At 32.8% G+C, this 125,353-nt stretch overlaps 6 protein-coding genes and 1 long non-coding RNA gene across 12 annotated transcripts; 4 read left to right on the top strand and 3 right to left on the bottom strand.

Annotated features, from left to right (window-relative positions):
- Nucleotides 1-6,309: 6,309 nt before the first annotated feature.
- Nucleotides 6,310-16,141, top strand: LOC107626823 (nicotinate phosphoribosyltransferase 2). Of its 4 annotated transcripts, none has more exons than XM_021118532.2 (16): nt 6,597-6,732; nt 7,051-7,245; nt 7,517-7,664; nt 8,120-8,239; nt 8,346-8,480; nt 8,589-8,650; nt 9,782-9,857; nt 10,325-10,426; nt 11,030-11,146; nt 11,920-11,978; nt 12,426-12,600; nt 13,911-14,045; nt 14,133-14,231; nt 15,035-15,143; nt 15,566-15,678; nt 15,787-16,141. In XM_021118532.2, the coding sequence occupies exons 2-16, from the start codon at nt 7,109-7,111 to the stop codon at nt 15,862-15,864; spliced, it is 1,665 nt and encodes a 554-aa protein (XP_020974191.1). In that variant the 5' UTR covers nt 6,597-6,732; nt 7,051-7,108; the 3' UTR covers nt 15,865-16,141. The 4 variants fall into 4 exon arrangements, with proteins under 4 accessions (XP_088357335.1, XP_020974191.1, XP_020974195.1 ...); XM_021118536.2 differs by having other exon boundaries at nt 6,606-6,728; XM_088501209.1 differs by having other exon boundaries at nt 6,310-7,245.
- A 410-nt stretch (nt 16,142-16,551) lies between these two features.
- On the bottom strand, nt 16,552-17,302 carry LOC107626839 (uncharacterized). Its single transcript, XR_001617547.3, has 2 exons — nt 17,163-17,302; nt 16,552-16,983 (listed from the first exon to the last, which is right to left on the bottom strand). It is a non-coding gene; the product is annotated as an uncharacterized LOC107626839 (long non-coding RNA).
- Nucleotides 16,975-20,714, top strand: LOC107626828 (putative serine/threonine-protein kinase At1g01540). 2 transcript variants are annotated; one of them, XM_088501212.1, is made up of 8 exons: nt 16,975-18,593; nt 18,685-18,789; nt 18,893-19,021; nt 19,229-19,399; nt 19,483-19,612; nt 19,715-19,924; nt 20,112-20,291; nt 20,474-20,714. In XM_088501212.1, the coding sequence occupies exons 1-7, from the start codon at nt 17,920-17,922 to the stop codon at nt 20,241-20,243; spliced, it is 1,551 nt and encodes a 516-aa protein (XP_088357338.1). In that variant the 5' UTR covers nt 16,975-17,919; the 3' UTR covers nt 20,244-20,291; nt 20,474-20,714. The 2 variants fall into 2 exon arrangements, with proteins under 2 accessions (XP_088357338.1, XP_088357337.1); XM_088501211.1 differs by having other exon boundaries at nt 20,112-20,714.
- Nucleotides 20,715-22,296: 1,582 nt separating this feature from the next.
- Nucleotides 22,297-27,785, bottom strand: LOC107617012 (PI-PLC X domain-containing protein At5g67130-like). Its single transcript, XM_016318853.3, has 9 exons — nt 27,661-27,785; nt 27,492-27,551; nt 27,283-27,408; nt 26,987-27,124; nt 26,753-26,851; nt 25,856-26,159; nt 23,948-24,171; nt 22,819-22,905; nt 22,297-22,706 (listed from the first exon to the last, which is right to left on the bottom strand). Exons 1-9 carry the CDS (start codon nt 27,748-27,750, stop codon nt 22,515-22,517), a joined length of 1,320 nt encoding a protein of 439 aa, XP_016174339.2. The 5' UTR covers nt 27,751-27,785; the 3' UTR covers nt 22,297-22,514.
- A 6,320-nt stretch (nt 27,786-34,105) lies between these two features.
- On the top strand, nt 34,106-36,040 carry LOC107617004 (uncharacterized). The gene is made up of 3 exons (XM_016318841.3): nt 34,106-34,730; nt 35,154-35,339; nt 35,450-36,040. Exons 1-3 carry the CDS (start codon nt 34,233-34,235, stop codon nt 35,732-35,734), a joined length of 969 nt encoding a protein of 322 aa, XP_016174327.1. The 5' UTR covers nt 34,106-34,232; the 3' UTR covers nt 35,735-36,040.
- Nucleotides 36,041-56,508: 20,468 nt separating this feature from the next.
- Nucleotides 56,509-61,252, bottom strand: LOC107616549 (UDP-D-xylose:L-fucose alpha-1,3-D-xylosyltransferase MGP4). Of its 2 annotated transcripts, XM_088501208.1 has the most exons (6): nt 60,645-60,844; nt 59,628-59,914; nt 58,721-59,386; nt 57,686-57,847; nt 57,367-57,582; nt 56,509-57,071 (listed from the first exon to the last, which is right to left on the bottom strand). In XM_088501208.1, exons 3-6 carry the CDS (start codon nt 59,198-59,200, stop codon nt 56,862-56,864), a joined length of 1,068 nt encoding a protein of 355 aa, XP_088357334.1. In that variant the 5' UTR covers nt 59,201-59,386; nt 59,628-59,914; nt 60,645-60,844; the 3' UTR covers nt 56,509-56,861. The 2 variants fall into 2 exon arrangements, with proteins under 2 accessions (XP_088357334.1, XP_088357333.1); XM_088501207.1 differs by lacking the exon at nt 59,628-59,914 and having other exon boundaries at nt 60,645-61,252.
- Nucleotides 61,253-73,028: 11,776 nt separating this feature from the next.
- LOC107647629 (uncharacterized) lies at nt 73,029-74,823 on the top strand. The gene is made up of 2 exons (XM_088502602.1): nt 73,029-73,502; nt 73,618-74,823. The coding sequence occupies exons 1-2, from the start codon at nt 73,029-73,031 to the stop codon at nt 74,821-74,823; spliced, it is 1,680 nt and encodes a 559-aa protein (XP_088358728.1).
- The last annotated feature ends 50,530 nt before the right edge of the window (nt 74,824-125,353 follow it).

The raw sequence follows: 125,353 nt of genomic DNA, 5'->3' as shown, positions 1-125,353 counted from the left end.
AACAGAGTCAAATTGTCAACAGTCAAATGCATGAGCTGGTTGAATGGTTTAAAGCAAAGGAAGACCGCGAAACACCTGTGTTGAAAAAAAAGGATTCACCCAGTATTACTTGGGATTGTGACACCTGGACAGCTGAAACCGAAAATTAGGATATTAACTTAGGATATAATAATAATAATAATAATAATAATAATAATAATAATATATCAACACTCTTGACGTCATCAATAATCTTAGGGGGATTAAATCCGCATCCTTCATAGCATTGTAAAGCTTGGCAGGGGGCATGGGGAGGTGATTTCATCCTCGAATGTGAAGACGGCCATGATTGGGAATTAAGACCATCTCCAGTAGGGAACTCATCCCAATTCCTATTTATGGCCCATCTGTCATAAAAAGTAACTCCACATCAGTTTTTGCGTCATAAACAGTAAATAGGAACTCAAAGCATCTCTCTCTTCTCCATTAGGAGGAACTAACTTTAGTCCCTGTTGTGGTCCCACTTAATTAATTAATTAAAATACTTGAAATTAATATAATTAATTTTTTTAATAATGTAATTTAAATATTTAAATTTAAAAATAATTCACTATTAAAAGATATTAATATTAAATAAATTTATATATAACAATAATACACAATATATAATTCGGGATTACACAAATTTGTAAAATTACTTAATAAAAAAAACATAATTAAATTCTATAGTTGACGACAAGCATTGTGAAATTGCCATATGTGTTCAATCAAGTCCTCTTTTAATTGTCTATGCTGCTGCCTATTTCGAAGTTGGACATTTCTTTGGAGAAATTGATGGTATGGTGCAAAATCTTCTTCTCCCAACTGAGGTTGTGATAAGCCATTTTCAACATCATCATACTCTAAGCCTTGAGCAAAATTTCCTGCATAAGTGTCTCTTTCATTCTCAACAATCATATTATGCAATATAATACAAGCTCTCATTATGTTGGCAAGCTTCTTCTTTTCCTAAAAACAAGCTGGACCACGTATAATTGCAAAGCGTGCTTGCAACACTCCGAATGCTCGTTCCACATCTTTTCTTTGTCCTTCTTGGTATTGTGCAAATAACTTGCGTTTCTCCCCTTGTGGCTTTGAGATTGATTTGACAAATGTGGCCCATTTAGGATAAATATCATCTGCTAAGTAGTATCCCATTGTATAATTATTACCATTAATAGTATAATTTACCTCCGGAGCACGATCATTTAGAATGTCATCAAACACTGGAGAACGATCTAACACGTTGATATCGTTATTTGAACCAGAAACTCCAAAGAACGCATGCCATATCCAAAGGTCTGAAGATGCTACAACCTCAAGTACTATGGTTGCAACCCACGATAACCACTCATGTACATACCTTTCCATGCCTTTGGACAATTTTTCCATTGCCAATGCATGCAGTCAATGCTACCCAACATGCCAGGGAAGCCACGACCCTCTGCCATTTGTAGTAGGCGTTGTACGCCATTTGGATTTGGTTTTCGCAAGTATTCATCTTCGAACACCGAAATGACACATTCAACAAATTTTTCCAAGCATTCAATTGTAGTGCTCTCGCCTATGCGCACATAATCATCAACAGCATCAGCTGCTACGCCATATGCTAACATCCGTATCGCAGCGGTACATTTCTGCAGTGGCGACAAGCCTCTTCTTCCAGTTGCATCAACCCTCTGTTGGAAATAAGGATAGACGTTTGAGAGAGCGTCTACTATCCGAAGGAACACATGTCTTCTCATTCGAAATCTCCGTCGAAAAATGTGAGCATTATACACCGGATCATCTGCAAAGTAATCTTGGAAAAGGCAATCATGTCCTGCTTCTCGATCTCTGTTGATCCATCTACGAGTAATTGGGATAGATCTTCTATCGATATCTTCTTCTTCTGAATCTTCAAGTAAATACTCATCGATCCAATTATCTATGAGTGTGTTATCTTGCCGTCTTCTTTTGCCATACAAAGCCTCATTAAACATATCATCAAAATTTCTAGCCATATCTAGAAATGTAATTTTTAGTTCTCTTTCGAGGTGAGAAACAAGAGTTAAAGTGGAGTTGAAGAGTTATTGATAGTTGATATTTATAAGTGTGTCTACAATAACTACCTTAACGACTAGTTAACGGCTAGTTTTACAACGGCTACTTAACGGCTAGTTTTGCAACGGTCACTTTCATAAACAATAACGGCACAATAATATTGACTAATTTAAAAACTTACATCAGAAATAAATAAAACAAACTACATCTCATACCAGTAATACGCAATAAAAATAAGAACATACTACATAACTCTACGAATACAAGGAACCATTAAGTAAACCACTTGGCAATTATTTTCTCACATGCAATCTCATGAAGAGCTCGTCGTTTTTCACTCATTGTAGACGTGTCAGCATTAAGTATTTGCATATCCATCTCCCTTTTCCTTTCTTTGGCCATCCTTTTCATTTCCCTTTCTTTTGCTTTTATCTCCATTTCTTTAATATACCTCTGAGTTTGTAATTCTTGTTCTTTCATTGCCGCTTGAGCTTGTAACTCTTGTTCTTTCATTGCCGCTGGAAACTGTAACTCCTTCTCTTTGATTGCCATTATCTTTGCTCTATGTTCCTTCTCCTCTTCTCTTTCTTTTTCCCTTTCCAGTAGTTCCTTTTCTCTAACATTCTTAATATCTTCCATGAGAGATAATTTTTTGACAACCAATAATTTTCTTTCGCTAAAATCTTCAGACATCTGTGCTTTTTCCTTACCTTTTCGCTTGCTCTTCTTTGATCCTTGTGGGCGAACGGGAGAGTCCACACCGGGTTCGTCAGCCAACGGTGTTTCTGGATTTGATGAGGATGAGTATGCTCCAGTTGCACTAACCTTGGTTCTCTTTGAGCCGCCACTCTATGTAGGTAGTTGGCTTCTCTATTTTTGCTCCAACCGAAGCATGTTCCAATGCCTCTCAAAAGTGAATTTTTGACCATAATGTGTGGAATAAAGTTTATAAGCCAACTCCTTTATATCATTAGCGTTCGAACCACTCCTTATGTTTCGACTAGCTTGATCGTATCAACCAGCAAATTGTGCAACAGCCTTGTTGATCTTATACCATCGTTTCTTACATGCAACTACCCCCTTGTCATGTCGGAGCAAAATTCTACACAGTAGCTATGAATTCGACTCCAAAATATTTCTCCCTTTTGATCGGTACCAACTACAGAGTCAGTTAAAATATTTAACCATGCACTGATCAGCATCTCATCCTCTTTCCAATGCCAGTGTTGAATACTATCTTGCCTCCGATCTTCAATATCATCATCATTGAGGTCGATAGCATCTAATCCACGAGGGTTGGTAAAAATCTGAATATTGCGAATTTGGACTAGATTGTATAGGAGTCTGAGAGGATGGGTTAGAAGAGCCACCAACACCAGATGAGTTATGTCTTGATGCACTGAATTGAGTTGGAAACGGCAAGGAAGTTGGAGTAACATTTTCGATAGAGGGGTTAAATATGGATGAAAATGGAAAATGGGGTGTTTGCGAATTTTGATTTTGCGGTTGGAATATAGGAAATTGATTATTATAAGGAGCTTGAAAATTGAAATTAGAAAGATTTTGTGGATTTGGATTTTGAAATGTATTTGGTAGTGTGAAGTTTTGATTTGGAACTTGAGAGTTTGAGGTTTGAGATTGTTGGGTATTTGGAATTTGAGGAAAGTTTTGTAAGTAATTGAAGAAAGAGTTGAGTTGGTTTGGATCCATTTTTTCGAACAAAAAATAATAGTAGCAGAACTTTGATTTCGTAAACTTGGAAGAAGATGAAGAAGAGTAGTAGAGAGTGTGAGAATAGAAGTGTATCTAAGTGGTATATATAAAGTAACAAAATATTAATTTATTAATAATAACGGTAACATAGTAACGGCTAGTTTCTAACGGCTAATTTTACAACGGCTAATTTAATATAATAATATAAATATAAATAATATTTAATATTAACTTTGATATAAATAATTAATATAAATTATTAATTAAATAAAAATTTAATTATTTAATCTACTTAATTATTATAATTATTAATAAATTATTAATTAAATAAGAATATCAATATTTAATATAATTAATTATTATAATTATTATTACATTAATTATTATTTAATTATTTAATATAAATAATTATTATAATTATTACTAAATTAATTATTATCTATTTATTTAATATAATTATTTATTTAAATAATAACTTGCCACTTGGTAAGTTATTATTGGCTTGTCAAAGTCCCTGCTCAGAGGGTCTGGCTCCCCTAAAAATATGTGTGGAGACCTTCTCTTAGTTTGTTCGAACAGTTAAAACCTGTTAGTGTTAGAAAAAAGTAAAATTGGGTCTCCGCATTGGACTTACTCTAAGAAGTTAAGGGAAGTAGATGGTAATAAGTGAGGTTAGCTTTGTAGTGTGTTTGATGAGCAGAGGAATGACTTCTATTTAGTTTTAGGCTTTTAGCTGCTGGGAGAGTAATGGGAGAGTAATACTAATTTACTGTTGTTGTGTTATGCAATTTTGTGATTTAATTATGCATTAGATTTTTAGTTAGATTAGATTGTGATTGTTTTGATAATTTATTGATTTGAGTTATAAATGATAATATTAATCAAAGAGCAATTCTCATAATAATACATTTATGGATAACAATATATCTACTGTGTAGAATGATGCTGTTAATTCTAATCTTCTTAGTTCTAAATTTCCAACTATAGTTAGTAATAAGCTTCTTTTTATTTATAATTTATTTATTATTTTATTCTAAAACAATTTTTTTGATTTAACTATAGTTAGATCCGTTAAACTAATAAACTAATAATTAAAATGGTTTAATGATTGGTCCAATTCTTAAAACTTTAAATATAAGTAAATTAATTAATATTTTAACATGTGAAAACTTGAATGTAATCTCGAAAATTGAGTCTGAGTCAACGTACTGCCTTAGAAGCATATCACAATGTGATAATAATATAATATATCTTTCAAAAGTATAAGATTATTATTTTATATTCAAAAATATTTAAAAGGGCAAAAAGTATTTATCTCAAGAATTATTAATTTTACCTGATTCATTTTTTTATTTAAATTGAATTATTTTATTAGGTTAGATTATTTAGCAAATATTAAGTAGTAATTAATAGGGAAATGATGATGTTGCTCTAATTTTTTATAATACATTTTTTTATATGGTATCATTTGTATGTGTTTATAATTTTTTTAAAAAATAGTGATATTATTAAAATAGAAATTTATTATAATTTTTGGTTGTGATTATTTGCTCTTGGTTGTGAGTTTTTGCTTAGGATTTGGAATCTGAATATTTTATCTTGATTTTGATTGTATGTTCTATTTTGAGTTTTTTATTATAGTTTTTTTTATAATTATTTGTTTTGGATTTCTTATTTTTGATTTAGGATTTTTCTTGTTCTACTATTTAATTTTAGTACACCAGATGAATAGAAGTTTAGAATAGGATATTATTTTAAATTAATTGAAAAATAAAAAAATGATCCAAACTTCAATAAAAAAATCAAACCAAATCGAACCGTAGAATTAATATAAAATAAAATTAGATCAGATAGTTTTTCCTCAAATAATTGAATCAAATCGCACTAAGAGATATTTATAGGTGCAAATCGATTTAATTTGGGTGAGACTTCTTGATTTTGACGTGAGATAACTTTTCATATAATAAAGGAAGAAATTATTTACTAATTTCAGATAAAATCTTCTGAAGTAATGATCATAGTATCATTTCTTAAAATACTCCAATATTTTAATTATTTTTCAACTTAATTCTCACATGAACATATTGTTTATATTCTTATTGATTTAGACGTTAAATTTTTTTTCAAGCGGAATATTTAACGCATTAACTACAACATTACACGGGTTGATACACGTATCTATTGTATATGGCTAGGACTATAAAACTTATAATATCTATTTCTCACTAATAAAAATATAAAATCATTAAATAAATTTATTAACTATAAAATTTTATTTTTTTTCCTTCTTATTCCATTCGCCCAACAACCCAAACTTAAGTCCACGAGTATTAACTATGTCACGAGACATTAACATTGGTCCCAAAAGACTGAACCGGACTGTTGGTGGTATGCAGGACTTAGATCCTGGAATCCGGCCCAAACACCCAACATATTTAGGCTAAAATCAATCAGGTTAAATTTCGAAACGCTACAAATTCAAATGCAAATAAACTTGTCCGGTTTAAGTATTCAACCGGATTAAGGCTATTGTTCAGCTCAGTCACTCGGTTAAATCAAATTAATCTCTATCCGATTCCACACTTTCACACAGCATTCTCTTTGGCATATCCACTCCACCCACATGGCTGCACCTTGCCTCTCTCCATTCTCTCCTTTAGCCTTCGTTCATCTGCGCCGGCCAGTTCTCCGGCGGCGCCGTCGATGAGCCTCTCGCCACCGTTCGAGTCATACGAACCTTCCATCACCGATTTTTTCATTTACTTTTTGAGCCTCCCAGACTCACCACTGCCGCCATTAATCTCTGCCTCTCATACATTGCCTAATTGCTTTCCTTGCTCCACTATGCTTCCGGCCGCTCCACCCTTCTGCTGCCGATCTGCTGAACGCTGTTGTTAGACCCGGTCTTAGTTTGGCACGATGACGTGGAGGTTTTATTGGGTTTAAAGTTTAAGGTTGGTAAGTGTCTATCCGCACGCCACTATTTAGTTTTAGTCTAGAAATTAAGTCGAAATAACCCAAACAACACTTAACTATTTTCCTCTTATATTTCACAATCTTTGATTTTTGTCTTTCCTTCACGCTCTTTCTTGTTCTCGTTCAAAGTTCAAACCGGTCTTAGTTCTAAGTCTTCAATTCTTTCTTCTTTGTTTCTACTTCTAATTTCTGCGTCACGCACACGCTCGCTTCGTAATTTCACTTTATATAAGTAGAGCTAGCGCCGGGCGTTTGGCCCAATAGAGAGAGAAAATAGTAAAATAAAATAAAACATCACAGACAACTGAACAAACGTGGAAGCAGAACAAGGATAGAGAGACACGAATTCCAAAGAAGAATGGAGGTGACGGAGAACGGTGTTGGAGCCATAGATGGACCAACGAATCCCATGGTCACTCCTCTGCTCACGGATCTCTATCAATTCACCATGGCTTACGCTTACTGGAAAGCTGGCAAGCATCAAGAACGAGCTGTGTATGTGTTCTTACCTTTTCTTTTTTTTTTTTTGCATAAATTTGCATTTTCTTTTTGTTGCTTGGTGTTTTGGTTGCTGAGTTAGCTCGAAATGATTTATTTATTTATTGCTGAATTGAACAGTTTCAGTTTCGTCTTTAGGGTTAGTGTTTATATTTTAGTCACTGGATAATCAACATATTTTGGAGATTAGATTGGACTTAGTAGTATTAATTTGTCTTAGATGCATGGTGGTGTATGTTTATGTTAGAAGATTTGAATTTCATTTCAGCTTTGATTTATATTTTCGGAAGAATCCATTTGGTGGAGAGTATACTGTCTTTGCTGGTTTGGAGGAATGCATCAGGTTCATTGCTAATTTCAGACTCATAGAGGATGAGATCAATTTTATCAGGGAAAGTTTACCTGGTTCGTGTGAGGTAGACCAAATTATGATTATTTTCCTGGCCATGACATTAATGTTTCATTGTGGGATTGAGTAGGATGATTTCATCTTAGTTGTTGAGTAAAGTTTTTCTCTTGTTATCATTTACATTGAAGACTTTTCAATAAAGGAAATGATAGTTATAGTAATTACCAATTAGATTGTAGAACTTGTGTAGGCAATAATAGGTATAGATAGATCAGAACTATTTGTATTGTGAGTACTTAAGACAAAGGCAATTTCTTCAGTTGGTTGTTAACGGGATATTTATCATTCTTTTACAATTTTATAAAATGTTTCTTATAATAGCATTGGGCTATGCTTAAGTCTCAAACAACATGGTTGATGACTATTCTGTTAAAAGTTTTAATGCTGCTGGCATTTTCTAGTATGGAACCCTCATATATAAACCATAAGTTATTTATAATTGATAACTATTATTTATTGTAGGATGGATTCTTTGATTATCTCAGAGGAATTGACTGTTCTGATGTTGAGTTGTATGCTATTCCTGAGGGATCCATTGTTTTTCCTAAGATACCCCTGTTGCGAGTTGAAGGTCCAATTGCCGTGAGTACATGCTACCATCAAATACCCACTCTAAATGCTTTTTTATATAGTTATTTCTTTTAGACAACTTATTTCTTACCTTACGTTGACTTTCTATACTGTTCAGGTGGTTCAATTGCTAGAAACACCATTTGTGAATCTTATTAATTATGCATCATTAGTTTCTACAAATGCTGCAAGACACCGTAATGTTGCTGGAAAATCCAAAACACTACTTGAATTTGGACTACGAAGGGCTCAGGTTACAAAGTCTTTTAAAACCACTTTTGAATGTGTAATTTTAGGAAAAATTGTCTTTTTGTATTTATTAAATTAAATGAAATTCTCATTTTGACTGTATTGTACTCAGGGTCCTGATGGGGGACTAAGTGCATCAAAGTACTGCTATATCGGTGGATTTGATGCAACCAGGTATTATACTATCAATAATCAATTAAGCAATTATTTCCTATATTTCCTAGCGGCATTTATTTGCTTTTTTAATTTCAATGTGGAAATGTTCATTATACTATGTAGTTCTAACAGTTAATGTTCTTGAGTTTTCGTGGAACTACAATATTTAAAAAAATGTTAGTATATTCCAATATGTTTTCAATTATGTCATCAAATATAATTCTAACTGGAATATTTGATTAGAGCATTTAGAACAACATGGTAGACTCTTTGTTGTATAGTTCCAATGTTGATAAATCCATGATCACAGGTCTGAAGAGTTTAGTGTTGCAGGAGTGCTAAATCTGCTTAGTGGCATCTCTAACCAAAATCACTTTTGTCAAAATTAAAACTATCATGTTGCAAGATTCAAGAAATTACCTCGATTATGAAAATGAATGAGATGTAGAAGGGAAATGGGAAACTTGTATGAAGGGGAGAGATTGCAGTTAAACATTAATTATCAAAATATCATGACATTCTTTTTATACCAGCATTTCTATGTAATAGTTTAATTATGACGAGGAATTCTTGGTTAAAAATGGCACAGAACCTTGCATGACTATTTGGCTAGTCAGATAATCCAATTAAGAGAACTTGAATTGATCACCAACATGTCATTTTATTGTTGATCTCCTTTTGTTACTATTTTAAGTCATTATTATGTGATGAGATGGATGTAGCATTATCATGTGAAGTTTTCTATTGGTTTTGGAGGAACCCTTAATTTGTTTTCTTTCCTTTGAGATCATTTGCACTTTCATTGTTCATCTAAATCGGCGCGGTTTGCAGATGAATAAAGTAAATTAATCCTAATATTGAGAGATAGTCTAACTAGGTTCATGTGTACATATTGGTGAATATTATATGCTTAGCTGCTTCCAATTGAACACATAAATTGTGTTTGCACAATATGGTAACATATGGAATATTAGGGGAAAGTCACCCTTGCAGTTGCAGGCCTCACTCTACACCTTCTGATATGGGGGTAGGTCACTCAAAAGAAAGTCAAAGATAGAGAAAAAAAAGGGGGGGTTGATCTTCTTTGTTATTATTATTATTTAGGTTTCTAACCTTTGCTTCTGTGACGTTTTCATGTGTCCTAATCAGCAATGTTGCAGCTGGAAAGTTATTTGGGATACCCCTACGTGGTACTCATTCCCATGCCTTTGTTAGCTCATATATGGTGTGTAACCATTTCACTGAAGCTTTATAAATTTGTTTGATATTTCTTAAGAGATTTTTCAAAGGCAATCCCAGCATAGCTTTTTTCTCTTCTCTCTTTCAATTAGTTTGTGAAAGAATAGTTCCAAATTTTTAGTGGGTGCAGAAGTCCATGATAATTAATGGAGAATTGCTGTTAAGTGGGAATATAGATATAAATGTTATTCTTCCACAATGTGCAGTCAAAGCAAAACTGCAAAATTACAGCAGATGAAACTTTAAACTGTTTATTTTTCTTTTTAATGGTGGAGTTTCAATCTAGTTTGTTTTGATAAATATCGTTACCAAACAAGCTGAATTGCCTTTGGTAGGTTAATCTTTATGTGATTACTTTTGTTGGCATTATTATTTTTTATGTGACCTGTCACATTTCCTGATATATAATTTCACTTAATTCTATGTGTACCTTGTCTGTGCTGTCATGTGCAGAGCCTTGATGAGATTATAGACAAGTCACTTAGTAGGAAAGATGGTTCAAGTACTTGTGAAGATTTCGTTAGTCTTGTTCAAACATGGCTGAACAAAATACAGGTACTAGGATATAAACATTTAGATCATAATGTTGCCTTTATATTATAGTTCTTTTTGTATTGTTTATGCCAAGATATAAACATGGTAGGCTCTTTTCTTTATTAAATCAGTGCATATCAAATGTTTTTACATGAACTCTGTAATGTAAAAGTCAATGTTTGCACACAACAGATGTTCATGTTAACTACTGCATATGCTAGCATTATTCTAGAGAATTTAACCTATTCTGGTTTGTTATGGCATGAATTTTGGAAGCTAAAATATTGTTGTTTTTAATATAACTAAAGAATTCTTATTTAGAAGACCAAGAAAATTAAAAGAAAACATTCAACTGGTGATGGCATGAATGTATGCATAGCAATCTGTTATGGAAAGACTTATGCCTTTGTATATGTAAAGCAACATCTAGTACAGTGGCTAAAAGATGCTTTTAGTCTTTCAGATCATGCCTATGTCACGGGCAATATACTCTTCTGCTTTGGAAATGTTCCACAAATAATAATAATTCTTCTGCTAGAATATTTTATATTATGCACTCTTAAAAGATCAAAGGTGATATAATCATAGATTCATAGTTCACTAATTCGTGCTCCCAATGTGCAGTGGTCAAGTTCATTGCGTGGCATTTTTGGTGAGACCAATCAAAGCGAGTTGGCAGCATTCACATCATATGCACTGGCATTTCCAGATAGCTTTCTTGCCCTTGTGGATACATACGATGTAAGTATCTTCTTTGCAACAGTCTGTTTCTTAAACATTATATATATCATCTGAGCATCCTTTTATCCAGCAATGTCCAGTAAGTATGGAATTGGATTTATGGTATCTTGCTTACTCTTTCTTTGCCAATTCCACCTAATGGGACAAGGCTAAGGTGTTGTTTCTGTTTATCTTTCCTTTATTTCTTCCGTGAAACGAAAACAGAATGTTTATGTTTTAATTGGGATACTATGAATTGCATCTGTTTCCCAATCATGATTTATATTTTAGTCTGCAATGATTGAGAATAAAACTAAGAATTTGTTATAAGCTAAATGATGGGAATCAGTTCTTCTTGGGTCTCTATCGATTTGGCTGAGAGACAGGCGAATCACACAGCTTGCATGATTTTTGAGGGCAAATAACTGCAATATGAATGAATGAGACTAAGTTGACTTAATTTAGTTTTCGTCTTTCAGCTCTATTTCCCTTCCAAATGCTATCTTAGTGATGTGATACAATGGTACTTATTTCTGACATAAATGTTGTTAACACATCTGACCCTTCAACGTCTGCCTACTAATTCATACCAATTTTTTTTTATTGCAATGTTATCTTAAATTTGAAATTGGACAAGCTTTTTTTCTTTTTTCTTTTTATTATATTACTCATCAATGTTTATTATTTTTAATAATGTTTTAAAGCAACTCATAAATTTCTTATTTCTTTTGCTCATTCCTTTTGTTTCTTCTTAGACAAGCTATTTCTTGAGATAATTTCATTTCTTTTGACAGGTCATGAGAAGTGGAATCCCTAATTTTTGTGCAGTAGCATTAGCTCTCCAGGATTTAGGGTATGAGAGAGTTTCTCTTGTCTATTACCGCTATTATCTCCTTGTAAAAAGTTTTAAATCATTTTCTACATAGTTCTGGTTGGAGTACTTGGCCCTTCGCCTAAAACTATAGCTTTTCGGAAGGGTGTAACTATATTTCCTTATAGTTTTCTCGAAACCATATGTAGCTTAAGGTATTGCAGACATTATAGTTAGATTATGGCTTGTTATGATGTTTGTTATTTTCAATATGAAATATTATAGCTGTTAATTGACTGTAATATCCCTTCTTACATGCACTGGGTAGTAATTGATAATGTGTTGGTTCAAATAGTATCATAGTAACCTGCCTCTTCCTGTTTACAAAAGAAATAAGGGGAGTGGGAAAAAAATAAAAAGGAAAAGAAAAGAACAATGTGATTCCCCCTTGTCATTCAGTACTTAAGTTTTGGATGATTTCCTATGCAGATACAAAGCTGTAGGCATTAGATTGGACTCTGGTGACCTTGCATATTTGTCTTGTGAGGCAAGGAAGTTCTTTTGCTCCATTGAGAAGGAATTTGCAGTGCCTGAATTTGGGAAGATGGCTATCACTGCTAGTAATGACCTCAATGAGGAAACTATAGATGCTTTAAACAAACAGGTAAGTAATCATTACTAACTTGAACCTGTATCTTTCTGCCCATTTATTCAGCAGCTTAATAGTTAAGCTGTGTTCATTTTTGTGTTTACAACAATGTAAATTCTATCCTAAAAAGTTAGAGATTAAATTGGGTGGGTAGTTATTCTAATGCTTTTTTCCTAAATAAAAATATATAGATGAAAAGTTGATTGACAGTAGTTATTTTCAATATTATAAATTCTAGTAAATTGATAATATAACATGTATGTGGAGATAATTAGTGTGCATAAAATGCAGTAATATAGTAAAAGAGTAAAAGTATGCTTATGTTAGTGTTGCATATTTGTGTACCACGGTTATCTGTCAGTTTCTGGGTTTATGTTTTACAACATTGAGGCACAATCTTATGATGGTTATCTTACTCCCTCAATATGTTCATTCCATTTCATTATTCATAATTCATCATTCATCTTCATTCTCCTTAAAACTTCCAAATGGACCTTTAAGTCCTAGAAATATTTTGTCTATTAACCAAAAGATCAATAAATTAAGGTGTGATTAAAAACCACGTTATTTAAGTGTAGAACTTAGGATTTTTTATCAAATGGGAAGCTGTATCCTAGATTCCTAGCTCCAGATGATGTTAATAATATAGAATTGAATTTGGACATTTGGTTACTATAATAAGTGCTCAGGAATTATGTATACTATCTGATTTGCCTCCTTCAATTTACTTTTTGACTTATCCAGTCCTTAATCTGCAACTAAACAAAACTAGTTAAAGGTGAATAGACCGTAACCCCCAGCCAGATAGCCCAAATCGAAAAATCTAGTCTCTTTGGTGAGTCTACTGGCAAAATAAGTGATAGTTCTCAATCCAAATGTGTAATGCTGACTTATTAAAGAGAATATGGAGGACATTACTTTCTTCAGAAGATATCCTCTCTCTGATTGGTTTTATTTGTGTTTGTGTGAGAGTGGATGATGTAATGGAAGGAAAATGATATCTTCACGTTCGAAGAGGTGTTTCTCATTTGCACACCAACTTTATCACCATTAGATTAATTATAGACCCCACTTGATTCTCACTTAGCCACTCTCTCTACCTTTAGATCTTAGGTGTGTAAAGTTTACCCCAAATTGGTTGTGCAAGTATCATTACGCGTAATGAAAACAATTTTATCTAGTGATTTGGAAAAAAGTGGCGGGGGGATTAACAACAGGTCTGGCCTCAATAATGGGACTTAGTTGGTTATTGTGTCTTGAAAAATTAACAAAGGTAAATGATTGATCATCCTACCCTTCCCATTTGATTTTGATTTACTCTACAGGGTCATGAGGTTGATGCCTTTGGAATTGGTACATACCTGGTCACATGTTATGCTCAAGCTGCTTTAGGTGTAGTTTTCAAGTTGGTTGAAATAAATAATCAGCCTCGTATCAAACTTTCTGAAGATGTGTCAAAGGTTTGAATAGACTGAATTGTAAATGTTATTGTAATCACATGTTGATTGTCAATTATAATCCTTTTCTCTGTTCCTTCTGCAATCTAGGTCTCTATTCCATGTAAGAAGCGAAGCTATAGGTTGTATGGTAAAGAAGGTTATCCCCTGGTAGACATCATGACTGGGGAAAACGAACCATCTCCTAAGGTATTTTTTTTACACTATGGGTCATGCTATATTCTTTCTTTTCCCTGGGTAGAATAACCCGGTTCTAGTACAAGAACGAGAAAATTGTAATGTTTAGGTTGAAGCCTGTACTTATTTATCTATTGAGTTACTCTCCTCTCTCTGCCACACTGATAAGGTCCCTTCTGGTCCAGCCTTACCTTAGGGGGAGCTGGACAAAGAATACCCCTTTTCTGTGCAGTTATTGATAGTGAACTTTCATTCATGTAAATCCATATCCAGTGGCTATTCTACACTCTGTTGAATAATATAAATCATCAAGACTAAATTATCTATTTAGTTCCGGAAAGATACATGCGACTTCAGTATAGTCCCTGAAGGATTTTTGACATTAAGTTGGTCCGTAAAAGAATACATCACATCAATTCAGTTCTTCAAAGATTTGTTACATCAATTTAGTCCCTGAAAAAAGTAAATTCCATGTCAATTTAGTCCTTAAAAGAACGAATATGATATCTACTTGGTGTCTTTTTCATAGACTACATTGATGTAAAAAATCTTTTTAAGAATTAAATTGATATGACATGAATTCTTTAGGGAGTAAATTGATGTTACAATATTTTGAGTACTCAATTGATATCATATCACATGTATCTTTGAGGGACTATCAGCAAGTTTAGTCTAAAATCAATTAATGATCAGGAAGCTTGCATTATTGAATTGTCTCGTACCCTTGCAACACTATGGTTTAATCCTATTGGCTAGCCATGTGTAGTTAAAAAATGGCGGCACAAACATTATTTAGTTATTCTTATAATTCACAGGTGGGAGAAAGGATCCTGTGCCGCCATCCCTTCCAAGAATCCAAGAGAGCATATGTGGTGCCGCAGCAAGTTGAGGAGCTTCTAAGGTGCTACTGGCCTGGTAATTCAGGTGAGAACAAATTACCAAAAGTCTGGTATGAATTTGATGGTCATTGATAACTATAATTCTCTGCATGCTCAGCTATGTTTGAGTTTTGATTTTGGAGGGAAATAGAGGTTGAAATGTGAAGCTTTGTCCATTTTCCTCCCCTCATTTTCTTTCCACTTCAATGATTTCTTATTAATTATTGTAATTTGTTTGCATGCTACATTTGCTACACGCTGTTACACCATAAGCTAAGACAATAAAGAATTTTATGAAAGATATTCTCTCATATGGCAATGATACAGTTGTCAAATGTATCATTTCACACCTGAAATGAAATGATCATGTGTTATCGGGTTTTCAGAAGTATTTGAAATGGCTTATGAGCATTCATTCATCTGCATTTCAGATATGCAATTAAGTAACTTAATGATTTAATTTTGAAGATAAAAGACGGGAAACATTGCCAACTCTAAGGGACATTAGGGAGCGATGCATCCAGCAACTTGAACAAATGCGACCTGATCACATGAGGAGGCTTAATCCAACTCCATACAAGGTCACAGAAACTATTCTATGCTTCTCTTTTATTTTATTTTATTTTATTTTATTTTTTTCTTCTTGAATGATTTTGAATCTGAATTCCTTTTTCCTCGTTTATGAGCAGGTTAGTGTAAGCGCAAAGTTATATGACTTCATTCATTTCTTGTGGCTCAATGAGGCACCGGTTGGGGAGTTGCAGTAATAATAAAAAAAATAAAGTAGCATATTATGATAACCTAATAATTTGGGCAAAGAGGATTTCTGTAAAAAAAAAAATCCTGTCATCCAGTATAGCATAGATTCAGTGTGTTTTTAACTGTATTTTAAATTGTAAAGGAGTAATAATTTTTTTTCCAGCCCTAATAATCTATCTTTACCCTTGACCGCAATGTTAATTCATTACTTAAACTCTTAAAGTTACATTGTTGGCATTTTTCCGTTGAAATATAAAAAGTACAGTGCGGAGAGCGTGTTATTTATGGGTGTGATTTATCCTTTCTTTTAATCTCAAACTTGTATACTATTTCTATAAAATATCTAACCCTAAAGAGAAAAAAAACATATGTAACTGAAATAGATAGAGTTCCCGTTTATTTCTATGATTCTACTATTATGCTTTTGAAAGAATAACAAAATGCCCTTTAGGATAAAAAAAAAAAAGGTGATATGTAACTAACTAAATTGTTAAACCCTTTACAAGAATATTAATGTTAGAAGTGTTAATGGACCATTAACTTTACACCTTTATATAAAGGAAAAAGAAACAAATAATTGTATATAATTTTTATACTATTTATTTTATCTTTATTTTTACGAGGAGTTCTATACTTCAAATATTTTCTTTTTTATAAATAATAAGACTAAAGGCCCAGAAGAAATTCGCATGGTATACAAAGGGATACAAGCTGGTAATGCAATTCTCATTGGGAGAGATTTTCCTCTCGTCTGGAAAGTCAACCTAGAACGCAGGTCCTGACCAAATAGCATTGACCATTCCTTAAACACATATATCACCAACTCCAAACAAGCAAATTAAGCACAATCCCAACACAAACATAACCAAATCTTGAACCATTCTACCATTCTATCACTTAGACCATATATTATACCAGGATAGAGGAAGAATAGCAATAACCCTTTACTTAAAGCCCTTCACCGAGAGTTTTTCACCCATAGATTTTCCACCCATCATCACCCTCACTAAGTAACATTCGTCGCCAGCATTGCTTCTTGTTAGACCACCAAAACACAGCAGCAATAACCACATAACACTATCGTGTCACCATCATAGCAGCCAAGCATTGTTCCAAGGAGCAGATCACTACAAATCAGAGCAAACTGTTAACCAAGTCAAATGGACAACTTTGGAATACATCCAATTGAAGGGAAGACGATCTGTCTGAATCTCAACAGAAATGCAGGATATGTTCCAGACCATCTCAACTTATTGGAGAAAGTGTTATCAGACAAGGAAGTAAAATTTAAGATATGCAAAAATACCTTACTCAGTCTCTGGGACAATCTGACTGGAGTGGCTATCACAGAAGTAGGGAGAAATAAAATACTCATTAGCTTTAAAAACATTAACTATAGATTAAAGATTCTCCACAACGGCTCGTGGAATATCAGGGATAGTCTAATAAACCTGCAGTATTAGTCTCAAGATGTTTCAATCTATGAGGTAAGTCATGAATACATGGAATTTTGGATTCAAGTACATGGAGTTCCAGTTGATTATATGAGAGTGAAAACAACTAGAGCGATAGGCAATATGATGAGAATATTGGCAGAAGTCGAGAACCCAATAGTGGATGGTGTACTAATGAGAGAGTTTCTCAAGTTCGAAGTAGCAAGAGATGTCACCAAACCACTACAAACAGGCTTCTGGATCAAGAGCGGAGAGCGTCCCAAGGCGTGGATTAGCTTCAAATATGAAAGGCTACTAGATGCATATTGCCTTAACGATAAGAGAAGCTGTCAGAACCCAACCGCGATGGCGATGTCAGGATAGCAAAAATTTGACCCCGCGTCATCGCCACTCTCACTCGCAAACACAAAACACACATTCCTCTTTCTTCATCATTCACTCTCTCTCTTCTTCAAAATGTCCCATCATGCCAGCTTGCCTCCACTCCCATTCACACTCCCTTTCTCCCTCCTCCTTCCTCACTCTCACCACTCAAACTCGTCTTCAGTAGCATAAACATTAACTCAGTTAGTTAACTTAACTACTGTTAGTTAAGTTAACTGAAGCCCAATGCCCGACCACCCCACACCGCCAACAATGAACGACCAGCTCTCCAAGCAAACATCAATCTTCGGTCTCCGCCTCTGGGTGGTCGGCGGTGTCTGCGTCGGCGCCGCCATTGTCCTCATCCTCGTCCTCATCTCCCTCTGGCTCGCCTCCAAGCTCTCCACCACCAATAAGAGAAACCGCCACACCATTCCCGACGTCTCCAAAGAAATCCAAGAAATCAAGATAGAGCCCACCCATTCGTCTTCTTCTCCCAAGCCCGTTGGGCTTCCCTGCCAGCCCGACCCCACTCCTGAGCCGGACCCTCACCCGCCGCCACCAGAAGCAGAAGAAAGCAACAACAGCAACAGCAACGCGGCTTTGGGGTTTAAGAGAATTCAGTTTGAGATTGGGAAGAACCATAGAATATCGTACCCGGAACGGGCTTTCGTGAGGTCATCTTCGCAATCGAATCACGAAAGCGGGGAGGCATTGGAGCATAATCAGCAGGCTCCTACGGTGATCCCTGAGGTGTCGCATTTGGGTTGGGGACACTGGTACACCCTTAGGGAGCTTGAAGTTTCCACCAATAGCTTTGCCAACGACAACGTTATCGGCGAAGGAGGCTACGGGATTGTTTACCACGGCATCTTCAACGACAAAACTCATGTTGCCATCAAGAATTTGCTCAATAATAAGTAAGCTTTTTTTTTTTTTTTTTATATATATATATATCTTTTCTGGTGTGTTGAATGTGTACTACAACTTCAATTTGAATCGGAACCTTAGAGGTCAAGCTGAGAAAGAGTTCAAGGTTGAGGTGGAAGCTATAGGGCGAGTTCGGCATAAGAATCTGGTGAGGTTGCTCGGGTATTGTGCTGAAGGTGCTCATAGGTATTTATTTACTCTCTTCTCTTCTCTTCTCTTCTTATATTTGTGCCCTAATATTCTTTTGTTATAAATTGATTATAATGAAGTGAGTTTTCGCCTCTAACAGAATGCTTGTATATGAGTACGTTGATAACGGAAACTTGGAGCAATGGCTGCATGGCGATGTTGCAGTTGGACCTTGTAGTCCTCTCACTTGGGAAATTAGAATGAACATAATTCTTGGAACTGCAAAAGGGTAAGTAAAAAAACCTTCAAATTAACTTGCATTATTTAACTTCATGTTCCTTTATTATGTGTAATTAATTGGCTTTGGTGGGCTTTTTTATTTTATTTTATTTTTTAAGGATAATTTAATTCCAATTTATGGATATAATTCCTTTTAATTCATTGGCATAATTGCTTTTAGTTGGTCATGACTTAGAACTGCTATGTTTCATTATAGGTTAGCTTATCTTCATGAGGGGTTGGAACCCAAAGTTGTTCATCGCGACATTAAATCGAGCAATATTTTGATTGACAAGCAATGGAATTCAAAGGTGTCTGACTTTGGACTTGCTAAACTCCTTGACTCTGATAGCAACTACATTACAACTCGTGTAATGGGTACATTCGGGTTTGTACACTCTCCCTTGTTCACATTTCTCTTTCTTTGGTAAACTCTTCCATATGTTCCCTTACATATAATCTTTTTGACAGATACGTAGCTCCTGAATATGCAAGTACCGGCATGTTGAATGAACGAAGTGATGTGTATAGTTTCGGAATCCTTATAATGGAAGTAATTACAGGCAGGAATCCTGTTGATTATAGACGGCCATCGGAGCAGGTTTGTTCTGTCTGCTGTTGCAAAACTGCATTTGAGATGTTAGTCTTTAGACTCTTTAGATATTGTATTTTTCACTTGTAACTGAAAAGCTGAAATTTTCAGGTGAATTTAGTTGACTGGCTAAAGAAGATGGTTGGTAATAGAAATGCAGAGGGAGTGTTGGATCCCAAACTCCCTGAGAAACCGAATTCAAGGGCCCTAAAGAGAGTACTTATTGTAGCATTGCGCTGCACAGACTCAAATGCACAAAAGCGGCCTAAAATGGGACATATTGTACACATGCTTGAAGCTGAAGAATCCCCTTACAAAGAGGTTAGAGCTTTTCTGCTATGACCTCAGTATCATAATTGTTGAATAATTAAGAAATGCTACCTGCGGTTTGGGTTTTCTTTAATTCGGAAGTTAAATAAAGACCTTACTTTGCATCCCTGACATTTAATGTTCACAACAGGAAGTTGTTTTGTTTACTCATTAATAAAGTTTCTTTATCTTGTTTCAGGATCGTAGAGCTAGAAGGGAATCGGGATACACGCCCAAGAATAAAGTAAACGACAATCCAAAAGAGGAGGCAACTGTTTCCAGCGATGATTGTAGAACTGAAAGTGGGATGCAGGACAATGAGACAAGATGAAGCTACCAAGAAGCGAAGCTGAGTATAGAATTTACCAAAAAGATTACGGTAACCATCCCTCCCTAGTCCCTTTACAATCTGTTGTACAAAGATGCTGAAATCAATTTATATCCATGAGACTTTTACGTATATTGCTCTACTTTGTTTGTGGCTTCTTCCACTCATCCTATACCCACAATAACCTTAACACAAGATTTGCTTTGCTTACTTTGTCCCATGTGTTTTTGCAGATGTGCTTTTAATTTAATGTCAATCATGTAAATGTACTTCATTCATTGAATAAAAAATGTTGTAATGCTTCTCATGCTTGATCTGATTATGTGATTGAAAGTTTGTACTTTGTAACATATTGTAGCACCCAGCAGGTCATGTTGAGATAGAAATACTCAATTGAGATGTGTAATTAAGTGTAAGATTTATGAGAGAAATTATAAATGTACATATTAGGGTGAGTCCACACCCCTTAGCTGATTGAACGATGTAAAGTACTTTCAGTTTTGTTTTCCTTTAAAATTGAATAAGCAGTTTTAATGGTGAATAATTGATATATTGCCTTGAGTGAAAAGATGTAAAAGTGATACCCTCATGTAACAACCAATGGTACATAAAGGAAAAACATTTGTGAATGAAATGCAACTTGCATTAGATGATAAATTTCTGTCTTTCCAATGCTATTGTACTTTACCTTCCATGTTGCAATAAGTAGGGAACTTTTGTTGTGATTTGGGGAGACCTTAACAGCTGGGTGAAGAGTGAAGACTCCAAAAAGTCTCCAATTTTGGAATCATTGGATCCTCTCTCTTTGAAGATGAGTGAACCAAGATAATTCTTGAGACAAAATTTCTGGTTAATGGGGCTGAATTTTTGTGCTCTTTATAAGAGCAAGGCCCACAATTGATACTTTTATGGTATGGAAAATCTTTCATAAAAAAGGAGAAAGATAAGTTTCACTGGATCTCAGACCTTGGTGACCATGAAAAGGAAAATTTTGGCATGAACCTTTAAGATGGCAAGGTCTCATCTTATGATAAAGGTCCTTCTGATATTGGTTTGCCAGGTTTGGCATTGCTTTACTTCAAAGATTGTAGATAGGAATGGCAATGGTCTCCATGGGGGCCCCGCCCCGTTTATTAAAGTGTCCCCGCCCCGTCATGGATCCCCCTTTATTTCTTTCTGCGGGATCCCTGTTTATTTCTCTCTGCGGGGGAGTTGGATATCGGGGGTATTCATGGATAATTGGATATTAAGTTTTAATTTTTAAGTTTTTTTTAAAACTAATTAACACAGTCATAATAAAATTTTATATAATTCAACCAAATATATCAAATTAAATATAATTCAAACGCAAATTTAACATAACAACATAGACATCAAATTTTTAACATATAAATTAAAATAAGTTAGAATTACTTACATAACATATATATAAAGACATTTAAGTAAATTTTATTTCATGGGAATTTCACAGGTTCTCATAAGGTGGGTATCTCAATTTCCACCCTGTCCTTATTTATTCGTGGGGCGGATTTCTATCTATGTGAAGATTTTGCAAGTCTCCATTAACCTCCTTTTTGCGTGTAACCCCCGGGTATTTGCATGTGCAGTTTTTTTTTTTTTTGCCATTCTTAATTGTAGTTGTGGTAAATCAAAATTAAAATAGCTATAATGATAGATTAATACAAATGTACGTTAGTATTTATTTTTGGGTTAAATTATATAACATATGCACACACCTCCCCTTTCTATGGATTTTATATAATTATTTTTTAGTCACAGTTAGTTAAGCAATAGTTTTCGTCTACTATTATTAGGATTTGGTACTTGTGGACTGATAAGAACTCACAATTTTTTAAGTGAACATTGTAACATTTATATTGTATTTTTTATATATTTATAATATATATTTTTATTTTTTTTCTTGTTTCCAAACTCTTTATTATGCCCCCAACTCCCTGATGTATAGATATTTGGATTATTAACATTTTAAAACCAAAATATTAACCATTTCAAGGAATCTCTTTTATTATTTGTATAAATAGATGTATCTTATAAATATAGATAAAATCATGGACACGAATATAAATGATCAATTTACAAACTGTGTTTTTAGAAATCTAAGGACTAAGGGTGCTTTATCTACACGTGTAAAAGTTCAAGGATAATCTATCCACTCTTCAATTTCAAGTCCTATATATTCTACTCATTTTTCTCCGAAATCTTAACTCAGAAACACCCTAAAAGAAGGAAGTGCTATAAAATACAATTGAAGTCCTATGGCCAAGACAAAAAAGTTGCCATCCCCAAAATTACACCAAACAAATTTAGCAGCTGGGCCGGCATGGTGTTCATAAAAGCGATGTTTTTTGACGGCTGGTTTCCTCCAGCCATAGGGGGGGTAGCGAGAGCTGCAGGTGGTGGCGGAGAAATCGGAGGCACTTGGCATGTTCCATATGTAGCATTTACCTGTATACACACATATCCATACATATAAAGTTATTGATATTCAAAAGAGTAAAGCATAAATCTTATAGATACTAGAGTTTAAAGAGAAATATGGCTAAAAGAAGTGAGAAACCTTGCAATAGGCAATGTTGTCACATCCACAAGTTAAGTGACCATTTGCTTCATCAACGGCTTCTGAGGCTCCTCCGCCATCGCTCCTCTGTATAACAAATATATGATAGTAACGGATTATGATATAACTTTGGCAGATTCTGTTTCTTTGTACAAAGATAGATAGATTAAATAAATAAATAAAAGGTTTTGCAGTTTTGCTAATGACAACTCGTTGATCTGAGGAGCCAAAAATTAAAGGCCTAAGAGGAGTTGTTACTTGTTACCATATATCAAACTCTTTTTTTTTTAATTTTAGTTTTTTTTTAAGGGAATTCATTAGAATTGTGAAGGCCCCATATGTTTTAACCCTATTATTTTTGTTTTTTTTATTTTATCCATAATGATTTTATATCTAACATTTTTTATTGCAACTTATTTTTCCTACTAATATTTCCATTGTTTACTAAACGAGAAGTATCGTTTTTTTTTTTTACCAAAGATAAAGAGACTTGAACCCACAACTTTTTAGATGAGTATAGGAAGACTGTGTTATTTGAGTTATAACTCATTGAAAACGAAAAATATCGTTTGCACAACTATTAGTATATATTTGTATTTTTTATACTTCAATGATGATGTTTCACATAAAAATCACACGGTGAACTCTTTTAGATTGTTTAGTTAAATATATTCAGCAAACCTCTTAATCCATCTGACAATTCACAATGTAATTTTTATATGAAAAGTTGAAAACATTATTATTGAAATATTCACCATTTTTTTATGCTATAAAAAAACAACGTTTTTATTTTTGTTCCTTTTTTATTAATCACTTTTAATAATAAAAGTAGAAAATGCATATAAAGACCTATGTTTTGCCCTTTTGTTGTGGTGATCTCTTGATATTGCAAAAGAGAAATGTTAGTGATTTAAAACACTTTTTTTTATATATTATTGGAGTTTAGAATTTAATGTTTAAAATTTAAAATTTAGTTTTTATTATATAGAGTTGACTAAGTATTGATTAAAAATAATAAATTTTATTAATCACAAAAAGCATTGCTCATCCCAAAAAGTACACGTTTTATTTAAATAATAGAGAAGATTCAAATTGATGTGGTATTAATAGTGATAAGAAGAATGCATACCTGGTAAAAATCAACAGCAATGAAATTTGGCCAGCGATTTCCAGCAGCATCATGGCAAGTCTTCATCATGCTAATTAATGGTGCTGAATTGTCAGCACATGCTTCACTTGCATTCGGATCGGTGCGAAAATAGTTCTGAAGAACAAGGGACCTTGACTTCGTGTTCATAGCTGAAGATTCCGCACGATTTGGACAAGAACCACCTTTCATTCCGCCATCTCCATCTATATATATAATCATGCAATTGGAGTAGATATAGTCATATTCGTATATATATTTAGTATTTACACATTCAAATATTTGCAAGGTAATAGTAGTAATAAACCAGATGAAAATGGTACAAAAATTTAAGAGAAAATTTCACTTTCATCTTTTAAGAGATACTAAAATAATATTTTTTTTTTCTATTTATAAAATATACACTTCTCTTTCTTATAATTTTTAAAAAATTTTATCTTTAATCTATTTAAAATTTTTTGTATTAATTAACATTAACTTTATCTACTTTTTAAAAAAAATAAATTATTTCTTATAAAAATATCTTTTAGCAAAAATTTTATTTTTGTGATTAAATTTTATTTATCAAAATATCCTTTAACAAATTTTTTTATTGATTAAATTATATTTTTTAAAAATACTTTTTTTAAAAATTTTAAAAAAAATTTTAATAATTAAATTATTTTTTCTTAAGATATCCTTCAATAATTTTTAATTATTAAAGAACTTGCTTTGTAAAAATATGAAGGAATGAGATATTAATTTTTTAAATTTGGAATTTATCTATCTCAACTTATTTTTAAATTTTGATAAAGTTGTTAATAATATTTAATAGTTCTATGAAACAAATTATTTATTAATATTAATTGTTATACATGTTAACAATGATAAGATTTTTTTAATATAATGTTACATTAATATTGAAAAATTAATAGTAAAGTACAAAAATAATTGTTAACGAAAATTTTGATAAAATTATAATTTAATAATTAAAAAATTATTGAAAAGTATCTTAGAAAAAGAATAATTTAATTAATAGAAAAATAATTTGTTAAAGGGTATTTTGATAAACAAAATTTAATAAAAAATAAATAAATTTTTTGCTAAAGAATATTTTTATAAAAAATAATTTATTTTTTCTTAAAAAATAAGTAAAATTAATGTTAGTTAATACAAAAAATTTAAAATGAATTAAAGAATATTTTTTTTTAAATTATAAGAAATGAGAGTGTCCATTTTATAAATAAAAAAAAATTATCATTTTAATATCTCTCAAAAGAAGAGAGTAAAATTTTCTCAAAATTTAAATATAATAAAATGGATGACAACACGAAATACAAAAATTTTAGGAAAGAATTCTAGAATCAATAATATTTGACATTGATCATAGCTAGTATACAATTAAATAATATTATCTATAAAAAAATACTGTTTACATATTAAAATTAATTATCAAAATCAATTCTTATATATATATATATATATATATATATATATATATATATATATATATAATTTAATTTATTTTTAATATATATTTTATTCTAATAATTAATTTTAATAACTAATTTTAATATATACCTAACATAATTAATTTTTTATATATGGTTAATTTTCAAACAATTAACATCAGGCATTATTGGTACACGCTCTAAAATCCAACCAATGGTTGAAAAATTCACTCCATTCAAAACTTGACAATGTAAGTCAGGTTTGGTCAGGTCAGATCAAATCGACTCCCACAAGGACTATCTCTTTCACTATCAAAGATGCTCGTCAATAGTAGTAATTAAGCTCAATAATAATAATAATAATAATAATAATAATAATAATAATAATAATAATAATAATATCCACATAGAAATTCCAATAATTAGATGTTATGTGACTGCAGCAGGGGACTCAACTCACATTGGTTTTCTACGACATAGTTCCATTGGTAGGCAATGCCCTCGGAAGCTTCTTTGGATAATTTGGATGTGAAAACGATCAGCCGTTGATTCTTTCGGACCATGTCATCAACGGTTGGCCAATCCTCACCATTCTTGGGCATTCTAGAAACTGGGAACCAATACTTGTTCAACTCAGAAGCGTTGAACACTTTGCTTAATCCTTGGGATGATTTCACATAGTCTTCAATGAACATTGTTACAATTTCTGACGGGTTTGCTTCTAGAAATGATTTGATTTCTCTAAGCACGTTTATGGCTGGTTGCTACCATGCATAGGATGACAGAAAAATCATATTATGATTTATAAAAATATTATTCGCACACTAAAATCAGTCATTAAAATTAGTTATTATGTGTTTGTATATCAATATATGAATAATTTAATTTATTTTTAATATATTTTTTATATTTTAATGTGTTACACTGATAATTAATTTTAGTGTAATAGTTGTATGATTTATATCTCAGTACACAAAGTCTCTCATTAAAATTTAAAATGATAAATTCATTTAATTTGCCACTCTTCAAAAGTATAATAATGCTTCCTTATAACATGTATGAGAGAAAACTAGCTAATAATATTATAATATGTCTTTTTCTTTTAATAGTGATTTTATTTTATTTGATATTCTTTTCATAATTTTATTAATTTATCTCAACTTTTTTAAAAATGACTTTTTTTTTAAAGATCTATAAGTTGACCATAATTTTTTTCTAATTCTACTTGTCCTATTACTCAGTTTACTATTTACATGATTAGAAAATTCAAGTGAAACTAAAAATATAGTAAAGGACGAAACTGACCTACCCAATTAATAAATTGACAAATTAGAGAAAGCAGGTTGATGGAACTTACAAATGAAGTAGCGTTGAAACATTGACCTCCAAAGGAATGACATAACCAGATATCGTTTTCAAAGTCATACATATCTAACATAAGGCCTCGAACACCATTCTGCATTATTATAAAAAGGCAATGTAAAATGGATTACCAAAAAGATAAATGATGCATTAGATTCTTTTCAATAGAAATTTCTCTCTAGATGATGCGCGTGCATAGCACATAAGATGAAAGAAGCAGAGTTTTTACATTGAGTTGATGGGTAACGTTGTAATCCTGGTTGGTGCCTGATATAATAGAAGATCCCGTCTCCGACTTTGTGCCGGACACAGCATATGAATTATGTGTCGTCAGCCACGAGTATTTGTTGAACGCCAAACCTTTCACCTACCAATTCAAAAAGAGACAAAAGGACTACTAAAGTGTTTGGAGTACAATCTCAAGAATTTTAACACTACAATTAAAATTTTACATTTTGAGAATTATTCACAAATCCAATTTCAGGGATTATTTTAAAAGTTTAATCTTATTCCTAAAATCATTACTTTTGAAGTTGGCATGGTTGGTTGAGTGCGAGTGCATCTTGGCCTTGTGTTCCCATTTGCAGGGCATGTTTCGCATTGAAGCCCTGCGTCGCATTGGGCTCCCGATGACCCACATGTTTCTCCTTGCTGTATGTGTTCATCACACGCAAATTAAAACATTCATAATTATATCATGAGTTTAATTTCTGCAAAACTGAAATGCCACTCACCTTGAGGCTTGACGACCTGTTTATAAGACAAAGCGCTACAACAATCATCACCACTTCACTCTGATGAATATAACATACGTAAGAATAAGAAATATATATTACTGAATTTAAATTAATGAACATCGCAATACAGTAAGCTAAGCTATATAATATGTTCATGACTTCATGCCTTCATTTTCATATAGGATTTTTTACTTGGTGTTCCCTTCAAAGACAGAGGCGAGGCAAGGAAAGAGAGAGAATTAGTAATGTATTTCATTTTCCCCACATAACAAATTAACAATCTTTATATATGCTTTAATTTATTAATTATTGTATACGGAGACTGAACAAAAAGAAATAGATGGCTTTGATGTGGGAGGAAATTTCTAATATTTTGAAAAATTCAACTACCAATTTAGACCCGGTTTCTCTAATAATCTTGAAAACAAATTTAAATCTAACGATGCACAATATATATATTATTCATTTGTTTGTCGTTGAAAGCTACGTAACTATAGGGCCCTGCACTCTAGATAAACAATCATTAAAAATGGAGTTTTCTAGAAGATCATATTTAGAAAGCATTCCTTTCTCTTAAATTGACTGTGAAACAAAACTAATAGTACACAATTGTACTCGTAAACAAAACTAATACTTTATTATTAAAAAAAATTGTGAATATAAATCTAATTTCAATTATTTGTGAATAAATTTGTTATTTTAATTTTTAATTGGACAAGGTGTTTATTTAATAATCTTAGAGGCAAATTCGAATCTCATATTATATATAAAATATTCCATCTCTATATAAAAATGTGGCAATTGTTTAATCTATGGTCTCAATTTTAAAACGTGATCATAGTTTATTTTATGGTTATGGTAGTTTAAAAATGTGACTATAAAAAAGTTATATGATCTCTATTTTAAATTAATGTGACTATTGTAAATTTATTATTAAAATTTAATCTTACTTTATTTGCAAGTTGAGAATAATTCAATTGTAATCTTACTTGTAGTTAATCCGCATGTTTTCACAAATAAGCAATATTATTATATAACTTAATGAGGATGCAAATTAAAAATTCAATACAAATAACATAATCGTTCCATAAACAACATAACCATCAAATGTTCAATTCTATATAAACGTCTTTGCTTAAATTAATAACACAAACAGTTATTAATTTTATATAGTTAATCTCTAATAATTTTATACCAGAAGATAATCAAATGTATGTTTACTCACATAATGGTCCTGAGACCGCTGATCAGTAAATGTCTCTTTGTTCTCCTTCAGCGTGTGGGTGTACTTGAATGTCTCTGCCAATATCACCTCGCGATCCAACTATTTTGACTATACATGTTGCATTGAAACAATATGTTTAGGATGCCTAGTAATGATATGTAAAAGAATATAACTAATAAGTTATTAAGAAAATTAAAGACACTACAGACCAGCCTGGCCTTAGTCTTCATGAAGGTCTCTGAGCTGCTGGTATACTTGGACGATCTACCCGATGCCCTGTTAGCTCTGTTAGTGAGATGCCGATGCCTGAATCTCGCATCAGTCTCCCAATAAGCTAAGAGAGCCTTCTTTATTTTCGGTCGAAGCCAGGTCGTCAGGTGGTCCTGCCCCTCACGAACATCCTCCATCATCTGCTGCAACCGCCGATCCATTCGATGATCGTATATCTTCCTGATGGTAAGATCGTGCTCAGCATCCCATATAAAATGCAACTGCACAAAAAAAATTTAAATTAGTCAATTAAAATAGAAGATATAAACTACCTAAAAAGGTTTGAAGCTAAAAAAAACCTAATTACCACCCATTTCTGAAACCATCGCTCTCTAGTCTCAGAGGGGATCTTCTTGTAGTTGGGACACGGATGATCGTACATCAGCTTGATGATGTTGGTCATCTCTTAAGTACATGCGTTGTTGTTCAGCACAAACCTATCAACAATCCACAAACAAAACAATATGGCAATATAAATTAAAACTTCATCAGAAGCAAATAACCATGACATATAGAGATTTTTATATAAATTTCAGTAGAGTTTCATCTGTAACTGGAATGTGCCACAAACCTAAATCAGACACTTTCAGCCATTCAAACCTAAATCCACTAAACTGAAAATCAATAATCAGATACTTTCATATTCACTAAACTAGAAATCAATAATCAAATACTTTCAGCAATTCGATAATCAGGAAACAATAATAAGATACCTTTAGCCATTCAAACCTAAATCCACTAAACTGAAAATTAATAATCAGACACTTTCAGCAATTCAATAATCAGAAAATAATAATCAAACACTTTCAGCCATTCAAACCTAAATCCACTAAATTAGAAATCAATAATCAGACACTTTAGCAATTCGATAATCAGAAAACAATAATCAGACACTTTCAGCCATTCAAACCTAAATCCACTAAACTAAAAATCAATTCGATAATCAAGAAACAATAATTAGACACTTTCAGCCATTCAAACCTAAATCAACTAATCTGAAAATCAATAATCAGACACTTTTAGCCATTCAAAGCTAAATCCACTAAACTGGAAATCAATAATCAGACACTTCAAGCAATTTAAAAATCATAAAATATAAAAGACTCAAAGTGATACTTACCTCATGCCGCCATCAGGCTAAATGGTCAGCTATACGATGGGAGGTGGTAGAGGGGCATCAGCTACCTCACTTCCATGAGAGGACTCCGGGGTCACGACTTCCGTCGCTGGAGGCGGCATCGCCGTGACAGCGGGCTACTGAGAGGTAGGAGGCGGCGTTGCCATGGCAGCGAGCTGCTGAGCGGTTGGAGGGGCATCGTGTAACACCCTAACTATCAAAGTGTTACGCTTCCGGCTGCGCCGCTCTGATAGCTCGGGTATTACGATGACCCTAGCTATCAGAGCGGCGCAGCCGGAAGCATGACACTTTGATAGTTAGGGTGTTACACGTCGTCGCCATAGACGGAAGCACGTACTTGGGGTTAGGGACCATGATGAACGGCTGGTCCGCTAAACCTACAACCTATGACGTCACTGGCGTAGTCGGAGTAGAATGAGAGGATCCAGAATTTTTGGAGGTACCAGAAGAAACCCTCCCTCTACCATAACCATGACCACGACTACGACCACGACCAGCAGCCTGGTCCGCAATACCTCTACCTGCTGTCATATCTGTAAATAGCATACCAATTAATAGAAATTCAGAAACATAAATCAACAATAAGTTATAATAATACTAACACAGAAATTCCTTGTAAGAAAATTCTAATTTTACTCTAAATCAACCTAACAGCAAAAAGTAGTTTAACTAAATTAAATTACTAACAAAGAATTAAAATCTAATTAAACCCTCATTTAATGAATTTAAACAAATTTAAATTACAAACGTAAGAATCACAATAGCATGCTTAATTACCTATGAACTAAGAGAAATTCTAATAAAAAAAATTCTAATTTTACTCTAAATCAACTTAACAGCAACAAGTAGTTTAACTAAATCAAATTACTAACGAGGAATTAAAATCTAATTAAATCCTAATGAATTTAAAATAAGAAGATTAATAAAAAATTTGACAAAACCTGAAACGAAACATAGAGCAAGATATTAGGGGAGAGATGGAGGTTGCAGCAATGACACCGCAGCTGGTGACGGTGAAGTGAGGTCACCGGAGTGCGTCTCGTCAAAGAGAGCGGAGGAGGAGGTCACGAAAAAGAGGTGGCTTGCGATGGAGGTGAGGATGATAGTAACGGCAATGATGGTGGTGATGAGCGCGGCCGACGGTAGAGAAGGGAAGGGAGCAGCGAGGCGATGAGGTAGAAAAGGGAGGGGAGGCAATGATGAGAGAGAGAGAGAGAGAGAGAGAGAGAGAGAGAGAGAGAGAGAGAGAGAGAGAGAGAGAGAACTTCGAAACAAGGAAGAAGACGGTTCGCGTGTTTAATATAGGACACGATTACCGTGGATTTACCGGCGAATAAATTCGCCAGTAAAATTTGTGTGTGACAAAAACACAACGTTTCACTAATCAATGTTACCGTTGAATTTAGTCGCCTATAAATCTGATGGAAATTATCGCGCCAAATTTTTTATTTTTTTCTCCAAATATTATCGGTAAATTTATCGTCCGAATACCATATCTGACAGTAATTTTTTAGGGTGATGAATTTATTACCAAATACGATAGTTAATTCGCTGGTAAACTTATCGCTAATGTCCGACAATAAATTCGACGATACTCAACGTTTTTTTTTTTTTTTGTAATGATGCTGTATTTTAAAATTAACCTTAATTTTTTTCCTTCAATCAAATCCTAAATATGTCCTATAAATTCATTACCCACTAATATTTTTGGGTTGTAGCCTATTCTCATAAAGGCCCACGCCAAAAATAGTCTATTTTATTTATTTTTGCAATTTTAACTCTACGGTTAAAGGAAAAGATTTACCACTACTTACTTTGATAATCATAGTCTACTATTTAAGTTGATTATTTCTTATACATTCTATTATGCTATATGTGTTAATTCTTTATTTGCTGGTCAAACTATGGCCAGCTGTAGTCATCTTGGCTTAGCTAGCCATGAGAGACGTCACCAAATAAGTCTAATATTTAGAATAAAGACTAATTTAATAATTTTGTCTCTAAATATATGAAATGTTATATTCTTTATCTTAAATATCTTATTTTGTTTTATTTTAATTTTTTAGTTAAAATTAATTTTTTTTTAAAAATAATTTTTTATTATGACTTTTTTTAAATAGTGACAAAAATAATAATTATAATGATCATAATGGTATTTAGTGATTTGAGAATAAATTAAAAATAGAAGAATAAGAGAAAAAATAATAATAAAATTGTATTCTTAAAAATTAATTTTAATTTTAATCAGAAGAGACAAATAGAATAAAATAAAACGTTTAAAACAAAAATAAGCTATTTTAAACATTAGAAAACATTAAAACTTAAGCAAAATATTATTTAATGACTAAAAAAAATATTTTATTTAAAAAAATATTTAGATCAACTAAGCAATACCATAATGGTATTTAACTATCACTATATATAGTACGGGTTTGTGAGATAGAAATTTACCTAAAAACTAAGTAATGGTGGAAATTTTATTTGGCTATTTTAAAATGTTCAGAATTAAATTGAGTTTTTCATTACTAAAATAGGCATTGCATTGCATAAAAGAAATAAAAGGAAAGAGCCAAAACATTCAATTCAAAACAAAATTACAACAACTTACAACGATATTACATTATTACCTTTTCGGACAGAACATGTAATAACCCATAATAATCACTTAATAAATCGACCAGAAAAAGGCCTATGTCAAAGTTTAGATAGTAGTAAAACACCGAAAAATAAATAATAACTATAAAAGGAGAAAGGAAAGAAGAGCAAGAGCCTATACAAAACGACAAAATGCATGTAAATTGAATTTGGTCAAGCCCATAGCCCATACACGAGTCATTATTTTATGTATGGCGTTATTTGTACCACTCCCCATGGGTATGATACTTTTATATTTTAATCTCAAATATATTAAAAAAAAAGTAATAAACTCGTATTATTTTCAAAAAAATATACACGTTAATTAAATTATACTAAAAATCAATACAAATAATATTTTTATTATTTTATTAGATACAGTACATACAAACAACTGGAAATCCATGGTGTCGGAGACAAACTCCATCTGATCTTCTTCTGTATTAATTACGCGCCACGAGCGAAAGCTTCGTAATCAGTAAACAAAGTAGATGCAAGTTAAACCAACAGAGAACTAAATATATGTTACATTAACAATTGGGAGCTACTCAAATGAAGATGCAAAAAATATCTTTTTATGAAGATGCTTTGTATAAAAGTGTGATTTATTGATTTGGCCACACTTCAAATAAAAACAACACTTTTATAACATATCAAAATCTAACCCTACACTCCATCATCTAAGGGTTAAAAAGAAAAATCATCACATGAAGACAATTATAATATCTTCATGGGAGTACCCACCTTAACAATTTTATAAAGAGAGTTAATTTCATTTTAAGTTTAAATTTTTTAATAAGACCGTCTTTAGTGACACTAAAATAAAAAAGATTTTAAGGTCAGTATTTTTTATTAATTTTAGTCATTATAAAGATCAAATATATATTGATAAATATAGATATAAATTATATTAATTTATATATATACATTTTCATAAATATAAATTACTTATTTTATGTATAAAATTTTTACAAATTTAAATATAAATTATTGATCAAGTATGAATTTAAAATAATAATATTTATTGTCTGACTCTATAGTGCATTAATACTGTTAATAAAAAAATTAATTTTAATATATTATCAATATAAAATTTTATACGTAAATTTTATTATATAATATTATATTAATAAAAATAATTAAATTTTAATTGATTGCGTAAAAAAATGAATGTAATTAAAGTATATAAAACGTTGTTGACTGTCCAACAAAATTAAACTCCATTTTCGTTAAATTTGTTTTTTTTTTTTTAAATTTAAATTGAAAGAATCACCGCTGGCCCAACAAGTACGCTATGCAGATTCTGCATTCACCCCTCTAAGCAAACATAACATAACATGACAATTCACACACCACACGAGCCTTCGTCCTCACTCTTCCCTCCTCACTCTCACTCTGACACTCCTCATTTTTTTCAGATTCAGATCAATACACTACCAAATCACCCATCTTGGAACTACCAACACCAACAATGTCATCAATGCTCGCAAAGACCGACTCCGAGGTCAGCAGCCTGAGCCAGTCCTCACCTGCCAGGTCCCCTCGACGTGCTGTGTATTACGTCCAGAGCCCCTCGAGGGACTCCTCCCATGACGGTGAAAAAACAACGAACTCGTTTCAGTCAAGCCCGCTGCAGAGCCCGCTGGGCTCCCCTCCCCACTCTCACTCCAACTCCTCTTTGGGCCCGCACTCCCGCGAGTCGGCCTCCACGCGCTTCTCGGGCTCCCGCAAGAGCAACGCCACTAACCGCAACAAGGGCCCCTGGAGGCCCTGGAAGGACCACAACAACAACAACTTCAACGCCATTGAAGAAGAAGGCCTTCTTGATCTGCACGATGCAGATCACCATGGCCTCCCTCGTCGATGCTACTTCCCAGCCTTCGTCGTTGGCTTCGCCTTGCTGTTCTCCGTGTTCTCTCTCATTCTCTGGGGCGCCAGCCGCCCCCAGAAACCCGCCATTACTGTCAAGGTAGGACTTCATTCATCCTTAATATGTATTCATCTTTCTCACATTAACTCTTTCATATTTTCACTTGTTTAAAAGATTGATGACAAGTGAAGTTATGTGATTGTATTTTTCCAATATTTAGTATTTTTCTCTAATTATTAAATTTAATTCTCAAAAAAGAAAATGACGGCTGTCTCAACCATTAACTGCTATAAATTTATGAATCTCAAACTATCTGGACATTTATTAGTAATGAGCTTTTGTAATTATTTATTTCAAAAACTCTGTCACCAAACCAGTCATATGTGTATAAATATATTTTGTATTTAAACGTATTTTATAGAATTGGCTTATTTATATTGTACATTTAGTGTGAAGGGCAATTTGTTGATGTATTAATCTTAATTAATTTTAAGTGTGACTTTGAATAATTTTTTATGGCAGAGTATAACATTTGATGAATTTGTGATTCAAGCGGGTGCGGATATGTCAGGAGTTGCAACTAGCTTAGTTACCATGAATTCTTCGGTGAAATTGACCTTTCGCAACACCGCAACATTCTTTGGAGTCCATGTGACTCCAACACCCTTAGATCTCAGTTATTCCCAGCTCACTCTAGCCACTGGAAATGTGAGTATCTAATTAATTAAGTTCATCTAAACATTGTTTCCTACATCAATTAATACTACTAGATGTAGAGATAGATATATAAATTTTTAATCAAAACTAATTTGTTGTAGATGCCAAAGTTTTACCAATCGAGGAAAAGCCAGAGATCAGTGAGAATAGTGGTGAAGGGGAGTCATATCCCACTGTACGGAGGGGGAGCTGACCTGAGCAGCATCAACGGCGCACCTGTGGAACCGGTGCCGTTGAAGCTGACCTTGATGGTGAGGTCAAAGGCTTATGTTTTGGGCAAGTTGGTGAAGCCCAAGTTCTACAAGAAGATAGAGTGCACCGTGGTCATGGATCCCAAGAAGATGGGCGTGCCCATCTCCCTCAAGAACAAGTGCACTTACCAGTAATGAATTAATTAATTAATCAACTAAAACAATAAAAAAGTAATTAATTAAGGATAATGTGAGTTATTAGTAATTTGATTATGAGCGTTGGAGAAAAGGTACATGAAAGAATTAAAGCAAGCATGAACGTATCGAGGTTTTGCCAAGTTTTGCCTCATTCTCACGAAACCTGCATGAGATGGGCTAAAGGGTAATTTTGGAGCTCGTCGGTGGCTTAATTTCAATAATATATTGTATCTTGTCTTGTGCTATATTACAGGCAGAAGTTAAGTGAATTTTTATATCTTAATTTGATTTGTTTTCTCTCTATCTCTATCTCAATCTCCTTTATTTATTTTTCCAACTTTTCTTGTCTCTTGCGGATACGATATGTTCTTTTTCTTTTTCTTTTTCTTTTTCGGAGGATTCAATATATATGTTTAATCACGTTGACAAGTTGTATGAGTAAATACTAGAACCGAATTAAACACAGAGAAAGTCTAAGTAATTAGTATTTTTATTAAAATTTTATCAATATTTTATTAATAAAAAAGAAGGAATAATTTTATATTATTAGATATAATTTTATAATATTAAAAAATATTAATAATAATTAATTAATAGTTACAAATTATAAAATTTATTAGTCTTCACTCTATTTATATTGTACGAACGCTGACATAGACACGGGACACGATACGATAAGTAATACGCCGACACGCAAATTTTAAAATCTTATATGATACGGGACACGCATATATATAAAATATAAAGTATTTTTTAAATAAATCGTAATGATATCTTGATATTTTTTTTATATTCAAATATAAATTAAAATTTTTAATTATTTTTAATGTCTTATTTTAATTATATCAAATTTTTAAAATATTTTTTTGTTTTAATAAATAATAATATACACTATATCTAAATTTATTTTAAAAATATATGTTAAGAATAAGATTGGACACGTTGACACGTAATGATATTTAGGTGTATTCAAACTATCTGAAAAATAATTTTTTATTTTTTAGTAAGACACAATTGAATACAACAGACACGCGTGTCGAACGAATATCGATAATTATCGTATCCAAAATATATTAATACACGAACACGACAATTCAATGAAAGTGACTGAATCCCTTAGCAGGATTATACCATAAGTTACTGAATCCCTATCTAGGCTTCAACCGATTATACCATTCCATTAGCAGGAAATAAATTTAATTTTATATACTTAATAATATTACAATGCATTTAGAAGAAACTTTTACTCTTAACACATGCAATGAAACCGCAAAAAGTCAAGTCAAATTCAATAGATGAAATAATTTCGTTTGGCGCCATTAAACAGGCCAGCCCAATTTGTTTAAACACGCGTGCGTGTTATACTACCTAGTTCATTTATTTTTTTGTTTGTTTGTGGACCGAAAATAAACTGTTTATGATCATTTTGACGGATTATAGAGATTAATTCATTTATCTTTTATTTTAAAAAAATATTTAAAAAAATCAATTTTTTGGCTAAAAAATTAGACAGAAAAATATCACTTTTATATGAAAAAAATCTTAAACAAACATATTTTTTATATTAAAAAGAATGATGATTTTTTGAAAAAAGACCTGTTTTATTGTGAACTGTTGTAAAATAATTAAATAAATAAGGAAGATATAAATATAAAATAAAATATGTAAATAGAAGACTCTAGCATTAATATAATTAGTCCAATAATAATTTGTATATATACATTAATATTATATGTTGTAATATATATATATATGTAAAGATAGAAAGAAGTATTAAAAGTAAAGAGAGAGAATTGCATTTGTTTTATTATTGTAAAGAGAGAGAGAGAAATGGAAATAGACTTTATAATATATGAAAGAAGAGAAAGGTAGGAATATTTGTTATTGCTGTGTTCAGATGGATGCAATGCATCCCCTATTTATACACATAAAATATCACCCTTTTTCAACCTTTATTAAATACATTCTCTCTTGAGAATGTGAGCTTCACATGGAGAAATGGGCATCCACGTCCCATGCTTATCACAACACTCCTCCTTGGATGACCATTTTAGGATTATTACCTCGTTAAAACCTTACTAAAGAAAAACCCAGTGGAAAAAAAACTTTAGTAAAGGAAAAAGAGTACAATATCCTTTAATGATGGGGCTGCCTCATTAAAAACCTTGTCAAGAAAAACCCAATGGGAAAAAAAACTTGATCAAGGGAAAAAGAGTACAGTTTCCCCCTCTTGCCGACATCATTTAATGTCTCGAAATCGGAGCATCTCAATCTCATGTACCAATCTTTCAAAGGAGGATTTTGGGAGTGACTTTGTAAATAAATCTGCCAGATTGTCACTTGAGCAGATCTGTTGCACATCAATTGTCCCTTGATTTTGAAGATCATGAATGAAGAAGAATTTGGGAGAAATATGCTTTGTTCTATCGCCTTTGATGTATCCGCCTTTAAGTTGAGCAATACATGCTGCATTATCTTCAACAGGATAGTTGGAGCTATCTTATGATCAATAAGTCCACATGATGACAGAATATATTGGATCAGACTCCTCAGCCAAAAACACTCGCGACTAGCTTCATGAATCGCCAGTATTTCGGCATGATTAGAGGATGTTGCAGCAATCGTCTGTTTCATGGACCTCCATGATATAGCTGTTCCACCATATGTAAACAGGTATCCTGTTTGAGATCTCCCTTTATGTGGATCAGACAAGTATCCGGCATCTGCATAGCCAACTAGTTGTGACTTGGATCCATAGAGATAAAACAATCCCATATCAACCGTCCCATGAAGATATCAAAAGATTTGTTTGATTCCACTCCAATGTCTTCTGGTTGGAGAGGAACTATATCTTGCTAGTAAATTCACAGCAAATGATATGTCAGGTCGCGTATTATTAGCAAGATACATTAAGTACCCCAATGACACTAAGATATGGTAGTTTTTAGAGTAAAGTATCGTTTTTGTCCCCAACGTTTGGGATAAGTCTCAAAGTTGTCCCTAACGTTTCAATCATCCTATTTAAGTCCCTAACGTTTCAAAATTGACTCAATGTTGTCCTGCCGTTAAGGATCCGTTAACAGAATTGACGGCGGGACAAAATTGAGACGATTTTAAAACGTTAGGGACTTAAATAGGACGAAAACGTTAGGGATAAAAACGATACATAAAAATAAATTTTAATTTAATTTTATCTTTCAATAATATTAATTTTTTTACTGTACATAGTATTCAATTATTTTTTTAATTACATCTAAATAAATTACACTTAATCACATTACTTTCATTTTAAATAAATTTATTTTTTTTTATAATTTCAAAGAATTTTGATACATTAGAGACAAAAGGTATAATTTATATTTTATTGTATATATATTATTTTTTTCTGCAAGTTTATATACTAGTCATTCTACAAACATTTCATGATAACTAAACATCTTTAAGAGTAAAATTATAAAAAAAATTAATTTATTTAAAATGAAAGTAATATGATTAAGTGTAATTTACTTATATGTGATTAAAAAATAATTGAATACTATGTCGTATAGTAAGAAATTGATATTTTTGAAGGATACAATTAAAATTTATTTTTATGTATCATTTTTGTCCCCAATGTTTTCGTCCTATTTAAGTCCCTGGCGTTTCAAAATTGTCTCAATTTTGTCCTGCCATCAATTCTGTTAACGGATCTCTAACGGCAGGACAACATTGAGTCAGTTTTGAAACGTTAGGGACATAAATAGGACGATTGAAACGTTAGGAACAACTTTGGGACTTACCCCAAACGTTGGGGACAAAAACGATACTTTACTCTAGTTTTTATAATTGTTGGAATCTCTTCAAGAGTCCCAATGATATTTAAATCATCAACGTACACAGCAATTATAATGAATCCAGAAGCAGTTTTCTTTATGAAAACACAGGGGCAGATATCATCATCCATTTTTGGCCAGATACTCAGTAAGACGATTATACCACATTCGTCCAGATTGCTTTAGACCGTATAGAGATCTTTGCAATTTAACTGAGTATAATCCCTGTGAATATTCATTGGATGGTTTAGATATCTTTAGTCCTTCAGGGACTTTCATATAGATATCCCGATCTAATGAGCCGTATAAATAGGCTGTTCCCACATCCATTAAATGCATATGCAGTTTATGATATGCAGATAAACTGACCAAATAACGCAATGTTATCGCATCCACTACAGGGGAATACGTTTCTTCAAAATCTATACCGGGCCTTTGTGAAAAACCTTGTGCCACAAGTCGGGTTTTATAGCGCACAACTTCATTTTTCTCATTTCGTTTTCTCACAAATACCCACCGGTATCCTACAGGTTTTACATATTCTGGTGTACGGACTACAGGACCAAAGACTTCACGTTTTGCAAGTGAGTCTAATTCAGCCTTCATGGCTTCTTTCCATTTTGGCCAATCATTCCTTTGTCGACATTCTTCGACTGATCTTGGCTCAAGATCCTTACTTTCATGCATGATATTCAATGCCACATTATATGCAAATATTTCATTGACAATTGTCTTATTTCGGTCCCATTTCTCTCCTGTAAAGACATAATTTATCGAGATCTCGTCATTTTCACAATTTTCAGGTACCTGAACGTCTTCTGGCGTTATATCAGAATTTTGGACAACTGCAGGTGTCTTTACTATGTCTTTTTCCACATGAATATTTACCTCTTTTCTCTTTCGAGGATTTTTATCTTTGGAACCGACAGGCCTGCCGCGCTTCTGGCGTGTATTTGCTTCAGTGGCAATTTGTCCAACTGGGACATCAATTCGAATTGGGGCATTTTTCGCCCTGCCACGCTTCTGGCGTGAATTTGCTTCAGTGACTACTTGTCCTACTGGAACATCAATTCGAATTGGAGCATTTTCCGCTGGTATATACGACTTGGTAATACTCTTTGTATCGGAAAATGCATCAGGCAATTCATTTGCTATTCTTTGCAAATGTATAATCTTTTGAACTTCTAGTTCACATTGCCCTGATCGAGGATCTAAATGCATCAATGATGATGCATTCCAATTAAGTTCCTTTTCAGGAAGCTTATTCTCTCCCCCTAATGTTGGAAATTTTGATTCATCAAAATGACAATCCGCAAACCGGGCTTTAAACACATCACCAGTTTGTATCTTAAGATACCTCACTATAGAGGGAGAATCATATCCAACATATATCCCCAATTTTCTTTGGGGTCCCATTTTGGTGCGATTAAGTGGTGCAATGGGAACATATATTGCACACCCAAATATTCTTAAATGGGAAACATTTGGCTGCTGGCCAAAAGTTAATTGCATAGGAGAGAATTGATGATAACTCGTTGGCCTCAAATGAATAAGTGTTGCGGCATGTAAAACTGCATGCCCCCAAAACGAGGTTGGGAGATTTGTTCTCATAAGCAAGGGTCTAGCAATTAATTGGAGGCGCTTAATAAGTGATTCTGCTAACCCATTTTGTGTGTGAACATAAGCTACTGGATGTTCAACACTTATTCCATTAGCCATACAATAAGCATCAAAAGCTTGGAAAGTAAATTCACCAGCATTATCAAGACGAATTGCTTTGATTGGATTTCTGGAAATTGTGCTTTTAATCGAATAATTTGAGCCAGTAATCTCGCAAACGCCAGGTTGCGAGAAGATAATAAGCACACATGTGACCATCTCGAAGATGCGTCTATTAGGACCATAAAATATCTAAAAGATCCACATGGTGGATGAATAGGTCCACATATATCACCTTGAATCCTTTCTAGGAATTCAGGGGACTCAAATCCAATCTTTACTGGTGATGGCCTTAAAATTAACTTTCCCTGAGAACACGCAGCACAACAAAATTCACTAGTTTTAAGAATCTTCTGGTTCTTTAGTGAATGTCCATGAGAGTTTTCAATAATTTTCCTCATCATGGTTGTTCGCGGATGACCCAATCGGTCGTGCCAAGTTATGAACTCATTTGGGCTAGTAAACTTCTGGTTTACAATGGCATGTGATTCAATTGCACTAATCTTGGTATAATACAACCCAGATGAAAGTGAGGGTAACTTTTCTAATATAACTTTTTATTTAAATCATGAGTTGTAATACATAAATACTCATGATTTTCCTCATTCATTGTTTCAATATGATATCCATTTCGGCGAATATCTTTGAAACTCAACAAGTTTCTCAGAGACTTGGTAGATAATAGTGCATTATTTATTATAAATTTTGTTCCTCCAGGAAACAAAATTATAGCTCTTCCGGAGCCTTCTATCACATTGCCTGAGCCAATAATAGGATTAACATATTCCTCTTTTGGTACAAGATGGGTAAAATATATATCACTTTTGAGAATAGTGTGCGAACTTGCACTATCCGTAAGGCAAATATCTTCAGAATATGTCCTTGCCATTTTTCTTCAAAAACAAATGATAATAATAAAATGAGTAGAAGTACATGCACAGTAAAATTATTCACCTGAATACTTAACAAACACATACATATATCAAACTATTCCATCATTGATCAAATGACCAATATTTCCTTCAGGATCCTCAAAGAAATCAGATACATCATAATGAGTGGTGGAGTTCTCAGCATCATTTGAGACAAAATTTTTTTCTTTCCTTTGTCGTCCTTTTTCAAAGATGCCTGGTAAAGATCGACTAGGTGCCTTGGGGTACGACAGGTACGTGACCAATGGCCCTTTCCACCACAACAGAAACACTTATCCTCTGTTGATTTATTCTGCCCGATATTCCTTTCTCTATCCCACTTCTGGTGAGATCCTCTCTTTTGAACATAATTCTTTTTCCTTCCATAATTTTTCTTATTATTAAAACCTTGCCATTTACTTCTTCTGGGGTAATTTGCCACATTTACTTCAGGAAATGGGGCAGCGCCAGCTGGGCGCGCTTCATGATTTTTCAATAACAACTCATTGTTGTGTTCAGCAACAAGAAGGCAAGAAATTAACTCAGAATATTTTTTAAACCCTTTCTCTCGATACTGCTGCTGCAGGAGCACATTCGAGGCATGGAAGGTTGAGAAAATTTTCTCTAACATATCGGGCTTGAGGAAGTATCACATGATTGTACCTTTCTTCAAGGTCTTTTTACAGATCTGCAGGATCTTTTAATGTGAGATATTCATTTTTCAATCATATCTTGACGACGAAGGAAAATCATGGCCTTGACTTTTATCCTTCTGGGATGTATTATTTTCAGCCTCAATGGTATCTTCAAGATCCATTGAATCAAGATGGATTTCAACATCTATATCCATGATAAATAATTATTTCCAAATATATCAAGAGCATTATATTTAAGATGAAAGAGTTTCGACATAATAAAAATTTGTTACCTGGAGTCTTCCTAAAAATTTGATCAGAGTCTCGTGCTGATAACGTGTTGTAAAACAATTAAATAAATAAGGAAGATGTAAATATAAAATAAAATATGTAAATAGAAGACTCTAGCATTAATATAATTAGCTCAATAATAATTTGTATATATACATTAATATTATATGTTGTAATATGTATATATATGTAAAGATAGAAAGAAGTATTAAAAGTAAAGAGAGAGAATTGCATTTGTTTTATTACTGTAAGGAGAGAAAGAGAAATGGAAATAGATTTTATAATATATGAAAGAAGAAAAAGGTAGGAATATTTGTTATTGCTGTGTTCAGATGGATGCAATGCATCCCCTATTTATACACATAAAATATCACCCTTTTTCAACCTTTATTAAATACATTCTCTCTTGAGAATGTGAGTTTCACATAGAGAAATGGACATCCACGTCCCATGCTTATCACAACATGAACTAACTCACTTAACCTAATATATTTTTAGGTTAATTGGTTTCAACCTATTTAATTCAAAATTTAATGGAGTCTAATTTTAGATATAGAAATTTTGTTGTTTAAACTAAGGAATCGTCTCTGCTGGAAAACTTAAAATTGGTTCTTAATGGACCAGGTGAGCATATTTAATTTAGTATTTTTTATTGGTATTGTATATAAAATTGTAAATTTACAAAGTTTGACTTTAATTCTTTAAGTTTGTGCTAATTATAAAATGGTCTATTGAATTATGTAAAGAATTGATAATTTAAGCAAGGAAAAGTCTAGGGGCCAGTAATTTTTGTATTTTGTGGCTAGCATTTAATCATCAAAAGAAAAGTGAATAATTTTTTACCATTGGATGTAATCTCACACCATTAAAAAGATTATTGATGGCCAATTAATGGTTACAAAACACAAAAATTACTACCCCTAGTACTCCTCTTTAAGCAATATTAGTTAAAGACCACGTACATAATTAATTTTTTTTGGAAGGATTAAAGATTTTTCTTAATATTACCAAAAAATAATATTTTCGGTATTAGTATTAAAAAACAAAAATACTATTTTATTTTTAAAATTATTTAATTATATTACAAATTAAAATTTGATGTTTATTTTAAAATATTAAAATTTTAGAAAGAGTTTATTTAAAAAAAAAATTGTAATTGTTTAATATAGTTTGACAAATATAGGTGGACAAATTTTTGTTAATATAAAAAAATTAATAAATTAATTAAAGTAATTATTTGTTTAGATTTTTTTGAAATATTTACATTTTTTCTTTTATTAATACACATATATTTTTAAAATTTAAAATATTTTAAGAATTACATATCAATAAATTATTTATTTCTTTATTTATTTATTTATTACAATAATTTGAATTGGAATGGATGAAAAAATAGATTTAAATTGATGTAATATAAATTTTATTATTTTGAATAAAATTAATTGGTCTAATAGAAAAGAAAGAAAAGACATATAAAAAAAATAAAAATACTTAACTGAATTTGGTTAAAAAATAATTTGATCATATAATATTTTTTATTTTTTATTATTTATTTCATTAGCAATGAAAATTATATCAATAAATAAATTATTTATTTAAAAAAGTCTAAAATAAAAAAGCTTAAATCCAGTAAAAATAGAAAATGAAAAGAACATGTGACAAATTTATAATATTCTACATAAAAAAAATTATATTAATATATTTATAATTTCATCCTAAATTTATTTTAAATTTTTCTAAACATCATGATTCTTTAAAGATCATTAAAATCCAATTTGCATAAACAGTTTAATTAAGTTCCTTTTAAAAAAATAGTTTAAATAATAAATGACTATATTAAAAGTAACTTATAAATAAGTTATTTTATATTTAAATTTTTTGTTCTAAAAGTGCTTATTTTATAGAAATATAATAAAAAGTAGTAGTATTATGAGAGGAGTTATTTTTTTTTTAATTTCTCTATAAATTCTTAAATAGCTTCTTAAAAAGTTACAATTTAGTTTAAAAAATTACACCAAACATTAATACTACGTATTACTTTGCATAAATCAAAAACTAAAAAAAATTACTTTTAAAACTTCCCAAACAAATCCTAAATATTTTTACCATACTAAACTCTTCCACTTAAACTGATAAATGGACAGTAAAAGTCGTAATGTTAGACGAATCATTGTTGCAGAGCATATAAATTATTTGAATAATATTCCATTCCATAAAAATAAAACACTGTCTATAGTGGGAAAAGTTAGAGTTGGAGCTTAAATTAAAGGACCATGTTTGGAGATACCAAATTAGTGAAAGAGAATGCATCCTTTTTTTAATTCAAAATATTCCCCAACTAATATGAAGAATCGCAAGTGGCCCGTGATTACCATTTTCTTCTCCTTCTATCTCCATACTCTTATTTCCTTATTTCATTGATATACTCAGCTGCCCTCTACTCTCTTCCTTGGCAACTGTCTTCCAAGTTCCAACATCACTCCATGGCCAGTTGGCCACCACTTCTCCTTCCATTGATCCATTAGTTTTTCGACCAATCTCAAAACTTTGTCTTTTTCAACTTATATCACCACGTCCAATACTTCATCACCTCACATCAAATTCTAAAGAACACAGTTCTAGGGGTGATCTGTTTCATGAAGGTCAGCTTTTAAAACCACACAAGAAATACTTCCAAAAAAAATAGCAACACGTAAGTATTATACCCACAATTTATTAGTTTCAAAATCATTCATTTACATAAATAATATTATTATATTTTTTATCTCTCAAACTCACTAACATTCATATATTCATATGATAGAATGAAAAACACTTCTCATAATCATGCTCATGTTTATTTCATGAAACACACACAATGTTAACATATTACATGGTCTTTTATAGACAATCTATCACAACTTGCACTAAAGCTTGTAGACACTAATTTTCAATTTGAATTGGTATTTGACTTTTTAAACTTTTCAACTTGTCATATGATGTTTTCATGATCCTTCCTCCCACTTGTAAACTTGCATAACTCTTCTAGTACAATGGTGATGTGTTAGAAGTTGATTTAATTATTAACTTAAATTAAGTTTGTAGAATTAATCATTTTAAGTATTTTTTTTAACTTATAAAATAATTCAATCTTTAACAGTTTTGTAAAGATATTTATAATTTGTTCTTCAGTTAGATAATATTCGATCACAATTTCTTTCTCATTCACCAACTCTCTGATTTTATGAAATCGAATATCAATGTGCTTTAATCTCCTATGAAATATTGAATTTTTGCAAAATACAATAGTTAACTTGTTATCACAAAATATCATTGTTGGAGTACTTTATTTCTGGTTCAATTCCTCAATAATTCTTCTTAGTCAAACTGCTTACGTTACACAACTTGCTGCTATTATATATTCCGTTTATGCTGTAGAAAGTACTACTACTGATTTTTTTTAGAAGACCATGAAATTACATCAGAACCAAGATGAAATGCAAATCTTGAAGTACTTTTTCTTGTTTCAATATCTCCAACCCAATCACTATCAGTGTAACCGACAAGATTTACTTCATTAGTTTCATAAAAAATACCATCATTTAAAGTACCTTTGATATTTCGAAGCATTATTTTTGCCGCTTGCAAATGGTTGGTACAAGGCTCTTCCATAATTCTGCTAAGCAATCTAACTCCAAACACAATATCTGGTCTAGTCGTAGTTAGGTACCTCAGACTTCCAATCAAACTTTTGTAATAAGTGAGATTTACTGCTCTTTTTTTATTTTTTTCTCAGCAACTTGAATTTCTCTTCTACGGGAGTAAGAACTGGTTTTGAACGCTCCATCTGAAATTTCTTAGCAATATCATTTGCATTTTTTTTTTTGAAAAATGAAAACTTCATCATCTTTTTGAACTACTTCAATGCCAAAAAAAATAAGACATCAAGTCCATGTCTGTCACTTCAAATGGTTTTATCATAGCTTTCTATAATTCTGCAATTATCTTCAAATTGATGCCAGCAAAGATTAAATCGTCAACATAAAAATACACGATCAAGATATCTTCAGATTATTCAATAAACTTGATGTAAAGGGTACGCTCAAACGGACATCTTCTAAAACCATTCTTAGTGAAATAAGAATTAATCTTGTTGTACTATGTTCTTGGTGCTTGTTTCAACCCGTACAAGACTTTTTCAACATGTACACTTTATTTTCTTTGCCAGAAATTTCATATCCTATAGGTTGCTCAACATACACTTCTTCTAAAATACTATTTAAAAATGCTTACTTAACATTTATCTGATGTATCTTTCATTTATTTTGAGCCGAGAATGAAATAGTCATACGAATAGTGTCTAATCTAGCAACAAGAGCAAATACTTCAAAATAGTTAATACTTGACTTTTGTTTGTATTCTTTAGCAACTAATTTTATATTAAAACGATCAATTTCACCACTAAGTAAATAATATAAGACACAATTTTATTTAACTTTATCTCATTTGCAAACGAGATAAATTCATAATGTAAACGAGATATGTGTATTATTATAAAAAAATTTATAATTAAAATAATATAATATAATTTATATTTTTAAATTAATTCAATTTTTAAAAATTAAAAATTTTTGTAAACTGTCCCTCTAATATAATTTAATTTTATACAGTGATATTAATTTTAATTTTTTTAATCTAAAACTAGTAATTTAAAATTGTCTATTTAAAATTAATATACTATTTTTTTAAATCAATTCATTTAAATTAAAACTAAAAAAAATACACAAAAAATAAAATGAATTGGATTGATTTAAATTTAAAAGATATATATTTAACTGTCGAAAAATTTGAAAAAATTATAATTAAATGTTACAACAATCATTCGTCCTCGCCACGTTCTTCGCCAGGAAACGTGTGCGTTCTTCGCCACCACCATTCACCTCAATGCATATAATAGTGCAAACACATACACATAACCAAATTTAAATATAATATAATAATAATTATTGTTATCAATATCGAATTATATACTAATTACTAATTGGTAACTTTGATATTTGATTTTCGATTTATTTGACTGTATCATTAATTCATTATTAGTAGTGAAAAGAAGGGAGAAAAAAAAAGTCAAATAAATAAAAAGCAAGAGAAAAAAGCTCTCCAATTTCGCAGTTCTCACTACACCACTCATCTCTGTTTCTTCTGTTTCATACGGTTTAGTTTGAAACTGTGCTCTATATTGGCACTACTAATCATTCACCAGCTATTCTCTCTATCTATATAAATATATGTATTTTGTTTGTAGCGTAAATGACACTATAAACAAGATATGTATTTTTTTTAAATTTTATATATTTTATTTATAAACGAGATAAAATCAAATAAAATTATATCTTATTTCTCAATATAAATAAAATATTTATATAATTATTTTATTTACATAGTAAATGAAATAAGTTAAACAGTGCAAATTAATAAATAGATTATAAATTATTTATATTTATAAATAAAATATTTAATTTATTTATTTAAAAAGTCCAAATAAAAAAGAGTGACGAACCTAAAAAAATATAATATTAAAAATAATATATATATATATATTAAGTCTATTTTAATTTTTAAAATTAAAATCGCTTTTAGTATTTTTTTTAAATTGTCTCTAATTTTATAATAAATTTTAAAATGGTCTTTTTATTAAAAAAATTTATATTTTGGACAAATTTATTCCCTTTCCACTTCTGTCTCCCTCCCACAACTCTCATCGCCAATAGGCTTCATATCTGACCCCTACCACCACTATCACCTATTTTTGGTTGATCTTTGTTTCTCTTTGCCTCTTGATGATCTATATAAGAATGTGATGTGACTGTGCGGGGGGGAGTGAGTGGTGCGGATTTTTCTAACAACAACTTATGACAAGTGTAATAAATTTAGGTGAGAGAGTGTCAATTTTACGAAAATTAATAAATTAAGTAAATAATAGTTAATTAATTATTCTACTCAAACAATCAAAATTTAGAATTTTAATAGTAAATAACATAAAAATAGAAAAATAAATAAAAACAAAGTAAAATTAGATAAAAAAATAATATGATAAAGTTGTAAATCCCGTTAAATTAGTAAATAATTAGTCAATAAATTAAATTTTAATAAGAAAAATTAAAAACGTGAATTTTATATTAAATTAGGATAGAGCTCATTAAAATAAGAATTTTGACACTAATTTCAAAAAATTTGTCCTAAGATTGAGCCGAACGGACCGAACCGATTGAACCGGGTCCAAAATGGGCCTAAGCCCCAGCTCAGCCCAATACCCTTAATGAACCCAGCCTCCCCCTTCCTTCTTCCTCTTCATTCACGCTGCATAACCAGAGGAGAAGGGGGAAAGCTTTCAAACCCTAACATCACATATAAATCACCATATCTCTTCCATCCGAGCTCTGATCGCTGCACTGTTTGCGGCCACGATGACTACTGCGTCGAGCTCTATGATTCTACTGGAACAATTTCATAGGTAAGCCACAATCTCACCTCAATTTCTCTACTCCCTTTGATTTTCGAAAAATTGTGAGCCTCTATGTTGAGATTTTCTCGATTTTGGTATTCTAGGTTTGATTTAGCTTGCGGAGCTTATCGGGTTTGGGTTGTTTTGTCCGTGAGTACGGTAAGGATCACTAACCCTAGTCAATTTCTTGATTTGGTATGCTAGATATTGAATTTGGGTGTGTGTATATATATATATACGAATTAGGTTGTGTATATGTAATTGGAGCTTGAATTGTGGACATTAAGATCTTGGTGGAGTTTGGGAGACCTTGCTTTGGAGACTTTGGACTTTGAGGGTTGTGTTTGAAACCTTGGTGGTGTCTCGGTAAATACGCGAAAATCAGTCAAGGTATGGTTTAGGTTTCGCGTATTTAATATATAATGTTCTATGAAAACTTAGGCTAGGTGACCTAGGATAAGTTGGAACGTATGAGTATATTTAATGTTTAGTGACTTTGATAAGAATTGTGATATGATTTTGGTGCTTGTTGGATATGTGTTAACTGATATATTGTGAGCTTAATGCTGGTTGAATAAGAGTTTAGTGATGAGTTGATAAATGATATGTGTTTGTATATATATAAGGAATAGGGATATGTTCACCTTGTTTATTATTTGAGATGTTGATGCATTATATGGATGAATTGAGGAATGGTATGGATGAGGAGATTGTTGTGGTATTGATATAGATGTGTTGTGTTGATGGATATAAAGGTAGTAAGTTGAGTTTTAATAAAAATGGAGGTTTTTGAGGTTTTGTAAAAATTGGTTTTTAGTCGAACTTCGGCGAGGCATAACTCGACTTTCGGACTCCCAAATCGTTTCAAATTTATTTTATATGAAAATTGGGTCCGTGAAGTTTACGCCATTCGAAAAACGGAAGAAAAATAATTTAAAACAAAAAGTTATGCACGTCGGAAGTTGGAATAAAAAAGTTGAAATTCTGCAGTTTTTTTCGAACTTATGTAAATTTTTGGAGAAACGTATGCACACGCGTACGCGTGGCATGGAAATTTTGCGCATGCATACACCCCATTCACAGACTGTTGCCACTGCCTCCTCCCCATGCGTACGCGAAAAAGCATACGCGTACGCGTAATGGGCCAGGATGCATGTCCACGCGAACGCGTGACAATGGTGCTTGCGTACGCGAAACTCCCATGAGTATGCGTATATAGGGATGCGTACGCATAATGGTCCGTTTGCACACCCACGCGTACGCGTGGCCCACGCGTACGCGTGACTCTCCTGTTTTCAGCAAAGGTATTTTGTGTTTTAAAACTCAATTTTGAACCTCCAAACCTCTATTTTCATCCTTTTTAGTCATAGAACATGATGATAGGCCTAGTAATAACTTGGAGCTAGGTAATAGAGATAACTTGGGAATGAAGTAAAGGTTAAAAGTGATGAGTATATGAGGAGAATGTGTATGCATGAAGGATATATGATGCCATGGCTATGATGAACGATTATGTAATGAATATGAATGATTATGAATACTTATGTGACTTATGCATTTAATGTTATCTGAGATACGAGTTTCCCTAGGTAGATACCGTGGCTTGCCACCACGTGTACCAGGTTGAGACTTGATACTCTGTTGACCCTACGTCGTAAGGGTGATCGGGCACGTATAAATTCCCAGGAATGGTTATCCCCATTGAGTAAAATTATATATGGATGCATGATTTATGAATGAGATGAGAAAAAAAAGCTATATATGCATAGACTCATGGGAATGTGTGACGGGGGACAGTCCAAGGATTTCGGAACTGTCGGCTTGGCTTGATAACTGACAGATGAGCCTCATCAGCCATAGGACATGCATACATCATGTGCATTTTGTTTGTTTGTTTGCTATGACTTTATTTGGGAATGTCTAACGGAATATATTATGCTAATTGTAATAATTGCTACTTGCACTACTTGTCTCCTACCTATGCTTGCAATTGTTTGTTTGTCTGTCTTGTTAATTCACTGGAGATGGAGGAACGTAGGAAAGGTGGACCGGTTGAGTGTTAAGATTAAGTTTAAGTTGAGTTTAGAATTCTCTAGATACCTACCCTCTTTTCATGGTTTCTGTTTAAGACTTTAAGCTTTTCAATATGAAAATAGGCATTCTAGGATTGCCTCTGGCATTCCCAGGACCTTGTATATTATGTGCATGGCATCTTTACCATGGTTAGAACCTCTGGTTCTCACTCCATACTGTGTTATTATTTTCAGAAGCAGGTCGAGAGGCACCTCGCTAGGCGTCTGGACTTCTGAAGTGGAGTGGTTTCTAGGTTTCTTTTGTTGTATAATTTATGTATATATGTACTTAACTTTCTCTCTGAATATCTTGTTTATTTTGTTCCTCTGAGAGGTTTAAGGAGAGTTAGGGTTTTATCTATGTATTTTGGGCATTTTGGGATATGTATATATGTGTGTAAATATTCTTCGACCAGCCTTGACTTCGCAGGCTGAGTTAGGAGTTAGATATTTTGTATCCTTGACTCTCTAATCTCACTTTTTGTTTACCTATACCTATGATCTTTAGATTTCTTCGCACGTACGTAATCTCGTTTCCTGAGCGTTGCGCTTTTTATTTTGTGATTTCGAATTATCCGTTTTTCAAGGCTCCTAGTTATTATATTCTTTCTACTACTATATGTATATATTTTATATTAGAGGCCGTAATACCATACCACCTCTATTTTACAGCTTAAGCATAAAGTTCTGTGTGATAGGGTGTTACATTATAATTAAGGTGTGAAAGATATTTAAATTTTTCGATTAACAATTATTGCTATCTACTTTGATCATGCAAAGATTGAGTTTATGATAAACCCTAGGTGATTGAATTCCTATTCTTAGGAAATTCAATCACCTCTAACCCAACCAATTGTCAATTTCTTGATCAATCAATTGTATTATAGGGTTAAGTTCAAATTCTGATTTATAAGCCACACAAACCCTAAGAACCTAAAAATGATGCAATTATATGTCATGTATCATATTAAATCCAGACAATTAAGGAGTTGTGAGAAAGGATTTTAAGCTTTAATTCTAATGATATAACTTTTTCAAGATTCAAAAGAATTCAATTTAGATCAGAGTTGTTTTCCAATACATAGTAATTCATAGGATGAAGAACGAAACTAATTCTTAAACATAAATTAATGCATTAATCAAAAGTAGATGAACAAATAATTATTAGTCCATCAAAGTAAATAGAGCTTCTAACTTTAACAATAAAGATTTAGTTATTCATAGTGCAGAAAATTAAAATCATAATCTAATGTATAAAACCTAAAACTAACGAATGAAAGACGGAAGAGGGAGAGTGTCTCACGAGAGAGAGCCCTTTTTTATTTTATATCAGCATGATTTTTGAGCTTTAGGCCTTACTGGCATTAACGCCACTTCTGTAGCAATTCTAACGCTCCTTTCTGCAGGTCTGGCGCTAAACGCCGGAAGAGTGGTGTTTAGCGCCAAGTCTCCCGAGAAGAATTGATGATGGAGGCGGTTTGGCACTAAACGCCAATGTCGCGGCGTTTAGCACCATGATGCCAGAGAGCATGTATGGATTATTATATATCGTAGGAAAGCTCTATAAGTTGGCTTTCTAATGCCGCTGAAACCGCATCATTTGGACCTATATATCTCAAGTTATGGTTGTTGGAGTGTGAGGAGGTCAGGGTTGACAGCATCCACGAATTCTCTTTACAATTGTTTTTAATTTTTTGTTCCTCCTTATTCTTTTGCTTCTCTTTTTTAATATTTTTCTACAAGAATCATGAAATCAAGAAAATGAAAGTACTAATAGAATAATCTTAAAAATTATATATCAAACAAAAGTCGTAACTTTTCTATAAGAAATCCCAATGAAAAGTGCTTAAGATGCTCATGCATCGGTGAGTAACAGATAAAAGATTTATGTCACAAGAATAATTTAGTCCCAAGGATCATTTTAAAATTAATTTTAACGATATGGACAATTTAAAAAAAAAAACATTTAAGACGATTTTGATTTTTACCAATAATCTGCAAGATCAAAATAGTATTTAACTATGTATATAACATGTTTGACCCACTCAAGAATCACACTCTAATTAGGATCAAAATCACCCATGTCTTGCTCAGTGGGTTCTAGGGTTCTAGATCGTTTTGTAGCTTAAAATTGGAGAGGTATAGCCGAAGCTTTTATATTTGTTGTGATCAATGTATTCTAATTGTTTGTGTATATGCTTCTGAGAAGAAAAATCCGGGGTGTCAAGTTTACGGACAAACAATGACCAGTGATCGTCACAACGACTTGATTCGAATGGGTATTAACCCCTCCCTGAATGCTGGTAATGTTAGGTGAGAAATCTAAGAGTTGATTCCATCATTTTGTTTTTGGTAATTAAAGGTCAAAGGGGTATAGCACTCGGCTATGATCAACGTGAATGTTATTGGTAACTTTGTGAAAAGTGAAATTTTGGCAATAAGAAAATTTGCCCATGTAGTAGTTGTATTCTTATGCACTCATGTAAATGATAATGGATCATGTAATGAGGTGGGTTGCAAATGCGATCTGTCTTTTTTATTTTTTATCCACTTACTTATCTTAAGATACTGGTTTCTTGATCTACGTTACTGTGAAGTAAACTTGCAAATTGTTTGAATTGCTTCATTTGTTCAATTACATTACTTATATTTTTGTGTTCAAATCAATTACTTTATATGGTCAGGTTTATGTGGAGCTTCAAGATTTATTGATTTATGCTAATGAGATATACTTTTTTCTTTAGAATTCTCCATTTGTGCCAATTGGGAGAGTTGATATCCTTCTAAGAGTTGAAAACATGGTACTAGAATCTACAGAGCTTTATATATCCTTTATGGGATACAAATTATCCCAATTAAAGATTTTTCTTTTAAATTTATCTAATCATTGCTGACATGCTTTTATCTCAATGTAACCTTGACCAATTTACACAAAGCAGATAGAAGTGCACACAACTATTATACATTATGAGATCAGAATGCCATCACATTTTTACCCATTTTTTGTATTTGGTTTCCCAACATTTTTAGTGATTTTTGATTTTTCTATATTTTGTTGAGAGCATTCTCTCACACTGATTATACATTTGCAGGCAAGAAATGATGTTGAAACTCAATTAACCCAGAATCTATGATCATTACTTTGTTGTTAGTTGAGAGTATATGCTATTAAATGCATTAATAATACATGTTTATGTATGCGTTTGCAGGCTAGGTAAGATATTAAACAATATAAGTACTCTGCTTTGCTCATTTTCTTGATACCATCTCACAGATTCTTTAATTTTGGAGACAACGGAAGAGAAGAAACTAGAAAGATCGCAAGAGTAAATTCAAATATATATAAAAATGTTTATGATTGTCTAAAGCAACAGAGAAAATTTATGGATATGTCTAAACAATTTCTTCATTTTTAATGCTATGCATAGCGTATAGGATGCTGAGTAGTTGTTGAATTATCTTTAAGAGTTAGTTGTTTTGCCATTTTCGTATTGCAACAAGCTTGTGCTCATTCTTGTCAAAGAAAAAAAAAAAATAAAAAGTTGTACTCATTTTTGGAACTATTATCTAAATAAAATTATTTGTTCTTTTTTATCAATGCAATATAGATAATAAATTAAACAGAAGGTAATTTAATAGCTAGAAGAAAAGCTTGAAAATATACACCAAAAGAAAAAAAGATTTGAAAAGTTCATTGAATTGAATTTAGCAACTGAACTTTACACTTGAGTTACAATGACATTATAGATTTATGATATCATTTTTATACATGTAATTAAATTTAGTAGCGAATAGGAAAACAAAATATCAATTGTCTAATAAGATGGGATTCGTAAATTCTAAGTTGGCTATGAGTATTTCTTACTTGAAAACTAATTTTTTTTTTCAGCTAACATTTAGCCAGTGCTATTTATTTTGGTTTAATTACTTTGTGGTCTCTATAGTTTTACAAAATTTTCAATTAGATTCTTATACTTTTTTCCTTTTAATTGAGTTCCTACACCGAATTTTTTTTTCAATTAGGCCCTTGTTAGCAGTAATTGGATTAATTTTATAGAAATCCAACTAACAAAAAAATTTGGTGCAGAGACCTAATTAAAAAAAAATTGGTACAAAGACTCAATTAAAAGGAAAAAAAAATATAGGGACTTAATTAAAAATTTTGCGAAACTATAGAGACCAACAGAATAATTAAACCATTTATTTTTATCGGCTAAAAACTGTTATTCATTTTTATCGACTAAAAATTTAGTTTTGTATCTTTCGAAGCTGAAAATTTATTATTGGAATAATACTGGAAAGTTTTTTTTAGCTAATATTAACCAATTTTTTAAAAATTATTTTATTTATCTTAATTTTAGACTATAAATCATAAATTCTAAAACCTTAATTTTAGACTCTAATTTTTCTTTTTTGTTTTTTATAACACAACACACCCAGACAACACTCTCACACACTACACTATATCGTTCTTTTTTCCACGAGTAAAATTTGAACCGGATGTGGTTGTTTGAGAAGCATATAATATGCCACTTAAACCAAGCTTCCAACCAAACTCTAAATTATAAATCTTAAAACAAAATTGACTAATATTGAATAAATAAATAAAAGTACACATAAAAGACTTTAAAGTAGACAAAAATACACATCAAAATTTATAAATATAAAAATATACCATAAGCCTCACAAATCTGCTGACGACATAGACATTTTTGCCGATAAAAAAAAAAAAAAAAAAAAAAAAAAAAAAAAAAACCATTTCAAGTGTAACTCAATATATATGAATCTTGTGTACTTTTTTCTATCCTAAACTCTTTCATATATACTTGTCCATTTACTTGCTAATATTGGTTAATTAAAAATTCATTTCCTATAATTTCTCTTATAAATATTATTTTAAGTAGCATTTGTAGTCCAACTACAAGAACCAAATAAATTCTATCCTTCTCTTCTATGGACTTGTAATACAATCCAGCATCTTTGAAGCACCTTTTTCCGCACAAAAATGAAACACAAACTATCTGCCAAGGAATCGTTTGGAGGCTGGTATGGGTGCAGCACATGTTGATAGCAAGAGTTCGGATGTCTTCATCAAGCCTCTACCAGATAGGCGGATGAATGAATTGGCAGAAACCATGTTCTAATTTCCGAAAATAAATGCTCTAACAAAATCCGACGATAAACTCGAGACATCTAAGGGTCATATTCTACCAAGCGGGGATTCGTCAGCATGATCATCCACCAACCAGAGGCCATAGTCGCGAAATCGCTTTATCTTCTTCTCAAAACCTACTATATAGTTATTGTGAATGATCACATGCTTTCCTTTAGTTTCCTTAACCCATGTCTTGTTCTTGAAATATAACCCACCTGTAGGAAAAGCTGCCTGCGGCAACAAGTATAAGTCCACCTGTAGGTAGTCATGGAAATGAATCATGAAAAAGAACATATTCAGCCTCTTACATGTTACAAAGAATAAACTGGTTATATAACAAACTTGAGATCAAGCAATTAGTACAAATATCAGAACAATTGACATTTTCCTGTTTTCTGAATTGAAGATCTCTCCCTTGTAATTGACCATAAATCATGTAATACACTACCATGATGACATAAATAAGCTTCGGTCATATATTGGTCTATTTAAGGTATAGAAGTTATCCACACTGGAAGAGAATAAAAAGAGAAATAAAAAAGGGACAAACCTCTTTAGCTGTCTTCATCAAAGCCCAGTTAAAAGCAGGTTGATCATTTGATTTCTGGGTTCTAGACCATGGTTGATTCTGAAGTTCCTCGATCCACTTTCTCAAGACTAGCTTTGCTCCGTCTGTAGGGCGAAGGAAAATCATGCAACTGCATATGTAAGGGCGGCCCTTTTTTCCTGGTGGCGGTAAAGCATGAGAATGGTTTAATGGTTTGATCTGATCTCACAAGGTAACAAAAAGAAAATAAAAAAGTCTGTAATACCAAGAATGAAACAGAAAAGCACTAGACCGCAGCATATACACATATCATCATACTTACCGGAATCATATCATCTGTAAAGTACACATCATGATTCCCTTCTAACTGAAGCAATGGATCCCCCAACCAGACCATATCAACATCATTGTACATTACACTATATCCGAGCTCCAAAATCTTCAGAAGATGGCTAGGCCTTCTGGCCGTGAAGTTGAAAAATCCCTAGACAGTGAAAATAAACAAGAACAGATTCTAAAATTCAGAAACACATTCAGAAAAAAAAATAGATCAAGATAATTAATAACACTTCAGACATAACATAAGCAGGAAGAGTAACACAGGACAGGATATATGTGTGATAATTTCCGAGATGAATCCAATACAATAACAAGAATTAAAGTAACCGAACATTGAGAAACATGTTTATAAGAGAAAAGATAATATAGATAGAAGGTAAAGAATATGAAAATTTACTGGGACAAGGTAAGCAATACAATTGAGGTCGTCCACCCCTGTATAAGGGTATGAAATATAACTAAGGGCTTGTTTGGATGAACTTCTAAGAAAAGATCTTTTTTCGAGTTCTCTTTTTTTAAAAAACCTTATAGAAAAGTAAAAGTAATTTTATGTTTGAATATCTCATGCAAAAAGATCTTTTTATCTATCAATTATATTTGGGTATAACAATATAAAAGTACTTTTTTGTTTATTTATTATATGAAAAACATCTTTTTTTAAGGAAAATGATCTTTTGAAAAAAATGTAACTTGTAGCTTCTCAAAAAAGTTTTTTTTTTTTTCTAGTGCTTTTACTACTAGAAATTTACCAAACACGCTAAAAAATAAAAAAAATAAAATCTTTTTTCTATCAATTTAATGGCACCCAAACAAGCACAAAGCATGTTTGAGCCATGCACATAACTAACAGAGTATACGATTAATAAGATCAATTTCTAATAACTGGTAAAGCAAACTATAATAAATCATGATCCATATATTACTAAATGAAAGCCCAATTCAATTCAGGCCTAAACTCCAAAACACATGAAAACAACTAAATTTCAGTTCCTAATAAAGTAAGAGCATACATACAAACCTTAGATCCAAACTTATGAGCAGATTCAGCATCAAGCACAGGTGGAATAAGAACAGCATGACCAGGCCAACGCTCATTAACCTTATAGAGTGAAGCATAGTCCTCAGCAATGACAAGAACCATATCCTGGCGGTTCTGCCTTGTGATACTGATCAACCAGTTGTTGAGAAACGGCAAGTAAGGCTGACTCACAATGCAAACTATGACAGTTCCATTTTTTGCCACAAAGGAGAGAGCTTGGTCCAATGTGTATGAGTTCCACTTTGAAACAGCAGGCTTGGAAACTGAGAAGATTCCATGGGGGATATTGACCCAGGGGCTGAAGACACCCACCACCATGATGAGGCAAAGGAGGACCAAGAGTGTCATTGGGGTGAGGATGGAGATGGGTCTCTTGGAATTGGCTGAGGAAGGTGGTGGAGCGGCAAATGGGTTCGAAAAGGCATTGTGCAAGCTTCTTTGATGCAGAAACATTGACATCGTAGCTCGTAAAGAAGAAATGGAGAAGTGGGGTTGTTGTGGAAAAGGGAAAAGATTGAGACTTTGATGAAATTATTGGAGGTTTGAGATTTGAGATGGGAAGATTTAGATTAAGCAAGAAACAGAGGTAGTGACAGCGGTAGTGGTGCTGTGGCAACACTTGAATGGATCCAATAAAATTCGACCCTTACAAAAGATTAAAGTAAATATCAGTAGAATAATCAATTGAAAATGTAAGTATATGGAATTCAAGGTTCTGAAAACCGACCGGTCATCGAACAGTTCTAATTACTGGTTTACTGCTTCAACCAGTTCAACCGGAAAAACCATTTTATAATAAAATAATAAATAAAATAAAAATAAAAATATGCATATAAAATGAAAATACGAAACATATATTAATAAGTAACATACACAATATTATTACCACATTTTTCTGTGTCACTTGTTTGATCACTTCCTTTCTTTCTTTCTTTTCAACACTTGATACTCTAATTAGAATAAGACTACATTATCAACATGCCCCGATAATATACTAGTCCACTGTACAACTAGAAAATGGTTATTTATATCCTAACTAGAGCCTAGTCAAGCACCACAAAGAGCAATGCAGGAATATAAAGCAGCTCCAAATGCCAACAAAGCTGAGATTTCCAATATGCACAATTCATAGTAGCCAGCATCATTCCCATCTCCTGTCAAAATGTCAGGACCCTACTCAATTAAATCAAGCAAAAAACATTGATTTAAGATACCAGTGCCCCCTCCCTACTAAGCATACATCCCAATTATCATTTCTACAAGAGAAAAATACATTCATAGCCCTCAGATCTCATACTGTGTCACTTGTTAACTTACATATGATTATCTATGAGAGTTTTTGTGGCAATACTTTTGGTACTTTAAACATGAATGTTCTATAACTCAGATTACATCATTATATTTTGCAGTTATCATTCAAATCTCTCTCATCATGTTAGATATATTTTCATGATATTATTCAGTCATTCATGGAACTAGAACTATTGGAAGATTAATTTTGCAAGATATGAAGTTACATAAAGTAGAACTAAATAGCAAACACACAAAAATTAACAAGCTTTCCATTTAACAAATTCAAAATTAGCAAATGCACCCAAAATCAGCAGTCAGCAGCATAACTAAATTAGTAATTAGCAAGCTTCCCATTCAACAAATTTAAGTATCCCGTTTAACAAAATGGCAAATTCAAGTCTCATCATAAATTCAGAACCAAGCAATTAGTCAACTACATTACATACATAGCATCATAAGAGATCAGAGCTCACAAACACACACAAAATTAACTAATTGTTGTTAACTAAATCATGCTGAACACTTAAAAAACTAAATTAACCAAATCACATTTTCTTTTTATAAACAACAGATTAAAAACAAAAAGAGAAAGCAAGAAAAATTGACTAACCTTCGGTGGTCTTCGAACGAGCAGAGTATGAAGGAGAAGGAGCAAGAACGTGACGCGCAGAAGCTGGAGGCAGTTTTATGTTTACAATGCGGAGAAGTGGCAGAATATGAGGGAGAGGGATTTTGGAGCAGCGGAGGGTGGAGCGCACGGAATGGAGAAGAGGAGGGTGAAGCGCGGCGGATCCGGAGAAGAGGAGGGGTGGAGCGCGGTGGAACAGTGCCGGCGCGGCGGAACAGCGGCTGGGCGACGGAGGAACCACGCAACGAGTTGCAGTGGGGACCACGCCTTCGAGCAGTGGCGTAGACGAGCCCAGTGGGGACGGCGGCGGCTTCGAGCAGATGCGACGGCAGCGCTGAGTCTCACTCCTTGCGGCGGTGGGGGAGATTACTGTAAGCTTAGGTTGTGTTTTGGGATAGAGGAAGACGCGCGGAGCCGCGGACGACCGGACGGAGACACAGTGGTGTCTGAGCGCAATGGACGGCGGCGCTGAGTAAGACTCTTGCGGCGGTGGAGGAGTAACCTAGGCTTTGTGTTTTGGGGGGTGGGGGGCTGCATCTGAAATTCTGAATGAGGAGAAGGGGAAGTGGGGAACCTGCGTTGCGCAGCTCGAGGGGAAAGGAGAAGGCTTTCTTTTCTTCAAGGAAAGAACAACATGACGCCGTTTCAAGTGAACCGGCCGGTTTAAACATTGATTCGAACCGCAGAATGATCCGGTTCACCATTGGACCGATCTGTCCAATCTGATTTTCAAAACTATGTATGGATTGAATCGGATTAAATTAACATTAAAATACTAGGGATGGCAAACGGATTAAATTAACATTAAAAACGGATTTTCAGAACCATGTATGGATTGAATGGATTGTTTCATTAGTAGTAGGAATTATAAACGGGCCAAAATTCGTCGAACTCGCTCGAATTTGATACTACTATAATAAAAAAGTTTGTCTAACTTACAACTTAATTTGCAGATTTTGACGGATTTTATAGAACATGACAAATTTGTTTGGTGGGTTTTTGGTTTTAAGATGATAATTAAATTTAGAATGTTACTTTTATATGTATTTAAAATGTTTGTTTATTTTAAGTTATATTTTGGACTATGTTTAATTGATTAGAGACTTGGACAATGGTTAATTATATATTTTGGACAATGTTTATTGTTTCATTATTTAGTTTCAAAAAGCTTAGTTGATAATTATGTTTATTAAATATTTAGAATTATAAAGACTTTAGTGTTTGTGACTTTAAAAATTATAATTTTTTTATGTCTTCGAAAATTATAAATTTATCAAAATGTTTATGAAATTATATTTTTTAATATTTAATGGTTTAATAATTAAAAAAAAAAAAGCTGCCAACTCGCCGTTAGGTAGGAAGGGGTAGAAATTTGGGACCACCTCAATAAGCGGGCGGGATGAACTATTTTGCCGAAGGACGGACTTTTGGTAGAGTAGACTAGGGAGGGACGGACCAGCCCACTTGTCACCCCTAATTAGTGGGAATATATGTTTTTGACTAAAATTATAACAACAATCAAATCTCAATTTCTAAAAATAATTAATAAAAAAATTCCAATTAGTATTAAATTTATGTTAAAATAATCAAGTAAAAAAAATAAAATTTAATTATTTTGTTAGTCCCTATAATTTTGTTAGTTCTTATATTGACAATACGCCTCCTTGTATTGTATGTCAAATATAAGGGGCATATTGTCATGCTTCCATAATTTTAAAATATACCATAAAACTCAATGATTGAGTATTACACCAACATTTTTTAATATACAAAAAAATAAAGCGCTGAAAAATTATATTAGCTTATACTTTTTCTTTAGAAATATATTTTTGGATAGTCAACCAAAATTTTATAATTGTTTTTATATAAATTTTTTTTTTTTTTACTTTTGAACAATGCATTTAGGGTTAGATTTTAATGGTGGATGGATGAATGATGTTGATGATAGTGACAGTGATAGTAATAGTGATGGGAGATTAGATTGGAGTTGGAGGATGAAATTAAATTAAGATTGAAATCAAAGTAAAAAAATTTAACTAATTTTTTATTATAAAAAATTTAACAATAGGAGTAAAATTAAAACCATTATAAACGTTAAGCATATAATATAATTGAATCAAATTAAATGTTAGGGATAATTTTAAAAATTTTAAAAAATATTAAAGACAAAAAATATATTTTATTTAATTTTTAATATATATACTCATCAAATTATATAATAATATTATATTTTTTTGCTAACGTGTGGATAGAGTCAAATACTTACGGATTAAGGATAAGTAGAATTAGAGTTGACATATTTTAATCTTGCAAGTAGGATAAAATTAGGATTAAGTTCAAACCTTATTCTATCTATTACTACCCCTAAATATGTTATAAAATATTATCTATATTTGAGTAGATGTTTTTAACATCTTCATTTAAACAAAATATATTCTCAAATTTTTCATCATCCTCAAATATCTTTTCGGATTACCATCTTCTTTCAAAATAAAGTTGGATTTTCTATACCGTGAATTGATTTTTTTTTTAATGATTTTTTTGGAGAAATAATCTACTTATTTTAGTGGCTTGCTTTTCGTGATGACGGAAAATATAATGCGGATGATTTTGCAAATTTTACAAGTGAGAGTTCCTAAATCGCTTTAAACAAAAAGCACATTTTTGTTATAAAGCTGCTCCAAGATACTATGAGAGGTCTAGCTTAAATGCATGACAATAACATATTGTATCAAAATCTAGGACCATTTTCTATGATGCTCAAATAAACAAATAAACAATGGCAACACTTTACTATTATTCATAGTTTTTATTTAGGCTCAAGAATTTTGTTATGGAGTAAAGGGTGGTGTTTTAGTTAGAAATGGGTGCAAGGAGTGTATTTAAACTTTGGTGGACGTGTCAGATGAGAGGTCTAACACACAGAGGACGTGTTACATACATCACACAAGGGACGTGGAGGACACGTGGCGAGGACTGGTTGGTTGAAGCTGGCAGCACGTGGGGGGCGTGCTGAGAAAGCACACAGGGGGCGTGCTGACATGGCGAGGCCTGGTTGGTTGAACTAGGCAGCACGTGGGGGCGTGCTGAGTCAGCACGCAAGAGCATGCTGATACGTAGCGACGCCTAGTTGGTTGAAGCTAGCAGCACGTGGGGGGCGTGTTGAATGCTCACCTCTATATAAGGCAAAACTCGGTACCATTTTCATTCTGAAGAAGAGTGTACTTTGAGTGGTCTTTGAGTGTTGGTAGTGTAATGGAGGGTACTGTAAATTTGGTAGTGTATCGCAACAGTGAGATAATACGGAATACTCATGAGGGAGTGAGGTTTGTGTGCCAGAATCCGTTTTCGTTTGTGGTTCCATGCACCATGACGTTAATGGAGCTTCAGAACGGTCTTTGTCAAAATATGGAGAACGGTATGTTAACGAGAGTGAGCAGAATTCTGTACCAAAATTCTGTTGTAGTTTTTGGTGGTCTAATACAGTTTGATATCATGTCGATCACTGATGAAACGAGTATGCAGAATATGTTCCAAATTCACCGGCAAAATCAGATGCGACAGCCACAAATTGAACTGTATGTTGAGTTTGAAAACATAAAGGCAGAAGAGATTCAAAATGATTTAGATATAGAGGATGATAGAGCTGCAGTGTGCGAAGGAATGAATAGTGACAGCGAAGAGGACTTCGAAGCCACTTATGAAGCCGGCGACGACCCACCCGGAGCTGCCGACCCACCTGAGTCATACAGGTAACCTCGAACTGAGTCATCCACACCCGGAGTTGTCAACCCACCTGCCTCTGCCGGAGCAAATGCACCGGGGTTGTACTCGTCAACAACCACGAACGCCCGCTGCGGCTGGATGATCCAAATTTTAAAAAATTTAAATACATAAAAAATAAAATGTGTCAACTTACATAAATTGGATGATCCAAATAATTGATAGTATGTTCTTCGGGTGCCGTATAATTACGTACCATTTTTTAATCACTACAAACTAATAATTTTATTTTCAAAATTTTTTTTCTTCTAAACCACCACTTACACTATACACTACTATCACTACTGCTACCAATACTCTCTTCACTACTGCGCCGTATAATTTTTTTCTTCTTTCAAGCTACACGCTCCTCCTCATACACTATTTTTTTTTCTCTCTCGATTCCTTGCTTCAGCACTCTCCTTGTGTGCTTCAATGGAAGGAAAGAAGATTGAATTTATAAAGGGTTGAAGGCTGCTCACTGGTTACCGGAGTGAGGGGCTGTTTCCTGCATGCAGACAGGATTGCAACACGCCCCCTCCCATGCTGCTGCTGTAACATTGGAACTCAGCAAAAATCTGCACCGCTTTACGGGTTCCACAGCACCACGCCCCTGGCGTGTTGGTAGTGGACTGCCATCCGTCCCTGCTCGCCACATCACCACGCCCCCTGCGTATTGACGGGGTGCTGACACATCACTGACGAACTCAGACATCACGTCCCCGGCGTGTTGAATCTAACACCACACTTCGACAAAATACCTCCTTCACCAATATTCAGCCAATACACAAAAAAGAGTTCCATAAGAAAAATAATTTCTGTTTTATTTCGCCATATATTTTTTTCTTTACTCTACCTCTAATGAATTTGCAACATGGTATTTGATTCCAAGACTTTGAGATCTGGCATTTTCTGTTAATGTCAGGTAAGGTAATTATTTTCTTATCCCTTTCCTTGTGGATTAACATATCGATGACGCATTGATAAATTATTAATACTTCATTTACATATGCCAAACAATTATATGTATTTTTCTTTTTTTTTAATCATAATTCTGAAAATAAGATCGAATCAGTCGATTTATTGGATTAACCGAAAATTGGTTCTCTGACTAATTCAGTTGAGGTCAGAAATTATCTGACAAAAAATCGATAAACAAACTGGCCGAACTGGTTATTAACTGATGAATTGTTAGAACAGGTTCAATTTTAGAGAGTTTTTGTTTCAGACCCAGACGCTTCAGAATGACGTCTTTTTTAATTTTTTATTTAAAAAAAAAAGATTCAGAGATCAAAAACCCTTACCACCCATTTCTCTCTTTGAAAATTGAAAAAAATGTAACCCTAAACCCTTCGATACCCAGCATCCCAGCCACCATCCCACTCCACTAACTCATGAGCTCAAACTCATCGTCAAATCATTCTCCTCAAGTGGAGGGTGCTGTCGCCGCCAAGTGGATGTGTTTGTGATGGATACTTTGCTATTTCATGGATCGGGTTATGTGGATGGGGTTTTAGTTTTTAGTTTAGGTATCTTGGATAGTTTGATGCTGATATGGTCGGTTTGGTTAGATGGTGATTGAAAAGTTGTGATAGTTTGTATCCGGGGTGTGTGGATATTTTGGATGATGAGATTCACTAACTGATCATTTAAAAAATAATTCTAGTAAATTAACTAGTGTTGATTTTCTTATATATATGTTGGGCACCTTCATCCATCGTTCTTCTTGAGTTTGGGTTTGTATTCTCCTTTAATTCTTCCGCTTTCCACCCTATTTGCTCAACTTTTAATTCCTTGCTCCGTTTGATTTTAGGATGTTGTTGATTAGTTGAAGCCTCTAGATAATTACTGCAATTTTTGTATTCATGGCCAATGTATCTGCAGAATGTGCAGTAAGTTCCTAGACGTTCATATCTAAGTTGAATCACAAAGGTTGGGTTGTTGGGCCTGAAACTTTGATTGATTGTTTAAGGGATTTGGTTATGTCGAGTTCAATTATGGCTTCATGATTCGTCCATCTTTTCCTCTCATATTGAAAGTTGTCACCTCCAAAACTTCACCAACCCTTTTTACTATCTTGGTTGTAGCCTCAGTAGTTTTGCAATTCTCAAGCATTCCCAAAAGTTGCGCTCATGTAGAAATTCTTGTGAAATCCTCTTCTTCTATCCTTGTTCCTTCCTTCCACCTCCTTAGATGAATCACATATTGCTTAGAAAGTCATGGAGATCCCCTTTTTATTCGGATCACGTTAGCCTCTCGATTAAAAAAAATTGGTATATATTATCTCTATGCATTTTGATTCGCATTTCTTCTGGTTGATTCTAGATCGCATTGAAGGCTACCTCCATGGTTCCACTGCCAAATTCTCTATCCGCCATCAATCTCTGTATCAAGCTTCTATTACAATTTTTTATATCTTTTCTTATATCTTCCTTCTATAAAAAAATTTCTTCTTCGTCTTCTCCACTAGGTGGATCAGGGTCATAGTTTAGTAAGGTTCTCCTCATCACTATGCCTGCAGTTGCTCAATAGAACAATAAAATTTTTAAATCACACTCGTATTTAGAAACAGGATTCCGTAAGATTTTGACCAAACCCTAATAGAGCACAAAAGTTCTAATATTGACAAAAGATTATTATTTAGTAATATGTAAATAGCATTCTAAATTTCTTTTTCTTTTATATTTTAAATTTCTAAGCATACAAATTGTTTCACACTTAGAACACGTGAACGACCAAAGTTTGGCACACGGAATAATAAGTACATACATTTTTTATTTCTTTTTTTCATAGAAAAATTAGCAAGTATAGTGCATGCATACAAAGGTATAGGTCTCATTATTTTTGCTTATCCATTGAATATTATAATTCTTAAGAATTATTCTCCACGTACAAGCGTTTTTCCATACAAGTCATACAAGTCATTTATATTCACGCGCTTTCACGTTTTTCTCTGGGCCTCTTCTTCTTCTTCGTAATTTTTCTTTCTCGTTATCATCGTCATCAACACCACCTCTTCCTCCTTCTTTTTTCATTGAAATTTCTTCACCTCTTTTCTTTTTCTCTTTCCCCTTCATCATCAGTTATCTCGTTGTTGAAGATAATAAATAATTTACGTTCAAATTGTCAATTGAACTAGAACGAAATTGATTATTGTTTTGAATCTAATCAAGTGGCTAAAGTGTGGTTCAATTTAGGAAAAAAAATACAGTGTTAGAGGAAATATTTTTCTGCAGCAAATTTGGGTGTAGCACGAAGATATTTGGGTGTAATACGAAAATATTTGGGTGTATTTTAAGAATTTTTGAGTGTATTTTTATTCTGATAAGTTCTGCATAACTCAAAACTCTTCCTCTTCCTCCTTCTCATCTTCTACTATTTCTTATTTTTTTTATCATCATCACGATCTTCTTCTTTTTTTTCTTATTCATCTTTTCCTTTTTATTTTATCTTCTCAAGTTTCTTCTTGTTTTACTCTTTTAACAAGAATAAAAATAAAAAAATCAAACAAAGAAGAAGAAGAAATACATAATGCTGCAAAATTACTTGGAAGAGGATGAACTTACATTCATTTAACTAAAAGAAAGAAAGAAATAAGGAAAAAAAGAAGAAAAAAATGCAGCATTAGAGAAAATATTTTTCTGTATTTGCAGCAAATTTGGGTGTAGTACGAAGATATTTGGGTGTAACACGAAGATATTTGGGTGTATTTTAAGAATTTTTTGGTGTATTTTTATTCTGATAAGTTTTGCATAATTAAAAACTCTTTCTCTTCCTCCTCTTCATCTTCTACTGCTTCTTCTTCTTCATCTTCTTATTTCGTTTTCTTATAATTCTTCTTGGGAGAAAAAATCAAACAAAGAAAAAAATTCATAATATTGCAAAATCAATAGAAAGAGGAGGAGGAAAAAAATACAGTAACAACAACAATAATAAAAAACAACGATGAAGATGAAACACACGAAGAAAAAGGAAGAGAAACACAAAGAAGGAGAAAAAGAAGAAGGAAGAGGAGGAGGAGAAGGAGGAACGTGAAGAAGAAGAAGTGTCTTCCATAATGGTGAGTGAAAGCGCGCTTTGGAAACAGTTGAGTGACGTGCATGTTATCACGCTCCAATGGGTGAATGTAGTTTTTGTTAGATTTGGTCCAACTTGTAAGACTTATAAACTAAAAAAATTTGTATGTGTAGTATAACTCAATTCTTAATTACCTAACAAATCTTTCTATCTTTTTTGCGACTATTGTCTTATATGAAAAGGCCTAAAAGGTAAATAATTAATTAATGTAGAAATGGGCATACATTGTATATAGTTCTTCTTTTTAAGATAGGCCAAAAAGATTTGATGCTTCAAAGTACTAATAGAATTTATCATATAAATTACTTATAACATACTGAATTTTTTTGTGTTTTAGCACATTATAATTTAAATAATATATATATGCTCATATACATTCAGATGTTAACATTTATTTATCTTGACATTTAGTTTGTTTAAAAGAAAAATACATGCATATACACAAATTGATGTTTTCTATTTCTTATAGTACTATTAGTGTTAAATAAAATAGACTAAATTACTATTTAATCTTAAAAATTTTAATTAATTAAAAAATAGTATTTTTTCAAAGACTATCCGATATTGATATTTTTTATTGATTTTTTAAATAATTATTTAAATATTTATATAAAAAATTAGATAAATTACATTAACAGTTTGTTACGAAAAAATAAGATGTATTTTGTCTAATTAAAATTAGTTTTAAAAGATTGAAATACTATTATTTTTTAATATTTTATAAAAATATAAATCTTTTATTAGAACGATCCAAAATGATAATTTACTAAATACAATACCTAAAATACCTATATCTTTTACAATAAAAAAATAATTAATGGTACCGTTCCGTCTAAATTAAAAATCAACTTCACTGATATTTTTTTATATATATATTTTACATGAATATACATAAAAATGATATCAAAGAGTGAGAGAGTAAGTGTGAACTGAAAGTCTCAAAAAATTATGGTATGACATATTAATTGAAGTGGATAACAAATGTGAACTAAGAGCTCAGAAAAGTTATGGTATAACATTTTTATTGAAGCTGGTAAGAAGAGGCTTTATTTGCAAGAAATAAGTGTAATTTGTAAACTAACGAGATTCATCCGTTTGTCACCTATTTGAATCTAATTATACTCTATTTCATGTAATAGCCAACAACAAAAGCAGCAAAATTCATGTTGGGAGGCACAATTTATTAGTATTGCAAAGTATTTGATTGTCAAATTATTGGTGTTTTTCAATGGAAGAAAATATCAATATCAAATTGACCTTTTATAAAATTAATTTTATAAATTTTATTTTGATTAAAAATGAATTAAATGTGATTTATATTTAGTAATTTTTATGTTAAAATGGATTATAATAAATTAAATATTAGTTTGATTATATTATTTAAAAATATTTTTGGTAACAATTATTAAAAAGAATATAATTTTAAATAATTATTTTATATTATTTTATTTTAAATATTTAAATAAATTTTAATATTTTTTAATACTCTCAGTATTCTTTGATATTTTTTAACTATAAATTTTTATTATTTATCATTTGAATATTATTTTTATGTTAGTTTTTTATTTAATTTGATCTTTCTAATAAGATTAATAAAATTACAAGACAAAATGAAAAAAAAGTAAAAAAAAAAACTCATGGACAAGAAATAATAAAAATCCCATAAAAAAATAATAACATACATGAGGGAGTATTATAGAAAAAATATTATAAAAAATAATAAAATTCATCATATGAATAATGAACTGAACGAAGGATAAAATTAATAGATAAAAAATAATATTTTTTAATTAATCGCCTAATGGACAAAAATAAATACAAAAATTAAAACTTGTAGTTTTAGTGCAAACGCGATAGAATCACGTTTGCATTTAGAAAGAAAAAACAGCCCAATAAAAAATAAGTTCCAAAATTAGGACTAAACTTTAAATTAATCTAAAATATTCTAAAATACTAATAACTCTAAATTAGAATTACACAAACAAACTCATGGATGAATATGAAAAACTAAATCATAGCATTTTGTTTTTAATATCTTTTGTATTTTTTCTCAAGAATTTTTTTTTATGTTTTTCTCTTGTTACAATTATTATTTTTATGAGCCTAGTTATCAGAATCAAATCGGTGATTGAATCAATTAAACTATTGGTTCATTGCTTTGTTGATTCAACCGATGAGTCATAGGTTAAATCAGTAAAATTAGCTTTACGTAAATAAAAAATATAAAACAATTAAAAATCTAATTTTATTATTAAATAAGTATATAAAATAATAAAAAAATAAGTATATAAAATTTTAATATTTTTTTATAATAAAAATTTTTTAATTTTATTTTTATATTAAAATAATTATTTTTTTATTTTAATAATTAATTAATTAATTTATATTTATTATATTGTTATATTTTTTTTACTTTTTAAGATATTTAAAATATTTAATACGTTGACACGCTGATATTTTTTTATATATATTTCACATGAATGCACATGCAAATGATATCAGAAAGAGAGGAAGTGGGTGTGAGCTGGGAGTTCCGATAATGCACGTGCAAATGATATCAGAAAGAGAGGAAGTAGGCGTGAGCTGAGAGTCCTGATAAACTATGGTATCAAATGTTGATGTGCAAATGATATCAGAAAGAGAGGAAGTGGGTGTGAGCTGAGAGTTCCGATAATGCACATGCAAATGATATCAGAAAGAGAGGAAGTAGGCGTGAGCTGAGAGTCCCCATAAACTATGGTATCAAATGTTGATTGAAATCCATAGTGGATGTGAATTGAGAATCCCCATAATTATGGAATGACACGTTAAAGTATTTTAAAATATTGATATTAACTCTAAATTAGAATTACATAAACAAACTCGTGGATGAATATGAAACAAAACGTAGCTTTTTGTTTTTAACATCTTTTTTATTTTTTTTCAAGAATATTTTTTTTATGTTTTTTTCTCATTACAATTGTTATCTTTGTGAAGCTAATTGTCAGAATTGAATTGGTGATCAAACTAATTAGACTATTGGTTCATTGATTTATATATTAAATCGATGAGTCACGGGTTGAATCGGTAAAATTAACCTTATATAAATAAAAAATATAAAATAATTAAAAATCAAATTTTATTATTAAAAATAAGTATATAAAATTTTAATATTTTTTTATAATAAATTTTTTTAGTTTTATTTTTATATTAAAATAATTATTTTTTATTTTAATAACTAACTAATTAATTTATATTTATTATATTATTATATTTTTATTTTTTAAGATATTTAACACACTGACACACGTTGATAATTTTTTTATATACATTTCACATGAATGCACGTACAAATAATATTAGAAAAGGGAGAAAGTGGATGTGAGCTGAAAGTTTCGACAAATTATAGTATGACATATTGATTAGAATCGATAGTGACTGTGAACTGAGAATCCCAAAAAAATATGGAATGACATGTTAATTGGAATCGCTAGTGAGGCTTTATTTGCAAAAAATAATTTGTAGTGTTCGATCTTATTATATAAATATTTAAACTAGTGTAATTTGTAAGTCAATAACTTTCATCAAACATCACTCATTTGTGCATGTTGAGTCAGATTATACTCTATTTTATACAATAACTAATAATAAGAGTAGCAAAATTTATTAACCTCAATGGCACAATTTATTAGTATTGTTGATATGGACAGTAAAGGTCGGTTATGAGTTATAGTTCGGCAACGCACGATTTTCAAATTGTAACTGCATATTTCAGATAATCAGCATCTATGTTCTTCCTGTAATGTCGGATACACAGTTAATGCTCGGACGTTACATGAAAAACGGTCAGCTTCATCCAGCTAAATATAAGGAGAAGAACAGAGGCCAAAAGAAGTATTCAATCTTTTCCAAAAAGCATAAGCTCATATATCCTCTTACTAACTTGAGCGTCGGAGGACCTTTGCAGGTACCCACCACCTCGGTTCCCATCGCTGACGTGTTCGTGTTCTATCTCGAGAGTTTGCCGACCTTTACTGGAGAACGAGTTATATCTCGGCATCAACAGGTCAGAACATTTGGCGCTAGAAGGAGGGCCGATTTGAGATATCATTTGTTGTAAGCCCAAAATTCCTTATGGCTGACGCTCCTCCCCCTACCCCATCCGAGCTCCTAAGAATGGTGACCGAGCTCCAACAAGCAAACCAACGGATGGCAGAAGACAATCAACGAATGCAAAATCAAATCGCGCAACTGGTGAATGCTCGGCTGGAGCATAACAATAATGACCACGAACAACACGAAAATGATGAACGACAATCACTACCAACTCATGTCTCTGATACACCACAAAATAGGAATGACGAGGAGCAACAGAACGAAGAGGCCCAACCTGATGATGAAGGAGAAAAGCCCGACAACTCTGCAGGGCCATTCACAGCTGACATAATGAACTTCCAGCTCCCCAGATAGTTCACTCTACCAGCGTCGTTGACCCCATATGATGGATTGGGAGACCCAAAACAACATGTTAAAAAATTCCGATCAATTATGATTGTTAACGGTGCATCTGATACTATTTTATGCCGATGTTTTCCTTCTTTTTTAGATGGTCCTGCACTTGACTGGTTTTGCTCTTTGCCTGCAGATTCTATATCACGTTTTCAGGAGTTAGCCAAACAGTTTGAGGACCATTTTGCAGCCTCGGCGATATACCTCCATGATTCTGACTACTTAACGACCATTAAGCAGGGACCACAGGAAAGTCTAAAGGAGTATATAACTCGGTTCACCAAGGTCGCCATGAGTATTCCGGATTTGCACCCTGAGGTTCACCTTCATGCCATTAAAAGTGGTCTTCGTCCAGGGAAGTTCCAGGAGACCATTGCTGTTGCTAAGCCAAAAACTTTGGCCGAATTCTGTGAGAAAGCTAAAGGACAGATAGATATAGAAGAGCTTCGCCAAGCACGAAAGTCAGATAAGTCGGTCACTAAAGAGGACGAAAGAACTTGCGATAACAAGAAGGTCTTCAAGCCAGTCCCCCCGTTATGAATCATACACCCAGTTCAATACCAAAAGGGATGATATCATTAAGGAAATTTTGAATTCAAAGTTAATTAAACCCCCCCCCCCCCGCAAGGCAGGCAGTTATCCCGAACCCAAAAACGTAGACAAATCAAAATACTGCACCTTTCACCAGAAGCACGGCCACACAACTGATAAGTGCGTAATTGCTAAAGATCTCCTGGAACGATTGGCACGACAAGGCCATCTCGATAAATTCTTTGCAGGTCATATGCAGAAGAGAACAGCATCCAGCTCCGAGCAACCCACAGCAGGTCAATCGTCAAAGGAGAAGGATAAAGTTCCGGCTCAACCTCGGGGAGTAATCAATTGTATTTCAGGAGGTTATGCCGGGGGAGGAAATACAAGCTCGGCCAGGAAGCGAACTTACCGAGCTATGTTAGCAGTCGGAGATACTGCCCATAATTCTGCACCAATTCCAGATGTCCCCGAGCTGACTTTTCGCCCTACCGACTTCAATTGCAGCCACACAAACTACGACGATCCCGTGGTTGTCTCTATCCAACTGGGAGACCTTATTGTTCGGAAAGCACTGCTTGATCCAGGAAGTAGTGCTGATGTACTTTTCTTTGCAACATTTCGAAAAATGAAATTGAGCACTAACATTTTGCAGCCATATTCAGGAGACTTGGTCGGATTCTCAGGAGATCGAGTCCCTGTCTTGGGGTCCGCATGGTTGCAAACTACACTAGGCGAACAACCATTATCCAGAACACAGGATATTCAATATCTCATCGTAGACTGTTTTAGTCCTTATAATGTTATCTTAGGGAGACCTTTTTTAAACAGATTTGCTGCTATCGTTTCTACATATCACCTCTGTGTCAAGTTCCCTGTGCAGGATAATGTCGTCGCAACCATACATGGTGATTTGCAAGAAGCTCGGCAGTGCTACAACATAAGTTTGAAGCCCGTCAGAAGGAACACTGAAGCTAGGGTCAACTCAATACAATCCGAACAACCAATCTTGGCAGAATTAGACCCAAGAGCCGACTTTCAGGAATGCCCTATGCCTAATGAAGATCTGGAAAAGGTCGCCTTAACCGAAGACCCAAAAAAATTCACATTTATCAGAACATCAATTGACGACGAGGTCAAGAACAAGCTGATTAATTTCTTGCGTATGAACGCCGACCTCTTTGCTTGGACCTCCGGGGATATGCCAGGGATTAGTTCGTCAGTAATCACACACAAATTAGCCGTCAGTCCGGCAGCCCGACCAGTTTCCCAGAGGAAGAGAAACCTCGGCGCCGAGAAGTGATCAGCCTCCATAACAGAAGTCAACAAACTTCTCGAAGCACAGTTCATCCGAGAAATCAGATTCACCACGTGGTTGGCTAACGTTGTTATGGTAAAAAAGAATAACGGTAAATGGCGCATGTGCGTCGACTTTACTGATTTAAATAAAGCCTGTCCAAAGGATGCTTATCCTCTACCTTGCATAGACACTTTAGTAGACAATTCTTGTGGTTACGGCACTTTGAGTTTTATGGATGCATATTCTGGTTATAATCAAATCCTTATGCATCCATCAGACCAAGAAAAAACAGCTTTTATAACTGAATATGGTAATTATTGCTATAATGTTATACCTTTTGGTTTAAAGAATGCAGGGGCGACATATCAAAGGCTAATGAACAAGATTTTCGAGTAGCAAATAGGCAGAAATATCGAGGTATACGTCGACGACATGGTCGTCAAGACAAAGATTGGCCAATCCCATATACAAGACCTTGAGGAAATATTTGCACAAATCAGAAAATATAGTATGCGGCTAAACCCCGAGAAGTGTGCCTTTGGTGTGAAAGGCGGAAAATTCCTCGGATTTATTCTAACAAGTCGGGGTATTGAGGCAAATCCAGAGAAGTGCCAAGCAATACTCGATATACACAGTCCGAAGACGACGAAAGAAGTTCAAAGGTTAACAGGCAGATTAGCGGCATTGTCAAGATTCTTGCCGTGCTTGGCGTTCAAATCTTTTAACTTTTTTCAATGTTTAAAGAAAAGTGCGAAGAGCTTTTCTTGGGATGACAAATGTGAAGAAGCATTTTTGGGTTTGAAACAGTTCCTTTCCAAACCACCTGTTTTGCAGAAACCAATGCTCGACGACCCATTATATCTATATTTGTCTGTTACTGATATGACCATTAGTTCTGTTCTTATTACAGAAAACAACAAAGACCAGCAGCCAGTCTACTTCGTCAGCAAGTCATTACAAAATGCAGAACTTAGATATCCAAAACTTGAAAAGCTCGTCCTGGCACTAATTTTCTCTGCGAGACGACTCCGACCTTATTTTCAGAGTCATACAGTCATTGTCAGAACAGCACACCCACTTCGGCAGATACTTTCTAAACCTGAATTAGCAGGACGACTAATTAAATGGTCTATTGAACTCTCCGAGTTCGACATACAATTCCAACCTAGGAGATCTGTTAAATCGCAATGTTTAGCCGACTTTGTGGCCGAATTTACCAGCACTTCATCCGAGGAAAGAAGTCCGCTCTGGACCTTGTTTGTTGATGGCGCTTCAAACCCTCAAGGAGCTGGAGCAGGAGTACTGCTAGAAAGCTCGGATGGTATAGTTCTCGAATATTCTCTCAGATTTTCATTCAAAGCCAGCAATAACCAAGCAGAATACGAAGCCCTCATAGCTAGGCTCAGGTTAGCTACTGATTTACATATTGGTAATTTAAAAGTTTACTGCGATTCCTTATTAGTCGTCCAACAAGTAAATCAAAGTTTCCAAACAAAAGATCTAACTCTTTTGAAGTATTTAAATATTGTTTAGAGGCTGTTAAATGAATTTTCTAAAGTGGAAATTGTCCATATACCTAGAGAACAAAACCACAGAGTCGATGTTTTATCAAAACTAGCAACAACGCAAGCACACACTGCTACACTTTTACAATCAACTTTAGACAAACTGAGCATTGAATCAGCCACCATTTTGACCACTTTGAGTAAAGAAAGTTGGCAGGAACCTTACATTCAATACCTCCGCCATGGTTCCATTCCGAAGGAAATTGGAGACAAGAGTAAATTCAGAAGACAAGCTTCTTTTTTTACCTTGTTAAATAACACTCTGTATAGGCGAGGTTATTCTCGACCATTGTTAAAATGCTTGGATAGGTCAGAAGCAGATCTTCTCTTAGCCAAGGCCCACGAAGGGATCTGTGGCATACACTGTGGAGCTCGGAGCCTAGCACAGAAGGTTCTCCGAGCAGGTTTTTATTGGCCGACAATATGGGAGGACAGTAGGCGCAAAGTCAGAACCTGCGACAACTGTCAAAAACACTCGCCGATCATTAATATGCCTGCTGAGCATCTTCATCATTCAGTGGTAAGCTGGCCGTTCAATCGATGGGGGATAGATATCCTCGGTCCTTTCCCCACTGCTCCAAGACAGGTGAAATTTTTAGTAGTTGCAATAGATTACTTTTCTAAATGGATTGAGGTGCAGCCGCTGGCAAAAATCACATCATCACAAATGATAAGTTTTGTTTGGAAACATATAATTTGTAGATTTAGTATACCAAGCCACATCGTAACTGATAATGGTCGGCAATTTGCTAATAATACTTTCAAGGAATTTTTGCAGAATTTAAAGATAAAACAACACTTCTCTTCTGTGGAGAATCCGCAGTCCAACGGCCTGGCAGAGGCCGCTAATAAGGTCATCTTGCAAGTATTAAAGAAGAAGCTCGACAATGCAAAAGGGTTATGGGCCGAACTTATTCCTGAAGTGCTATGGGCATATAACACTACAGTCCATTCAACGACCAAGGAAACCCCGTTCTGGTCTACGGATCTGAAGCAATGATCCCCATTGAGGTGTCCCAAAACTCTATTCAGACGTTAGCCGAACATCATGAGCAAGCTCGGCAAGCGGAGCTTGACCTAGTTGAAGAAATTAGAGAAATAGCAGCCGTTAGGCATAGAGCCTTACAACAGCAAGTGGGCCGATGATATTCTCGGAAGGTAGTTCCAAGATCATTCAGCAACGGAGACTTAGTACTTCGGAAGACTGAACAAGCTCGCCGACCTCCTTCTCACGGGAAGCTCGCCGCAGCCTGGGACGGTCCGTACCGAGTATCTGAGGTGCTAGGTAGAGGAGCATATAAATTGGAGCAGCTAGATGGCACACAAATTCCCAACACATGGAACATTAACTCTTTGAAGCAATATTACAGTTAACAATAAGCAGCATACCAGTACTCTTTTTCCTACCTTGAGAATTTTTTCCCCCGTCAACGCTTGAAAACACCTGATAAAAGCCCACCCGTTCGGGTGTATTTGGGATGGAGCACAATTCAGCTGTTTCATCACATCACATTCAAAGCTGGAAAAAGGAAGTTTAACTTTCAGTTCCTCGATCATGCAACTATAAATATAAAAATTTTCAAAATCCATTTTTCTATGGAAAACATGGTCAGTTTGACTGCATGGCAACAGTTCTATATGAAAACCAGCCCTCACTATCCTACCCATGTTTACCCGCTTCACACTCTCAATATCAGAAAACAATGAAGCCCGTATATGGACATCACTGTCAACCCAGTCATAACTCTCATCATCTTTAACTTGGGGAAGCAATTTTTTCTTCTTCTCACTCATTCTTAACGAATCTAGCAGAAAAAGTAATGGGAACAGAGGGGGGTGAAGAAAGCTTACTAACCTCTTCTACTCATGGTCCCTTAAGAGCTTCTGCCTCCAGCTTAAACCCAATGAGTGAGAAAACTTGAAACCTAACCACTAATTTAATTAACTTTTCAGTTCCATAATTAAATCTTAGCCGTGCAAGCCAAACTCACTTTAACGGTTGAAGCGTGACATTGGAAGTTGAACCAAACAAATAATAAATAACACAAGGGCCAATAAAAGTAAATGACTCAAATTTATTTCAAACAACGCTTTCATATGCCAAGGTTGGATTCTGATGAGCCACGTTGACCTGGGGGCTGGGCATACCGAACTATAACTCGTCAAGACAATAAAAAAGCTCAACCTGTCTCTTTCAAATCAGGCCAAGCTTGGAGGCTGTGATATGGACAGTAAAGGTCGGTTACGAGTTATAGCTCGGCAACGCACGATTTTCAAATTGTAACTGCATATTCCAGATAATCAGCATCTATGTTCTTCCTGTAACGTCGGATACACAGTTAATGCTCGGACGTTACATGAAAAACGGTCAGCTTCATCCAGCTAGATATAAGGAAAAGAACAGAGGCCAAAAGAGGTATTCAATCTTTTCCAAAAAGCATAAGCTCATATATCCTCTTACTAACTTGAGCGTCGGAGGACCTTTGCAGGTATCCACCACCTCGGTTCCCATCGCTGACGTGTTCGTGTTCTATCTCGAGAGTTTGCCGACCTTTGCTGGAGAACGAGTTATATCTCGACATCAACAGGTCAGAACAATTGTAAAGTATTGATGTTGTGAAGTTAAATTATTAGTGCTTTTCCAATAAAAAAAAATATTAATACCAAATTGACCTTTCATAAAATTAATTTTATAAATTTTATTTTGATTAAAAGTGAATTAAATGTAGTTTATGTGTAATAATTTTTAATATTAAAATAAATTATAATAAGTTAAATATTATTTTAATTATATTATTTAAAATTATTTTTGACAAAAATTATTTAAAAAAATTTTAATCTTTTTTAGTATTCTCAATACTTTTTAATATTTTTTATTTATAAATTTTTATTACTTATGATTCTAATATTATTTTTATGTTAGTTTTTTATTTAATTTGGTCTTTATAACGAGATTAATAAAATCACAAGATAAAACAAAAAAGATTTCATAAAAAAAGTTAAAAAAACTCATTAACAAGAAATAATAAAGTCTCATAAAAAAATAATAACATACATGAAAAAGAATTAGAGAAAAAATATTATAAAAATAAAATAAAATCCATCACATGAACAATAAAGCCAAAAATTTAATTATAAATTTATTTTTGGTATTATTCTCGAAGATGAAAACATGGAGTGTTAAACCGAAAAGTAATGGGATCATTCTTCTCACGTTGTTAACGAGAAGGATTTTACAAATTTTTTTTAATTTTAAAAATAATTTTGTGGACTAAGAATGTTTATTATTTTTTTAAATGGATGATTAGGCATTTTTGATCCATCGTATACTGCCAGAGTTTTCTTTATCAGATTAAATTGACTAACTCAGTTTCTCATTTTATCTAAAAAAATTAATAATTAAATATTATTTCAAATAAAATTTTACTGTTTTGCGAAAAAAATAAAAAAAATTAGTTTTTATTTTAGTATAAATAAGTTAACCTCACAGAAGTAAATCATACATTCATTCACTTTTTTTTCTACTTTCATATTCTTTTAATTTCTCTTCAAGTTTTAGAACATTCATTTTTTTCATACCTTTATGTACTTACTTGTGATTTCTATTTGTGTTCTTATTTGTAATTTTTCTTGAAGTTTTAGAATGTAAGAATATTAGAGATATGAAATTTTTTTAGAAACAATAAAAATTAATGTGTATTTGTTACTATTTTTAATGGTAAGATTATACCATATACAAATGAGGATGTAAAATTTATCTATACGATTCCATCATCTTTTATTATTCATTGCATGATGTCATTTGTAGAATTATAAAGTATATTATGCCAACACATATATGATAATTTTTCAAAGAGAATCAGTACTATTTTATACAGACATCCCATATTAGTTTTTCGTAGTATAATACAGTTTCAAGTAATGAATGTGACCAATGAAGCCACCATGCTAGAGATGTTAATGATTTATCAATAGAATCAAACTCATGTGTCGATGATCGAGTTATATGTTGCATTCAAAGAATTGGCTATTAGTCATGAAGTGAACGAATCCTTCGTAAATGAAGGGAACAACACATACTGTAAAAAAGAAAATAACAGTGACAGTGATGAGGAGTTCTTAACCAATAATGACATGTTGGGAGAAAACGATGAAAAAAACGAGAGCACGAACACGGAAGTTCAGACTGTAATAAACATGGTAACAAACCAACATCCTTTTGGTTTGTCATCTTTTATACGAAGCTATGAACGTACCAAAATTTTCTGAGCTGGCAAATTCAGCTGTCATTATTTTATTTTTCGTTATAATAATTTTACTTTTTAATCTTTAAATTACGATTATACGTTTTAAATTTAGATATTGAATTATTTAAAATATATTTGTTGAAAGTACATATTTTATGAATTTAGTTAAGGTACCAGTTAAATACAAGTATACAACTAAATATACTTTTATACAACTTAAAAATTGATATTCTTCATATACAAGTATTCCTTCTGTGCAAGATAGTGAGTTTGCTATTGGAATAGAATTCAATTCCAAGAGAGCTGTAGTCATGGCAATTAGGAATTACACAATTTCTAAGGGAGTCGACTACAAGGTCTTTGAGTCTGAGCCTTTGACATTTTATACAAAATGCCTGCAATATGGCAAAGGTTGCGATTGGCTAATTCGGGCTAGTTAATTCAGAGAAAATATTGTTGGGAAATTAGACGATATAATTGAAGTCACACATGTACTATGGGTATAATTTCTCAAGACCATTTGAAACTGGATTTTGATACAATTGCAGATGCTATAAGGCCTCTAGTTGAAGCCGACCCATCTATCAAGATCTAAGTCATGGTTGCAGATATTCAGTCAAAATTCAACTATATAATAAGCTATCGTAAAACATGGTTGGCAAAGCAAAATTTGATTGCAAAAATCATTGGAGGTTAGGAAGCCTCCTATAGCGTTTGCCAGCATAGTGTATGGCAATGTGTGCACAGAACCTAGATTTTGTGGTTTAGGTTGATGCTATACCCGCATATCGTGGATCTGAGGTAGAGGAAGGTATCAAGATAATGCGCCGAGAGTCTTTGAACTTCCATCCATGCATCAAAGGGTTCTGACATTGTAAACCACTCGTGCAAGTTGATGGCACACATCTGTATAGATGATACAAGAGAGCTCTTTTGGTTGTTGTGTCTCAAGATGAGAACCATAATATTATGCCACTTGCTTTTGCCATTGTTGAAGGAGAGACCGATGACGCATGGCACTTTTTCCTCGATAATCTACATAGGAATTCCGTGAGGAGAAATGGTGTGGGTATTATTTCCGATCGACACAACTCTATTAGCGCAGCAATGGCTAGAAGTAATTGTGCATGGAATTCTCCTAGGGCATTTCATCTGTTTTGTGTTAGGCATATTGCGTAAAATTTTCTACGACGATTCAAGGCACCTTACTTACAGAAACTGATCATAAATATGGGTAACACATGTTCTTCATATACAGATAAAATTTGTTGGTTATAAATTTTTTATAAAGTAATGATTGGTGTCATGTTATAACGAATTTTTCTGTAGGGTATTCTAAGATAGAGTAACAATACAATGAGCAGTACCAGTGGTTGCGGGAGTAAGGAGAGGTATATACTCAATAGTGTGACAATATTGATCGTCGGCAATGGGTGATGGCTTTTGATGAAGGACATCGTTGAGGTCACATGACAACTAACCTGGTCGAGTGCATAAACTCTGTGTTAAAAGGTGTGTAACCTCCCTGTCACAGCATTGGTCAAAGCAACCTTTGACCGTTTGAATGAGCTTTTTACTCGGAAGAGCGCCGAGACTCCAGAGCAAATCACTACTGCATATGCCTTCTCAGAATTTGCCACTGCAAAACTGCAAGCAAATTTACAAGCATCGGGAAATGTATAAGTGTTTGAGATTCGTGAGATGCCTAGTGGTGCTAAATATATCGTTGACCTTGGGCGTAGAGTATGCAGTTGTGATAAATTCCAGGTGACTCGACTTCTAAGTCGCCATGTTTTTCGTCTTGTGCCAACCAGCATCTCAATTGGTGAACTTATGTTCATGATGTCTCTATAAAATGGATGAAATTCGTAAAATTTACCAGCACGAGTTTGTACCGGTAGGACATCCAAGTAAATGGTCAGCTGACACTGAGCCACAATTGATCTCTAATTCTGCACTCAGACGAGGCGGTAAAGGTAGACCGAAATCAACCCGATATTTAAATGAAATGGATATTCGTCAAATGCGTGGTCCGCGACAATGCAACTTCTGTAGGGAAGAGAGCCATAGTCGCAGTCGATGCCCTCATTGTCTCGGGTCGAGTTCAGGTGGTACTGTACTTGCACGAAAATCAAATTGTTGAAGTGGTGCAGGTTTATATGATTAATTCATATGTTAAATTTGTCTTTGATGTAATGTTGTTGTTTTTGTTAGACTATTATTGTGAAGAGATAAAAAATGTAACTAAATTTATGAAAATAAATCGAATGGTTAATTATGAAAAATTATGAAATCGATCAATTAACTTTAAAAAATTACATCGCATAACACACAAGATAGTTGATAACAAAGGAATTCAACACCAAAAAAAAATATACGTCAAACACATACACATCAAAATTCTTACTTACTTAAAATATAAACAAAATTTGATTATTTTATATTTTTACATGTATCTATGTATAAGTAATTAGCTCACAGCTGATTTTTAGTATTTATGTTCATAAAAGCATTATTTATTAAGAATATGAAAAAATTATAAATAAAATAAATTTATATGTATTTATTATAATTGAAATTTCAAAATCCCATATTCACAGTAAAATACTAAAATGAAATGCCTTAAATTTGTTGTAAAATAAATAATTAAGGAAGATATAAAATAAGAAAGTGTAAATAAAAAATCTAGTATTAATATAATTAGCTCAATAAAAATGATTCATATATATAAAAAAATTTAGTATTAATATAATTAGCTCAATAAAAATGATTCATATATATATATATATATATATATATATATATATATATATATATATATATATAAGTGAGAGAGATATATATATTATAGTAAGAGAGAGATATTGTTCAGTCAAAAAAGAGAGAATTATTATTGCTTGCTTGTATATATTGCCTGAGGATATGTCCTCTATTTATACATGCAAAAATTTCTTGTTTTCAAACTCTCATTTAATTCATTCACTATTGAGAATGTTGGACCGCCCATCATAAATAGGCATTCACCTTGTCATCCTTATCACAACACTCCCTCTTGGATGACCATTTAGGATTATTGCCTCGTTAAAACCTTACTAAAGAAAAATCCAGTGGGAAAAAACTTTAGTGAAGGAAAAAGAGTACAATATCCTTTAGTGATGGGGACTGCCTCATTAAAAACATTGTTAAGAAAAACCCAATGAGAAAAAACCTGACCAAGAAAAAAAAAGAGTACAATCTCCCCCTCTTGCCGACATTATTTAGGCTGCGTTTGTTTTTAGAGACAGGACAGAACATGACACTGAAATGGAAACAATAGGACGGAGACACTAAAAATTATCTTTTGTGTATTGTGTTTGGATACGATGGATAAGACACTAATGTAATGTCTAGTATTATGTTTGGATACACATGGACAAGACTAAAATATTATATGAAATGACTAAAATAGTTTCGTGATTCCAAATTTTCTACATCAATACAAATTAATTTAATAAAAAATGAGAGTACATAGGAGTACAGACGGAACTTGAAAAAAATATATTAGTATTTATATTAAAATAAAATTTATAAATATAATTATTTTATTTTAAAATTTATTATTAATATGTAGGAATACATATGGTTAAGATTAACAAAAAAAAACTAAATTTGAGTTTGATTAATAAAACATTTTGTTTAAGTTAATAAGCCAAATTAATTTTAAATAAAAAATTAATTTAAAAAAATCCATTTTTACATGAAAAAATAATTAGTTTTTGCATATAAAAATCTATTTTTATTTAAAAAAAACTAATTTTTTTTTTTATCTAAAAACTGATTTTTCTTTATAAAAAATTGATTTTTCTTTAAATTATATAAAATCAATTACAATTTATAAATTATTTTTTAGCATTTTAAAAGATTAATTTTACTTTTGCTAATATTTATCTTTTAAAAGTTTTAAGATTAATTATTTTTGTTATTATTTTTATTACAAATCAAATAATATAATATAAGGTTAAAATGGTATTGAAGTAAAACGATAAAAAGAAAAAAATTATCTACCCTCAATAAAAAATTCTACAGAAAGGAGAGAGTACCTAGAAAAGAAAGAGATAGAGGAAGAATAGGAAGAAAAAAAAGTATCTCTAAACAACGTAATAGAAAAAATAAAAAGGGATAATAGTGGAAAAAAGGAAAACAAAATTTATAAAATTGTCCGTGTCCACTCTTCCAAATCCCGTGTCCATCATTGTCCTTCGTGAAAGAGTGGACACAAAAGTATAAAAAATTGTCTCGGAGACAATATGTCCACTGTCCATGTCTCTGCTTCCAAACACTTTTTAAACAAGTGTTGTCCATGTCTCCGTGTCCTGCCCCCGAAAAGAAACACTACCTTAATGTCTCGAAATCGGCGCATCCCAATCTCATGTACCAATCTTTCAAAGGAGAATTTTGGGAGTGACTTTGTAAATAAATCTGCCAGATTATCACTTGAGCGGATCTGTTGGATATCAATTGTCCCTTGATTTTGAAGATCATGAGTGAAGAAGAATTTGGGAGAAATATGCTTTGTTCTATCACCTTTAATGTATCCGCCTTTAAGTTGAGCAATGCATGCTATATTATCTTCAAACAAGACAGTTGGAGCTATCTTATGATCAATCAGTCTACATGATGACAGAATATATTGGATCAGACTTCTGAGCTAAAAACACTCGCGACTAGCTTCATGAATCGCTAGTATTTCGGCATGATTAGAGGATGTTGCAGCAATCGTCTATTTCGTGGACCTCCATGATATAGCTGTACCTCCATATGTGAACAGATATCCTGTTTGAGATCTCCCTTTATGTGGATCAGACAAGTATCCAGCATCTGCATAGCCAATTAATTGTGACTTTGATTCATAGGGATAAAACAATCCCATATCAACCGTCCCATGAAGGTATCGAAAGATTTGTTTGATTCCGTTCCAATGTCTTCTAGTTGGAGAGGAACTATACCTTACTAATAAATTCACAGCAAATGATATATCGGGTCGTGTATTATTAGCAAGATACATTAGCGCTCCAATGGCACTAAGATATGGTACTTCAGGACCAAGGATATCTTCATTCTCTTCTTTCGGACAAAATTGATTCTTTTCCACATCTAAAGATCTTACAATCATTGGAGTACTTAATGGATGTGACTTATCCATATAAAATCTCTTCAAGATCTTTTCTGTGTATGTTGTTTGATGAATAAAGATCCCATTTTTTGTATGCTCGATCTGCAGGCCGAGACAAAATTTAGTCTTTCCAAGATCTTTCATCTCAAACTCTTCTTTTAGAGTTTTTATAATTGTTGGAATCTCTTCAAGAGTTCCAATGATATTTAAATCATCAACGTACACAGCAATTATAATAAATCCAGATGCATATTTCTTTATGAAAACACACGGGCAGATATCATCATTCTTGAATCCATTTTTGGCCAGATACTCAGTAAGACGATTATACCACATTCGTCCAGATTGCTTTAGACCATATAAAGATATTTGTAATTTGACTGAGTATAACCCTTGCGAATATTCATTGGATGGTTTAGATATCTTTAGTCCTTCAGGGACTTTCATATAGATATCCCGATCTAATGAGCTATATAAATAGGCTGTTACCATATCCATTAAATGCATATGCAGTTTATGATATGCAGATAAACTGACCAAATAACGCAATGTTATCGCATCCACTACAGGGGAATACGTTTCTTCATAATCTATATCGGGCCTTTGTGAAAAACCTTGTGCCACAAGTCAGGCTTTGTAGCGCACAACTTCATTTTTCTCATTTCGTTTTCTCACAAATATCCATCTGTATCCAATAGGTTTTACATCTTCTGGTGTACGGACTACAGGTCCGAAGACTTCACGTTTTGCAAGTGAGTCTAATTCAGCCTTCATGGCTTCTTTCCATTTTGGCCAATAATTTCTTTGTCGATATTCTTCGACTGATCTTGGCTCAAGATCCTTATTTTCATGCATGATATTTAATGCCACATTATATGCAAATATTTCATTGACAATTGTCTTATTTCGGTCCCATTTCTCTCTTCTAAAGCATAATTTATCAAGATCCCGTCATTTTCACAATTTTCAAGTACCTGAACGTCTTCTGGTGTTAAAATTATATCAGAATTTTGGACAAATGCAGGTGTCTCTACTATATCTTTTCCAACAAAAATAGTATTTACCTCTTTTCGCTTTCGAGAATTTTTGTCTTTGGAACCGACAGGCCTGCCACGCTTCTGGCGTGTATTTGCTTCGGTGGCAATTTGTCCAACTGGGACATCAATTCGAATTGGGCATTTTTTGCTGGTATATAAGATTTGGTTATCCTCTTTGTATCGGAAAATGTATCAGACAATTCATTTGCTATTCTTTGTAAATGTATAATCTTTTGAACTTCTAGTTCACATTGCCTTGATCGAGGATCTAAATGCATCAAGGATGATGCATTCCAATTAAGTTCCTTTTCAAGAAGCTTATTCTCTCCCCCTAATGTTAGAAATTTTGATTCATCAAAATGACAATATGCAAACCGGGCTTTAAATACATCTCCAGTTTGTATCTCAAGATACCTCACTATAGAGGGAGAATCATATCCAACATATATCCCCAATTTTCTTTGGGGTCCCATTTTGGTACGATTAGGTGGTGCAATGGGAACATATATCGCACACCCAAATATTCTTAAATGGAAAATATTTGACTGCTGGCCAAATGCTAATTGCTTAGGAGATAACTGATGGTAACTCATTGGCCTCAAACGAATAAGTGCTGCGGCATGTAAAATAGCATGCCCTCAAACCGAGGTTGGGAGATTTGTTCTCATAAGTAAGGGTCTAGCAATTAATTGAAGGCGTTTAATAAGTGATTCTGCTAACCCATTTTGTGTGTGAATATAAGCTACTGGATGTTCAACACTTATTCCATTAGCCATACAATAAACATCAAAGGCTTAGGAAGTAAATTCACTAGCATTATCAAGACGAATTACTTTGATTGGATTTTCTGGAAATTGTTCTTTTAATCGAATAATTTGAGCTAGTAATCTCGCAAACGCCAGGTTGCGAGAAGACAATAAGCACACATGTGACCATCTCAAAGATGCGTCTATTAAGACTATAAAATATCTAAAAGATCCATATGGTGGATGAATAGGTCCACATATATCACCTTGAATCCTTTCTAAGAATTCATGGGATTCAAATCCAATCTTTACTGGTGATGGCCTTAAAATTAACTTCCCTTAAGAACATGCAGCACAACAAAATTCACTAGATTTAAGAATCTTTTGGTTCTTTAGTGAATGTCCATGGGAGTTTTCAATAATTCTTCGCATCATGGTTGTTCCCGGATGATCCAATCGGTCGTGCCAAGTTATGAATTCATTTGGGCTAGTAAACTTCTGGTTTACAATGGCATGTGATTCAATTGCACTAATCTTGGTATAATACAACCCAAATAAAAGTGATGGTAACTTTTCTAATATAATCTTTTTATTTAGATCATGAGTTGTGATACATAAATACTCATGATTTCCCTCATTCATTGTTTCAATATGATATCCATTTCGGCGAATATCTTTGAAACTCAACAAGTTCCTCAAAGACTTGATAGATAATAGTGCATTATTTATTATAAATTTTGTTCCTCCAAGAAACAAAATTATAGCTCTTCTGGAGCCTTCTATCACATTACCTGAGCCAATAATAGTATTAACACATTCTTCTTTTGGCACCAGATGGGTAAAATATATATCACTTTTGAGAATAGTGTGCGAACTTGTACTATCCGCAAGGCATACATCTTCATTATATATCTTTGCCATTTTCTTCAAAGACAAATAATAATAAAATGAGTAGTATGCACAATTAAATTAAATACTTGATCGAAATTATTTTTCTAAGAAACACTGTACATAAAAATAATGTAATATACTAAAATTTTATTTTAAAACTTGACATATTTAATGATTTCAAAATTCATGAACATTAATATTTCGTTATTTATATACATCATATTTGAAACTCAAATACATAGAAAATAATACTTAACAATAAGTTCTTTTCATTATTTATTTACATTGATACTTAACAATCTCACACATTAAACTATTCCATCATTGATCAATGACCAATATTTCCTTCAGGATCCTCAAAGAAATCAGATACGTCATAATGAGTGGTGGAATTTTCAGCATCATTTGAAACGAAATTTGTTTCCTTTCCTTTATCATCCTTTTTCAAAGATGCCTAGTAAAGATCGACTAGGTGCCTTGGGGTACAACAGGTACGTGACCAATGGCCCTTTCCACCACAACGGAAATACTTATCCTCTGTTGATTTATTTTGCCCAATATTTCTTTCTTTATCCCACTTCTAGTGAGATCCTCTCTTTTGAACATAATTCCTTTTCCTTCCATAATTTTTCTTGTTATTAAAACCTTGCCATTTACCTCTTCTGGGGTAATTTGCCGCATTTACTTCATGAAATGGGGCGGTGCCAGCTAGGTGCGCTTCATGATTTTTCAGAGCAACTCATTGTTGCGTTCAGCAACAAGAAGACAAGAAATTAACTCAGAATATTTTTTAAAGCCTTTTTCTCAATATTGCTGCTGCAGGAGCACATTCGAGGCATGGAAGGTCGAGAAAGTTTTCTCTAACATATCATTATCAGATATATTTTTCCCACATAATTTCATTCATGAGGTGATTCGAAATATTGCTAAATTATATTCATTTATGGATTTAAAATCTTGTAGACGCAAGTGCGTCCATTCATATCGGGCTTGAGGAAGTATCATCGTTTTTTTATGATTGTACCTTTCTTCAAGGTCTTTCCAAAGATTTGCAAGATCTTTTAATGTGAGATATTCATTTTTCAATCCTTCGTCAAGATGACGACGAGGGAAAATCATGGCCTTGGCTTTATCCTTTTGGGATGCATTATTTTCAGCCTTAATGGTATCTCCAAGATCCATTGAATCAAGATGGATTTCAGCATCTAGTATCAATGATAAATAATTGTTTCCAAATATATCAAGAGCATTAAATTCAAGATGAGAGAGCTTCGACATAATGAAAATTTGTTATCTGAGTCTTCCTAAAATTTGATCAGAGTCTCGTGCTGATAACGTGTTGTAAAATAAATAATTAAGGAAGATATAAAATGTAAAATCCCTAGAATACCCTTGTTCCTCTTTTTTTAAAACCAAACCCTAACCCTCTTCTAACACACTCACTCACCTCTCACTACCGCACACACTCTCACTCACCTCACACCCTCTTCCTCACAGCATACACACCCAGACTCGACGGAAAAAGAAAGAAAGAAAAGGGAAAGAGAGAAAAGGGAGACCGCGAGAAGAGGAGGGAGGAGGAAGTAGGGAGCTGTTCACGCCGAGCCACCATGCGAGGAGAGAGAGAGCCGCACCTCATCACCGCCGGCCTGGAGCACACTGTTTGTGTCCCGTCGCGTCGCTGCCAGCCGCGTCCAGCTCGCCGCAGTTGCGTCGCCATCAGAGGCCAGAGCCGAGAGAGGGGACGAGTGCGAGAGAGGAGTCGCGATGGAGGATCCGTTCACCATCTCACGTCTGTTGTTGCCATCAACGGAGCTCGTCGTCAAGGGAGTATCACCGACGTCACTGCTAATGAACCGTCTCAGTCCCTGTTTTGGTCTTGCTCAGCCCCACAGCCTTTCGTTTTTGTCTCTAAATCATCACCATTTTTCCCTATTCTGACTCCATTTGTGAAAACTGTAATGCTTCCACCTTTACTCTGCTGCATTTTGTTCTTTTCTTATATGCTCTTGTTTTAATTGCGATAATATGTCTTTGTTTTAGTACTATCGCTATACTTTTGTCATGTTTCTGCTGAAAATTATCTTGAGTACTGGTATTGGTGTTGTCATGGAACGGTTGGAGCTGTTGATGTTATGGTTACATCTGCAATGTAGCCGTGGAAGTTGCTACCACCGTCTTGGTCCAAATTCTATGCTCTTTCGTTCCATTCTATTCCAACCTTTCTCACCATTTAGTTTGGCACTCCGGACTCGGTTTCTTCGGTCCGTTAGGACCAAGTTGTGAGTAGACTTTACATTTATAATTATTTGGCTTTACATCTATAATTATTTTGATATATGCTGCTTGAATTCATGACTATATTTACAAGTTATCAATCAAGGATTTGAATTTGATTTTAATAATGGATTTATTAGAACTAAATATTTATTTTTGTGAAATTCAGATTTTTAACTTGCACATGAGACTGTGTACATGTTTGATGAAGTTTTGTATTATTTCAGAATATTCGATTTTATTTGAATATGTGTTTTTGTAACATTAAAGTATTATGGATACTTACTTATATGCTTTGAATTTGTAAAGTATATTTGACATTTCATATGATTGAATAAGATTCTTGATTAGAAATTATTATTGATTTGATACTATATATATTTGAAAGATCAAAGATTGATTGAATTTGAAATTATATGTTTTGAATTGGTTTGGGAGGCTCGTATTAGAAAACCGTAGTTAACGGCGGTTATGACGTTAACCTAGATGCATCTGGCTCAGACCTCAGCTAGCAGGGGCGTTGCTAGCCTAACGTGTAGGTCACACGTTGGATCTGTTATTCCGTACGGATACACTAGAGGAAAGGGCTACCCATAGAGGTAGAGCCGCCCATGTGTGGACTTTTGATTTGCTTTCTGTATGAGAACTCCCTTATTGATTCACTTATTATTATCAGCTACTATTTTCTAATTAAAATTACTTTGATAATAATATTTATATGGTCTCATGTGGATTATAAATGTATTGTCTAGTCACTGAGTTGCAAAACTCACTCCGTTTTTCAAAAAATATTTTTTAGGAATAACTCTTTGGTTATGAGAGCCTTTCTGTTCAATGATTTGCAATGGGTACACATTCTTTGTTGAGTTCTTAGACGTCATCTGCTCCATATGTCACAGGCAGGATCCATTCATATTTATTTATTCTATCTCTTATTAAAAATGTGTAATTATTCATTCTAGATACTTTAAAATTATTTAAAATATTTGTAACTTTCTTATTCAACTTATATTTGAGTCGGTTAGGCTTGCTTGGGGGTTATTTTCCTGAGCACCGGTTATGGCTCATTTTGGGCTGTGACATAAAATAAAAAAGTGGAAATAGAAAATCTAGTATTAATATAATTAGCTCAATAAAAATGATTTATATATGTGTTTACTTAATATTATATGAAGTAATATATATATATATATATATATATATATATATATATATTATAGTAAGAGAGAGATATTACTTAATAAAAAAAGAGAGAATTATTATTACTTGCTTGTATATATTACTTAAAAATATGTCCTACATTTATATATGCGAAAATTTCTTGTTTTTAAACTCTCATTTAATTCGTTCACTATTTAAAATGTTGGACCACTCATCATAAATGAACATCTACCTTATCACAACAAAATTTTGTATTATTAACATTTAACAAGCAAAACCCAATTTTCAAATCCTACGTTGTTTATTCACAGGACTACTTTGATTAATAATAATTGCCACTAAACACACGAGGTTTGCTTAAGTACCTAACCTATATATAGCATGTACTCTTTAGCTACCACTAGAATAATTAGTCTAAGTCTAATTATTCTGTTAGTTTTTATAATTTTATTAAATTTATAATTAAGTTTTTATATTTTATTTTTTTAGTTAGATTTTATATTATTATTTTTAATTTTATAATTAAATTTTTATTAATATAAAAATATTAAAATTAACAGAATATTATTTTATAAATAAAAGATAATTATATTCAAAAATTTAATTAAATTTTTATCATATATTTTTTAAAAATATTTTATTAATTTTAATATTTTTAATAAAAAAATTAATTATAAAATTAAAATTAATATAAAAACTTAATTATAAATTTAATGAAATTATAAAAACTAATTGGTTAGTCAAGTATTCTTTATACTACAATATATATATATATATATATATATAGTGTATGAAACATTGACAAATATATTAATAAATAGATCAGCTAGTAGAAAATATATGCTGTAGGCCTGTAGCTACCAAATCCAAGTACCCGTAGCTTCTATGATGTCATGGAATCGTTTGAATTATTTAAATTCCTGCATTATTGGAGTACCAATATCCTTCAGCAGCCACTTAATTATGTGTCTCAGTGTATGGATGCTTATAAGTAAAAATTACCTATAAGTTTTTAGAGAATTGCAATATATAATCCCTTGAAAAATCACCAGACTATTTTCACCTTTTTCGCTAGTCTTCTATTCCGTTATTCCATCAAGGATTTATAAGCTGCAATTTTACAAGGACGGACTTTATATTTTTCTTTTAGAAACCTATAGGTTCATTCTTTTAGAAAATAAGAATTCATATATCCAAAAACAACATCAAAATTTAAAATAGAATTTGTGAATTTTCTCAACCTATTTCTCTTATCTTTTTTATTCGTGACTTTTTTTTATTCTTCACATATTCAACTTTGTAATATTTTTCATTGTAGAAAAAGATAGACATAAAATAATAAAACTACTCAAAGAAAATTACATAAAATGAGAGAATAAATGAGATTTTTTATGCAAGCACGAAAAAGAAAAGAAAAAAACTTCTAAGAAAAAGAATAATACTTAAAAAGATACTCTCTTTTCTCTCATGACTGTTTCTAAATTTTGCCAAATGATGAGCTAATGAACTTTGCTGCAATTTTCTGGAGCATCAAACTTTGCTATGCCTTCAGCATGGGCTTATTTTGGTTTGCCTTGGAATTTGGGCCTCCAATACTAAACACACATCAAACTACACTAACAATTATGACCCAAAAAACAAAAACTACACTAACAATTGGGTTATTAATTCATAATTCAATCTATGGTTATTTACCGTGTGTTGAGCTTTTGTTAATTTGTTGTTAGGATCTATTTTTAAGAAAACAATAATGTCACTGTTATTTTGATAATGTTAATTTTTTTTTTACAACAATTCGTATAACTATACAATGAATAATTAATGTGTATTATAAAAAAATAGAAGTGAAATTATTATTTTTCCTAATTGTAATATATATACATGAAATTCAAGTCTGTTAGATTAAGAATTATAAAAATAATGCAATGGAATTAGAAAAGATTTGTATTGATAAATAAAAAAAGATAAACGAAGGAAGAACGGTAAAAAAAAATATATTCCTATTCGAGTTAGGTGCTCACTCCACTTCACAACCAAATTCACTAAATTTTCTACTAGACTCTCATCATCTTCTTTCCAATATATTTCTTTTTAACTAACTTGCCAAGGTGTCACGGTTGATGTCATTTTCACGTCCTTCTCCTTTCATCAGTTGAGCACAAAATTCTTCATCCAAGTGGGCTTCTTTCTGGTTCTAGGAGCAATAGGTTCTACTTTTGTTGGCCCAATCTCCAATTCTTTTACTACTGCAGGAACATTTTCATATTCATTTGGGCTAGAACTATCAATATTTGGGCTAGAGCTATCAGGATTTCAATTTTTTTAAAACAAAAGCAGTTTTTGTATGACGTTGGTGCGAGATTATTAATCACTAAGCCTTTGATAATTTCTTTAAACTGCAATAAAGTAGTGCAATTAGTGTGACACTAGCATTATCTAGTTTTTGCCTTGCAATAGTTATGGACAAGCACAGGATGATGTATCTTATCATTCAATTCAAAGATTTGAGTCCCATTTACGGTGTGATTAACATGAAACATGCCAAAAAAAATCATTTGAGCGTTAGTTCAATTTATATATATGTATATATAATGTTACTTGCAATAGTTAATTGATTAGTTAGAAAGTCTTGTTAAGTTGGTTAGCTCATACATTTTCTATTACATTTTATTTTATCGTATAATAATTGTAAAAATTGAAAATTTTTAAGTTATTAATCAACTAATGTGACATTATACAAAATTTGGTTTAAACGGGTTTTTGTTCTCTATAAATAAATTAAAAAAATGAGCATACCGTATGAAATTGTAATTTTAATTTTTATTCAATATTAGTATAAAAGAATTTTATGGATAACTAATAATTGTGTGAATCAAAACCCTTAATAGTTATCGATTAAAATAGTTTAATAATCCATTTATATTCTAAATTAATGGGACTAAAGTACAAATAGAACGAAGTTAATGGGTTTCTTTTCAGAACCCCCCCCCCCCTTTTTTTTTCTTTCTTTTTATTTTTATTCAATATTTTCCTAATTAAACATAGGACGATAAATAAATAATGCACGTTTTCGTAATGTTATTATATCATCAGCATTTCCCCGCGAGATGCATTAGATGCGGGTTTCGCGAGTGTCGGCTACAACTTCTACAAATCCAGGTTCTATTATTTTAATAATTACAGATTACAAATGCAAAACATGAAACAATCATTAATTAATTGGAGGATCTGATCACATTGGATTCATTGTGTTTTTTAAAGGATATTACAACCGCTCAACCCTAATGTGGCCTAATTCTTATTTAGATTGATATGCTCTCAACACCAATTAATGCAGCATGCACCTCACTGATTTGGGTACTATTAATTTAGATTAAGACGTTTTTTTATAAGCATCAAGTGAAAGAGAGAAAAGGAGGGGGGCCGCGAGAGGGGTTATATATTATATTTTATATTAGAATTGATTGATAAAAAATTATTAAAAAGACGTATTTTTTATAACATAAAAATATATGCAATATTAACATCGTTAAAATTTGTAACCAAACTTATCTATGCCATAGCCAATAAAAATATACTGCCTAGTCTTTACATCAAGTTTAGATCTCTCATTTTTGGAAATATGAACAAAAGTTTTATATTCAAAGACTCTTAAATGATCATAAGAAACATCTTTACCTAACCATACCTTTTCCGGCACTTCAAATTGTAAGGAAACACATGGTGTCCGGTTCAAGACATGAACAATAGTGGTCAAAGCTTCACTCCAAAAGAATTTTGCCAATTCAAATTGTGACAATAAGCACCTAACTCTTTCAACCAATATTCTGTTCAATCCTTTCAGCCAAGCCATTCAATTGAGGAGTCTTCGGAGGAGTCTTCTGATGTCTTATACCATGCTCTTTACAATAAACATCAAATGGACCGGAGTACTCACCACCAATATCAGTACGAATGCATTTCAACTTCTTCTCAATTTTTCTTTCAACAGAAGTTTGAAATTGTTTGAACACATTCAAAACTTGATCTTTGGTCTTCAAAGGTAAACTCATAATTTTCTAGAATGGTCATCAATAAAGGTTACAAAATAGATAGACCATCCAAGTGTTCTTGTCTTCGTTGGCCCACATACATCAGAATGTACCGAGTCAAGTATCTCCAGCTTCCGTGAATGTGGATGACTCTTGAAAGAAACCCTGTTTTGTTTTCCAGTAGCACTTTTGCAAAGCAACCTTGCAACTAGATTATGGATTCTTCTTGGATAACATATTCATACCTTTCTCACTCATATGACATAATCTCTTATGCCATAAATCAATTTCATCAACAAACTCAGCAGCATTAACAACATCTTTCACAATCTTTGCTTGAGTTAAATAAAGAGTAGAGTGTCATGTGCCTCTAGCAACAACCATGGAACCCTTGGTGAGCTTCCAACTATCACGAGAGAATAAGCTATCCAAGTCTTCATCACACAACTTACCAACAGAAAGTAAGTTCAACCGAATATCTGGAACATGCTTCACACGCTTCAAAGTCAACTTGGTACTGTTGGAGGTTTTTAAGCAAACTTGTCCAACACCGGCCCATTTTGCAACACCTTGATGAGCCATTTTCACATCACCAAAATCACCAGGAGTATAAGATGTAAATAAATCCCTCTTAGATGTAACATGAATAGAAGCACTGCTATCTATCACCCAACTACTGCTATTATCAACAAGGTTAACAAATTCAAATCTCTCAATAAGAAGAAAATCATCATGAGTTACATTGACCTTGTTTTCGTTGCTATCACCATCTTTCTTTATTTGTGTTCTTGTCTTTACTTGTTTTGGCTTTCTCCTTCTTTAGCTGCCAACAAAATTTTTTTTACATGTCTCTTTTGACCACAATGATGACACTCAATATTTTTATACTTTCCTCGAGACTCGCTTCTGCTTTGATCTCTACTTTTAGGACCTCGGCTTTTGTTTCTCCTCCTAGACTCAGAAACAAGAACATCTGAATGTGTAGTCGATGTACCTTGTGACTTTCTTCTCATTTATTCATTCAAAATACTGCTCTTGGCAAGATCCATAGAGATTACACCATCAGGAGTAGAATTAGACAATGACATTCTGAGAATTTTCCACGAGTCTGGTAAAGAGCCAATAAGTAACAATCCATGAATCTCTTCATCAAACTTGATACCCATGGAAGATAACTGATACATTATTCCTTGGAAGTTATTCAATTGATTTGTCATTGATGTCTCATCTGTATATTTCAAAGCCAACAACTGCTTGATCAAAAATATTTTGTTATTCCCAGTTTTTCGAGCATACAACTGTTCAATCTTAATCCAAAGGGTCCGAACATGTGTCTCTCCAATAATATGGTTGAAGACATTATTATCTACCCACTGCCTAATATATCCACAAACTTGTTAATGCAATAAAGTCCAATCATCATCAGATTTATCAGTAGGCTTTTCTGTACCAAAAACTAGTTTAATGAAAATTCTTGACATAAAGCAAATCTTCCATCTTTGACTTCCATAAATCATAATTAAGACTATTAAGAGTGATCATCCTATCAGTATTAGTATTAGCTTTCATTGTTTACATAATCACAAGTCCAGAAAAATACCAACAAGCTCTGATGCCAGTATGAAAGAGCCTAGCAGTGGAAACAACACAAATATCCAACACAAGAATAATATGGAAGCACTCACAACACAATATGGCAGCAACTATGAACAAGCAAATATAGCAAGTAAAGCAATAACAAAAACACACTGAGATTTTAACGTGGAAAATCCCCTCAATGTGAGAGGTAAAAATCACGAATTGTCCAGACCAATGAAATAGCTTCACTATAATCAAATGAGGTACAAGAGAGTCTCAAACAAAGTACAAAAACGTGCATATAGCCAGTCAAAGTATCAAAGTTCCAAAGCTTACAAATGAGAAGCAAGAGATGAAAAGTACCCAAAAACAAAGCTGCTGTTCGAAGCCTATTTCTCCCTCTACAGATCTCCAATCAAAATCTCCACCATTCAGAATAAAGAACAAAATGTGAAAGATCTACAGTCCAAAATTTACGTTGATCCAACGGTGAAAGAATGAGAAACTGCTATTCAAAGAATGATGCTCTGTGTAAAATCGAGAAACCTATTTTCTCTCTTGCGAAGCTAATTTCTCCTACTGAAGACTTCCAATCAGCATCTTCACCATCCAGAATGAAGAACAAGATGAGAGAAACATGCAGTTCAAATTTCAAGCCGATCCAACGGTAAACAAATGAGAAACTGCCATTTGAAATTTATTACTTTACATAAAAATAAAAATTCTATTTTTTCTCTTCTCTTTCACTTTGGTGGCTATATTCTCTACCTCTCAATCATTCCCCCAAAATTTGATTAAGGTTATGACACAACAAGTGCAAAAAGACACCTCAAAATATTGGCCTTGAGTCTCACAAAAAAAAAAAATTCCAACAACTATTAGTGTTAAATAAATTAGATTAAATTATTATTTAATCCTAACAAATTTTAATTAATTAAAAAGTAATATTTTTTTCAGAAAATATAGAGATTGAAAAAAACATCAAAGATTATTATTTTTTATTAATTTTTTAATTAATTATTCAAATATTTATATAAAAAAATAGATAAAATATATTAATAGTTTGTCATAAAAAAAAATAAAGTGTATTTTATCTAATTAAAATCAGTTTTAGAAGATTGAAATGCTATCTTTTTATTAATTATTTATTTTATTAAAATGTAAATCTTTTATCAGAACGTATCCAAAATGATAATTCAACTAATACAATACCTAAAATATCTATAGTATTTTATAATAGAAAAAATAATTAATAATCTAGTTCAACCTAAATTAAAAATCAACTTCACGGATATCTTTTTTATATATATTTTAAATGAATGCACATAAATATAATATCGAAAATCGAGAAAGAGAGTCGGTATAAACTGAGAGTTCCAATGAACTGTGGTATAACATGTTGATTGAAATATAATAAATGTGAATTGAAAATTTCAAAAAGTTATGGTGACATATTAATTGAGTCGGTAGGGAGATTTTATCTACAAAAAATAATTTACGGTGTTCGATCATATTACACGAGTTTCTAAATTAGCGTAATTTATGAGTTAATGACTTCACCCATTTGTATTTGGTACCATAACTAATAATAATTGTAGCAAAATTTATCAACTTACAGGATATATAATTTATTAATATTGCAAAGTATCTGATACTGATACTGTGCAATTAAATTATTGGTGTTTTTTCAATAAAAAAAAATATCAAATCAAATTGACATTTTATAAAATTAATTTTATAAATTTATTTGGATTAAAAATAAATTAAATATAATTTATGTTTGGCAATTTTTTTATATTAAAATAAATTAAATATTATTTTAATTATATTGTTTAAAATTATTTTTGATAAAAATTATTTAAAAGAATATAATTTCAAATAATTATTTTATATTATCTTATTATTTTATTTTAAATATTTAAATAAATTTTAATAATTTTTTTTAGTACTCTTAGTACTCTTTAATATTCTTTTATTTATAAATTTTTATTACTTATAATTTTAATATTATTTTTATGTTAATTTTTTATTTAATTTGATCTTTCTAATGAAATTAATAAAATCACAAGATAAAACAAAAAAAATTCCATAAAAAAAGAATTAAAAAAACTTAAATAACAAAAAATAATAAAATCTTCGTACAAAAATAATAACATACACAAGAGAGTATTAGATAAAAATATTATAAAAATATAATAAAATTCATTATACGAACAATGAGGCAAAAAAAATTGATTATAAATTTATTTTTGGTGTTATCCTCGAGGACGAGATCATGAAGGGTTGGATTAAAGGTGGTAGGTTCACCCTTCTTTGTTAAGGATCTTTTAATTTTAAAAACAATTTCGTTGATAGCTAGAAGGTTTATTATTATTTTTTAAATTGATGATTAGCCTTTTTTTTGTCCTTTGTATACTGCCAAAAGCTTCTTTTATTAGATTAAATCGACTAACTCAGTTTAGTTACTTTTGTAAAAAATTAATAATTAGATATTATTTGAAATAAAATTTTACTATTTTGTAGAAAAAATAATTAAAAAATTAGTTTTTATTTCAGTATAAATAAGTTAGTCTCGCAGAAGTGAATCATACATTTATTCACTCTTTTTTCTATTTTCACGTTCTTACTTCTAATCTCTCTTCAAGTCTTAGAACATTCACTCTTTCTTCTACTTCTGTGTTCTTACTTGTGATTTCTACTTGTGTTTTTATTTGTGATTTTTCTTACAATTTTAGAATGTAAGAGTATTAGAGATCTAAAATTTTTTTTAGAAGCAATGAAATCTAATGTGTGTTTGTTATTATTTTTTGATGGTAAGATTATACCATATACAAATGAAGGTGTGAAATTTATCTATACGAGTCCAGCATCTTTTAGTATTTCTTACACGATATCATTTGTAGAATTACAAAGTGTATTATACCAACACATACATGGTAATTTTTTAAGGAGGGTCAGTACTATTACAGATAGCCATGTTAGTTTTCGATGGTGTAATACAGTTTCAAGTAATAAATGTAACTAATGAAGCCACCATGCTAGAGATGTTAATGATTTATCAACAGAATCATCAAGTTCATGTGTCGATGATGAGTTGTATGTTAAATTCGAAAAGTTAGCTATTAGTCACGAAGTGGACGAATCCTTCATAAATAAAGGGGACAACACATACTGGGAAGAAGAAAACAACAGTGACAGCGATGAGTCTTAACTAATAACGAGATATTGGGAGGAAACGATGAAGAAAATGAGAGCACCGACATGAAAATTCAAACAGTAATAAACACGATAAACACAGTAGTAAGCCAACATCCTTTTGCTTTGCCATCCTTTTGAATCTCGAAGCTATGAACGCACCGAAATTTTTTAAATTCGCAAATTCAGGTATGTCATTATTTTATTTTTCATCATAACAATTTCACTTTCAATCTTTAAATTACGATTATACGTTTTAAATTTAGATGTTGAATTATTTAAAATATATAAGGAGGAAAAAAAATAAGCCTGTCTCACTAAGGGCTGGACCAAAAACAATGCTAAGGACATGGGAAGGGGTTACTTTAGTTTGGGCCTAACCCAAATAGCTCATGCGGGCACTAAGCATGGACCTGAGCTGGTTTTTCCGGGTCGGAGAGTTGGCCCGACTAGAGGCATCCGGATGCCCATCAACACGCGAGGAAGGAAACCTACCCAGGTTGATTGCGTCGGCCTTATTGATGGAAGTAGGGGCTGCCGCGATAATGGAGGACACACCGACAGTGGATGGCTGGTGGATTCAGGCTGTCGGCTTGCTTCCGTGGGTGATGGAGATTCCCAAACCGGTGGAGATGATGCGGTTGATGAAGGGTTGATGCTTACCGGTGGGGATATTGTTCTATCGGACATGGCGGTGCAAGGAGAGGGGGCGCTGACGGGACCATCGCTGTGGCAGCAAGCGACGGAAGCTCCCTTTATGGCGTGAAGACAGTTGGTGACCACGCCAAGGTCTTTGATCCGGAAATAGGGGCTGGTGAGCAGGTTGAACATGGGATTATCGACGACCTCTTGTATGATCAAGATGGAGGGCAGCTGGTGTATGAACAAGGTGGGGAAGGCTTTGGAGAGGCTGAGGTTGGGACTGAGGGCAGGCAAGACGAAGCTAGGAAGGATGACGGAGTTTGTGAAACTGAGTTTTCTAAGTTGGAGGAACAAATAGTGGAAAATAAAAGGACTTGGGAGTTAGCGGTGGAATCAGGTGCTGTACTGTATAACGAGGAAGACGATATCATGGCAATTCTTCAAGAACAGAATGAAGAAATAGCTCGGAAAAGAAAGGAGGCAAAGGGGAGAGCAAAACTGAGGCAGTGCAGACCCAAACATAATAAACAGGTGTGTCAAAATAGTTCTAAATGATTTTTGCTGCTTGGAATGTTAGGGGGCTACAGGGTAATGGTAAGATAAGGATGGTGAAGGATCTAAAACATAAACATAGACTAAACTTGTTAGGCTTGGTTGAGACTAAAATGGAAGTAGTGACGAGATTTGACGTTTCAAGAATATGGGGGAGTGACGGTGCAGGGTGGGAGTTTGTAGGATCGGAAGGTGCTTCCGGGGGACTGTTGATCATTTGGGATGAACTGATGTTTAAATTGAAAAATTGTTATAAGGGAGATAGATGGCTATGTATTGAAGGAGTTTTGTTACAGAATACTTTCGACTGTGCTTTTTTCCTAGTCTATGGTGCGCAACTAGAGAAGAGAAGAAACATGTATGGGAGGAGTTGAGCTATGTAGCTGGGTTATGTCAGGTTCCTTGCTGTTTCATGGGAGACTTTAATGAGATAGTTCATGTGGAGGAACGAAAAGATACCACTTGTCTGCCTTTGTCTACTGAGGACTTTAAGGATTGGATACAAGATATGCACTTAGTGGATTTGTCGCTCACAGATCGTAAGTTTACCTGGTTTTGGGACCGTTCTTGCAGTCGTATTGACAGAACTTTGGTTGGTGTGGAGTGGCTAGAAGAGTTTTCAGAGACCCGGTTAAAAAGGAGAGCAATGGGTTTGTCAGATCACTGTCCTCTAATTGTGGAAGGTAACATGCGGAGAGAGGGTCCAAGACCGTTTCGTAGCCTAGATTCGTGGTTCACACATGAAGGGTTTCTTAGAATGGTTAAGGAGGAATGGAGAGGTTTAGGAGAGATGCAGTTCACATATAAGTTAAAGGCTTTGACGGTACCTTTGGGGAGGTGGCATAAGGCCAACTTTAGTGACATGGATAAAAAGATTTTGAAGTTCCAAGAAGAGATAAAGAGAATTGATTATATGGTAGGTAGTAGAGTGTATGATGGCACAATGGAGGCAAGAAGAAAGGCATTAGTTACTTGTTGTGAGAAATTGTATGTGAGAAAAGAACTGCACTGGAAACAGATGTCGATGTCTCGACATGTGGTGGATATGGACAAAAACACGAGATACTTCCATAATGTAGCTTCAGCAAGAAGGAGGAATAACAGGATTGATACTCTGGTAGTTAATGGCCGACTTGTAAGGAACTAAGCTAGAATCAAAATAGCTATTAGAGAGTTCTATAAGGAGTTGTATCATCAGGAAGCGTCTCCATTGGTGGGGTTCAGGGATGGTCTGGTGGGGAGGATTGATGAGGTTGATTCAGTGCGTTTGGAGGATTTGCCGTCGGCTGAGGAGATCAGAGAAGCGGTTTGAGACTGCGTGTCATCTAAAGCACCAGGTTGTGACGGGTATAACATGAATTTCATCAAGAGGTGCTGGGATGAGATTGGGCCTGAGTTCACAGCAGCTGTATCAGGGTTCTTTCAAACGTCCAGGTTACCGGCTGATGCCAATATCACTTGGGTGGCTTTGGCACCTAAGTTCATTGGAGCAAAGGAGATCAAAGACCCGAGGCCAATTAGTATGGTTGGGTGTGTGTATAAGGTTATCTCGAAGGTGCTCGTTAGGAGGATGAGATCAGTGATGCCAGGGCTAGTGGGTGAGACCCAGAGTACTTTTGTAAAAGGAAGGAAAATACATGACGGGGCTCTCATTGCATGTGAAACCGTTCACTGGCTTAAACAAAGGAAAAAGGAGGCAGCAATTATTAAACTGGATTTTCAAAAAGCCTATGATAGAGTGAAGTGGAGTTTTGTGGACATTGTGTTGCATAAGATGGGGTTTGGAAGAAGATAGAGGGCGTGGGTTATGGAGTGTGTGACCACCACATCTATGTCACTATTGATAAATGGATCACCATCTAAGCCGTTCAAAATGGAAAGGGGTTTGAGACAAGGCGACCCGCTATCTCCTTTTCTGTTTGTGCTGGTTGTAGATGTTCTGCATAGAATGATTGGAGAGGCAGTCAGAAACGGGCGCATATCACCGTTGACGGTAGGAAGAGACAACATAGAGTTGTCGCATCTCCATTTTGCAGATGACACTATTCTGTTTTACCCACCAGAGGAGGAGACTGTGAAGAATTACAATCGGCTTCTGCATTGTTTTGAGCTGATGTCAGGCTAAGTATAAACTTTGATAAGTCCAGCTTGATACCAATCAATTGTGAAGGGCAATGGGTTCACCGAATGTGTAGCTTATTGGGTTGCAAGTAAGGTACCCTACCTTTTAAATATCTTGGAGTTCCTCTTGGAACAAATCCAAGATTAGTCAAGACTTGGAAGCCTATTATTGACAAGGTGGAGGAGAAACTGAGCTTGTGGAAAGCTAAAGTGCTAAATAAGGCTGGGAAGTTGGTACTTATAAGATCAGTGTTGAACAACTTGCCAGTGTATTATCTGAGCTTATATAAGATGCCAAAAGCTGTGGCTGAGAAGCTGATTTCTCTGCAGAGAAGATTCCTTTGGAGCAAGGAGGAGGGGAGGCAGGGTATAGCGTTAGTGAAATGGGAAGTGGTGCAGGCCCTTAAGAAGCTTGGGGGGTTGGGAGTGGGTGACGCTATGCTTCGTAACACTGCACTTCTGTTCAAGTGGTGGTGGCGGTTTGCAAAGGAAGAGTGCCCGTTGTGGAAAAAAATGGTCTGCTCCTGTAATAATCTGATCCTGAATGAGATGTTATCCACTCAAGTGCTACCTACTAGAGGAGGTCCATGGAATGACATTTGCTAGATCCTTATCAAGGAACAACATGTAAGGGATAAGATGATTACAGGCCTGTCCATGGAGGTTGGAGATGGGAGGCGGACTCGGTTTTGGGAAGACGTATGGCTACACTGTGGACCCTTGAAAGATCGGTTTTCCAGGCTGTTCTCTGTTTCAAACCAATGTGGATCGGTTATAGGGGATTGTGGGTTTTGGGATGGGCTAGAGTGGATTTAAAACTTCCAATGGAGGAGATATCTTTTTCAGTGGGAGTTGGACCTTCTGGGTCAGTTACATGAGGCTTTGTGACCTGTGAAGCTCCTAAATAACAGAGAGGACAGAGTGGTGTGGAAATATGATAGGCAAGGAGTTTTTTCGACTAACTCATTTGTGAAAGTTTTGCAGATGGAATTACTATCGGAGGATATATCCAGCTACAACTTCACTAAGACCATCTGGAAAGGTGTAGTGCCCCCAAGAGTGGAGCTTTTTACATGGTTTGCCTTGGTAGGGAGGGTGAATACTAAGGATAGGCTGAGTCGATTCGTGATTATTAGGCAAGAAGATACTGGGTGCGTTCTATGCAATAATGATGTGAAAAGGGTCCATCACTTGTTTCTGGGCTGTGAATTTTCTTGGCAGGTGTGGTGTACATGGATAGCTGCGTTTGGCCAACAATGGTCTTTTCCGGGATCAGTGAAGGATCATTTTCTGAGCTGGATAGAGGAACCGCGTAGGAAAGAGGATCGTAAACAGTGGTTGAGGTGCTTCTGTGCAATAGTTTGGAACCTTTGGCTAGAAAGGAATAGAAGGCTTTTTCAGAATCAAAGCAAAGGTGTACAAGAAATTATCAACATGACCTCGCTTAGCTGTAATGAGTGGAAAGGTGTGGATCCCTTTTGTTGTTGATGGCGATGCTGGTGATGACTTGGGGATTGTCTTGTGTTTTTTGATTGTTTTGTTTCTTTGTTTTGTTTTAATTCTCTTTGCTTCACTGTAGTGTGTTGAGCTTCCTTATTTCAAAAAAAAAAATATTTGTTGAAAGTATATCTTTTATGAATTTAGTTAAGGTACCAATTAAATGCAACTAAATATACTTTTATAGTTTCTTGTTTATTTTTTCTTTCTTTGTTGTTGTTTATTTTCTTTTAAGTCACTAAAAAATACTTTTATAGAACTTAAAAATTGATATTCTTCATATACATGTGTTCCTTCTGTGTAAGATGGTGAGTTTGCTATTAAAATAGAGTTCAGTTCCAGAAAAGCTGTAGTAATGGCAATTAGGAATTACCCCTTTCTAAAGGGGTTGATTACAAGGTCTTTAAGTTCGAGCCTTTGACATTTTATGTAAAATGCCTACAATATGGTAGAGGTTGTAATTAGGGGTGGCAGGAGTACCCGAACCCGCGGGTACCCGACCCGCCCCAACCCAGTCGGGGCGGGTTTAAACCCGACCCGGAGCGGGGCGGGTTTAAACCCGACCCAGAGCAGGGCGGGTTTTGACCGGGACGGGTGGAAGAGCGGGGCGGGGCGGGGTCGGGGTCAGGCTAAACCCGCCCCGGAGTACATATATATATATATATATACCATTTAAGTTGTTAGGGTTTCTATTCCTTACAGCCACCAGCCTAACCTAACACTGTACTCATTTCATTTTTCCATTCCATTTACGCGTTTCACCCTCCCCAAAGAACCCTAGCGGAGAAGACTGAAGACTGACGAGGGAAGGAAATTAACTTCCTCTTCTCCGTAGTGAACCTCAGATCTAGTAACCTTCACTGCGCCATCGAGCCTTCCGCCGAGCTTGTCACCGTCGCTGCACTGCCGTCCTGCCGAGCCCGTCACCGAGTCGCTGTCACTGCGCTGTAGTCCTGTTGGCGCCGTGTCGTCGCCCTGCTGAACCCTCGAATTTACTCATCATTGGCTCCTTGCTGCACTACCGAAGCTACTGAGTGAACCCGTCTTTCTCATCGTCTTCCTCCAAGTGGTAAGTTTCCCTGTTTGCTGTCTCTGCGCTGCTCTCCTAGAGATTGCCTTCACAGTATCTGTAGCTTTAATTAATTTTAATTTCATAGTTTTAGTTAGAGTTTAACTAGTTAGAGACTTAGAGTTTTTACTGTATTCCCTGTTTGTTGTTAATTTTAATTTGAGCCTTTTTGATGTGCCTACTGCCCAGTGATGAATTTAAATATTGTATATCACTTTATATGAAACTCTAGCATAATAGTCACATAAACCACAAAAGATAACACCATTGTAATGCCATATTCAGATTATGGACTTTAGGCAGTAACGGAAAAATAGAAGAGAGAATTAAGACTATCAGTAGTATAAAAATATATAGGTGTGGGTCAAATTGAGTATGTTGTGCTATGATACAAAAACAAAATACAAAGCACTATTCCCTATTTATAATAATATTACAAAATCAAATCTTATTTAGATGAAGAAACAAATCTGAAGTATAAGGAAAATATAAACATGAATCCTAAGAGATAAACTGATAATGTAATATTTTAAGATATGATATGAGACATTATGTGATACTATAAGATACAGTATAGACATTTCTAAATTTCCAATTTATTTGTACCTCTCAAGCATTTACAGCTATAAATGTAAACAGATCCAATTTTAATATAAGAGTGGTGTTTTCTCTTCTATTTTTTTGCTTATTGTAACCAAAGAACTTCATATATTTCTAATTTAAATATTTAAAAAGTTTGATCTATTTAATTTGTGGTTGGTTAATGATTAACCATAGCTTTATAAAACTTCATGCATCTAATTCCCACTTTGATGGCAACTCCCCTGAAAGTTGATTTTAGAGCATATCTATGGTGAAGACAATGCATGCTTATTCTGACTAACTTGCTGAGTTTTGTGCTAAGCATTATGATATTGCAAAAATTTGGAAGCATATACACATGCACCTCATTATTATGGACTACAACTATTGGTGGATGAGATAGGTGTTGAGGTTTCTAAGATTTAAGCTTTTGTCCTTTTCTTTATGTTGTACCCAAAAAGCAAAAGAAAACTCATTTTTTCACTGCATTAACACTTGCTGCTTTTCGAGATTAAGTTCACCAGAATAAGTAAAGGATATCAAATCGATGAAAAGAAAATGTACTGCATCCTTAAAAGTAAATTGCTACCATTCTCCATGAATTACTTAGCGGTTGGAATTTCTAGAGTTTAAAGCTAATGCTAAATATTAAACAATAGCAATATTTGTATTGCATATCTCTGTCCCTTAAGATACATGTTATGGCTCTTCCCTTTCTTACTTTGCATGAAAAATCTTGTATGCTTAATTGAAATGAGCTGATCTTGTTTGCATTTCATGTGGAAATTTTATAAAGCTATATCTTCTTCATTCAACTATTGTGCTTTAAGGAAAAAAAATATTTTGCTTTGGTTCTGGTTGTGGTTGCCTGCTGCATAGTTCAATGACTATGTCAAGTGGTTTATGTGGTTTATTATGATTTTTAGTGTACTTCAATTTGTGTTTACTTATCTTAGTGGCTTAAACTTCCAATTCTCTACTATTTCACTTATGCATTCTGATCTTTATGCATTCATTGGTTGGATTTATGTTAATTTTATACCCTCAGTAATTTTAATTTTATTGATATAGGTAGTTTCAATGTAGGTTTGTTAAGATAATTTCATGGCTAGTAATGCTAGAGAAGACACACAAAGCAATAATTTTCCTACCGATATTGAAGTTGAAGTTCAGAGTAATGCTAATTCAACTTCAGAAACTCCACAACCAACAGATAATAATACCTCAAATCCAGAAGGATCAAATCCTGTTGAAGGTGACAATAAGGCTAATGTTAAGAGTGCTTATTCGGAGTATTTTGATCGTTTTAAAGTTGAAGGTGAATGGAAGGCAAAATACAAATTTTGCAAGAGTGTGTTTAGTGCAAATCTGAAGAATGGTACTAAGTTATTGAGAAACCATGTGGACCGCTACTGTAAAAGAATAAAAGTGATGAACTCAAGGCAATCATCAATTGTTGAATCACTAGCAAAACAAGCACATGTGCAAAAAGTAAATGAAGATGGCTTTGTGTTTGATCCTTCAAAGACAAGAAAGTGTGTCGCCGAAATGATTATCCTGCATGAGTATCCTTTGAGTTGTGTGACCACCATGGACTGAGGCGATTGGTTGCATCAATGCAATCAACATTTAAAATGCCTAGTCGCAACACGGTTAGGAAAGACATCTTGAAGATGTTTGGGGATGAGAAGCTGAAGCTAACTCTTCAACTAGATGAAAATGATAGCAGAGTTGCAATAACTAGCGACATGTGGACTTCCAATCAAGAAAAAGGTTACATGGTTGCCACAGCTCACTATATCGATAGTTCGTGGAAGTTGCAAATGCGCCTATTGAGGTACTTCATAAACTTCATAAACTTCTATATATTGTGTTGTATTAGTATGTTGACATCTAAAATGCATGCATCTTTGTTTTATTTTTCAGCTTTTGTTATGTTCCTTGTCCCCATACAAGTGAAGTTCTTACTCAAACATTGATGAAAATATTGTTAGAATGGAATGTTGATAGAAAACTGTCTACTGTTATATTGGATAATTGTTCTACTAATGATGCTATGATAGATGAATTGTTGGGGCGGCTAGATTCTTCATTCTTGATGTTGGGGGGTAAATTGTTGCATATGCGTTGTTGTGCTCATATACTGAATTTGATTGTGAAGGATGGTTTGAGTATAGTTAAGGAAAGTATTGAAAAGATTCGTAGTAGTGTATTGTATTGGACTGCAACGCCGAAAAGGAACGAAACTTTTGTTAGTTGGTGTGCTAAAACAGCGATTCCATTTACTAAGAAATTGGTTCTTGACTGTCCGACTAGGTGGAACTCAACTTATTTGATGTTAGACACTGCATTGTTATATAGAGCTGTCTTTCCTAGGTTAAGACAAAAGGAACCCCAATATAAAACTGTGCCAAGTAATGAGGAGTGGGAACTTGCCAAGGAAATATGTGATAGATTGAAGTTGTTTTATGATGTTACTCAACTGTTTTCTGGTTCTAAATTTTCGACTGCCAATATTTATTTTACTCTCGTTTGTAAAATAAAAGTCTCATTGGATGAATGGCAACTTTCTAGTAATTCTTTAATTGCTAATATGGCATCTAGTATGAAAAAGAAATTTGAGAAGTATTGGGATGAGATTCATGGCATTATGGGTGTTGCTGCTGTTTTAGATCCTAGGTACAAGATGGTTGGGGTTGAATTTCAATTTGAAAAAATGTATCCAGATCCAATAGAATGTTCTAAGCAAGTTGACAGAATTCATCAGTTGTGTAATGATTTGGTTAATGAATACAATCAAAAAATGAGTTCTGATGTGTCACATGTTGGTACAAAAGAAGTTAATGAAAGTGGAAATACAAGCGTATTTAGGGGTGATGATTATATGGTGTATCTTAAAAGAAGAAAGATGACAAGGGGTTCATGTGTGAATGTTGAGTTTGATCATTATCTTGAGGAGGACATTCATCCTCCAAATGATCCTAACTTTAATGTTTTGAAATGGTGGAAGAACAATCAAATGAAATTTAAAGTTTTGGCAAAAATAGCCAAGGATATATATGCCATTCCTGTATCCACTGTTGCTTCTGAATCTGCTTTTAGTACAAGTGGTCATGTGATTTCTCCTCATCGCGGAAAGCTCAAAGAAAGCATAATTGAAGCTTTAATGTGTGGCCAAAGTTGGCTGTGGGCAGCTTTAGGGAATAAAGGTGACATATTACTTAATATTCATTTATGTTAATTTTTTACATTATAGTAATTATTTTATTAATTGCTATCTCTTTTGATTTTTAGGTTTAAATTGATCTTCAAACCTTTAATGATGATGAAGATGTGGAAAGTGATCAAGAATAAAGATTGAAGACTTTTTAATATTTTAACGATGTAATTTCTTTATGTTTGTATTTTAATTAAGTTATTTGACATTGTATGGACCTTTTTAAATTTCAAGTTATTTGATATTATATGAATCTTATGTTTGTATTTTAATTTAATTATAAATTTTAAGTTTGTATCTTAATTTATAAATAAATGTGTAAAAAATAAAATGTCATTTAATTTTTATAGGGGCGGGACGGGTACCCGTGGGGGCGGGTTAGGGTACAGGTGCTTACTACCCGCGGGTAGGGGTGGGGCGGGTAGTAGTGGAATGCAAGGAGGGCGGGGCGGGGTCGGGTAGGGCTAAAACCCGCCCCATTGCCACCCCTAGTTGTAATTGGCTAATTCGGGTTAGTTTAATTCAGAGAAAATATTGTTGGAAAATTAGACGATACAATGGAAGTCATACCTATACTATGGGTATAATTTCTCAAGATCATCTAAAACTGAATTCTGATACAATTGCAGATGCTACAAGGCCTCTAGTTGAAGCTGACCTATCTATCAAGATCTGAGTCGTGATTGCAGATGTTCAGTCGAAATTCAACTATACGATAAGCTATTGTAAAGCATGGTTGCCAAAGAAAAAGTCAATTGCAAAAATTTTTAAAAGTTGGGAAGCCTCATATGGTGCTTGCCGACATAGTGTATGACAATGTATGTGCAAAACCCAGGTTCTGTGGTTCAGGTTAATGTTATACCCGCATATCGTGGATCTGAGATGGAGGAAGGTATCAAGATAATGCACCCAGTGTTTTGGACGATATAAGAGGGTTCTGATACTGTAAATCACTCGTGCAGATTGATGGCATACATCTATATGGACGATATAAGAGAGCACTTTTGGTTACTGTGTCTCAAGATGAAAACCATAATATTGTGCCACTTGCTTTTGACATTGTTCAAGAAGAGACCATGGCACTTTTTTCTCAATAATCTACGTAGAAATATCGTGCGGAGAAATAGTGTGGGTATTATTTCCAATCGACACGACTCTATCATCGCAGCAATGATTAGAACTAATGGTGCGTGGAGTCTTCCTAGGCATTCATCTGTTATGTGTTAGGCATATTGCGTCAAACTTTCTACAACGATTCAAGGCACCTTACTTACAAAAACTGATCATAAATATGGGTAACACATGTTCTTCATATACAGTTGAAATTTGTTGGTTATAAATTTTTTATAAAGTAATAATTGGTGTCATCTTGTAACAAATTTTTCTGTAGAGTATTCTAAGACAGAGTAACAATACAGTGAGCAGTACCAGCAGTTACAAAAATGAGGAGAGGCATTTACTCAATAGTGTGATAATATCTATCATCTATAGTGGGTGATGGATTTTGTTGAAGGATATCACTAGAGTCACGTGACAACCAGCTGGTCGAGTGCATAAACTCTTATGTTGAAAGGTGCATGTAACCTCCCTGTCACGGCATTGGTCAAAGCAACCTTTTATAGTTTGAATGAGCATTTTACTCGGAAGAGAGTCGAGGCTCCACAGCGGATCACTGCTAGATATGCCTTCTCAGAATTTATTATTGCGAAGTTGTAGGCAAATTTACAAGCATCGAGGACCATACAAGTGCATTAGTTTGATAGACGAAACGAAGTGTTTGAGGTTTGTGAGATGACTAATGGTGCTGAATATACTGTCGACCTCAGGCGCAGAGTATGTGGTTGTGGTAACTTCCAAATGACTCGACTTTTATATCACCATATTTTTGCGTCTTATGCCAACCAGAATATTGATTGACGAACTTATGTCCATGATATCTACAAGATGAATGAAATTTGTAAAATTTACCAGCACGAATTTATACCGTTAGGAGATTCAAGTACATGGTCAGCTGACATTGAACTACAGTTAATCTCTAATCCTACACTAAGATAAGACGGTAAAAATAGACAGAAATTTATTCAATATTTAAACGAAATGGATGCTAACCAAAATTTGAAAATAAAAAGATTAAATAATATATAATAAAGCAGCCTTTGAATTATTGTGTTACATACACATTAGCAAATTTCTTACAATATACAATAAGATCATTTAGTTTGTTTTTGCCTCCACACAATCAAGCCTTTTACTATTGATATTTTATAGAATGATATTTTTCTATTTTTTTGTATGAAAAAAGATAGGTCATATAAAAATTATAAAATTTGTTTGTAGATTCATCTTTTTTGTTTTGTCAATTTGATGTCTTATTTATAAGTCTTTATTAAAGATTCATATTTATAAAGAAAAATATCTCTTTAAAAAGATACAACTCTTTAATAAATTACAATCTTATAAACAGATATAATATTTTAAATATAATTTTTTATATATTTTAAAAGAATAAACTACAAAAAATGTATTTGAATTAGTATTGGTTTGGATTGAATTTTTGAAGTGAAAAAAATATTTTTTTTTCAAAAATAAAAAGGTAATTATTTGCTTTTTTAAAAGTCAACAATGATCAGTTTAAATTGATTTTTAAAAAAAGTACTTATTTTTTATTTTTTTAAAAAGATCTTTTTTAATGTACAAAATTTATTTTACATTTGGATAGACTTTTTAAAAAGAATTTTTAAGTATTAAAAACATCTTTTATTTTTATTTTTTTAAAAGCAATATATTGTTAGCTTTAGAAAAAAACAAATAATTAATTTTTTTAATAAAAATACTTTTTTTAAAAGATGTATTCAAATAAGTTTTAAATTGAATAAAAGTACTTTATCTAAAAAAAAGTACTTTTTTTTATTCAAAAAAATCAATCCAAACTAATACAATATCTTGCTTTTAAAAAAAGCAAAAGCAAAAGACATCTTTAATGTTTGAAAATTATTTTTAAAAAATCTATCCAAATATAAAATAATTTTTGTCTATTAAATTTTTTTTTAAAAAATAAAAAAATAAATATTTTTCAAAAGCTAATCCAAATATCTTAGAATTTGTTATTGACAAAAATATCTCTGAATTTTATTATTAACAAAAAATAATCCCAAATTATTTTAAAACGTGACAAAAATGTCTAAATATGACAAAAAGAGCTCTTTTTTATTACAATAAAGTATTTTGGTCATGTTTTAAAATTATTTAAGAATATTTTTGTTGATAACAAAATTTAAAAGTATTTTTGTTAACAATAAAATAAATTGGATAATTTTTGTGATTTACCAATGTTAAAAATATATGTTACACATATATATTATTTTATAGTATGAGAGCGGATCCTCTTCCGTGGAAAAAAAATTGGATGGTGTCAATTGTTTAATCTAACATTTCATTGTTCTCTCTTATATTTATTTTTTGTGCCACTTATAAAATTAATGGTGATATACAGGGGCGGAGCTTAGTTAAGACAAGGATGGCCCCCTCAAACTTTTGGTAAAAAAATTAGTAATACTTCTTCAAAAAATAAAAAATTAGTTCAATTGGCTCAAATACTTTGCTATGACTTAAAATACCAAAGTTTAATCTTCATCTTTTGTTTTTATTGCACAATAATTTTTAGTTTTAAATATTCAAAACATGTTAGATTTGGACTTAACTAAGTGTATTCATATTTCGCAGCTCTTCTCTATTCAATAAGCAACACTTTCTCTACCTTTGAGTTTAAATATAAAAAATTAGGTATTTTTTATTTATGTAATTTAGTATTATTTTATATTTTACATTTTACTGTTTATCTAATTTAATTTTTTATATCATAAAAAAATATTAGAATATTCAATAAGTATTGATATTATTGTATTTGTATAAATTGATAAAAAAAATTCAATAAATATTATAAATTTTAATATTTGTTATTCTAACTTCTTTTTTACATATTTTACAGGATATATATTCAAATTTTTATATAAAATAATCATGAAAAATCAAAGAATTGATGCATTTTTTAAGAGGAAGGCTAATATTTAAGAAGGAGAACATATAACTTTTACAATATCAACACATGTAGATAGTTTTTCTACTTTAATTAATCACGAAAAAAGTGAAATACAACCTCCAAAAGTTCAAAGAGTTGTATCTGATGAGTTTGACCTTAATTCTTTGGAACAAGACTCTGGTTATCACCCAAATCAGAGAGATGAGGTTAGACAAGCTTATCTTAAACGGAGTTCATATCAAAAACATCTTGACAATTATCTTCTATCTGGCCCCCCAAAATTTTGTTTCAAACTCTGCTACTAGTGATATATTACACTTTATTTCTTCAAGTATTAAAAAAATTAAGAGAATTTATTTCTGTAAATTGAGTTTGTACAGAATTAAAATCTCTGTAATCTATAATTTTAGTTGTGATTTGTGTAAAGATAACCATGTATTATTTTTTATGTAATAGATAGATAGATAGATGGAGTAATTTAAACCATATAACACAAAGTAAATTTATAAAAAATTATAACTGATTATAACTTATAAGTCTTTAAAGAAAAATAATTTCAAACAAGTTTTTGAGAAAAATTTAGAATGAACTTATAGGTTTCTAAAAGAAAAATATAAAGTCCGTCCTTGTAAAATTGCAGCTTATAAATCCTTGATGGAATAATGGAATAGAAGACTAGCGAAAAAGTGAAAATAGTCTGGTGATTTTTAAGGGCTTATATATTGCAATTCTCTAAAAACTTATGGGTAATTTCTTATCTAAAAAACTTATATGTCTATCATAAAATTTTCTCAAGGTACTTAATTTGTACTATTTTTAAAGACCTATATATAAATCTATAGAGAAAAATCCTACTAATCATAAAAATAAATACGTTCATATAAAAGGAAGAAACAAAAGTTTAGATGCACTAATGAGTTATATCATCAACCATCCTAATTGATCACAAATTGAGCTATATAAAAACGTTTTTTAAAAAAAAATAAACTAGTCAACACTTGATTAAGTGGATAAGTGAGCTCACCACTCGATTAATCCAAGTTAGTTAAAGAATTTGCCAACTACAGCATATATTTTCTACTAGCTAGTTGTATGAGATTCTCCATGCCTTCTTCGTTAATTAGGTAAGTTAAGTTTCCTCCTTTTGTTTTTTCCTCTTTTTCTTTAAATGTGATGTTTCATATACTATATCATTTTGACTAATCAATTAGTTTTTATAATTTCACTAAATTTATAATTATATTTTTAAATTTTTTTAATTATATTTTTATACTATTTTTAATTTTATAATTAAATATTTTCGTATAAAAAATATTAAAATTAATAAAATATATTTTTTTTAAATATATGATAAAAAATTTAATTAGATTCTTAAATGTAGCTATTTTTTATTTACAAAAAATATTTTATTAATTCTAATATTTTTTATATTAATAAGAATCTAATTACATAATTAAAAATAATAATATAAAAATTCAATTAAAAAATAAAATATAAAAATTTAATTATAAATTTAATAAAATTATAAAGATTAACAAATTAATTAAACTTTGACTAACTAATCAAGTGGTAAGCTAAAGAGTATGGTATATATAGGTTAGGTACTTAAGCGAACCTCTTGTGTTTAGTGGCAATTATTATTAATCAAAGTAGTCCGTCAATCAACAATGTAGGATTTGAAAATTGGGTTTTGCTTGTTAACAATACAAAATTCAAGGCATTTCATTTTAGTATTTTACTGTGAATATGGGATTTTGAAATTTCAATTATAATAAATACATAGTCACCAAAAAAAAATTATAATAAATACATATTAATTTATTTTATTTATAATTTTTTCATATTCTTAATAAATAATACTTTTATGAATATAAATACTAAAAATCAGCTATCAGTCAATTACTTATACATAAATACATGTAAAAATATAAAATAATCAAATTTTGTTTGTATTTTAATCAAAATTTATAAATAATATAATCAAACTTATTCAGACTCGTAACTTCAAAAATAATATAATTAGTTTAGCAACCCGCTTGTAAATACTAATCCTACTTAGAAAATAAGAATGGTATAAATTATACCAAATTCATATATCCAAAAACATTATCAAAATTTAAAATAGAATTTGTAAATTTTCTCAACTTATCTCTCTTATCTTTTTTTATTTGTGACTTTTTTTTATTCTTCATATATTCAACGTTGCAATATTTTTTATTGTAGAAAAAGATAGACGTAAACAGCATAATTATTCACAGAAAATTACATAAAATGAGAGAATAAATGATATTTTTTATGCCAGCACGAAAAAGAAAAAAAAAAAAAACTTCTAAAAAAAGAATAATACTTAAGAAGATACTCTCTTTCTCACCTTGAATTCTAAAAAAGTGCAAGCTATATAATGAATGTAAAATTTTTAAAATTAAAATTTGCAGTTCCTTCAATTTTGAATCCGTTACAGCCTTTTCTCTCATGACTGTTTCTGAATTTTGCCAAATGAACCAGTAGCCAATGCAGGTTGTCCTTACTTTGTTCTGATTTTGCCAAGTGTGCTTTCTTGATTCTCTCTTTTTTCCCTTTCAATCATTTGTACAAGGATGTATTATTCTTTTTTTTTTTTTTACGGCATCTCCAAACCCGATAAGTTAAGGACTAATTTATCGTGGATTTAAATTCTATTTAAAGATCTGTCGCTGACCAATATATTACTATATACACAAAACGGAATTATTCTTCTTTTCTTAGGCTCCAAATAGCATGCAACTGATGAGCTAATGAACGTTGCTCCAATTTTGCTATGCCTTCAGCATGGGCTTATTCTGATTTGCCTTTGAATTTGGGCCTGCAATATTAAACACACATCAAACTACACTAACAATTATGACCCAAAAGAAAACTACACTAACACAATTGGGTTATTAATTCATAATTCAATTTATGGCTACTTAACGTGTGTTGAGCTTTTATTGATATGTTGTTAGAATCTATTTTTAAGAAAATAATAATGTCACTCCTATTTTGATAATATTATTTTTTTTTACAACAATTCGTATAACTATACAATGAATAATTAATGTGTATTATAAAAAATAAAAGTGAAATTATTATTTTTCCTAATTTTAATATATATACGTAAAATTTGAGTCCGTTAGATTAAGAATTGTAAAAACAATGTAATGGAATTAGAAAAGATTTGTATTGACAAATAAAAAAAAATAAACAAAAAAAAAACGATAAAAAAATATGCCCCTATTCAAATTGGTACTCACTTCAATTCACAACAAAATCTACTAAATTCTCTACTGAACTCTCGTCATGTTCTTTCCAATATATTTCTCTTTAACTAACTTGTTAGGGGTTACGGTAATGTCATTTTCACGCCCTTCTTCCCTAATCAGTTGAGCACAAAATCCTTCATCCAAGTGGACTTTATTATTCCTTTATTATTTCTGCAGGAACATTTTTATATTCATTTAGGCTAGAAATATCAGACTCTCGTATCAAAATTAAAGAGTAGGATTTCAATTTTTTTTTTAAACAAAAGCAGTTTTTGTATGACGTTGGTGCGAGATTATTAATCACTAAGCCTTTGATAATTTCTTTAAACTGCAATAAAGTAGTGCAATTAGCGTGACACTAGCATTATCTAGTTTTTGCCTTGCAATAGCTATGGACAAGCACAGGATGATGTATCTTATCATTCAATTCAAAGATTTGAGTCCCATTTACGGTGTGATTAACATGAAACATGCCAAAAAAAAAATCATTTGAGCGTTAGTTCAATTTATATATATGTATATATAATGTTAGTTGCAATAATAGTTAATTGATTAGTTAGAAAGTCTTGTTAAGTTGGTTAGCTCATACATTTTTTTAATCTTTTTTCTGAGAAAGATTATACCAGCAGTGAATTTAATTTTAGTGGACTATTATTAATTTTCTATTACATTTTATTTTATCGTATAATAATTGTAAAAATTGAAAATTTTTAAGTTTTTAATGAACTAATGTGACATTATACAAAATTTGGTTTAAACGGGTTTTTGTTCTCTATAAATAAATAAAAAAAATGAACATACCGTATGAAATTGTAATTTTAATTTTTCAGTCCCCCCACCCCCCCCCCCCCTCTCCTCTTTCTTTCTTTCTTTCTATTTTTATTCAATATTTTCCTAATTAAGCATAGGACGATAAATAAATGATGCACGTTTTCGTAATGTTATTATATCATCAGCATTTCCCCGCGAGATGCATTAGATGCGGGTTTCGCGAGTGTCGGCTACAACTTCTACAAATCCAGGTTCTATTATTTTAATAATTACAAATTACAAATGCAAAACATGAAACAATCATTAATTAGTTGGAGGATCTGATCACATTGGATTCATTGTGTTTTTTAAAGGATATTACAACCGCTCAACCCTAATGTGGCCTAATTCTTATTTAGATTGATATGCTCTCAACACCAATTAATGCAGCATGCACCTCACTGATTTGGGTACTATTAATTTAGATTAAGACATGTTTTTTTACAAGCATAAAGTGAAAGAGAGAAAAAAAAAAAGGGGGGTGGGGGGGAGGGTTTATATATTATATTTCATATTAGAATTGATTGATAAAAAATTATTAAAAAGACGTATTTTTTATAACATAAAAATATATGCAATGTAAACATCGTTATCTTTATTTATTATAAGATTTGATTCCAAGTTAATAGGACACTGATATGATAGAAGAGGAATCCATATTTATATTTTCAATCCATGCTTTATTTGCATATGCCAATGGATTTTCAATTAAATAGACTGAATGATTAAACATGTAAAATAATGTTTCTTGTAATGGTGTATGTCAAGCTTTTTATTTTAACATTAATTTGGCACGAGTTTGTAATGATGCTCATGCTTTCAAATTAATAGAAAAATCTAACTTCAGCGAATGAGAAAGAGTTTAACATTAATATTGAAGAAAGATTCAAAGGGTTGAAATGAGAATCATATCCTGTAATGATGACATGGACACCATACGAGATACATAAATTTTAAATAAATTTAAAAAAATATATCATTTTTAAAAATAAGTTATTTTAACTTTAATTTTAGAATGCGTTTTTTTATTTAGAATGAGTTCGATTCACTCTTCAGCAAACTTCACCTTAATACTTCTATATATTCGGCTGAGAACGAAACTCAAATTTCTAAGTCATTATAATTATCTTTAAAAATATATAAGAGTACATAAAAGTACACAAATTTTAACATCGGCGACAATGACAACCATTATATAAGCCATATTTAACAAGGATTTTTTTCTATTATAAATTAAAAAAATTATTATTTTCTAAAAAAAAATACGACTTATTTCTATGTATTCCCATATACTCTAGAGACGATAATAATTGTTGTCATTATTCATTGTAAAGTTTAAAAATTTGAGTCAGCCAATTATTTTTTAAGAAATCGAAGTGAAGTTCGCCGGATATACAGCGAATTTCATAATTTATATGAAGTTCGTTGGGGTGAGGCAAACTCTATTACTATTATGGCGACAAACTCGCCTGAAATAAAAAAAAACGTATCTAATCAATTAAGTTTAAATAATTAACGTGTTTTTAGAAATAAATATTTTTTTAATTTATTTAAAAAAATTCATCTTATAAGATATCAAAATATACGCATTGTTGGTCGAGAAATACTTTCGAAAGGATAAGCTAATTTGAAATGCTGGAGAGATGTTAGGAAGTGAGCAGAAATTGGAAAAACACACGTGCAAGTGTTGAATGGAAGTTATCTGGTGTGTACTCAATTTCGATACCTCAACAAATCGGAAAAGTAATTCGAAATAGAGAATCGAATGGTGCTTTCAAGTGGAGAATCGAGCGGTTACGCAAAGAAGGGTGTTGAAGCCTTTTCTCTGAGTTGGGAATTTATTAGTAATGTTTATTAGCAAAAGAGCGGGAACGGTTATCTAGGAATACGCATATAAGGCAGCACCATGCAATTAGTGGTCGATTATAGAAGAAGATTATGAATACTGACAAGTTCGAAGAAATAAAGGTTGGAACTTTTTTTTTCAGAAATACACTCAAGCACACTCACATCCCCAGCGAATTTCTGAGTCTACATTTGAGTTTGATTTCTACAGGGTTCCTTCCATTGTCTTTAAATTTTCATTTATGCTTTCTGTAAAACTTTACTTTTCCTGTCCAATTTATCTTTCAAGCAATGTTTAATTTCTTTGTCCAAGTTACATTTCAGCACATTTAATTTTTATGTCAAAAGTCCTTTGATCCAGTCGAAGGCATTTTTACCGCTTTGTTTAAATTCAATCCAAACCATTTTGATTTCAGTCAATTTACTTTTCGAATCTTTTCTTTTACACTTCTTTTATCTTTTTGACAATTTTCAAACTTATTTCCTATTTTAATACTCGTCTAATTCGAGAACCTTTGATGCACTTACAGAACTGATACCTGCAAAAGAGGAGTAGGTTTCGCTCCAGACCATTAGAATTGAACCACCATCGATTTGCTAAAAATTGACAAAACAAATTAGCACACCTGGTGGGACAGTTTTAAACTGAAGTGTGTCAAAAGATTTGTTTCATGGTGTCATTTGGTGTATGCAATTAAGAAGTGGAAAGATTATTCGCATGGCTGATGAAGAATCAAATGTGAATGGTGGTTCGTCCACCAATGATAGCATACCAGTGACTGTGCAATCTTCGGACGTTACTTCACGTTCGGAAGGTGTAGTTCTAAGTGAAAGTATAGTGGTTATTAGTGTACAACCTAAAAATGCTGGACATAATATTCGTCCGCGTGGTACCTTACCACCAATCCAGCCTCCAACCTTATGGTCTTCCTCGTGGTTATACTCCACCGGTGAGTAGTTTTGTTCCTCCTGTTCGTTTCGGGAGTGTAAATGGAGGAAATAATGCTCAAAACCCACAACAGTATTCTGAGTTCTCACATGATTATAATGTGGGCTCTACATCGAATGCCTCTAATTCCGTGGCGGTATTTCGATAGCATGTAGAGGAAAGCCATCATAACCTAGTCAACTTATTGATTTAGCAAATGACCATAATTTTAAATTCTATAATAGCTGATCACGAATCAAAATTTGAACATCTTGCAAGGCAAGTCAAACGAATTGCTCGAATCGTTGATTATGATGAAGGTGAAAGGCATGATGGCAAAGAGAACAATGAAGGATTTGAAAATATATTTCAAAAGGAAAACAATGTTTTAAGTAGAAAGAATCCTCAGATAATTCCCCGAGGTCAAAATGCAGACGATGTTCTAGCCAGATTATATGCTAATCATGGTAGTGAACGTTATCAAGTCACAAGAATTATGGAAGAAGTTCTCAATTGACTTGGTTTGAACGTTGGTTTTATGAATCGACCCCATTTTGTGTCTGCTTTCCCTCAAGTTGTTCAAATGGCTGAAGTGCCAAGAGGGGGTGAAAAATCCAAAAATAATCACAAAATTTGCAAGGAAAGTCGGAGAGTCAACCACTGAACATGTCGCTCGATATTTGGTCGAGATTGAGAATCTAGCCAATGATGAGAATTTGAAAATGAAGTTTTTTCCTTCTTCGTTAACGAAGAATGCATTTACTTGGTTTTCGAATCTTAGACCAAATTCGATAATGACATAGAATCAGTTAGAAACTGCTTTTCACGCTCAATTTTATCGAGGGGAATTGAATGTGGCAGTTACTAACCTAGTTGCTTTGAAATGAGAGGATGGTGAAATCATTGATGATTATATGATACGTTTCAAAAATGCTAGAAGTAGATGTTATATATCATTACCCGAGAGTTAAGTGGTGAAAATAGCAGTTATGGGGTTAGGATTTTATATGCGTCGAAAACTGCTTAATGTGCATATCCCTGACTTAGCCCATTTGGTTGAAAGGGTTCATCAAGTCAAACTGATGAAAAAAGAAAAGGAAAAGTATAGGAATGAATAAAAGTTAAAGAGTAGACCTTTTACTCGAAAGGAGAAGGTTTCTTATGTGACCATGGAATCCTCAGAGGAGGAATTCGATCTTGAAACAGAGGTTGATTTGGCTGAACTTAACAAAGGTCCTCCATATGTTTGTTCCTTACTTAAAAAGCTCCCTAGTAATGAAAAGTCGAATGATTTGAAACTAAAGAGTGAGAAGAAATATAGTTTTGATATTTTGAAATCTTATCAGATTTTCGATGTGTTGCTTAAAGATAAACAATTAATTCTACCAGAGGGTAGAACCTTAATTTCGGTGAAAGATTTAAAAGGGAAACCTTACTGTAAATTACACCAAGCAACCAATCATTCGACTAATAGTTGTGTTCATTTCAGGGACTTAATTCAGGAGGCTAGAAGGGCGTTTGAAGTTTGATGATGGGAAAAAAGAAATGAAGGTTGATGTTGATCCCTTTGACGCTGAAGCTAGTTTTGCTGAACCATATTTTGGAGTAAATATGGTTGGTATGTCTTATGATTTTGATGTGGCTTTAGGTGATTTCGAGTCACAAGTTTGATCAGTATATCCTCGAACAGGGGATGGTTTACTGGATCTCTTAGTGCAGCAAAAGATTAAAGATCGGGACGTATCTTTGTGTCCTCGATGCAATGTTGTGTTTGATGTGGAGGCTGCATCAATTTTTGAGAAAGAAAGGATGAAGAAGGAGTTAGCCCATAGAGAGGAACAAGCTCGTCAGAGGCAACCAATTCGGCGCATAGAGGGACAAAGTTCCAAGGCCTCTTAGCAAAATGTTGTTGCACCGTTAAGCCGTTCTTAGGCTATAGGTGTCCAGTGGATTCGAAATTGTCAAGAATTTCAGAATCCAGATGCTCATTATCGACGAAATTCACAATGGGGACATCGAGGACCTTCTTGAAATCAGTTTCCCTACCAACGTGATCAGGCCAAAGGATACCCAAGGAGTAGAGGAAGAAGGAATCTAAATCAGAATAAGAAGCCTCAGTCGGACAAAGACAAGGGGGCAACACCTTTGGTGCATTCCCGAATAGTCTTTCCTTCTGATGGAGAGACATGCCCAAAGGGAATTTTGTCTCCTGCAATGTTAGAGAAAGGTAAGGCAATAGCTCATTCTCCAAGAACCGATAAAGGCAAAGAGGCTGATTTGGATGAAGAATACTTCGAAGAAGGAGATGATGAGATTGTTGAAGCTATTTCGATCATTTCAACTGAGTATTTGGGCGAGTATGAAGGCAATCTCGAAGAAGATTATGACATGGAGGCTGAGAAAGCCTTTTCTTTCATCCGATATGGGATGAACCAGGGTATTTTCTGAGGCCCACTGAAAAGTAAAAGTCTCATCTTCGTCCACTTCATATTACTACTACTTTGAGTGTGATTAAGGTAAATAAAGTCTTGATCGATGGTGGAGCAGCAATAAATCTCTTACCAGAAAGGATGCTGATAAAGGTTAGTAAGCATTCTGATGATTTGGTCCCTACCAATATTGTTGTAACAGACTTTAGTGGTTCTTCTACTCCTGCAAAAGGTCTGGTTACTTTGGGGATGAAGGTGGGGTCATTTGAACCGAACACTGTGTTTGTTGTGGTGCCATCGAAAGCAAGTTACAATACTTTACTGGGTTGAGACTGAATCCACGGAGTTGGGGCTATACCATCTAGTGTGCATCAAAGTGTCCTCCTTTGGATAGAAGATGGCAAGCCTAAAGTTGTTAAGGCAGATTCGAATTTATATGTCAAACAGTTGCATGTCAATTTCAGGATGTATAGCCCAAAACTGAAGCCTTTGAATGTTGACAGGGCATTAAATTCTTATAACTGTGAGGGCTGTTACTTGTCTTCAAAAGGTTTAACAGTGAAGTTGTGCCATCCACATCTGAATGTGATCCCAAGTGGCTGGGATTGTTCATCTTAAGGGTTCTAAGGCATTACTCCATGGACCATGTTCAAGATGTCTCGGATTACCTGGTAACTTTAAATAATTATTTAAATAATTTATCTTCTGTAGAAAATAAAGGTGGTTCCTCTGATGAAGTGGAATCATTTAGGGATGCAAGTTATTTTCTTAGTTGTAACAACTCGATGTCTTCGATGGAGTTTAGTCATGGTTTTTCTTCATTATGTAATACAAGTGATATTGTTAGTCCAACTTCTGATTTAATAGCAGAAGTCCATTGTGTTGAAAATAAAGCTGTTGTTAATCCAGCAAAAGATCAAGTCCGTTCTATTTATAATGAATCTGTTGATTTCTCCTTTGATTGCATCTATGATTTAGAACCTTTGGGTTTTGAAAAATATTCAGTAAAAGATGAGGATCATTTAAAAGGGTTTGAATCTCAAGATCCCCTAGAAGAAATTAATTTAGGGTCTCTTAATGATGTTCGAATTACCTATATTTGTAAAGATCTTGTAGATCCTTTTCGTACTGAGCTTTTCCATCCTTTACATGAATTTAAAGATTGTTTTGCTTGAGATTATCATGAGATGTCTGGTCGCGATCGTTCTCTTGTAGAACATCGATTAGCATTGAAACCAAATGCTCGACGTGTGAAGCAAACCCCTCGTTGTTTTTCTCCAAAAATCAATAAAAAGATTAAGGAAGAAATAGGACAGTTGATTAAAGCAAAGTTTATCCGAACCGCACATTATGTTGAATGGGTTCCGAATATTGTTCCTGTAATGAAGAAAAATGAAAAGTTAAGGGTGTGCATCGATTTTAGAGACTTGAATAATGCTACGCCGAAAGATGAGTATTTTATGCCAATCGCAGATATGTTAATCGATTGGAAATGAAATTCTAAGTTTTATGGACGGTTATTCGGGATATAACCAAATCTTCATTGCAGAAGATGATGTGTCCAAAACTGCCTTTCGTTGTCCCGAGGTATTAGGCACTTATGAGTGGGTGGTTATGCCTTTCGGTTTGAAAAATGCTGGTGCA

Source organism: Arachis ipaensis, chromosome B1 (assembly GCF_059453495.1).
Source record: "Arachis ipaensis isolate K30076 ecotype BB chromosome B1, ASM5945349v1, whole genome shotgun sequence".
NCBI lineage: Eukaryota > Viridiplantae > Streptophyta > Magnoliopsida > Fabales > Fabaceae > Arachis > Arachis ipaensis.
This window is presented reverse-complemented; position numbering and strand designations above follow the sequence as displayed.

Coding starts and splice junctions, on each gene's coding strand:
- LOC107626823 (XM_088501209.1), top strand. CDS start 7,109: ATGGAGGTGACGGAGAACGGTGTTGGAGCCATAGATGGACCAACGAAT. Junction 12,601..13,910: donor TAGATGCTTTAAACAAACAG/GTAAGTAATCAT, acceptor TTTACTCTACAG/GGTCATGAGGTTGATGCCTT. Junction 15,679..15,786: donor TTAATCCAACTCCATACAAG/GTCACAGAAACT, acceptor GTTTATGAGCAG/GTTAGTGTAAGCGCAAAGTT.
- LOC107626828 (XM_088501212.1), top strand. CDS start 17,920: ATGCCCGACCACCCCACACCGCCAACAATGAACGACCAGCTCTCCAAG. Junction 18,790..18,892: donor TGTGCTGAAGGTGCTCATAG/GTATTTATTTAC, acceptor CGCCTCTAACAG/AATGCTTGTATATGAGTACG. Junction 19,400..19,482: donor CGTGTAATGGGTACATTCGG/GTTTGTACACTC, acceptor TCTTTTTGACAG/ATACGTAGCTCCTGAATATG.
- LOC107617012 (XM_016318853.3), bottom strand. CDS start 27,750: ATGAAATACATTACTAATTCTCTCTCTTTCCTTGCCTCGCCTCTGTCT. Junction 27,552..27,660: donor AATCCTATATGAAAATGAAG/GCATGAAGTCAT, acceptor TATATTCATCAG/AGTGAAGTGGTGATGATTGT. Junction 27,409..27,491: donor ACAGGTCGTCAAGCCTCAAG/GTGAGTGGCATT, acceptor GAACACATACAG/CAAGGAGAAACATGTGGGTC.
- LOC107617004 (XM_016318841.3), top strand. CDS start 34,233: ATGTCATCAATGCTCGCAAAGACCGACTCCGAGGTCAGCAGCCTGAGC. Junction 34,731..35,153: donor AACCCGCCATTACTGTCAAG/GTAGGACTTCAT, acceptor TTTTTATGGCAG/AGTATAACATTTGATGAATT. Junction 35,340..35,449: donor TCACTCTAGCCACTGGAAAT/GTGAGTATCTAA, acceptor AATTTGTTGTAG/ATGCCAAAGTTTTACCAATC.
- LOC107616549 (XM_088501207.1), bottom strand. CDS start 59,200: ATGTCAATGTTTCTGCATCAAAGAAGCTTGCACAATGCCTTTTCGAAC. Junction 57,848..58,720: donor CTCATAAGTTTGGATCTAAG/GTTTGTATGTAT, acceptor TTCACTGTCTAG/GGATTTTTCAACTTCACGGC. Junction 57,072..57,366: donor TGATGAAGACAGCTAAAGAG/GTTTGTCCCTTT, acceptor GACTACCTACAG/GTGGACTTATACTTGTTGCC.
- LOC107647629 (XM_088502602.1), top strand. CDS start 73,029: ATGATTGTTAACGGTGCATCTGATACTATTTTATGCCGATGTTTTCCT. Junction 73,503..73,617: donor GAACTTGCGATAACAAGAAG/GTCTTCAAGCCA, acceptor CCCCCCCGCAAG/GCAGGCAGTTATCCCGAACC.